The sequence below is a fragment of the Heptranchias perlo genome, chromosome 28 (assembly GCF_035084215.1).
Source record: "Heptranchias perlo isolate sHepPer1 chromosome 28, sHepPer1.hap1, whole genome shotgun sequence".
Lineage (NCBI taxonomy): Eukaryota > Metazoa > Chordata > Chondrichthyes > Hexanchiformes > Hexanchidae > Heptranchias > Heptranchias perlo.
This window is the reverse complement of record NC_090352.1, coordinates 13,948,713-14,092,891: the sequence shown is the minus strand read 5'-3', so window position 1 is coordinate 14,092,891 and position 144,179 is coordinate 13,948,713.

Below are 144,179 nucleotides of genomic sequence, written 5' to 3'. Positions count from 1 at the left end.
CACAGTAAAGGATCCTCTGGGGAAGAGTGATGATAATATGATAAAATTTCACGTTGAGTTTCAGAGTGACGTACTTAAGTCCGAAACTAAAGTCTTAAACTTAAATAAAGCCAATGAGGGGCGAGTCAGCTAAGGTAGATTGGGAAATTAGATTAAAAGGTATGGTGGTAGACAAGCAATGGCAAACATTTAAAGAAATATTTCAGTATTCTCAACGAATATATATTCCATTGAGAAATAAAAACTCCATGAGAAAAGTGATTCATCCGTGGTGAGCTAAAGAAGTTAAGGATGGTATTAGATTAAAAGAAGAGGCCGATAATGCTGCAAAGAAGAATAGGAAGCCTGAGGATTTGGAGAGTTTTCGAAACCAGCTAACGAAGACCAGAAAATTGATAAAAAGGGAGAAAATAAAATATAAAAGTAAGCACGCAAGAATTATAAAAACGGATTGTAAGAGCTTCTACAAGTATGTAAAAAGGAAGAGAGAAGCAAAAGTAAACGTTGGTCCCTTAGAGGCTGAGACAGGAGAAATTATAATGGGGAATAAGGAAATGGCAGTTACGTTAAACAAATATTTTGTATTTGTCTTCACAGTAGAAGACACAAAAAGCATACCAGAAATCGTGGAAAACCAAGGGGCTAATGAGAGTGAGGAACTTAAAGTAATTAATATAGAGAAAAAGTACTGGAGAAATTAATGGGACTAAAAGCCGATAAACTCCCTGGACCTGATGACCTACATCCTAGGATTCTAAAAAAGGTGGCTGCAGAGTTAGTGGATGCATTGGTTATGATCTTCCAAAATTCCCTAGTTTCTAGAATGGTCCCAGCGGATTGAAGGTAGCAAATGTAACCTTCTATTTAAGAAAGGAGGGATAGAGAAAACGGAACGACAGGCCAGTTTGCCTGACATCAGTTGTCGGGAAAATGCTGGAATCCATTATTAAGGAAGTGGTAACAGGGCACTTAGTAAATCATAATATGATTAGCCAGAGTAAACATGGTTCTATGAAAGGGAAATCGTGTTTGACAAATTTATTAGAGTTTTTTGAGGATGTAACTAGCAGCGTAGATAAAGGGGAACCAGTGGATGTAGTATATTTGCATTTTCAAAAGGTGCCACATAAAAGATTGATACGCAAGATAAGAGCTCATGGGGTTGGGGTAATATGTTAGCATTGATAGAGGATTGGTTAATGGACAGAAAACAGAGAGTAGAGATAAACGGGTCATTTTCAGGTTGGCAGGCTGTAACTAGTGGAGTGCCGCAAGGATCAGTGTTTGGGCATCAGCTATTTACAATCTATATTAATGACTTGGTTGAAGGGACCGAGTGTAATGTATCCAAGTTTGCTGACAATACAAAGCTAGGTGGGAAAGTAAGCTGTGAGGAGGATACTAAGAGTTTGCAAAGGGATATAGACAGGTTAGGTGAGTGGGCAAGAAGGTGGCAGATGGAGTATAATGTGGGGAAAGGTGAGGTTATTCACTTTGGTGGGAAGAATAGAAAAACAGAATATTTTTTAAATCGTAAGAAACTAATAAATGATGGTGTTCAGAGAGATTTGGGTGTCCTCATACAAGAAACACAAAAAGTTAGCATGTAGGTACAGCAAGCAATGACATGTTGGCCTTTATTGCAAGGGGGTTGGAGTACAAGAGTAAGGAAGTTTAACTACAGTTGTACAGGGCTTTGGTGAGACCTCACCTGAAATACTGTGTCCAGTTTTGGTCTCCTTATTTAAGGAAGGATATACTTGCCTTAGAGGCGTTTCCTGGGATGAGAGTGTTGTCCTATGAGGAGAGATTGAGTAGAATGGGCCCACACTCTCTGGAGTTCAGAAGAATGAGAGATGATTGAAACATACAAGATTCTGAGGGAGATTGACAGGGTAGATGCTGAAAGGTTGTTTCCCCTGCCTGGAGAGACTAGAACTAGAGGCATAGTCTCAGGATAAGGGTTTGGCCATTTAAGACTGAGATGAGGAGAAATTTCTTCTCTCAGAGGGTGGTGAATCTTTGGAATTCTCTACTCTAGAGGGCTGTGGATGCTGAGTCGTTGACTATGTTCAAGGCTGACATAGATAGATTTTTGGACTCTAGGGGAATCAAGGGATATGGGGATCGGGCGGGAAAGTGGAGTTGAGGTCAAAGATGAGTCATGATCTTATTGAATGGTTGCCTAGGCTCAAGGGGCTGTAAAGCCTACTCCTGCTCCTATTTCTTATGTTCTTATGTTTAAGGCTGAGATAGATAGATTTTTGGACTCTAGGGGAATCAAGGGATACTGGGATCGGGCAGGAAAGCGGAGTTGAGATCGAAGATCAGCAATGATCTTACTAAATGGAGGGGCTGTATGGCCTACTCCTGCTCCTATTTCTTGTGTTCTTATGTTCTTATCAATGTGGACCGCTTCTCTTCCCAAAGTAATTTATTAAAATTCTAAGGGCTCAATTTTAGGGGGCAATTGCGGGTGCGTTGGGGGCGGGGGGATTCCGAAAATCACAAAAACCCTGTTCGGGTTTGGAAGCTGGCTCCAACCAGCTGACTTCCGAGTTTCCCAGGGACCCACCTGCGTGCATGCGGGTGACTCGAAACCGGAAGTCCTGCCGGCAATTAAAGCCGGTGGGATGACAGTTGAAGAGCCAAATGTACCTCATTGAGGTACTTAAGGCACTTTCCCTGTGACAATTTAATAATTGTAATGATTTTTAACTTACTTGGGTGGCTTTCCCGCGCTTCTGATTCACACCTGGTGAAACCAGGCGTTAAGGGCCGGGTCAGGGAAAAAGAAACTAAATAAATTACATAAAAAACCATAGAAAGAAGTTAAAACACAAGATGATCCTACCTTTGCACCCTGCTCCGATGTTCGATGTCTCCCGCTCCAATGTCCCCCTCCTCACCCCCCTGATGTCCTCCCGATGTCCCCGTCTTCACCCCCCCAATGTCCTCCCGATCGTCCCCTCTCCCCCCGATCATCCCCTCTCCCCCCTGATCTTCCCCTCTCCCCCGATCTTCCCCTCTCCCCCGATCTTCCTCCCCGATATTCCCCTTTCCCCCCTGATGTCCCCCTCTTCACCCCCGAACATCCACCTCTCCCCCCAGATCTTCCCTTCTCCCCTGATCTTCCCCTCTCCCCCGATCTTCCCCTCTCCCCCGATCTTCCCCCTCACCCCCTGATCTACCCCTCTTCACCCCCGATGTCCCCCTCTTCACCCCCGAACGTCCCCCTCTCCCCCCAGATCTTCCACTCTCTGCCCAGATCTTCCACTCTCCCCCCGGATCTTCCACCCTCCCCGCCCCCCGATCTTCTGTTCCAGCGCCGGATGACGTCTCGTTCTCTCTCTTTCTCGCCCCCCCGCCTCGCGTTGCAGGCTGGTTGCCGGGCACGAAACCCAGAGAGGACATTAATCATCAGCAATCAGCATGCGATCGCGTCGGAAATGGTAAGTTTTGTTCATGTGGGTTTGCCATGCACACCTTCAACCTCCTGCTGCCAACCCTCCACCATTGCAAAATCGACCCTTCAATGGGGTAGATTTTAACTTTGTGCAATTGTGTAAATTGTGTGATAGCTTATAGGCAGCCTGTTTTATATCTCCCCCGGTTCGCTATCGCCTGATTTACATTATCGCACAAAGTCAAAATCTACCCCAATATCATTGGTGATGAAGACTTGGGGGTAATTTTAACCCCCAAAAATGGGTGGGTTGGGGGCAGGTGGGAAGTTAAAATAACAGCTTTTTGGAGAAGGACCGCATCCCGGCTACAAGTTGACCACTTCTGGGTTTAACCCAAGCAGCTTTGTATGCGTGTGAACTGCAGACACAAGGAAGTCCCGCCCTCACTTAAAGCCAGCGGGCATATACTTAAAGGGGCAATATACCTCATTGAAATACTTGAGATACTTAATATTTTGTATATTGGTAAATTAAAGTGAATTTAACCTTATCTGTTCGGGTTTCCCATCACTTCCAATTCATGTCAGGAGAAAGTAGGCGGGAAGGGTCGGATCCATGAGGTGAGTGCATTTATTGCACTGCTTGTGGGCCCGGAGGAGCAGGAGTGCTTCATCCAGGCCCATCAAGCTCACCTGGCCGACAGGAACCCCATGATGGTGGACCTCCCCCCGCTCCATAGTGGACCACCCCCAGCTTCCTCCGACTCTTCACCTGACCTCCAATCTACAAGTCCTGGCCCATCTGATCTCTTCCCCGGCCCTTCCAATCTCCTCCCCGGCCCATCCGATTTCCTCCCCGGCACTCCGATCTCCTCTAGGGCCCATCCCATCTCCTCCTCATCCCGTGATCTCTCCCTCCCTCCCTTCGATCCCCAGCTGTGGCCTGGTCCAACAGGCCTTCCTGCCCGACAGCAAGCCAGCCTGTCAATCAGGCTGGTTGGCGAAGCCTGGAATTAAAATTTATTGGCCTCATTACGGTTGCGATCTATGCCAACTTACCTTCCGAGTTTCGCACCTGAAAATTTCCCCCCCACACCCTTCCCGACTCGAAGTCAAAATTCTGCCCTTTGTCTCAGTTTGTAAAGCCAATGTCAGCCGTCGCAGCCTCAAAGCGAAGCAGCTTTCTGTTTCACAGTTCCAATAATCCAGGCACCATATGATATAACAGTTGTATCACATTCCAACTAGAAACAGCAACTGTACCACAGTCCCAGTGAGTGAACTCTGTCTTTGTCAGAGATTCCTGTAAGCCAGGTATCTTATGTGGGTAGTATTTGAATTACAGTCCCAATGACGCAGCCAAGATGTGAGAGGAGCAGCCATATTCTAGAGTCAAAATGAGCCAAATGACATGGGAAAGTAACTACACCTAAATCTTTCAACAGTATTCCCACTCCATATCTTTAAGGCCAGCAGTGTTTCCACTTCATGTCAGTGAGGCCAATAATGTTCCTGTGTCATGTTACTGAGGCTAGAAATGTCCCTTGACCATATCCCGCAGCCCAGGGTGTTTCCATTCCAGATCACTTGAGGCCAGCAGCGTTCCCATTCCATATCAGTGAGGCTGGCAGTGTTCCTACTTCATGACAATAAGACAGGCAGCATTCCTGCTCCATAATGCTGAGACCAGTAGTGTTCCTGCTGAATGTCATTAAGACCAGTAACGTTCCTCTTCCATGTCACTGAGTTCTACAGTGTTTCCACTCCATGCTACTGAGGTCAGTAGCATTCATGCTGCATGTCAATGAGGCTGGTACTATTTCTACTTCGTAATAATGAGACCAACAGTGTTTCCCTTCCATGTCATGTGAAGCCTACAGCTTTCCTCATTGAGGTCAACAACATTCCCGTCAGTGACTCTGGTAGTGTTTCTTCTCCATGCTAGTGAGGCCAGGACTGGTCAAACTTCCCATCACCGAGGACAGCTGCACTTTCACGTCATTGAGGCCAGCAGCATTCCTCTTCTTCATTACTCAGCCCTACAGTGCTCGCATTCCATGTCATAGAGACTTGCCTCATTCCCATTCCATGTCATTGAAACCACTGGCATTCGCATTCTGTGTCATTGAGTCCAGCACCATTCCTTCTCCATGTCGATTCTGTCCAGCTGCCTTCCTATTCCATGTCGCAGAGGTCAGCAGCGTCCCCATTCCAAGTGCCAGAGGCAGCAGCGTTCCCATTCCTTGTCACAGAGGCAGCAGCGTTCCCATTCCATGTTGCAGAGGCAGCAACATTCCTCCTCCATGTCAGTGAGGCCAGCAGCATTCCCACATTACGTCATTAAGGTCAACAGAAAGTACAGAGAAGATCTAAAAAAAGGGAATAAGAGGAGCAAAGAGAGTATGAGAATAGATTAGAAGCTAACCTAAAAGAGAACGCAAAAGTTTTTTATAATCATATAAATAGTAAAAGGGTAGTCAAAGGGAGGGTGGGACCAATCTTCTTTTGGTGGCAGAGGGTATGGCTGAGATACTAAATGAAAACTTTGTATCAATCTTCACTAGAGAAGAGGATGCTGCCAAAGTAGCAGTAAAGAAGGAGGTAGTAGCGACATTGGATAGGATAAAAATAGATAAAGAGGAGCTACTTAAATGTTGGCAGTACTCAAAGTAGAGAAGTCACCCGGTCCGGATGGGATGCATCCGAGGTTACTGAGGGAAGTAAGGATGGAAAATGTGGAGGCTTTGGCCACAATCTTCCAATCCTCCTTAGATATGGGGGCAGTGCCAGAGGACTGGAGGATTGCAAATGTTACACCCCTGCTCAAAAAAAGGGACAGTGATAAACCTGGCAACTGCAGGCGAGCCAGCCTAACGTCGGTGGTGGGGAAACTTTTAGAGACAATAATTAATTGGCACTTGGAAAAGTATGGGCTAATAAATGTAAGTCAGATGGATTTATTAAAGGAAAATTGTGTTTGACTAATTTGATTAAGTTCTTTGATGAAGTAATGAAGAGGGTTGAGGAAGATAGTTTATTTGATATTGTATACAGTAGATGAACTTTCATAAAACATTTGATAAAGTACCACGTAAAAGACTTGTTAGCAAAATTAAAGCCCATGGGATTAAAGGGACAGTGGCAGCGTGAATACAAAATTGGCTAGGGGTCAGAAAGCAGAGAATAGTGGTGAACGGTTGTTTTTCAGACTAGTGGGAAATATACAGTGGTGTTCCCCAGGGGGTCAGTATTAGGACCACTGCTTTTTTTGATATATTTAATGATCTGGACTTGGTATAAAGAGTATAATTTCCAAGTTTGCAGATGACACAAAACTTGGAAATGTAGTAAACAATGTGGAGGACAGTAACAGACTTCAGCAGGATATAGACAGATTGTGTGAAATGGGCAAACACATGGCAGATGAAGTTTAACTGAGAGAAGTGTGAAGTGATACATTTTGGTAGGAAGAATGAGGAGAGGCAATATAAACTAAATGGTACAATTTTAAAGGGAGTGCAGGAACAGAGAGACCTGGGGGTTCATGTACACAAATCTTTCAAGGTGGCAGGACAAGTTGAGAAGACTATTAGAAAAAGCATGTGGGATCCTTGTCATTATAAATAGAGGCATAGAGTACAAAAGCAAGGAATTTATGCTAAACCTTCATAAAACACTGGTTAGGCCTCAGCTGGAGTATTGTGTTCAATTCTCAGCAGCACACTTTGGGAAGGATATCAAGGCCGTAGAGAGGGTGCAGAGGAGATTTACTAGAATGGTACAAGGGATGATGGATTTCAGTAATGTGGAGAGAATAGAGAAGCTGGGGTTGTTCTCCTTAGAGCAGAGAAGGTTAAGGGGAGATTTTATAGAGGTGTTCAAAATAATGAACGGTTCTGATAGAGTAAATAAGGAGAAACTGTTTCCAGTGGCAGAAAGGTCGGTAACCAGAGGACACAGATTTAAGGTGATTGGGAAAAGAACCAGAAGTGACAAGAGGAAACATTTTTTTACGCAGCGAGTTGTTATGATCTGGAATACGCTACCTGAAAAGGTGGTGGAAGCAGATTCAATAGTAACTTTCAAAAGTGAACTGGGTAAATACTTGAAGGGAAAAAAATTACAGGGCTATGGAGAAGGAGCAGGGGAGTGGGACTAATTGGATAGCTCTACCAAAGAGTCGGCACAGGCACGATGGGCTGAATGGCCTCCTGTGCTGCATCATTGTACTATGAACATCAATGTTGTGCTATATTAATGACATTAGTAGGGTTCCTGCTCTATGTGAGTGAGGCCAACAACATTGTCACGCCATACCAATGAGGCCGTGAGCGTTTCCATTCCAAGTCACTGAGGATAGCAGTGTTTCTACTTAATATCACCGAAGCCAGGAGTGTTATCACTTCACGTCAGTGTTGCCAGCAGCATTCCCATAACATGTCACTGAGGTCAACAGCATTCCGGATGCATGTCATTGAGATTGGCAACATTTCTACTTCATGTCTCTGGTGCCAGCAGAGTTCCCACTCCATGTCAGTGAGGCTGGTAATGTTCCCATGTCACTGAGTCTAGCTGCTTTTATGCTCCATGTCAGTTCGCTGGCTGCTGACACCAGCAGCATTCCTGCTCCATGTTGCTGAGACCAGCAGCATTCCTGCTGTATATGAATAAGGCTGCAAGTGTTCCCAATCCATGGGGATGATTTTAGCATGGCGGTGGGAACTCAGCAGGTTGGTAAATAGTTGCGTGGGTAACCCGGAAATAATTTTAGCGCATCAGATTTATTTATTTATTTATTTGTTATTCGTTCATGGGATGTGGGCGTCACTGGCAATGCCAACATTTATTGCCCATCCCTAATTGCCCTTGAGAAGGTGGTGGTGAGCCGCCTTCTTGAACCCCTGCAGTCTGTGTGGTGAAGGTTCTCCTACAGTGCTGTTAAGTAGGGAGTTCCAGGATTTTGACCCAGCGACGATGAAGGAACGGCGATATATTTCCAAGATTGAGCGATCGCAACTCAATTGAAGGCACTTAATTTTATTTCCGGGTTTCACGTCTCCAAGCTGCTCAGCAGGCATACTGCACACCCATATGAAGTGATGTGAACTCCACTATTGAAAGGGCCAATGCAAAAATGAAGGAGAAAGGAGGAAACCTTAAGATGGAAGGGCATAGAGCAAAGGTAGCACTAAGATCCACCGACGCATCCCTTGAGGTTCCACTGGCTGGCATGCGAAGCGAGAGGGAGGTGCTGTACCCAGCTGATAGGAGGAAGAAACCTGCTTCTGTCACCAAGAAGATGTAGCTGGAGATGGCAGAAGAGGTGAGCAGCAGGAGCATGGTGCCCAGGTCTTGGCTGCAGTGCGGGAAGCGTTTTAATGCTCTAACCAGGTCAGGAAAAGTGAGTACATTTTCTGATTCACCTACATCCTGTGTTGTTCAACAACCCCCCCACCCGCCCCCTCGGCTGTCCCTCCGCGTTGGCACACCTACCACATCACATAACTCCTCACACCCACTTAAGTTTCAGCAGCAGCAACCATCCTTCACTTTCTATGCACTTCTGCATCTGCCCATTTATTCACCCACCACTGCCACCCACCCCAATCCTGATACAATGTGATGTATCTGTCTGATAGTCACCCTCTGATGCATCTCCTTCACTGTTAGTATCATCAAAAGCAAATCAGTCATAGGGTGAATACGTCACCTTCAGTCACTCAGGGGTCTGTTATTTGTCCCCTTGTAGGAGAAGAGAGTGCAAAACGCAAGGAAGAGGACCAGAACTGGAGGTGAAACATAGAAACATAGAAAAAAGGAGCAAGAGTAGCCCTGTTTCCACTTTTTCCCCATATCACTTGATCCCTTTAGCATTAAGAAATATATCTATCTCCTTCTTGAAAACATCTAATGACTTGGCCTCCATTGCCTTCTGTGATAGAGAATTCCACAGGTTCACCACCCTCTGAGTGAAGAAATTTCTCCTCATCTCGGTTCTAAATGGCATACCCCGTATGCTGAGACTGTGACCCCTGGTTCTGGACTCCCCAGCCATCGGGAACATACTCCCTGCATCTAGTCTGTCTAGTCCTGTTAGAATTTTATATGTTTTGATGAGATCACCTCTCATTCTTCTAAACGCGAGTGAATATAGGCATAGTCGACCCAATCTCTCCTCATACGTCAGTCCTGCCATCCCAGGAATCAGTCTGGTAAACCTTCGTTGCACTCCCTCCATGGAAAGGACATCCTTCCTCAGATAAGGAGCCCAAAACTGCACACAATACTCCAGATGTGGTCTCACCAAGGCCCTGTATAACTGCAGTAAGACATCCCTGCTCCTGTACTCAAATCCTCTTGCAGTGAAGGCCAACATACCATTCGCCTTCCTAACTGCTTGCTGCACCTGAATGCTCGCTTTCAGCGACTGGTGTACAAGGACACCCAGGTCTCTTTGCACCTCCCCTTTTCCCAATCTATCACCATTCAGATAATAATCTGCCTTTCTGTTTTTACAAACAAAGTGGATAACCTCACATTTATCCACGTTATACTGCATCTGCCATGTTCTTGCCCACTCGCCCAACTTGTCTAAATCACATTGGAGCCTGTTTGCATCCTCCTCACAGCTCACATTCCACCCCAGCTTTGTGTCATCTGCAAACTTGGAAATGTTACATTTAGTTCCCTCATCCGAATCATTGATATATATTGTGAATAGCTGGGGCCCAAGCACTGATCCCTGCGGTACCCCACTAGTCACTGCCTGCCACCCGGAAAAAGACCCATTTATTCCTACTCTCTGTTTGCTGTCTGTCTACCAATTCTCAATCCATGCCAGTATATTCCCCCCAATCCCACGTGCTTTAATTTTGCACACTAACCTCTTGTGTGGGACCGTATCAAAACCCTTCTGAAAATCCAAATACACCACATCCACTGGTTCTCCCCTATCTATTCTACTAGTTACATCCTCAAAAAACTCCAGTAGATTTGTTAAGCATGATTTCCCTTTCATAAACCCATGCTGACTTTGTGCAATCCTGTTAATGCCCTTCAAGTGTTCTGTTATCACATCTTTTATAATAGACTCCAGCATTTTCCCCACTACTGATGTTAGGCTAACTGGTCCATGTTTTTTCTCTCCCTTTTTTAAATAGTGGGGTTACGTTTGCCACCCTCCAATCTATAGGAACTGTTCCAGAGTCTGTAGAATTTTGGAAGATGGTCACCAATGCATCCACTATTTCCAGGGCCACTTCCTTTAGTACTCTGGGATGTAGATTATCAGGCCCTGGGGTGGTGTTGGTTCCAGGCATCCTGAGTGGCTCAAAGTCTTCAATTTGCACATCTCATTATGAGAACCTGTTAGAGATGAGGGAATCCCTGGTATCACGGGCAGCAATGTGCGTCGCTGCTTTGGAGATGGGGTCCCATCTTCATTTTCCTCCTCTTCCTCATCCTCTTCCTCTTCTTCAATGTTGCCACCAGATGAGGATACTTGATGAGCACATTCAGCCTCCTCCACCTGTTACCTTTTCTGCTGCGCTATGTTGTGCAGGACGCAGCACACGATGATTATTCTGCACACTCTCACTGGCGAGTACTGAAGGGCTGCCCAAATCTATCCAGGCACCTGAAGCGCAGCTTCAACATTCCTATGGCTTGCTCAGTGTCAGACCTGGTGGTGATGTGGCTCTGGTTGTACCGCTGTTGTGCCTCGTCGGTGGGGATTCTCACAGGTTTCATGAGCCATGTCTGCAAGTGTTATCTCTTGTCTCCAAGGAGCCAGCCCTTAAGTTTGTCTTCTGTGTGGAAGAGGTCCGGGGTGTTGGACTCATGCAAAATGAAGGAATCATGACAGCTGCCAGGGAATCTGGCACACACCTGCAGAAATCTCTTCCGGTGCTCGCCTACCAGCTGTGCATTGATGGAGTGATATCCCTTTCAGTTTATGAACAGTCCTGACTCGTGGAGATCCTCGGATTGCCATGTGTGCGCAATCAGTTGCACCCTGCACCCGTGGGAAGCCAGCCAGAAAGTTGAAACCCACTGCCCTTTCAGTCTGGCTGATGTCGTTGATGGGGATGTTGACGTAGTCAAATGCCCTAGCAAACAAGCCATCCGTCACCTGTCATGTACACTTATGTGCAGACGACTGGTACACCATGGCGATGTCTCTGGCGGTGCCCTGGAAGGATCCGGAGGTGAAGAAATTGAGGGCAGTGGTGACTTTAACTGTGACGGGCAATGCGTGGCCACCAGCTCCAGCCGGGAGCAGCCACCTGCCAACTCAATCTCAGCCTGCATAGGCAATGCTCCTTAGAGAGGTCCAGGAAGCTCAGCCTCTGCTTGTAGACCCCCTCATGTGGGTAGTGCCTCCTCGGCACCTCCATTGGTCCCCTCTCTGCTGTTCTCCAGGCCCTTGTTGTGCACCTCTGTCTTGTGCAACTGCAGATCCCAGAACTGCACAACGTGCCTGCTGTGGATGGTGTTATACTTCCTCCTCAGATGTACAGTAGAATAGATCCATTGCACCCTCCATCCTGATCTTGTCAGTTTGAGGGGCTCCAAAATGTTGGTAAATTTGTCTGAACACAAGAATTCAACAAAGAACTCTCAGTCTAAACACAAAGAGCTCCCAGCCAAAGGTTTGCCTGAGGGAACAAAGTGCCCAACTGCAAAACCTCACCTTTTATTGAGATGTGTCAATCACTGGTTTAAAGGGCCAAATGAGCTTCGGCTGCAACTTGCCTCTGTTTCTATGAGGTGTTTCAGAAGCCATTGGAGATATGTTCAGGAGAAGTTTAATCCATTTCTGTTTCAGAACACACCAAAAGTTAAGTACCTCAAACGTTTAAAGTACCTAAATTGCCCCTTTAACTAGCAGTCCACCGGCTTTAAGTGGGGACGGGATTTCCGGGTTTTTGTTGCATGTGTGCATCCTAGCATGCCTGGATTAAACCCGGAATTGAGCATGTTAGAGCTGAGATGCGGTCCACTCCAAAAAGCAACTATTTTTACTGCTCACCCGCCCCCAACCCACTCGTTCTTGGGGGTTAAAATTACCTCCCATGTCTCTTGAGTCCAGTAGCTATCCCATTCTATGTCAGTGAGGTCAGTAAAATTTCCGATCCATGTCTCTGAAGCCAGCAGAGTCCCTGCTCCATCCCATTGAGGCCAGCAGCATTCCCACTCCATATCAACCAGGCTAACAACTTTTCCTTTCAATATCGAAGCCAACAGCTCTCATCCCCGTGTCACTCAGGCCAACACAATTCACATTTCATATCAGCCAAGCCAACAGTGTTCCTGATTCCTCTGACTCTGATCAGCAATGCTCCTGCCCTATGTCAGTGAGGCCAGCGGGGCATTAAAGTTAGTTTTAATGTTGTGGGTTTTCATGCTAGCCCATTGTAATGCTGCTGGACTATGTGAGGCAATGAGAACACTGCCTCTGAGTTCACTATAAAATCATAACTATGTTTCAATTGGGAATTGTTTGGGGTAAAGCCATGTACATCTTAAAAAAATCTTTGAGGCCAAAAATGGATTGTCTGGTGAGTGAGAGCAGTGGAATGCTGCGTGCCATTCTTAATCAGATTCGCTGGTCAAGGCGCAGAATTCTATCTGGGACAGAGCCAGGAGAGAAACAGCACAAGGAAAGCGTTATGAGGAATATGGAGCTGGCAAACAATCAAATATAATGTAGAATATAACAGAACCAAAAAGCTTGATAAAAGAGGAGTGAAAGTGTTTGTGAGGCTGTGAGGATGGACTGGTCAGCATTGTGTTGTGCCTGATGAAACCTTGGGGTGGACGGGAATGCCAACCTCAACCAATTCTTTCCACAGTAGTTCTGTTATTTTCAAAGAAAGAATTTACATTTGTATAGCACCTTATCTTGTCCTCAGGACATCCAAAATTGCTCAAACTTTGTACAAATCTAGTCCAGAAGAGTAGCAGGTAGTCCAGCGGTGCCAGTGTTGGATTTCTCTAGTTTAAGGAATTATGAACTGCATCTACGATGAAATGGGCACATAACTATGATGTCTTTGTATATGTAAAGCGGAAGTGCATAACACGGAATGTGTATGTGTTATGCAATACCCCAAATTTTATTTTACAAATGATGCCCAACTTCCATTGGTCAATTTGCATTTCCTTATTTGTTTGAAAGATGTGACTAATTCCATGGATCTCGCTGAGTGATTGTGGTTATAACCATAAGACCATAAGAGATAGGAGCAGAAGTAGGCCATTTGTCCCTTCGAGCCTGCTCCACCATTTAATGAGATCATGGCTGATCTGAATTTTACCTCAACTCCACTTTCCCGCCTTTTCCCCATATCCTTTGACTCCCTTGCTGATCAAAAATTTGTCTAACTCAGCCTTGAATGTATTCAATGACTCAGCCTCCACAGCTTTTTGGAGTAAAGAATTCCAAAGATTCATGACCCTCTGGGGGAAGAAATTCCTCTTCGTTTCTGTCTTAAATGGGCGACCCCTTATTCTGAGACTATGCTCCCTAGTTTTAGATTCCCCCATGAGGGGTAACATTGTCTCAGCATCTACCCTATCGAGTCCCCTCAGAATCTTATATTTTCAATAAGGTCTCCTCTCATTCTTCTAAACTCCAATGAGTATAGACCCAACCTGTTCAATCTTTCCTTGTAAGACAACCCTTCCATAATCTGAATCAACCTCGTGAACCTTCTCTGAACTGCCTCCAATGCAAGTATGTCCTTCCTTAAATAAGGGCAACAGAACTGTATGCAGTACTCCAGGTGTGGTCTCACCAGCACCCTGTACAGTTGTAGCATGACTTCCCTGCTTTTATATTCCATCCCCCTAGAAATAAAGGCCAGTATTCCGTTTGCCTTCCGGATTACCTGCTGCACCTGTATGTTGACTTTTTGTGTTTCATGTACGAGGACACCCAGATCCCTCTGTACCGTAGCATTTTGTAGTATTTCTCCATTCAAATAATATTTTGCTTTTTTATTTTTCCTCCCAAAATGGATGACTTCACATTTTCCCACATTATATTCCATCTGCCAAATCTTTGCCCATTCGCTTAACCTGTCAATATCCCTTTGCAGACACTTTGTGTCCTCCTCGCAACTTGCTTTTCCACCTATCTTTGTATCATCAGCAAATCTGGCCACAAGACACTCTGTTCCTTCATCCAAGTCATTGATATATATTGTAAATAGTTGAGGCCCCAGCACTGTTCCCTGCGGCACCCCACTAGTTACAGATTGCCGTTTTGAAAATGACCCTTTTATCCCGACTCTTTGTTTTCTGTTAGTTAGCCAATCCTCTATCCATGCCAGCATATTACCCCCAACACCATGAGCTCTTATCTTGTGCAGTAATCTTTTATGTGGCACCTTATCGAATGCCTTTTGGTTCCCCTTTATCCACCCTGCCTGTTACTTCCTCAAAGAACTATAATAAATGTGTCAGACATGATTTCCCCTTAATAAAACCATGTTGACTCTCCTTGATTGTATTATGAGTCTCCAAATGTCCTGCTACTACTTCCTTAATAATGGATTCCAGCATTTTCCCAATGACAGATGTTAGGCTAACTGGTCTATAGTTACATGCTTTCTGTCTCACTCCCTTCTTGAATAGGGGTGTTACGTTTGCGGTTTTCCAATCCGCTGGGACCTTTCCAGAATCTAGTGAATGCTGGAAGATTACAACCAATGCATCCACTATCTCTGTAGCCACTTCCTTTAAGACCCTCGGATGCAAACCATCAGGTCCAGGGGACTTGTCAGCCTTTAGACCCATTAGTTCACCTGGTACTTTTTCTTTAGTGATAGTGATTGTTTTTAGTTCCTCCCTCCCCTTTACCCCTTGATTATCTACTATTATTGGTATGTTTTTAGTGTCTTCTACTGTGAACACAGATACAAAATATCTGTTCAATTCTTCTGCCATTTCCTTGTTTTCCATTATTATTTCCCCAGTCTCATCCTCTAAGGGACCAGTGTTTACTTTAGCTACCCTTTTCCTTTTTATATACTTCTAGAAGCTTTTACTGTCAGTTTTTATATTTCTTGCTAGTTTACTCTCATAATTTATTTTCTCCCTCTTTATTAGTCATCCTTTGCTGGTTTTTAAAGTTTTCCCAATCTTCGGGCTTACCAGTAATCTTTGCCATGTTGTATGCTTTTTCTCTTAACCTGATACCATCCTTGACTTCCTTAGTTAGCCATGGTTGGTTCACCCTTTTTGTGGAGTCTTTCCTCCTCACAGGGATATATTTTTGTTGCGAATCATAAAATATCTTTTTAAATGTTTGCCATTGCTTATCCACCATCATACCATCTAATCTGTTTACCCAGTCCACTTTAGCCAATTCCGCCCTCATTCATTTGTAATTATGAATTCAAAGTCTTCCTCATAATGCTGCTACAGATAGTTGTACAAAGCACTGAAACAGCGGGGCAAATAGGGCCACAAGTCATTGCTCTAGCAATGCTTCAGTTGCTTGGATCAACCAGAAAGTGTCATGCAATATGCCCTACTCCAGAGTCTATACAATATTTTTGATGTGCTGCTTGATGCGTAATTTACAGTGGAATAGCAGCCTTGGTATTTCTGAGGAGAGAATCCAAACTGTGACAATGGAGGATAATGAATTACAGCAGTCTGCAGCAGGAATAGATATTCTGGCAATTGCCCAGGTAATACATGCCAATTTGATCCAAGCTCATTTCACATCAAATATATCTGAGGAAATCTACCCTGAGGTCTGAAGTTGTTTAAAACCTGATGGAAAAAAAGGTACCAACCAGTACTGGACAAAAGCCAACAGAAACAACCTGACTGCAGACTGATTCTTTAATGGGAATCATTTTCAAAATTAAGCTACACATTCATCAAACCAACACCAAAAAAAATTAATTTGTAATCAAGGAAGATAAGTTAGAACAAGGGGCCTTGAAACTTCCCATTTTGTGTGTACAAAAGTGAAGCTAATGTGTTATAAATATTATATCCTTAAATATACGAGATTAAACCAGATCCCCCATATCTATACTAGGAACACAAGAGCTGCTGCAGTTATACCTTGACATTCTATACCAATCGAAAAAGCCAGTACAGGATATCATCAAGTAAAGTTTCACAGACTGCTTGTCCTGTCAATGAAATTGTGTCTTATTGTTTTCATCTAGAACTTTGTCCTTTGTATAGAGAAGTTTAAACACTATAAATTATCACTTCCTGGAGCAGGCATCAGTTTATGGCAAACTAGTCTGTTAATACACAGTATCATTTTTCAGTTATTATGTGCTCCCAGAAAATAAGAGAGACACATTTGTGAGATATCTGTTCTTGTTATGAGTGCCTTTGACTGCATCCTGTTCAAAAAAGAGTCTATAGCTTAAAAAAAAATTTAAATACTAAACTGACAACCAAAAGGTTCTTCACACAGATATAGAGGATCATTCATCCATGGGGGTTAATCTACATAACCTCCTCCTCAGATCCCTACCTTGTGTATTTATTTATTCCCTTCTGTGAGGCCCAAAGGGTGAATTCTAGTCTTTTTGGCCTCTTCAAATTGTCCTGTGTCTGGACCCTTGACATGCAATTTCACACTGCATCTTCCAGCAACCTAACATCTTCATCCATCTATTATACTCAGCTAGTAGCTAGATTTTCCAGACAAGCTTCCCGGCCAGTCCAAAATCATAGTCACCATTGGAGTCATTGAGCTGCTACAGGATTTGGGAGCTCCTAACCATCAGTGATATCACTGGAGCAGCCTGAAAGCAAAGCAACATAAAAATATGTTTTAAAAGCAAAGAGTAGATAATTGGGGAGTGTTGGGAACTAAAAGTTCTCCCTAGTCATTACTTCTTTTCCATTTTAAGGTGTGTCCTAGATCTGTCCAGATATCTATTCCATTTTGTGCTTGCTATTTTCCCTCCCCCAGGCAAGAAAGAAGATGAAGATGAGGGAAAATAAAGGCCAGAAGGGCTCATGGAACAGAAAGCAGTAAGAAACATTCCAACTTCCAAAAACATATTACACAACATTTAATACCACATATAAAATGTTCAGTTTCCATATTTTGTAAGCAAACTTGTAAACCTAGAAATTACTGTTGACGCTATAGCGTAAAGATGCTCAGTATTTTTGTGTGACATGCTTTTGTCTGCTATTTTAGTGGCACCATTAATTTAGTGTCTATGTTAAAATTGCGGAAAGAGAATGTTATCCAATTGTATTAAGCATTCATCCACTAATATAGGAAACAGTAATTTCCAGGTTATAGCTTTTCTCCTCTCCAGTTTCCAATGACATCACCTCTCCTGTTTCCTTCACTGAGTTCCATGGGTGTGTTCATCCTTCGTTAACTTGTCCAAAAAAATATTATTCGCGTGCAAGCCTTGACAGTTAGTGCTGGTAAAAAAGAAAAGTAAGAAAGAACTTGCGTTTATATCATGCCTTTCACAACCTCAAGATGTCCTAAAGCGCTTTATAGCCAATGAGTACTTTTGAAGTGTAGTCACTGTTGTAATGTAGGGAAACGCAGCGGCCAATTCGTGCACATCAAGGTCTTACAAACAGCAACGAGGAGGCCAAGTGGAGCAAGTGTCAGTGGGGGAGCATTTAGGGAACAGCGATCATAGTTACAAAAGGTTCAGAATAGCTAAGGAAAAGGACATGGACCATCTAAAGTAAAAATACTCAATTGGAGGAGGGCCAATTTCAGTGGGATGAGAACAGATCTAGCCCGGGTAAATTGAAATCAAAGATTGACGGGCAAAACTGTAATTGAACAATGGGCGGCCTTTAAGGAGGGAATGGTCCAGGTTCAGTCTCGGTACATTCCCACGAGGGAGAAAAGTAGGGCTCCCTGGATGACAAAAGTGATTGAGAGTAAGATGAAGCAGAAAAAAGGGGCATATGACAGATGTCAGGTTGATAACACAAGTGAGAACCAGGTTGAATATAGAAAGTTCAGAGGGGAAGTGAAAAAAGAAATAAGAGGTGCAAAGAGAGAGTATGAGAATAGACTGGCGGCAAACATAAAAGGGAAACGAAAGCATGTAAACAGTAAAAGGACAGTAAGAGGAGGGGTGGGACCGTTCAGGGACCAAAAAGGAGATCTACTCATGGAGGCAGAGAGCATGGCCGAGGTACTAAATGAGTACTTTGCATCTGTCTTTACCAAGGAAGAAGTTGCTGCCAGAGTCTCAGTAAAGGGAGATGTAGTTGAGATACTGGATGGGCTAAAAATTGATAAAGAGGAGGTACTAGAAAGGCTAGCTGTACTTAAAGTAAATAAGTCATCCGGTCCAGATGGGATGCATCCTAGATTGCTGAGGGAAGTACAGGTGGAAATTGCAGCGGTACTGGCCATAGTCTTCCAAACATCTTTAGATATGGGGGTGGTGCCAGAGGACTGGAGAATTGCAAATGTTACACCCTTGTTCAAAAAAGGGTGTAAGGATAAACCCAATAACTACAGGTCAGATAGTTTAACCTCGGTGGTGGGGAAACTTTTAGAAATGATAATCCAGGACGGAATTAACAATTGGACAAGTGTGGATTGATTATGGAAAGCCAGCACAGATTTGTTAAAGGCAAATCGTGTTTAACTTGATAGAGTTTTTTGATGAGGCGACAGAGAGGGTTGATGAGGGCAATATGGTTGATGTGGTGTATATGGACTTTCAAAAGGTGTTTGTTAAAGTGCCGCACAATAGGCTTGTCATCAAGAGTGAAGCCCATGGAATAAAGGGGGCAGTAGCAGCATGGATACAAAATTGGCTAAGTAACAGGAAGCAGAGAGTAGTGGTGAACGGTTGTTTATCGGACTGGAGGGAGGTGTACAGTGGTGTTCCCAGGGGTCGGTACTAGGACCACTGCTTTTCTGGATCTATATTAATGACTTGGACTTGGGTGTACAGGGTACAATTTCCAAATTTTCAGATGACACAAAACTTGGAAGTGTAGTGAACAGTGAGGCGGATAGTGATAGAATTCAAGAGGATATCGACAGGCTGGTGGAATGGGCGGACACGTGGCAGGTGAAATTTAACGCCGAAAAATGCGAAGTGATACATTTTGGTAGGAAGAACGAGGAGAGGCAATATAAACTGGAGGGCACAATTCTAAAAGGGGTACAGGAACAGAAAGATGTGGGGGTATATGTGCCCAAATTGTTGAAAGTGGCAGGGCAGGTTGAGAAAGTGGTTAAAAAAAGCATACGGTATCCTGGGCTTTATAAATAGAGGCATAGAGTACAAAAGCAAGGAAGTCATGATGAACCTTTATAAAACACTGGTTCGAACACAGCTGGAGTATTGTGTCCTGTTCTCGGCACCGCACTTTCGGAAAGATGTGAAGACCTTAGAGAGGGAGCAGAAAAGATTTACTAGAATGATTCCAGGGATGAGGGACTTCAGTTACATGGATAGACTGGAGAAGCTGGGGTTGTTCTCCTTGGAACAGAGAAGTTTGAAAGGAGATTTGATAGCGGTATTTAAAATCATGGAAGGTCTAGACAGAGTAGATAGAGAGAAACTGTTCCCATTGGCGGAAGGGTCAAGAACCAGAGGACATAGATTTAAGGTGATTGGCAAAAGAACCAAAGATGACATGAGGAAAAATGTTTTTACACAGCGAGTGGTTAGGATCTGGAATGCATTGCCAGGGGATTGTTGGAGGCAGATTCAATTGTGGCTTTCAAAAGGGAACTGGATAACTACTTGAAAGAAAAAAAATTGCAGGGCTACAGGGATAAGCCGGCACAGACTCGATGGGCTGAAAGGCCTCCTTCTGTGCTGTAACCTTTCTATGATTCTATGAGTAAAATGACCAGATAATCTGTTTTTGGTGGTGTTGGTTGAGGGATCCATGTTGGCCAGGATACCCGGAGAACTTTTGCTCTTCAGATAATGTCATTAGATATTTTGTGTCCACCTGAGAAGGCAGATGAAGCCTTAGTTTACTATTACATCTGAAAGATGGCACCTCTAACGGTGTAGCACTCTCTCAGTACTGTAATGAATGTCAGCCTAAATTAATGCTCTCTAGCTTCTGGAGTGGGGCTTGAACCCTTAACCTTCTGACTCAGGGGCAAGAATGCTACTGCTGATAAGCCAAGGCCACCTTATTATGGAAGAAATCACAACCAAGCATGATCCTGATCTGCCCCTCGCCTGAAGTTGCTGTAGCATTTGCACATAACTAACAACGAGCACCATGAACCTCACTGTTATTTTGACAGCAAATTCTGGCCCAATATTTTTGCGCCACAAATTGCTGGAAATACAAATTGATAATGGTGCGATGAGCTCGTGAACATCGAGTCCAATGGTTTGTCTCCTTAACCAATGAAATTTAAGGATAGAGAAAGAAACAGAGGGAACTATGGAGAAGGAAATAGAGTGAATTAGATCAAATTAGATACAGGTAAATAAAGAGAGGGAAAGAAAGGTTAGATTAAGAGAGAGAAAGAAGATTCGGAAAAGAAAAGAAAACAACTTGACAATTTAAAATTTAAAAAACCTCTAGGAACAATTTATTACCTGCAGGAGTGAGACTCCACAATTTCAATTGTTCCCTTTCTGGGCCTCCAAGGTTGAGTTTCATGTGAGGACCATAAATCACATCCTTATCAGGGCCCTTACGACATGAAATACCAGCCCTAAATGTCTGCGGCGAGATTCATTCGTATTTACACGCAAATCCAGCAAATCTTGAAACACATGGGGAGGTTGCTGGTGAGCTCCCGTTTTTGCAAGACTAATGGCGGAGCGGCGCAAATCGTCCAGTAATATGTGGCATTTCGCAACTCACGGTGTATCTGTTCCTCAACACAAATTGCTGTTTTTTTTTTACCCAGTAATAATGATGGGCACCGTGAATTCGCCATTCATTTCCCAGCAAAACCTGGGCCAGTAATTATCAAAATTGGAATGAGTGCTACGAAGTGGTTCTGTTTTCTGCATTTTTGTTTTCTGGAGTATTCTGATACACATGTTTTACCCATTAACTTCTGGGTACTCATTTTCCTACTGTGTGCATATATAAGGTGCTTGATTTATATCGAGTAACTCATAAAAATAGTTGGACAGAATGCAATTTCCATTTACGTAAATTTCCTAGTAAGCTATATAGCAGAATGTAATCATTCTAAGCTGGTTTATAAAAATCATGCATTAGTTAAATCCTGCTACAAATATGCCACAGGAGTGCACCTGTTAGCACAACAAAATCTGCAGAAAATTGCTGTTTGACATATTTAATTGGATGTATTCAATAATTGATTTAATTGCTGTTCTGGGGACAATCATCCTGTGTGGGGGTGGTGAAGTATTTTTGGCAGTAATTGTTAGCAAGTTTTTATTTGCATACATGCAGTATTGTCCACATTCCTGCACAGTATGTTACTGCCAATAACAAATTAAGACAGCAAATCAAAAAGTTGTTGCTGTTGTGGTGTTAATGAGCTCCTCAAGTGGAAAATGAAGCCATTGACCTTTATGTGTTAACACCTGGTAATACTAATATCTACATTTACTGAACATTAGAAAGTTTCAAGCAGGATTAAGAGAGTCCAGTTGTGCCAATATGGAGGTGAATCAGACTGCGGTTGAGATCTGAAAAGAAGGGTTGCTGCATTTGGGGCTTTCATTATTTCTCTCATATTGGAGGGCATTGGAAAAGCATGGGATGATATAACTGAGAATTGAACATAAAGGGGGCAAAAACATCTCTAAAAATGTTTTAGTGAAACGAGAAGCCTCCAGACATGTGCAGCTCCAGAAGAGCCACTTAGTTGAAACAAAGCTGACACCCGTCAAGAATGTTTCCACACAGTTCTCTGTGGAGTGTGCCATGGGAGGCTATATATGGAACTGGGTCACCAATCACACTGATAAATGCTTCTATCAAATTATCTGAGTTTATTTTTGAAAGCATTCACATTTCATAGCATATAATATTCTATTTCTAATAAGAATATTTTCTGCATGCATTTAATAGCTTTTAAGAAATACGAACATATCAAAATGGCCGAGAGATATTTCAAACTTAACTTCTTTAAACAAGGTCTTGTTGGTTTGCTCAAGATTAACAACAACTTGAATTTATATAGCACCTTTAACATCAAAAAAATCCCCAAGATGCTTAATGTGGGAGGAATGTTAGAGAATAAGGCCATTAAGTAGAAAAAGCTGAATTTCAGCAATCTGCAAAGGAGCTATGAAATTAGTTGAAGGGCTGTTGCAGATGGCTCTGGGATGTTTACAAGCTACATGGACTATGGGGATAGGAAATCATTTTACAAGCTGCTCTGTGGAATTTGCTTGACAATCTAAGCACAGTTTAATATATAGTTTGAACATAATCTAATTAACCTCTTTAACTTCTGATTCAGAAATGCTGGTCTCTTGCTACATGTATCAGTTAGAGAAGCGTGTTACTCGGGAACAATAATATGTAACTATTTAACAAGTAGGCTGCCTGGGATTTTATTATATGGAACACAGTATTTGTTGATTTTAGTTCATTTCTCTACGCCTTTCTTAGCTTTAAACACAATAGACTTCCAAAACAGACTGAGTTATGCTGAGTCTGGCGCAGTCTACAGCTTGCTGAGCTGGCTGCTAATCTGTATCTGTGTTGTATTAAGCTACTTTTGTGATTCTGTATGGTGTCCAACACTGTTTGAACTTTGTAATGAAAAGGGATTGGTTCTTTAATAAGAATTCTAGATTGTGAGGTAGCAGGGACACCCGTTTCAGTGCAATTCTCGTCTCAATAAGACGTATTTGGAAACATATAGGAACGTGTTAATTCTTCACTGCATTTCTGTATTCATAGAATCATAGAAGTTTACAACATGGAAACAGGCCCTTCGACCCAACATGTCCATGTCGCCCAGTTTATACCACTAAGCTAGTCCCAATTGCCTGCACTTGGCCCATATCCCTCTATACCCATCTTAGCCATGTAACTGTCCAAATGCTTTTTAAAAGACAAAATTGTACCCGCCTCTACTACTGCCTCTGGCAGCTCGTTCCAGCCACTCACCACCCTTTGAGTGAAAAAATTGCCCCTCTGGACCCTTTTGTATCTCTCCCCTCTCACCTTAAATCTATGTCCCCTCGTTATAGACTCCCCTACCTTTGGGAAAAGATTTTGACTATCTACCTTATCTATGCCCCTCATTATTTTATAGACTTCTATAAGATCACCCCTTAACCTCCTACTCTCCAGGGAAAAAAGTCCCAGTCTATCTAACCTCTCCCTATAAGTCAAACCATCAAGTCCCGGTAGCATCCTAGTAAATCTTTTCTGCACTCTTTCTAGTTTAATAATATTAATTATATATAACTCAGATCAGCCTGAACCAAGGCAACCACCTGACTGGAATCATCCCAAAGGTTCCACCAACACAGCATTGGCCACAACAGCTGGCACAATACCCACCACATAACAACCACAGTACCTTCTCACCGTGAGCACAGGGGAATCTGTGCTAACACCAGAGCAATTCACTGCCACATTATCACATCACAAATGCTCAGCAGTATTTGAGAGGGTTACAGATCACAGGCACAGGATGAGGAAGAGGTTCAAATAGACACTCTTGCTTATTCCTTCAGATGTTGAACACCTATGAGTTTTATTGAAAGATTGTAGCACTGACTTGGCTGGTGCATAAGGACTGGTTCAGACAGGCATTAACGTCTTGCAAATTTTTCTTATTGGCTTGCATGATGTGTAGAATTATACCTTGGCAGAAACTCTGCACTATGCAGAAGACATTATAGTTAGTGATATAGGTTAGTGTGGACTAACAAGGTGGCTGGTTTGCACTCTGCTCACTGCTGGTTTTAGTGGGCCAGATACTGAAATATAAGGGGTAATTTTATAAATTTGTGCTCCCGGTGGTGGAGCTCTGTCTGCTGAGAGTGTATATCGGAAATTCAGTTGTGTATCCCCCATGATTTTCTGTCAATTTGAATGGAAAGTCATGGGAGCACATGCAAAAATTCCCAATATATATTCCTGGCAGGTGTAGCTTTGTACCAGTAGTACTAATTTATAAAATTATCTGTGCAATCTGCACTGTGTCACATAGGGATTGGAAACCACTAATGCGATAAAATTGTACAATTTCCATGGATGCCCAGAATGCCCGTATCTTAAGAGAATCATGGGTTCCCCATTTATTTCGAGGTGATGACTGATTGGCTTCTCAGAAGTAAGAGTCACCCACTCTATATATGCTTTATGAAACTGTTACCAAACCCACTTAACAACCCCCCCCACCCCAAAAAGAGTCATACACACTGTAAAAACTCCATCCCTTTCTCCCCTTTTACTCCCTCTCCTCTGCCAGTTTATTTGGGGGTAGTTGAAATCGCCCACGATTATGATTCTGTATCTTTACTCATTTCACAGATTTGCCTATACATTTCTCCCTCCCCTTCTTTGGTGGTCTGTGGTATACCCGTAATATTGTGACCAATTCCTTCTTAACCTTTACCTCAATCCATATGGATTCTGTTTCTATCTCTTGGTTCATTGTGTCCTTTCTTGCTCCTGCCATTATGTCTTTTCTGATTAACAGAGCTGCCCCACCACCCCTCCTTCCTTCCCTATCTCTTCTAAATACATTGTAGCCTGCAATATTTAACTGCTAATCTTGTCCAGTCTGTTGTCATGTTTACGTTATCCCTATGACATCTATTTCCTCACTTCTAATTACTACCTCGAGTTCCCCCCCACATTGCTATACAGGCAATTTAATATGTTGTTATTTTTCATTACACTTGCTTTATTTTTAACTGGTATTAGTATTACTTCCTCTAACCTTTCTGTTCCCTGAATATTTATGTTATCTTTATCTCTTTTTGTACTTTGATCTTTGCTCTCATCCCTTTTTCTTATCTTTAGGTTGCTATTATTTCCACCTGAACCCTCTTCCCTTTTACTAGTTTGAAGTCTTTTCTACAATCCTATTTATCTATTCTGCTAGGACCTTGGTCCCAGCCCATTTCAGGTCCAGCCTCTCCCAGCGGTACAGCTCCTTCCTGCACTCTTTTCCCTGTGCCTGTATCTCTCTGTGTGGTGTAATTGTGTTCTTGCATAAACTATCCAGATATTCTTCCCCCTCGCTTACATGTCGGAGTGTCTCTATCTCATGCTCCAGCTCAACGACTGAACCAGAGTGACTCAAGATATTCCCACAGGTATGGTCATCCAGACCTGTCTCACTGTCTACTTTCTGCAGTCCCAACACACTGCCTGTGCTCCCATTATATATTTATTTATTTATGGTATAGCAGCGATTCATTTACGGATTTCTAGTGCTAATTGATTTGCCTTTAATATTAAATTATCATCAAAGATTGATTTAATTTGACTTCCTTTAGTTACTTCAATTGCTCAATTTAACTAGCTGGAGATTATTACATACAGAATCTCGCACAGCTACTGGGCTTCCAAGGGCTGTGGCTGCTTCAACATGAGTATATGGATTTAGTGGGTGAACAGTGTACACATGAGAAGGACAGCATCTAGATGACCAATATCATACTCAACAATTGGTCCATTAGTGACCTTATTTTAAATGTGCAATAGCATTGTAGCTGAAGTCTAGAACTCTCAGATGTCATCCTTGGCTCAGTGGTAGCATTCTTGCCTCTGAGTCAGAAGGTTGTGTGTTCAAGTCCTATTCCAGAGACTTGAGCACATAATCTAGGATGTCATTTCAGGGCAGTACTGAGGAAGTGCTGCACTGTTGGAGGTGCTGTTTTTCAGATAAGGTATTAAACCAATATCTCTGTCTGCCCTCTCAGGTGGATCCAAAAGATCCCATGGCACTATCCAAGGAAGAGCAGTTGAGTTCTCCTGGTGTCTTGGCCAACATTTACCCTTCAACCAACATCATTGAAAACAGATTATCTGGTCATTTATCTCATTGCTGTTTGTGGGATTTTTCTGTGTGTAAATTGGCTGCCACATTTCCTTACAGTACAACAGTGACTACACTTCAAAAGTACTTCATTGTCTGTGAAGTGGTTTGGGATGTTGTGAAAGTGTATAAATAAGACTGTGTTATGCATTTGGGTCCGTTTCTCGAAAAAATCCTGTGGTTTACTAGAAACAGACCCAACTACATGGCAGTCTTGTTTATACACTGTTTATGCCACACTTCGTAATCATGTACAGGATATTGCTAAATTATCTTTGTGTATGTGCAAGCAGGAATCCTTAAAATTCTTATTTGTTTTAAACTTATACTGAATCTCAATCCACAGACCTACCTCTTTGTGGGCTATGCTTGATGTAAGATCATATTCCAACATTGCAGACAGCAAATTCACTCATTTGTTTTTTATTGTTTATTTTATTACCAAATACCTCTTGTCCTTGTGTCCTTCTGGAACACAATTTTTAAAAAAATCTGGAAATAAAAAGCTGGTATCAGTAAAAGTGACCGTGAACCTGTTGGATTGTCATAAAACCCAACTGGTTCACTAATGTCCTTTAGGGAAGGAAATTTGCCGAGGTTACCTGGTCTAGCCTGTAAGGGATTCTAGCCCCACTCTTCAGCATGGTTGACTCTTAACTGTCCTCAGAAGTGGCCTAACAAGCCACTCAGTTATATCAAACCATTACCTGCGGTTCAAGAAGAAGGCCCACTACCACCTACTCAAGGCAACTAGGGATGGACAATAAATGTAGACCTTGCCAGTGATGTCCACATCCCGAGAATGGATAAAAATAAAAATTAGCATTACACACAGGATAACAGTCACTCATATCCATTATGATGAGGTACATGCCAAGTTAATAGTGGTGGCTGGGTGACTTTTTGACAGGTAAGACATACCTTAACATAAGGCATGCCTAACCAAGCCAGCTCGTTATCATGGCAATGGGCCCTTCGAGCATGTACCTGTACCTTGTGCCACAGTCCAGGACACAAACGAGTAATATGCCTGCCATTTTTGGGTAGTTTTTGTGATGAAACGTCAAAAGAATCAAAAGAGACCTGACTGCACCTGGAGCTACTTGACCATCAAAAGACGGAACCGTAAACTGCTTCATCTCCGAATCACAAGCGGGACCGACAGCCATGCCAACTCCCAGACACAAGCAGGACGGTTAACCATGCCAACCCCCAGACACAAGCACGACTGTCAGCTTTTCCAGGTCCCAGACACAAGCAGGACTGTCAGCCATGCCAAGTCCCAGACACAAGCAGGACTGTCAGCTGCTCCATCTCCAAGACACAAGCAGGACTGATAGCTGCTCCATCTACGAGACACAAGCAGGACCGTCAGCTGCTCCACCTCCAAGACACAAACAGGACTGTCAGCTGCTCCATCTCTGAGACACAAGCAGGACTCTCAGCCGTTCCATCTCTGAGACACAATTACAACTTCTGCACTGGAGGCCTAGGTGAGGCAATGCCTGCTGAAACGCTTCTGCAAATTGAACTGGCAGCAATGTGCACTTCTAGGTTTGTATAGCTCCTCAGCAATGTGGCCTGTGCAGGTTATTCCAATGTAGCTGATTCAACCTTCTGACCAAGGGTTAAGAAAGGAAGCCTCGCAATATGCATTTCAATGGTCTTTCAACATTAGTGACACTTAAGAAATTTTTCAAAGGTTTTTGCCAGTTCCTGCATAGCAGGGCATCACCATATCTCGGAATGCTAAAACAATGAGTTATAGTTATTACATGGAGTTATTGTTTTATTCCTGGAAACTAAACATTTTCCATAAATGGACAGCTAGTTTGTTTAAATCTCTACCACATCGGTGTTAAATTTGTGTTTGTAACAACATTCTTCAACATTCCAAAGGCCCCACTTGACTACATTCCTGATCCTTAGCCATTCTTTGTTGGCAATGTGTACATTGACAGCTGGGAATTTCACATTTATTAATCAAACAATTATCTTCCCCTGTCTAAGCTGTGATTAGTGCATTCTTTACCTTTGAGCTATTGTGTACATTCTTGAATCACTGAGGGCTATTGCCAGCCGAATGCAGTCACATCACCATGCTGCATTTGAAGTGTCCAGAAACAGTTAAAAACAAAAGCGGGTATCACCCCAAGGATTACTTGTACACGCATACATGAAACCCAAGGGGACCTTCTGGAAAGCATCAGACAATCAATCACTTACGTGTTACTGTGGATCCTGGAATCCTTTTCAAACTTTTCATTATCCAAACCTCACCTATTTCTTTTTTCATGTTCCAGGTATTTTTGCAATCTCACTGTTAATAATGATCAACAATCACAACCAAAAAGCACATTTTTGAATAAACATGGCAGCCATACTGATTTTTCTTAACTACAAAAGAGAGAGATTCCCACAAGAAATCACTGCAGGTGTGTTTGCCCTCAAGCACCAGGTACTTTTGAAATGAAGAGCTTCACAAACATTCCAAGCCTTTCTTTAATTAAATGCATAGGCCTCGAAATTAACCCCCCACCCTATGACGGGCAGGAAAGGGTCGGGGGGAGTTAAAATGTAAAATTACCGTAACCCGACCCCAACCTGCTGCATACCCGCCCGCCGCCATTTTTAGGGCGCCGGATATCGGGGCGCCCAAGTGTCCCGCTATGGAGAGGCGGGAGGCTGATTACTATTTAAATCATGGCCCTATAATGTAATTGGGACCCTGAATTGAACTTAACTGCTGTAGCACGGGTTTCCCGAGGGTTGAGAAAGTCACCAGGGAAATGGAGGCGAAATTGCTCAGCGCTTTATCGGGGTGGTTAATGGTCAGGAAGCCCGATGTCAATAAAGGTTTAGTACTCACAGGTCCTTTCTCAGTTCCCTCTGGGAAACAGTTTGGTGTGAGCACTTGGTGTGAGAGAGTTATTTAGAGAGTTTTGGGGTGTTCAGAGATGCTCACGATGGGTGGCGCTGTGGCTGCTCTCGATTGGACTGAGGAAGAGGAGGAGAATGAGGATCAACAGCAGCATGGGCGTGCTGTGGAGGGAGCTGCAGGTGGCCAACAGAGAATGGAGCAACAGAGGAGACATGCAGCAGTGTTCTGAAGGCCGAGATTGTCACGTCAGGTGGTCGCAGACATCTGCAGCCTTCTAACAAGGAGACTTGCTGCCTGCTGGATCTGCCGGCCATGCATTACATGGGGCTGCGGAAGTCACCACTGCCCTCAATTTCTTTGCCTCCGGTTCCTTCCAGGCTGCTACCGGAGACCTAGCAAAGGTGTCTCAGTTCGCTGCACATAAATGCATAAGGCAGATGATGGATGGATTGTTTGCCAGGGCTGGGAGGTATGTAAGCTTTCCCTATGATGACAATAGCCAGAATGCGTGGGCACTTGGATTCGCACCTCTGGTTGGCTTCCCACAGGTATAGGGAGCCATCGACTGCAGACACGTGGCAATCCGAGCACCACCAGATCAACCAGGAGTATTCGTCAACCGCAAGGGATTTCATTCCATCAATGTTCAGCTGGTGTGCAACCACACGAAAAGGTTCATGCAGGTCTGCACCACATTCCCTGGGAGCTGCTATGATGTTTTCATAATGCGGCAGTCCAACATCCCCAAAATGTTCCTGCCTGGAATGAACTTTAAAAGGTGGCTGCTAGGTGACAAAGCATACCCCCTTCAAACCTGGCTGATGATATATCTGAGGAACCCCACTAATGAACTCCAGGTGCAACTCCAACCACATGAAACCAGATGTGTCGTCAAGCATGCTGAAGTTGCGCTTCAGGTGCTTAGATAGGCCTGGAGGCGCCCTTCAGTAGTACCAGCGAGGGTCTCGAAGATAATCATGGTCTGCTTTGTTCTGCACAACATGGCGCAACAGCGAGAACTAGAGGTTCAAGAGGAAGAAGCTGCTCAGGACTCCTCATCTGATGAGGATTCAAATGGTGAGGAGGAAGATGGGGCACCCAACACAAGACCAGCCAATCACATTGCTGCTCGAGATGCCAGGGATGCCCTGATAGCTCGAAGGTTCAGTTAGCCACTTACACTGGACCAATGTCACCATAAAATCCCCCCCTCACACAAGCAGTCCTGTAACCATTCATCCACTGGTTCCACATCACAAATCGGTGTCAGTCAATTCATCTGTCCACCTTCAGTACCAAACAAATGGGGCAGCGGGTGAGACGTGCATACGCTTTAAGAGAGCGTACTTTCCTCTCCCTTAGCACCATACTCCTTCCCCATGGCCAGCGGTACATCACTCCTGCCTCTCTGCAGCTTGGAGGAGATCAGTGATGCCATGTAAGCCCATGCCTAATTTATCTGCCCGCATATGGAAGCCGGTAGAAATATTGGAGGCCACAGTTTGCAAGACCGCCGTCTGGGCCTGCAGGAACTCCTTTGTGTGCCCTGATACAACTTCCATAGAGGCGGCCAGACTCTCAGTGGATGATTGTATGGTTGAAAAGCCCTGCAACATTACTCCACAAATGTTTGAGATGGATTCCTCCATCCTCTGTGCCATTGTGGAAAGTGAGCTTGCCAGTACCTTGCACAGTTGCTGCTGAACTTCTAGCATTGTCCTTTTAATTGATGGCTCCCCGGGATCAGTATCTCTGTCCAGCGGAATAGAGCTTGGAGAGGACGGCGCCCTACTGTGTGGACTCTGTGTCCCTGCCACCACTATCTGCTCGTGCTCACTTATGCCGTGCGAATCATCAGGTGACATTCCGCCTAACTCTCCAACTGGACCTGCGATGTGAGGGTTCGCCCTCAGCAGGAACGAGCTCCTCTGACGAGTCTTTGTCATCTCCGGGCAGGCGCTCTTGTTCTTCGCCTGGCCCTGGAGGAGGGAAGAGACAGATAAGATTTAGTAATGGAACTTTATAAATGTTGAAATGCACATGATTAAAGTGATAATATTTGATAAAATGCTGAAGTCAACTCAAGATGACATTGTCTTGTAGGAGATGTGGGACTTAGAGATTAATGCTCTCACCCTACTTCAATGTACAACCAATCTCACCATCTCCGATTCTTTGGGAGGCAGAGATGCTGTTAATTTCCAGTGCCTCCTCCTCCGCCGGGTAAAGCTCAACAATCTGTGGGGGTCCACCTCCAGTCCTCGCCCTCTCCCTTGCATTCTGAGCTTTCTTCTCCTGCAAGAGTGGCTCGACAGACTTATGAGTGGCTCTGAGGCATATGTGCATCCAATGGATGCAGTGTATTCAGTGAGGGTGACAATCAGGCAAATGCATTACGAATGGCACTGGCATGCATTTGAGGAACATGTTGGTGCCATTTGAGGACATGTGCTGAGAATCGGGGGAGATGAATGAGGTAGTATCAGTTTACATGAGGATTCGGGTGACTGGCAGTGGTGGATGGAGGAAGGGAGATGTGAGGGGTGTGAGAATGAGAGGATGTGCTTGTAAACGGAACAAAGGGTGCTGATGGAAACGAAGTGGCTATGAGGAGTGCTGGGAATGGAGGGAGCTTGACAAGACAGAGTGAGGGGGGTGCACTACAGGATGTAGGTGGATCTCTAACTTTGCTCATCTTTCAGGTCATTGAAATGTTTGTGGCACTGGATCTAGGACCTCTTAGTGACACAGATCTGAGGAAGCTTCAGTTTCAAATGTAAGGGCAATAGCTGGAAGAGTAAGAGGGATCATCTTTCTTGAGTATACGTTGCACATGAGCATACTTTGAAGGAGAATGGAAAGTTAAAGCTTTTCATAAATTTATGTTTAGGAGCTCTAATCGTATACTTGCAGACATTACTAAAGGATAAATTTGGTCTGGTGTGCTTCAGACTTGTTTTCAAGGTTCCCATGATAGGATTTTACATTTTTATACAAGATATTCTCCTTGGGTTCGTCGTCTCTGACCACCTTCATAAATAGACCTTGCATCCTTTATAAACTAGAATGTGCCCTTTCCTGCCCAATATTTAGGCAAATATCACAAGATCCAGAGTCAAAGAGAGAACTCTTGTCACTACATTCTGCTTATTGGAATATATTATGTGCTGTCATGTGATCTCGGTAGGCAGAAAACAAATTGATTGAATATAAAACAAGTAAAAGAATATTACCCATTACAAAGAGTATATTTGCAGCAAAGACAAACTGTTACTAATTTCTTCAAAATGTCAAAAAGAACAAACAAACATCTCTTATATGACCTTTGAAACATTGCCGCTTACAAGTGGCTACTTGCTACGACAGAGCTCTCATCCCTCACACTCTCAGACTGACTGGTGAGCTGACTGCAGAAGGGCGGAATATAAACCTACAATTTGAAGCTCCTAACTACAGAACTGTCTGTCAAAAGGACCACAATCACTCATAACCCTATCCCTCTTGCAGGCTGGACTGTCTTTATCTCAGATATGGCTGTCAATAAAACCTATTACTGTACTTTAAAAAGATCCCCAGGATGTCAATCACATGAGATATTTGTATTGAAATGACTTGACCTATCCTGGGAATGCACTGATCTGTGGCAAGCTCTTTAACCAACCTCTGATTTCAGGAAATTAATACTTGTCCAGACAGAATAGAGTTAAGGCTCTGCAACTAATAGAAAATAACCCGTTTAACTACCCTTTGTGTCACAGAAACAAGATACAGTCTGTCTATGTACTCCTGAAGTCTATTGCTATCCTCTTCATTGTTCACTACATTTCTGAGTTTCGTGTCATCTGCAAACTTTGAAATTATGCCCTGTATACCCAAGTCCAGGTCATTAATATATATAAAAAAGAGCAGTGGTCCTAATACCGACTCCTGGGGAACACCACTGTATACTTCCCTCCAGCCTGAAAAATAAACGTTCACCATTACTCTCTTCTTTCTGTCCCTTAGCCAAATTCGTATCCACGCTGCAACTGTCCCTTTAATCCCATGGGCTGTAATTTTGCTAACAAGTCTATTATGCGGTACTTTATCAAATGCCTTTTGAAAGTCCATATAGGCAGAGTCAAAACAGTTTTATGAAAGGGAAATTGTGTTTGACAAATCTAATCGAATTTTTTGAGGGTGTAACTAGCGGAGTAGCTAAGGGGGAACCAGTGAATGTAGTTTATTTGGATTTTCAAAATGCATTCGATAAGGTGCCACACAAGAGGTTGTTACACAAAACTAGGGTTCATGGGATTGGGGGTAATATATTACCATGGATTGAGGATTGGTTAACGGACAGAAAACAGAGAGTAAGAATAAACGGGTCATTTTCAGGTTGGCAGATTGTAACTAGTGGGGTGCCGCAAGGATCAGTGTTTGGGCCTCAGCTGTTTACAATATATATCAATGACTTAGATGAGGGGATCAATTGTAAGGTATCCAAGTTTGCTGATGATACAAAACTAGGTGGGAAAGTAAGCTGCGAGGAGGACGCAAAGAGGCTGCAAAGGGATATAGACAGGTTAAGTGTGTGGGCAAGAAGGTTGCAGATGGAGTATAATGTGGGGAAATGTGAAATTATCCACTTTGGTAGGAAGAATAGAAAAGCAGAATATGTTTTAAGAGGTGAGAAACTAAGAAATGTTGGTAATCAGAGGGATTTGGGTGTCCTTGTACACAAATCATAGAAAGTAAACATGCAGGTACAGCAAGCAATTAGAAAGGCAAATGGTATATTAATCTTTATTGCAAGAGGGTTGGAGTATAAGAATAAGGAGGCCTTGCTGCAATTATATAGGGCTCTGGTGGACCACACCTGGAGTACTGTGTACAGTTTTGATCTCCTGACCTAAGGAAGCATATACTTGCCTTAGAAGAAGTGCAACGAAGGTTCACTAGATTGATTCCTGGGGTGAGAGGGTTGTCCTATGAGGAGAGATTGAGTAGAATGGGCCTATATTCCCTGGAGTTTAGAAGAATAAGAGGTGATCTCATTGAAAGGTATAACATTTTTAGAGGACTTTACAGGGTAAATGCTGAGAGGCTCATTCCCCTGGCTTGAGAGTCTAGAACCAGGGGTCATAGTCTCAAGATAAGGGGTCGGCCATTTAGGACTGAGATGAGGGAAAATGTCTTCACTCAGAGGGTTGTGAATCTTTGGAATTCTGCACCCCAGAGGGCTGTGGTTGCTCAGTCATTGAGTATATTCAAGACTGAGATCGATAGATTTTTGGACACTAAGGGAATCAAGGGATATGGGGATCGGGCGGGTAAGTGGAGTTGAGGTAGAAGATCAGTCATAAACTTATTGAATGGCGGAGCAGGCTCGAGGGGTCGTATGGCCTACTCCTGCTCCTATTTCTTATGTTCTTATCCTAAATACTTATCTGTAATTCTGCGCTGGTTGTGATATCACTTCTTCAATTTTCTCCCTGTCGTTGTTTTGGTGTACTCTCTGCCGTTCTAGCCGGGCCTGCGCTGTATTTACGCTCCTCAGGCCTCCCGCGATGCTCTCTGCCATTCTGGCCGCATCTGCACTGTATTTATACTCCTCGGGCCTCCAAGAGGCGTTGCTGTCTATGTTTAATTATGGTTACCAGGTCACAAAAAATATATAAGAACATAAGAAAATCTATTCAGACCATCAAACCTGCTCCATCCAAAGTGTACATTTTATTCTAGAATGAATTTCAACCCTCAATACCACTTTCAAAAGAAATAACCCACCTCCTTTTTTGAAGGTACTAATTGAAGCTGAATTAATAACATTCTCTGGGAATTATTTCACATATTGACTATTCTGAGGGGGAAAAAAGTTTTTCCTAGTCTACAACCTTGCTCAGAGCTTAACATTTTTGTACTTTAGTCCTATGCTCATTGCCCAACATAAACATCTTGTTTATTTCCACCTAATCTATACCTTTCATTATTTGGAACACTGGTATCACATCTCTCCCAAGTCTTTTCTCAAGCTTAAATAAATTTAGTTGCTTGAGCCTTTTTCACAAGGTATGCCCCTAAAGCTTGGAATCATCCTGGTCAATCTATTTTGAATCCTTTCTGATGCATTTCTATTCTTTTTGAAGTAGGCTGACCAAAACTGCACATCATATTCCAGAATTGGCCTCGCAATTGATCTGTATGATTTTAGTTTAAATTGTTCTGACTTATAGTCCAGTGCCCTCCAGATATACGTTAGTACCGAATTTACCTCATTAGTAACAGCTTAACAGTGCCCAGATGCTTTCGGAATGTGATCAACGATGACTTCCAAATCCTTTGTTTTTTGGTCTCTGCCAACAAACACCTTTTCAAGTTACAAAAATTTACTGTTATTTGTTCTAATATACATTACCCTGCATTTATCCACGTTAAATCCATCTGCTATATTTCAGTTCATTTACATAATTGGTCCAAGGCTCTAAAGATAGTTAATCTGCTTTCTAATCACGAATAATACTACAGATACCCTGTTGCATATCATTTGCAAATATTGCAAATAGCGAGGGCCCAGAACAGATTCCTGTGGAATTCCAATAGTTTTTTTTCCAAGCAGAGCATTTTCTATTTCTTTTGTTGCCAAGCCAGTTCTCAATCCATCAATTTTTCAACTATTTTGTGAGCCTTTAACTTCCTTACATGCTTTACAGAGGGACTTTCTTAATTGTCTTTTTTAAAAATCTGAGGAAATTATATCTACTGGATTAACATCATCCAGTAATCTATCTACCCCCTCAAAGAATTCCAGTAGATTTGTAAGGCATGATCGAATACTTCTAAAACATTGCATATTAAACCCTGTGATACCTGTGATAATTTACGACATCCCATTGAATGCCCTCGTATTTTTCCAACTATGGATATTAGGCAAATTGACCTGTAATTACCAGATTTGTGCCTTACTCCTTTTTGAATATTGGAGCTCTATTTGCCACCCTGCAAACTTCTGATACGTCAATTTATGGAGCTCTGAAAAATATCAGCCCAAGCACCACTAATTTCCTCCTTTTTCTCCTTGAAGATTCAAAAATGTATCCCGTGTCCCAGGAATTTGATGGTATTAAATCCTTCCAGTTTTTGTCTAACGCATTCTTTAATCATTTCTAATTGTGCTAAGGATCATTTAGCCTCATTTAGTATGACTGGAATTTGTCTACAATTCTCCTTTGTGAAAGCTAATGTGAACTGATACACTGAATAACCGTTGGAGAGGGTGTAGAGAAGAACAAGACTGATTGTAAATGTAAAGGGGTGAGCTATGATGAAAAATGAGAGAAGTTCAAACTCTACTGTCCAGAGAGAAGGTGGTTAAGGGGGGGGCCTCATTGAGCTATGTTAAATATTAAATGGTGTTAACAAGATAAACCTAGAATATTACTTTAAAGTGTACCAGGGAACTAGGACCCATGGAGCCATGCCCCTGCAAGAAGTAGCACCTTCAGGATATGAGAGGATGTTGTAATTCCTTTTTAAAAGCAGATCACAGCACTATTATAGTAGAAAAAAATAATAAACATTCTGCCATCACAATATAAGACAGCATCAATGACAGATCCAACACTATATTGGACAGCATTAGACACTGCATAAGGAGTAATATAATCACAATGCTGTCACTATGTTAAACATTATTAGTTCGTGGAGCAATGCCAGTAATTTTCCTCATTCACTATAATCTCACTGTAAAAATATATTGTATAGGATAATATCAATCACAATTATTTCACTAATTGTTCTCGGTGATTTATTTTGAGTTCAAGAAAGTGAAGGGTTTTAGCACTGGGGAATGAATTGGTTTTCTACTGTGTAAGCATGACATATTACAAGAACAACTTTCACCCTTACAAAAGGGTGCCATATGCACAGTAAAGCTTTCTCAACACTGCTTCAACAATGCCCCTATACCTGAGCCTCAAAACAGGACACCAGGTACACCTGTATGATATATATTTTTTCCACAAAAGCCAAACTGAATCCATCAGACAGCAGGTGGGGCCTTTGTGGTGACAGCCATTGGGTTTATCCCTGCAGAATCTTGTCTAGGTGCGATATGTACCAGGTTAGGAGAAATAAATAGTTGCCTGATTAACTTGAAAAAGCAGGCACAGGTCCAATGTTTCATGCTTTGAGTCAGCATGGGGCAATTGTGCCAGAGAACAGCTGTCATTGTTGCAAGCGACTGTAGAGAATTGAGGAATGCATGTTTTAGAAATGTTGCCTTGCAGCTGCAGTGTGTGACTCCCTGATCTGACTGTGCAGACAAAGTACAGAAGTTAATTCTTCAAATTACAAGAAATTAGCTGTGTGCTGTTTCTTGTACAGATGGTTACGTTGTCAGACATTATTCTGTTTTCCCCTTTACTATCCAGACTATTTCAGATCTAATTTTTAAAAATTCCATTGCATGCTCTCCTTCCCATAACTGATGCAGTCATTCTTAATATGCTCATACCCACTACCATCAAACATGGCCAATACTATCAAATCCTACCCTTGCAGTGGCAAACTTTATATGTTTGCACCAGGTACAGTTATAAATAATGCGTTATTCCTTATATGGTCATACTTGATATGGTCACACCCAATACAATTAATTTTACATGGTTGCATCCAATGATACCCAGTGCAATCATACTGGCTTACTAGTGGAAATAATCTTTCGCTATTTACCCACAGTAAGGTCCCCAGGTTTCACTCGCCCCTTTACTAGTTGCTCCTCTCTCGGCATCACTCCCACTCACCATGTTCTTGCTGCTGCTCCCGACTCTGCCCGACTTATCCTGTCCCATTCATCTCTTCCCCACCCCCATTCTCCAGTCTCCCTCTTATCAGGTTGCATCTAAGTCTACGCTGCTCTAAATTAAATAGACCCAGCTCTTTATGTCTATCTGAGCATCTACGATCTTTAAGCTAGGAATAATTCTCCTAGCTCTCCTTTGAACCTTTTCTAAGGCCTCTATATCACCCACCTGGTATCATAGTTGGTATAGCAAAGGAGGACGCCATACAGCCCATCATGCCTGTGCCGGCTCTTTGAAAGAGCTATCCAATTAGTCCCATTCCCCTGCTCTTTCCCCATAGCCCTGTAAATTTTTTTCCCTTCAAGTATTTATCCAATCTCCTTTTGAAAGTTACTATTGACTCTGCTTCCACCACCCTTTCAGGCAGTGCATTCCAGATCATTACAACTCGCTGCGTAAAAAAATGTTTCCTCATATTGCCTCTAGCTCTTTTGCCGATCACCTTAAATCTCTGTCCTCTGGTTGTCAACCCGTCTGCCATTACTCTGTCAAAACCATTCATGATTTTGAACACCGCTATCAAATCTCCCCTTACCCTTCTCTGTTCTAAGGAGAACAACCCCAGCTTCTCCAGTCTCTCCACATAACTGAAGTCCCTCATCTCTGGTACCATTCTAGTAAATCTCTTCTGCACCCTCTCCAATGCCTTGACATCCTTCCTAAAGTGTGGTGCCAAGAATTGAACACAATATTCCAGCTGAGGCCTAACCAGTGTTTTATAAAGGTTTAGCATAACTTCCTTGCTTTTGTACTCTTTGCCTCTATTAATAAAGCCCAGGATCCCATATGCTTTTTTAACAGCCTTCTAAACTTGTCCTGCCACCTTCAAAGATTTGTGTATGTGCATTTGTGTTCCTGCACCCCCTTCAAAATTGTACCATTTAGTTTATATTGCCTCTCTCCACACTTCTCTGCGTTAACTTTCATCTGCCATATGTCTGCCCATTTCATCGGTCTATGTCCTCCTGAAGTCTATTATTATCCTCCACATTGCTTGAGTTTCATGTCATCTGCAAACTTTGAAATTATACCCTCTGTACCCAATTCCAGGTCGTTAATATATATCAAAAAGAGCAATGCCCCTAATACTGACCCCTGTCTAAAACTTCCCTCCGGTCTAAAAAATAACCGTTCACCACTATTTAGATGCTGAGAGGCTGTTTCCCCTGGCTGAAGAGTCTAGAACTAGGGGGCATAGTCTCAGAATAAGGGGTCGGCCATTTTTTATTGAGATGAGGAGGAATTTCTTCTATCAGAGGGTGGTGAATCTTTGGAATTCAGTATCCCAGAGTGCTGTGGTTGCTCAGTCATTGAGTATATTCAAGGCTGAGATCGATAAATTTTTGGACTCTAAGGGAAACAAAGGATATGAGGATTGGGCAGGAAAGTGGAGTTGAGGTTGAAGATCAGCCATTATCTTATTGAATGGCGGAGTAGGCTCGAGGGGCCGTATGGCCTACTTCTGCTCCTATTTCTTATGTTCTTATGTTCTTATACCAATGCAGTATGCCCTATGCAGTCTCCTAAGCAAATTTATTTAATCTTTTAAACATCCTCCTTCCTCTGCAACTTTTAAAAATAATGTCATTTATGATTTTGTCTTCATAGACTTGCACACCCATTAGGCATATATTTGAACCGCCAAGATGGTGGCATGGTCCCTATTACCAAGTCACACCTAGGTCTCTCCCCCTCCTTCTTTGTGCACCCTACTTTGCTACACCTCTCTCACCTCTCCTTTAAAATCCTCGTTGTCTACGGGCGTTGCTAAAGCCCCGCCTTGATTTTCTCCCAGAGGTATCCTCCCTCCTTTCTTCCCTTAGACTCTGCACTGAATGACTTCTCATACTCTGTGATTTCAATCTCCACCTCAGCTCCCCTTGCCATCTATCACTCCTGGCCTCTTTAATCCTCTACCTCCTACTCATATTCATAGCCACCCACTCAACCTTTTTATCTGCTGTGGCCTCTCTAATCGTCTGAACACTGACAACATCATCTTTGACCACTTCCATATTCCCTCATCATCCATATTCCCCTACCCCCTTCCAACCCCACTTCTCCATTTGTCCCAAGTCATTTACAACTGCACTTTCAAATTCCCAAATGCCTAGCCTTTGGCCTTCCATTTGCCACTATACTTCTCCAGCCATTGATTCACTCAACCATTTCCTCACCTCTACCTTTGATGCCCTTGTCCCAGCAAAATTTTATCTCTCTCCCATCCTAGTCACCCCATTGGTGTGGCCCCCATCTTCATTCCCTTAAGTCCAAGTACACAGACTTGAGCATATCTGGCGAACAACTGGTTAAGTCATCCATCACCAGATCTGGCTGGACCACAACAAGCGCTATCAGATCTTACTCTCCTCTACCTAAACCACCCATTACTCCAGGATCATCGTGGAGAGCTTCTTTTCTCCACTCCCAACCATTTTCTTAAACCCCTTTCCCCTGACCCCTTAAACCTCACCTCCATCAACAAATGCAAGGAGCTCATGGCATTCTTACTAACAATTGAGATCATTCAACAGCCTCTGGTGCTTCTCCCCTTCCCCTTGCACACCAAGCCAAATCATCCTCCAGGCTCCCTGCTGCCCTAGCCCTGAATCTGTGTCTCTCATGTGTCCCCTTATGCTCTCTCTGAGCTCATCTTGTCCATGAGACCTACCTTCTGCTCCCTTGGACCCCCTTCCCACTAAACTGCTTAACCACCCCTCTTCCCTTCCTGGTCCCCATGCTAACTAACATTGTAAAGGGTTCCCTATCCTCAAGTATTGTCCCCCTCTGTTTCAAAACTGCCATCATCACTCACTTGTCAAAAAACCCACCCTGGACCCCTCTGTCCTTGCAAACTACCACCCCATCTGCCCTCACTTGATTTACCTATCCAATCATAGCCAGAGCATCTCTAGCAATAGCATCTCTTCCTGCCCCCGCACCATTACACTGGAGTCCTCCAAAGGATCTGTCCTCTTCCTCATCTACATGCTGTCCCTTGGCACCATCATCTGCATATAGGGTCAGTTTCCACATGGGCGCTGATGACACCCAGCTCTACCTCTCTTGATCCCTCTGATGCCTCTGTGTTGTTGACATCCAACCTTGGATGAATGGCAGTTTCCTACAGCTAAACATTGGAAAGACCGAAGCCATTGTTTACATCCCCCACCACAAAATCCATGTTATTGCCTCTGATTATATTTCCTCCACCAGATTCCTAGGCTGTTGGAGTCAGCGCCACTTTGCCAGTTTTTCATGCTTCTCATTCAACTTACCTATCCCCTTTAGCTCTTCTCATACACTTGTAAAAGCCTTTTTATTTCTTTGATTTCTCTCATTATGCTTCCCTTTGTCTCCTGCACATATCACCTCTGTCCTTTAATCATTTTCTGATTCCCATTGTAGCACTTTACAATTCATTCTATTTAATTTCCTCTGTGTGGGGTCATTGTGTGTTTCCCCCCTTCCACTTTCCCTTGTTCTGTTCCTTTTTAAATGCTGTTCAACTGTAATATCTTTCAGTTCTGAGGAAGGGTTTATACTTGAAACGTCAACTGATTTGTGTTTTCTCTATAGATTTTGCCTGACCTGCTGAGTGTCTCCAACGTTTTCTGTTTTAGATTTTCCTAAGCTTCTGTATATATGACTTCAGTGTTCTTAAGGCACTAATTGGCCTACTAAGCCCCCAATATGGCGGGCAGGAAGTGTACTCACATTTCTAGCCGAAAGTGCGCTGCCCTCCATAGTGCGAAAGGAAAGAAAATAGGCGTCCAGGGCCTACACCTGACACTGGCGTTAGGCCCTTTGCATATGCAAATAAGGGGCCTAATGTCTGTTTGAGGCCCCCACTCCGAGATTGGTTTGCCCTGAGGCAGTCCACGCCAGCACCGGCTGCACTCAACAAAACCAGACCTTGGGACCCCTTGCGACCTATAAGGTATGTTTTTGACATCTGCTTTGCCGAATGGGGAACCTGGAGGAGCAGGAATGCTCCCCACATTTAAAGAAAGCTCACCACCCCTCCTGACCACTGTTGCTCCTGACGAAACCACCCGCAGCCTCCTATCCTTCCCCCCTGGCTTCCTATCCTTCCTTCCCGGCCTCCAATATTGCCCCTCCCCCGGTCTCCTATCCCGACCCTCGGCCTACCAATCTTTCCCCCCCTCCACTCCCCTCGGCTTCTTCCTGACTCCCCCGATCCCCAGACCCAACCCCTGCATTCACCGATTCAAACACTGGCCTCGATCCCTGGCCACGACCCCTGGTTCCCATCCCAACCTGACCCCGATCCTGGATGCACGTACATGCGGGCCGCTGCGATGCTTGCACTCCTCATCACCGGCGAACTCTTCTTGCCTCGCCGGCTCCATTATAATGAGGCCCAATATTGTGGGAGCCTTGGGCCTCACCACTCAGACGCAGGGCATGAACCCTGCGCCCTCCGCGAATAGGCACGCCTGAATTTCTAGGCCAAACTCTTGTGATTTTAGCTTGTAATAGTAGAGTCAAATTTCTGCATTTGAATTGATAGGCAGTTCAGTGGAATCTTACATGAATTGCATTATGCTTTGTAACTGTAAAATAGGGTAATTGTTAACTGTGCATTACAGAACTTAAAACATACATTTACACATCACGAGGCGTACGGTTCACTTATCAAAGTCTAGCATAAGCATTGAAAGTGAAATGATGTTAGAAAGTTCAAACCTTAACAGTCATTTTTATCCAATTTAGGTAATGCAGCCTGAACTATTGTTGCTCTTGGAAACCTCTGGATCACACAATGTTGATTACAGTACTGTACTAAATTAGGGGTGGAATGTGTAGCAGCACCTCCGTCAACTGTTGCCAATCCAAGAATCAGAGTACAATGTCTTTGTCACTGATGAGGAGAGAAAATAAGATGGTGGTGAGGGTAGGGGTGTGTGGGCTATAATGAAAGCAGGTGTCAGAGCTACAAGGCTGCCTTATTGCTTCACATCAGCAGAATGTAACTACAAGTTATAGGTTAGGCATTTTTCTCTTCCCTTTGTGGATATTCATTATTGCCTTTAGTAAGGATTTACCTATATCTGAAGTGCACTCACAACATTCCATGGTGTCAGGGCACTAACCTGCCATGCTTCTAAGTTATTTGAGCTTCTACTCTTTATATTTTTTAACCGTATGGTAGAGAACACAAGTTGTGAAGTTGTAGTTAAGTAGACTCCACACATGAGGGAAACCTCAGAAAGGTATGTTACTGTTAGGATGAGTATTCTGTATATACTGCAGGAAATAACTTGGTATCCCATTGTTCAGGTGTGCATTCCATATACAGGTCAGGGGATAGCTGGTAACCCATTTTTCAGTGTGTATCCTATATATAGAATAGGCAATGACTGGGTCTAGCACTATTACAATTTCAGGTTTAATTTTTTTCACAATGGTTTGACAACAATTTCTACAAGCGGGCCTCATCCCCTACAATCCAGAAGCTGTGCCTTTTCGGCAAAGTGCCTTTACGTGCAGGTGCAGCTGATGTCTTTGGGTAGAAGCTGGGAATGATGCATTGGGGTAAAGAGGGGAGAAGCTGGGAGTGGAGCTTCAGGCTGTGGGAGCAAGGAGAATGCCACCATTCATTGAGGGGGAGTGAGGAGGTAGAGTGCTATCATGCCAGCATGAACTGAAGTGGGGGGGGACAAAAAATGCCAGCACAAACTGTTGGAAAGGGGAGGACCTGCTTAGCAGTGGAGTGGAAGAAGAGTACCAGCTAAACTTGGTTTGAGAGGTCGAAGAGTGCCAGGTTGAATTGACGAGGGAGAGAGAGGAGAGTGACAGTATGAACTGAAAGCGTTGGAGAAGAGAGTGGGTGTAATTTTCATCTTCACTGCCTGGACAGTAATCTGGTGGAGTGAATCACCTGCCCTTGTTGAAACCTAGCTGATTTTCAAACCATTGAAAACAATTCCAGACAATCACAGAAAGACGCAGGGTCAGAGAGAGAGAATCACAGATACACAAAGAGAGAGAGAGAGAGAGAGTCCGGCGGGAGCCTTATTAATAAATGCAAATCAGGGTCCCATGAGATACATGGGATCCTAATGGCATTTTAACCTGCCCCTGAGCTACCAGGTAAAGCTATCGGGATGCCAGCGAGGCCCTCTAAGGTAACTTAAAAAATTTCCCTTAGGGGCCAAGAGGAGTAAGAATACTCCTCCCCGGGGGTCTAGGACTGCTCCTCTGGGCCCCACAAAGAAAGTCCGGGCCTTTGCTGCCCCGGGCTCCTCATCTCCCCATCTGCGCGACTCTTGAAACACCTCCACCCACCCCTGGACTTACCTTGCTGCCGGCAGCCTTCTCCTGGTGCCGGTGAGGGTCTCCGGGCAACCCGATCTTCATTCCCCCTGCTGCCGCTTTCTGCCCGAAATGGGCGAGCACCTGACCGGTGGAATTCAAAGGAGGCTCAGCAGTTAAAGATTGCCAACTGCTCCAGCCAGCTTCTTGTCGGGAGGTAAAATCGACCCTCTGTCTCTGCCTCTGTCTGCATACCTATGATTCTCTCTCTGACCCCGTTTGTTTCCGTGATTCTCTGGGTGCACTTTTGGTAACCTTACCATCCCATTTGTGCAAGAAAATATGGTGATAGTGAGCAGTAAATCAAGCGTCCATTCTGCTTGCCCAGTTAACGCTGCATTTACAACTCGCCAGAGTTTGTAGAGTGCATAACTCCTGGCAGCTAGTGCTCCCGTCTGAAACAGGCACGGACCTCATGAATATATTCAAATCTGGATCAAGTGATATCATTACAATGCAGATCATCTGACCGTTCCCTGCCCACCTCCACCTGCTCCTGCTCACTTGTATTCAGTGAATCCCTCAGCCCAGTACCCTCAAACTCACTAAGTCATGCAGGATGCTGATTTCTGTGTTGGCACTTAGCAGGGTGAGTGAGTGATGGTGTATTTTCATCAGAGTTTTCATGGACGGTCTGTCTGTCACTAGTGTCTGAATCTTCTGATTGACCTAGAAAAAGGAGAGCTGGACAAAAGTTAAGATGTAGTTGCGAAGACAAGCACTAGCAGTTCAATGATAGCCTCAGGAGATTAGGGAGTCCATGACTGAAAGTTAAGTAGAAAGAGAGGAGGAAGGGAAGATGCCAACACAACTGTGTGACAGGCCTTATACCTTGCCATCTCCGATGCTGATTGCTGTACATCTTCCTTGTCAGTGGTGGCTATTTCCAGAAAGGTGAATATTTGTAGAGTGGAGGGGACCTCCTCCTTTACTGGTTGTCTGCTTCCAGTTGTATGCCAGCTTTTCCTGCTAGATGAGTGGAAGAGGACTGATATATCCCCTAGACAAGGGCTTTCAACACTCACAATATATGACTCAGCTTGGAATTGTGTACATGATGACAGGAAGAAGCAGTAAGTGTGGTCGAGAGTGAAAAGTAGTTGTGAGGGTAATGGCAGCTTTTAAGGGCATGAGCGCAAGGCAGAAGGAAGGTGCAGTGAAGTCTTGGGAAGCAGGATAGTGAAAGATTGACACTGCAGAGGCAAAGGTAGGGTCCTGCAGGACTGTGTGGAAAGAATGAGATGTGAAGGGGAGTCTTACCTTAGCACTCCTGGTGAGATCATTTAAATTTCTTTCTGGAATGCAGCCAGATCTTGGTGATAATACTGCTTGAAGTCAAATGTTGCTCCATGCTAGTTCATCAACTTGCCTTGGCACTTGCCAACCATCAGTGGGAAAGAGAATCTCCTTCATCTCCTGAATTTGCTTCACCAGCCTCTCCATGGCTGTATTGAAAACCCTGTGGCCCTGCTGGAACTCTTCTTGCAGTGTTGCTTTCCTGTTTTGGCTACAGAAAATACTCTTTAAGCTGCTGCAGGCCTTGAGAGGGTGCAGCAGCACCTGGTTTCCCACCTGCTAATTGGTGAACTGCCTATTGAGAGCATGTTCCATGCTGGCAGCTATGCTCACTCATGCAAATTAGGAGCAACCCATATACTAGGATGGGTTTCCCACCAACTCCTTTGGGCAGCTGTTGCACTCTTCCTTCCCAGGTCCTACACATTTTCTACTGGAAGACCAAAATCGACCCCTCTGTCTCTTTTTATCCATGTTGTCTCTTTTTGTCCGTGTATGTATTGGTGATTCTTTCTGCATCATTATGTGATCTGTGATTTGCTCTCTGTGCCCTGTGTGTTTCTGTGATTTTCGCATTCTCCCTGGGGTCTATTTTCAACTGCTTCACATGGCACTAACAGGGTGCTTAGAGACTGAAAAGCGCGTCTCCATTGGCTGTGCCGCCATTTTGATTGCCAGAAGGACCCGAGTGGTCCAGGCATTCGCCTGTATTAGGCGTCAACAATAGGGGTCCTATCATGCAGGTCGGAACAGCCGCTCAGTGAATGACCTGCTCAGAAAACTGTGTGGTAAAGGAGGTAAATCGAGGATATTTAAAGGAACAAGCACTGAAGTCCGCTATACCACTTCAACATCCGCAGTCAACCCGCTGAACAATGCTACAAACAAGAGCCATGGGAGTACCCATGCCATCATCAAGCTGTGCTTCAGATGCTTGGACCGGTCAGGGGGAATGCTGCAATACACGCCACCAAGATTGTCGCGCATGGTAGTGGCATGCTGCATCCTGCATAATTTTGCTGTTGATCCTGGACAGATCCTGGATATGGAGCAGCGGGAAGCTTTGCAGGACTCTGACGAAGAGGAGCTGGAAGATGGGGAACCTGCAGACCAGCAACATCTTTTAGTGCAAGCAGTCCGAGAACAAGTGATCAACCAGCGATTGCATTGAATTATAGCCCCCGAAAATCCTTCTCTTACATTTAGTCCACTCCTCCCACTCGACCCAGACAAATTAAATCACTGCATGAGACATAGAAACGTTACTGCACAATGTAGCCCCTGTAGCTCTTAGCAAACCAATCTGCACAAATTGACAGTGAAAAAGCTTGATTTTCTTTAATAAAATGAACAAATTCCACTGAAATTAATATTCACTCAGGTTCTACTCAATACTGTCTTTTAAGTGCATTTTTCTTAACTCTAACGCTCTTACAATGTGCTGTCCCTCTGGCTTCAGCGTGCATCTATGATAACAAGTGTCAGTAGTTTTCTTTCTAATACAATATTGGGATTTATTTCTTGGTTTATTAATCGGTCCACAATGGCCTCATGTACTCTTGATGGCGGAATGAAACACTGATCACTGATTGCAAGCTGATCATTTCAATTCCAATGATGAACATCGTCATCAAACCAGCAGACAAAGGAGGAGCCATTGTCATACAGAACAGAACGGACTATTGCAAAGAAGCATACCGACAACTGGACAACCAGGAACCAGAACAGACAGTTACCCGCAGATCCGACCAAAGAACACACCCACCAGCTCAACAAACTGATCAAGACCTTCGATCCAGACCTTCAAAGCATCCTACGTGTTCTCATCCCACGTACTCCCCGCGTGGGAGACTTCTACTGCCTCCCAAAGATACACAAAGCCAACACACCCGGACGTCCTATCGTATCAGGCAACGGAACCCCGTGTGAGAACCTCGCTGGATACATCGAGGGCATCCTGAAACCCATCGTACAGGGAACCCCCAGCTTCTGTCGCGACACTACAGACTTCCTACAAAAACTCAGCAACCACGGACCAGTTGAACCAGGAACACTTCTCACCACGATGGACGTCTCGGCACTCTACACCAGTATCCCCCACGATGACGGCATCGCTGCAACAGCCTCAGTACTCAACACCAACAACAGCCAATCTCCAGACGCCATCCTACAACTCATCCGCTTCATCCTGGATCACAATGTCTTCACCTTCGATAACCAGTTCTTTACCCAAACACACGGAACAGCCATGGGGACCAAATTCGCACCCCAATACGCCAACATTTTCATGCACAAGTTCGAGCAGGACTTCTTCACTGCACAGGACCTCCAACCAACGCTTTACACCAGATACATCGACGTCATTTTCTTCCTGTGGACCCACGGCGAAGAATCACTGAAGAGACTACACGATAACATCAACAAGTTCCATCCCACCATCAAACTCACCATGGACTACCCCTCAGAATCGGTTTCTTTCTTGGACACACAAATCTCCATCAAAGACGGGCACCTCAGCACCTCACTCTACCGCAAGCCCACGGACAACCTCACGATGCTCCACTTTTCCAGCTTCCACCCCAACCACGTCAAAGAGGCCATCCCCTATGGACAGGCCCTACGAATACACAGGATCTGCTCAGACGAGGAGGAACGCGATGGACACCTACAGACGCTGAAAGACGCCCTCGTAAGAACGGGATATGACGCTCGACTTGTCGATCGACAGTTCCGACGGGCCACAGCGAAGAATCGCATAGACCTCCTCAGAAGACAAACACGGGACGCAACCAACAGAGTACCCTTTGTCGTCCAGTACTTCCCCGGAGCGGAGAAACTACGCCATGTTCTCACAGCCTTCAACATGTCATTGATGACGACGAGCACCTCGCTAAGGCCATCCCCACACCTCCACTACTCGCCTTCAAACAGTCACCCAACCTCAAACAGACCATCGTTCACAGCAAATTACCCAGCTTTCAGGAGAACAGCGTCCACGACACCACGCAACCCTGCCACGGCAACCTCTGCAAGACATGCCAGATCATCGACACGGATACCACTATCACACGAGAGGACACCACCCACCAGGTACATGGTTCATACTCCTGTGACTCGGCCAACGTTGTCTACCTCATACGTTGCAGGAAAGGATGCCCCGGAGCATGGTACATTGGCGAGACCATGTAGACACTGCGACAACGGATGAACGGACACCGCGCAACAATCGCCAGACAGGAGGGTTCTCTCCCAGTCGGGGAACACTTTAGCAGTCAAGGACATTCAGCCACCGATCTTCGGGTAAGCGTTCTCCAAGGCGGCCTTCGAGACACACGACAACGCAAAATCGTCGAGCAGAAATTGATAGCCAAGTTCCGCACCCATGAGGACGGCCTCAACCGGGATCTTGGGTTCATGTCACGCTACACGTAACCCCACCAGCAAGGGGGAAAAAAAAGTTATCTGTTTTTAATATTCTCTCTCTCTCTCTCTGCCTTTTGGGTCTCTTTCTCTCTGTCTGTGTAATTTGACACAATGTGTATTCAGCATACTGGGACCTACTGTTTTCCGTGTCTGAACACCAACGACACCTTTTGATTGGTGTGATGGTGTCCCAGCCTAATATAAGATATGCGATTTGAGAACCTCTTATTCATTCACTCACCTGACGAAGGGGATAATCTCCGAAAGCTTGTGATTTTAAAATAAAATTGTTGGACTATAACCTGGTGTTGTAAGATTCTTTACATTTGTCCACCCCAGTCCATCACCGGCATCTCCACATCAATGATGAACAAAAAAGATGATGCACATTGTGATATACGGCATAAAAATGTTCTGTAAGCTTAAAGCCCCAACACTATTAAATAATACAGAATGTTCATATTTACAAATGTTTGTATAACTGGCATTGCAGATCTCCCACTCATTATAGAAACTACCTGATTTTCATTTCCAATGAAAATCGGGTGGTTCCTATAACAGACGCCCGATCTGGAATGCCAGCTTTTCACCCAGATGGCAAATTGAAAATCTACTCCGTTATAATATTCTGAAGTATAATAGACTATGGGAGTAATATATTTGGCTGTGAGTACAGTATTGTTATGTCCGAATAAACACTCTAATTGCTGTGGTAATAACTTACTGCATTTACTTCCAGACCCTCTAGAACACTCTATCAAAGAATAACAAAACAATACAAGAGAAGTGTAATTGCTAGAACCATGAGGGGCCCATCTAGTATTCAGCTAATAGTATGTAAATACCATACAAAGCACTTTAGGGACAATAGCAAGGTAATACTCTGATCGAAAAAGATTTTTTAAAATGGGCTTACGTTTATAAATAAACATAAAATATCTTTTTATGGGGAGGGGCACTTTTTTTCTTTTGTTAAACCGTGGAAACTTTAAACAGGTGTTCTAGAAGGAGGAGTGTGGGTCCTGCATGACCAATGAAACACAACACGACAGGATGGAATAATGAAGTTTTAATTTAAATGGAAAGAAAATCTGATTGTAATTTTCTCCCACATGTATCAATTTACTAGATAAATCCTACATGTTGTACACATCTTTCATAATAACTAATAAGTAAAATAGACATTACAAAATATAGATTGTACTTCCACTTTGCTTTCTTCCCTCAATATTCAGCCCTCTCTCTCCCCTCGATATTCAGCCCTTTCTTTCCCCTCGATATTCAGCCCCCTCTCTTCCTTGCTATTCAGTCACCTCTCTTTCTGATATTCAACTTGCTCTCTTCCCCAATATTCAACCCCCCCCACCAGTCTTCTAAATATTCAGCCCCCCTTCTGATCTTCAGCTCGCCTCTCTCCCCCAATATTCAGGATCCACTTTCCCCAATACTCAGCCCCCACTCTTTAGAAGAAATTTGACTCCCTCTACCCAGCAGAATCCAGGCAAAAGGGCAGATAAAATCCAAATAGTTGAAAGCTCTTTTCCCGCTCCGTGGCTATTTTAACGCTTCTGTTTCCTTGTGCAGTTGAGACACCTACCTGACTCAGGTGGGAGACTAATGAATAAATGTAAATTGCGTCCAATGGTGTTATTAGGACTTCGATGCAATTTTAACTTTCCACTGAGCAAAGTGTCTGCTGTAGATGCTCTGCTCAGTAAAACCTGGTGGACACCAGTAGAGAATCTGTCAGATAAATTTAAAACTTAGCTTTGTGGGGCCAGAAGGAGCAGAAATGCTGCAAGTTCAGAAGGAAATAGATAAGAGTGAGTGAGGGGAGTGGAGAAACTGGCAAGCTGATGTCACACCGGTAGTTCTCAACAAAAAGATCGAGAGGGTAGGAGGGCAGAGAGATGTGTCCAGGTGAAAAGGGAATTCTGAAGGTAGGAAAGGGTGGGGGGTGGGGGAGCCTCCTGGCCAAAAAAGTGGGCATGGAGGAAACGGCAGTGGAAGAAGAGCTCATCATACATATCATGATCGAAATTCGTTGAGGTGGGTTTAAGGGGTTGAAGCTGAGGCTTTTGCTAAGGACAGATCATTCAGGTCAGAGAGGGAAAGGTCAGAGAGGCTAGTGAAAATAGGACATGGGGTGAGATTGGAAGGTGGGATGGGGTCACAAGAAAGTAAAGAGGAAGAGGGATCAAACGAGGCATTGGTTTCCAAGAGTTGTTGAATCTTGCGGTCCTCGCCACCTGAAAGGAAGAAAAATAATTTTTTGTCGAAGTGTCGGATGAGATGAAGGATAAAATGGAACTGAGGATCAGGAGAGCTCTTAAATAAAGTGAATCAATGCTGCCGAAGAGAAAGGTCGAGAGCATGCATGAGGTGGAGAGGATGGATCTGGTGAAACAGCAAGAGCAATGGATGGAGTAATGTTGATTATCACGGCGATATCTGTGCTCATGAGTGGATCCGAAACAGGCAGGGTGGAATTTAAAGCTAGAATCGATGCGGTTAGAGTCGGAACCGGAGACAGTTGCTGAGAAAATAGATGTGGTTGTAAAAGCAAGTTTAGGTAACACATGATCATACACGAGAAAGGAAACAGATAGTAATGAAGGTGCACAGGATAAAAGAGACAAACAAAAATCATGTCAAAGAAAAGAGTAGAATTCTTCAAGGTGGACATTCCTGGAGGGGAACTGACAGTGAATTAAACAATAAAATATAAAGCAAAATACTGCAGATGCTGGAAATCAAAATATAAACAGAAAGTGCTGGAAACACTCAGCAAGTCTGGCAGCATCTGTGGGGAAAGGAAAGGGGTTAGGTTAACGTTTCACGTCTACGACCTTTCATCAGAACCTGCATTCAGTAAACGTTAGCATAATAAATTCATCTCTGTTTTACAGAAACCAAAACTCAAATACATATCAATTGATGTCGGCCTGTTGAACGCAAATCATTTCCTGTATCTTACAGAAACAACTAGCAGAAATCAGTATTAACTTTGTATGTACTATAACCAACAGTAAATAATATATTAATTTAAAAATAGATAAAGAACAATAGAAAACATCGATATAATAGGAAATTCCAAAATGGGCCTATTACCCTTCAAAACAGTGTCTTTGAATAGAAAAAAAAAATCTAACACTTACTGAATAAGTTCTGTTTTGGAATGTCAAATTAAGTCTGCTATCATCCTTTCTTACCACTTATAATATTGATATGATTATGATATGTAAATTTTGAATCGTAATCTATCATTAACTCACTTTTAGGGAGTGAAAGGGAATAATTTTACCCAACCAGATACTACAGCTTGTAAAACTATTGAACTATAAAACTATTGAACTCTTTTGTAGTGGAGATTTTCAAATAAACTTCATGAGGATGCTACCTTTTTGCTGGGATACAGTTTTCTTCAGTTCCTTACCCTACTGACCAACCTTAATTTATGAATTGAAACGTTGGGATGGATTTTAACTGTCAGGCAACTGACTGCCTTATAATGCCGGTGGGCTGCACGCCCTGAATGGGCATCCTGTTGCTGCTCGCCGACTCTGGGCTGGTGCAATATCGGGCAGCCCAGAGGCCGAGAGAATGGTAGGTCTGGGGTGGGGGGGTTGTGATTGCTGGGGCTGGGGTGGTAGTAGCCCACATTATTTTGTGGAATTTGGAGGAGTACTACTACTCTTCCTGGTCCCATAAAATAATTTTAGCACTTACCTTTTGCTGTAAAGAAAGAATTTGCATTTATATAGTGCCTTTCACAATCTCAGAATGTCCCAAAGCACTTGCAGTCAACGAAGTACTTCTGAAGTGTAGTCACTGCTGTAATGTAGGAAACACGGCAGCTAATTTGTGCACAGCAAGCTCCCACAAACAGCAGTGGGAGCCCTTACTGATATTTGTCCCTAACCTGGGGTGCTGAGGACATTTTGATGTTCCTTTTGTTGTCCCAAGTGATTCGAGCCAAGCAATGTCATTTTTGTACGAAAGGCATTCAATTACTCTTCTGACTGCTGATAAATATGTCTATGACTAAGGGATGGAGAATGAGAGGCAAATGTTTTCCCATGTACTTTCTGATTGATCAATGCAAGAACTATGGAATGTTTCCATCTGACCTCATATTCCTGCAACTAAGAGAAGGCAAAGCAGAAAGTGATTCTGACACTGAGGCCATTAAAAGGATCAAAAGAAAACAGGAAATCCTCTAGGGTTTATTCAATCCTGTGGCCACTTCTATGATAAAAGCAAAATCCATTTGGGAAGGGAAGCTCAGTGCAAGCTGTGGGTAAAACAAAGACAGCTCACAAAAATAAAGATCAATTGGTGAAGGATTTTGGCATAATTCTAATTGTTATGTGCAGAAATCTGGCTCTTACATAAGTTGAACTCATGCTAGCTTCAGTAACACTCAGAACTTATTTCATTCTCTCAAGGAGATTGCTCTGTGATCACTACGGGAATCCATCTCCTCTTTCAGTTTGTCCTGAGAAACAATCGCTGTCCGGTTTTCTCAGAGAACTAGAGGATTCAGCTTTATTCCAATACAAATACAAACTTCCCTGGTGTTGAAGTGGCTGCCAGAGTGTAACATGCATTGTTTAACTGTTACTGTGTTAGCCATCTAAAGTCACAGGATGTAACAAATAGCTATTGGGAAACAGAATGTAATAATATCTATCGCAGACAAAGGAGGTAGCTTATAACATTTACAGTGTAGGACATATCATGTGTTCATTGCAGATGGAGCATATACCACATCTGACGTAGGTATGGTAAATCATTTGGCTGTCATAGATGTGGGATATGTCAAGTGTTTATTGTAGATGGAGGATATACTGTGTCTGTCGCAGACACAGGATATGTCAAATGTGTCTATCTAAGGTGCAGGTTATATGGAATATGCCTATCACAGATTCAGGATAGAACAGATGTCTGTCACAGATGTATGACATATCATGTGCCTATCACAGATAAAGGCTATATCACATGTCTGTCAACAGTATGGGATAGCTCATATGTCTATCATAGATAAAGTATCTATTATGGCTCCAAAATTACTCAGAGATTCTGTAACTTCGGCAGGAGACCAGCAGAACGTCCAAGGAAACGGGGGAGACCTGATTACGTTAGGTCTCCGCTGTTTCTGTCAGTTTCTGTGTTGCCTTGTAAGGGGCAGAGCCTACAGATTACTAAATAAACTTCTCTAACAAAAGTGACTGATGTTGTCTTTTGATTGACTCTTTTGAAAAGGAACTGGATGAATATTTGGTTCAGAATATGATTAAATATTATTGTTGGGAATTTTCTCAGCGGTTCTCCCATTCAGACGCTGTAACTCGGCGTGATATCATTGGAAGAAACCCGAATAAATGTGTAAATGGGGTTACCGTTTATTTTCTGCCAAAGTTACTGCAGCCAGTCGAGAGAACCCCTGAGGAAGCTCCCAGCGTATGTGTTTCTAAGTGCAGCCAAAGAGAGTCAAATATTCTATGGAAAACTGTGTTTCTAGTTTTGTGAGGATCACAGAACTGTGAATAGTTAGCACATTGTGCTGTTAGATTGATATCATATACGTTTCATCCATTTGCCTTTGGGATGCAGGGAAAAATTTGAACTTTCTCTTTAAATCCCTCTGGTTACACAGATCTCTCAGAAAATTAATAAGTGGGGTAGACTCAATGGCAATGCAAATTGTACATGGCTTGTCGGAAGCAGTGCGCTTGATGCAATGAAGATACTTTTCTTGTTTCAGATTTCATTGTGCTCTTATATTTAAACTAGTACATAACATTTGTGAGAGCCCTAAGGAATAGACCGTTTGATTTGAAAGGAATTCTTGCAATACATTATGGGCCGGAATTTGCTGGAGTGGGGCATCTCGCAGCATGCCTGGTTAGTTAGATGTTTTCCTGCACCATTCAGCTCAAAAATGTTTTGCCCTATAAGTTGCTGGAAGTGTGAGCTGATAATGGCATGACGAGGACAATAGGGCATCTGGGATCTTGGTGAATGACAGGACCGATAGTGTATCTCCTTAACCAAAGAGATTTAAGGATTGAGAAATAAACAGTGGAAGAACTGAGGAGGAGGGTGAATTAGAGTAGATGAATTCAATGTCAAATCAGGTACAGAAAGAGAAATAAAGAGAGGGAAAGAAAGATTTTATTTTATAAAAAATTTAAATTTTACATTTTTAAAACCTCCAACAACAATTCACTACCTGAAAGAATGAGACTCCACATTTTTAGTTGTTCACTTTCTGGGCCAGAGAGGTTGATTGGCAATCATTAATAATTATGACGTCATTAAAAGGGTACTTATGTTATTAATTACTAGACTTAAATTTCTGTGGCCAGTTTAATGGGCAATTAATGCGCAAATGCAGCGAATTCATGAAACTCATGGAGAGATTAAGGGCAAAATGACTTTTTTGCAAAGTTAACAAGTCCAGCAATTTGTGGAGATTAGCAATTAACGGGGTATCTCTTCATCGCTACAAGTTGCTGGCCAATTTGCACATTAATAATGGCATGTGTAGTTCACACATTGTTATTTTTTCAGCAAATTCTGGCCCTATGAATCTGGCTAAGGAGGAAGTGGGATTGTGTAACAGACAATGTTCAGGTTAAGTGGATACAGTAAATATTTGAACCCCACAGTACACGTTGATGTCAATTTGCCCACTTCTTATTTTTATAAAACCTTTTCTAAACTGGATTAGAGGCGTTTTGAAATCCATATGCAAGTACATGTACATGGATATTTCAATTCTTTTTTAGATTTTGAGCCATAGGGCCTGCTGTGTGTAGTAATAAACATTGTGCTGTTATTAATCTCTGGGTTTTGATGCTTGTTTCAATATTCAGACAATGAGAACTATTCACTCTTTGCCATATAATCTACATCTTGAGCACATTTGCAGAAATAGCTGTTCAATTTTCCATGCTCCACACACACTTCTTAAGGTTATGCTAGAGGGCATTGTGATGCAGGTACAAGAACACAACTCTAAAAACATAACTTCATTGAAAATGTGATCATTTTTTAAAATTCATTTGATGTTGTCACCTCCCAGTTTACTTCATATAGCAAAAAGCTCCAGACAGCTCAACCATTGTTTTATTTGGGCACAGTAACAGGGAGATGGAGAACTGGCTTACAACCAACACATTCTTTGAAACACCTCAGTGTTTAAGTAATCACAATATTCCTAAATTACCTCCTGAAAAAAAACATTGCCAAACTACATGTAGGAAAAAACATTTTACAAAGCATTATAAATTGCACTATGAACGCTGGAAATTAGAGCAAATTTTAAATGCCATTTCCCTGGAGGAGTGCGATATATCACAAACTGATCTAAAATCAGCTGTGGCTCAGTTGTTAGCAATGTTGACTTTGCGTCAGAAGGTTGTGAGCTCAAGTCCCACTCCAGAGACTTGAGCACAAAATATAGGCTGAAACTTCAGTACAGTACTGAGGGAGTGCTGCATTTTTTTTTTTATTCGTTCACGGGATGTGGGCGTCGCTGGCAAGGCCGGCATTTATTGCCCATCCCTAATTGCCCTTGAGAAGGTGGTGGTGAGCCGCCTTCTTGAACCGCTGCAGTCCGTGTGGTGACGGTTCTCCCACAGTGCTGTTAGGAAGGGAGTTCCAGGATTTTGACCTAGCGACAATGAAGGAACGGCGATATATTTCCAAGTCGGGATGGTGTGTGACTTGGAGGGGAACGTGCAGGTGGTGTTGTTCCCATGCGCCTGCTGCCCTTGTCCTTCTAGGTGGTAGAGGTCGCGGGTTTGGGAGGTGCTGTCGAAGAAGCCTTGGCGAGTTGCTGCAGTGCATCCTGTGGATGGTGCACACTGCAGCCACAGTGCGCCGGTGGTGAAGGGAGTGAATGTTTAGGGTGGTGGATGGGGTGCCAATCAAGCGGGCTGCTTTATCTTGGATGGTGTCGAGCTTCTTGATTGTTGTTGGAGCTGCACTCATCCAGGCAAGTGGAGAGTATTCCATCACACTCCTGACTTGTGCCTTGTAGATGGTGGAAATGCTTTGGGGAGTCAGGAGGTGAGTCACTCGCCGCAGAATACCCAGCCTCTGACCTGCTCTCGTAGCCACAGTATTTATATGGCTGGTCCAGTTAAGTTTCTGGTCAATGGTGACCCCCAGGATGTTGATGGTGGGGGATTCGGCGATGGTAATGCCGTTGAATGTCAAGGGGAGGTAGTTAGACTCTCTCTTGTTGGAGATGGTCATTGCCTGGCACTAAACTGGCGCGAATGTTACTTGCCACTTATCAGCCCAAGCCTGGATGTTGTCCAGGTCTTGCTGCATGCGGGCTCGGACTGCTTCATTATCTGAGGGGTTGCGAATGGAACTGAACACTGTGCAGTCATCAGCGAACATCCCCATTTCTGACCTTATGATGGAGGGAAGGTCATTGATGAAGCAGCTGAAGATGGTTGGGCCTAGGACACTGCCCTGAGGAACTCCTGCAGCAATGCCCTGGGGCTGAGATGCTTGGCCTCCAACAACCACTACCATCTTCCTTTGTGCTAGGTATGACTCCAGCCACTGGAGAGTTTTCCCCCTGATTCCCATTGACTTCAATTTTACTAGGGCTCCTTGGTGCCACACTCGGTCAAATGCTGCCTTGATGTCAAGGGCAGTCACTCTCACCTCACCTCTGGAATTCAGCTCTTTTGTCCATGTTTGGACCAAGGTTGTAATGAGGTCTGGAGCCGAGTGGTCCTGGCGGAACCCAAACTGAGCATCGGTGAGCAGGTTATTGGTGAGCAAGTGCCGCTTGATAGCACTGTCGACGACACCTTCCATCACTTTGCTGATGATTGAGAGGAGACTGATGGGGCGGTAATTGGCCGGATTGGATTTGTCCTGCTTTTTGTGGACAGGACATACCTGGGCAATTTTCCACATTGTCGGGTGGATGCCAGTGTTGTAGCTGCACTGGAACAGCTTGGCTAGAGGCGCAGCTAGTTCTGGAGCACAAGTCTTCAGCACTACAGCTGGGATGTTGTCGGGGCCCATAGCCTTTGCTGTATCCAGTGCACTCAGCCGTTTCTTGATATCACGTGGAGTGAATCGAATTGGCCGAAGACTGGCTTCCGTGATGGTGGGGATATCGGGAGGAGGCTGAGATGGATTATCCACTCGGCACTTCTGGCTGAAGATGGTTGCAAACGCTTCAGCCTTGTCTTTTGCACTCACGTGCTGGACTCCGCCATCATTGAGAATGGGGATATTTGCAGAGCCTCCTCCTCCCGTTAGTTGTTTAATTGTCCATCACCATTCACGACTGGATGTGGCAGGATTGCAGAGCTTTGATCTGATCCGTTGGTTGTGGAATCGCTTAGCTCTGTCTATAGCATGTTGCTTCCACTGTTTAGCATGCATGTAGTCCTGAGTTGTAGCTTCACCAGGTTGGCACCTCATTTTTAGGTACGCCTGGCGCTGCTCCTGGCATGCTCTTCTACACTCCTCATTGAACCAGGGTTGATCCTCTGGCTTGTTGGTAATGGTAGAGTGAGGAATATGCCGGGCCATGAGGTTACAGATTGTGCTGGAATACAATTCTGCTGCTGCTGCTGATGGCCCACAGCACCTCATGGATGCCCAGTTTTGAGCTGCGAGATCTGTTCTGAATCTATCCCATTTAGCACGGTGGTAGTGCCACACAACACGTTGGATGGTGTCCTCAGTGCGAAGACGGGATTTCATCTCCACGAGGACTGTGCGGTGGTCACTCCTACCAATACTGTCATGGACAGATGCATTTGCGACAGGTAGATTGGTGAGGACGAGGTCAAGTAAGTTTTTCCCTTATGTTGGTTCGCTCACCACCTGCCGCAGGCCCAGTCTAGCAGCTATGTCCTTCAGGACTCGGCCAGCTCGGTCAGTAGTGGTGCTACCGAGCCACTCTTTGTGATGGACATTGAAGTCCCCCACCCAGAGTACATTTTGTGCCCTTGCTACCCTCAGTGCTTCCTCCAAGTGGTGTTCAACATGGAGGAGGACTGATTCATCAGCTGAGGGAGGACGGTAGGTGGTAATCAGCAGGAGGTTTCCTTGCCCATGTTTGACCTGATGCCATGAGATTTCATGGGGTCCAGAGTCAATGTTGAGGACTCCCAGGGCCACTCCCTCCTGACTGTATATCACTGTACCGCCACCTCTGGTGGGTCTGTCCTGCCGGTGGGACAGGACATCCCCAGGGATGGTGATGGAAGAGTCTGGGATGTTGGCTGAAAGGTATGATTCTGTGAGTATGGCTCTGTCAGGCTGTTGCTTGACTCGTCTGTGGGACAGCTCTCCCAATTTTGGCACAAGTCCCCAGATGTTAGTAAGGAGGACCTTGCAGGGTCGACTGGGCTTGGTGTTTTGCCGTTGTCGTGTCCGGTGCCTAGTGGTCCGATGCCGGGTGGTCCGTCCGGTTTTATTCTTATTATGACTTTTCGTCGCGAGATTTTACAACTGAGTGGCTTGCTAGGCCATTTCAGAGGGCAATTAAGAATCAACCACATTGCTGTGGGTCTGGAGTCACATATAGGCCAGACCGGGTAAGGGCGGCAGGCTTCCTTCCCTAAAGGACATTAGTGAACCAGATGGGTTTTTCCGACAATCCGGTAGTTTCATGGCCATCATTACTGATACTAGTATTTTAATTCCAGATTTTTATTTATTTAATTAATTAATCAATCGAATTTAAATTCGCCAGCTGCCGTGGTGGGATTTGAACTCATGACTCTGGATTTTCGTCCAGGTCTCTGGATTACTCGCCCAGTAACATAACCACTATGCTACCGTTGGAGGTGCCGTTTTTCGGATGAGACGTTAAAACCAAGACCCTGTCTGCTCTCTCAGGCAGTTGTAAAAGATCCCACGGCACTATTTAGAAGAAGAGCAGGGGAGTTATCCCCTGTGTCCTGACCAATATTTATCTCTCAACCGACATCACTAAAAACAGATTATCTGGTCGTTATTACATTGCTGTTTGTGGGAGCTTGCTGTGTGCAAATTGGCTACCCGTTTCCTACATTACACCAGTGACCATACTTCATTGGCTATAAAGTGCTTTGGGAGGTCCTGAGATTATGAACAGCACTATATAAATGCAAGTCTTTCTTAAAGCAAGACTGACATTCTCAAAAATGTTTAAGAGGAAAAATCAAACGTAAAAAGTCTTAATGACTCCAGCAAAGGAGGAGTTGAAGAGCAGATGCAATGTCTGCTTGTTTAGAATTTGTGAAGTGTGAGGAGGTAAGCTGAAGCAATAAAGTTCATACTGTTACAGATAATAGACTCTTCAATACTGCCTGGAGTCATGGAATAAAAAGACCAAGACATTAGACAATTCCACAAATATGTGGCTTGCTGGAGGCAGTCTGTCGAGCTGGAACCTTCTGGAAGTGTTTGTATACTCTTACTACCACTGAGGTGCATCATGAGATGCCGTACAACTTTATCAAGCCCAGTAATAATATTAATGAAGGCGGAATACTTGGCAACAGTGATTTCTGATCCACAGCCCAACAAATGTCATTCAAATGTAGCCTTCCCTTACAAGGATTGGGAGATTTCAAACAAAACATGTTTTATAGGATTATTATCAAACACAGAGACATAATCATAATGTAACCCAGTGCAATAAAGAAAGACAGACAAAGAGAGATCTGTACAATGTAACCCAGTGTAATAGGGAGATTGAGCCATCACCAGAATGCCACCTGGTGTAACAGAGAGAGATTACTACAATGTAACCCAGCATAGCTGAGATGGAAAGAGATCACCCCAATGTAATTCAGTGTAACAGAGAGAGATATTACCACAATGTAACCCAATGTAGAAGAGAGGAAGAGAGAAAGATCACCACAGTATAACTCTGAAAGGGAGAGACAATAGCACAATATGTAACCCAGAACACCACAGAGCGAGAGAGAGAGTAAAACTCAGCTTGCTGGGGGTACAAAATGAGCGGTAGCAGATCGGCCACCCATTATGCACCCCGCCTGATTTTCCATTGACGTCAATGGAGAGACAAATCAGGTGGGGTGCATAACAGGTCGCTGATCCGCTACCGCATAACATTGAGACCAAATCACAGCAATATAACCCAATATAACAGAGATACAGGGCTCGATTTTAGGAGGGAGGCGGGTTGGCAGCGGGGGGTCGACTGGGCACGTGGGTAACGTGCCCAGTGCATTCGGGGTGCTCCGCACGCGATCGCAGCCTAATTGAAGGCACTTACCTTGGCTTCCGGGTTTCGCGCTGGAAAGCTGCGCAGTGGGCGGACTGCGCAGCCGCATCATAGGCTGTCAGTTGTAGGAGCCCTATTTAAAGGGGCAGTCCTCCACTGACTGATGCTGCAGGAAGGAGCCAAAATTACAGCATGGAGCAGCCCAGGGGGAAGGCTGCTCACAGGTTTAATGATGCCTCACTCCAGGTCCTACTGGATGGGGTGAGGAGGAGGAGGACAGAGATCTTCTCCCCAGCAGATGGGAGGAAGTGGCCTGCCTCTGCCACCGCAAAGGCCTGGCTTGAGGTGGCAGAGGAGGTCACCAGCACCACCAACATATCACGCACCTGCATACAGTGCAGGAGGCACTTCAATGACCTAAGTAGATCAGTTGAAGTGAGTACACTTGCTCATTCCCCTTATCTCCGTCTGCCACATCACCGCCCCCAACCCACATCTCCTTCTGCACTGCTAACACTACTCTATCACATCACTCCTCATATCCACTCAAAGCTCATCCTCATCTTACCTGCACTTACTCACCTTGCCAGTACTCATCCCACCACTACCACTCATCCCAATCCTCGTACAATCTCATGGCTCCATCTCATACTCACCCTCTCATGCATCTCTTTCACGGTCAGCCTCACCCAACCTGCCACTACCTGTGCTGCAGCCACAAGGCACGCATTACATATGTGTAGTAGGAAGTGTAAGACAAACGTGTCGAGAGCATGAAGGGGATGCACAAGGGTGTTTGAGGGTTTGTCATGGTTTTTACTTATATTTGATTTCTGATCAACACACATTACATATTATATTGTCACCACTACTGTCACGTCTTTGCGAATCTTGTCTGGTTTGTGCAATAATTCCCTTTCCTGAGGATCACCATGAAGATCCACACCTGATGCCACCCATTGTGTCACTGCAGAGTGAGTGTAGGTGTATTTGCAGGGCTCTTTTGTGCAGACGACTGAGAGATGTCAGCGATGTCCCCGGTGGCACCCTGGAAGGATGCAGAGGAGAAGTTGTTGAGGGCAGTGGTGACTTTGACAGCGACAGGTAAGAAGATGGTGCTCGGGCCAGCTGGGAGCAGCTCGGCACGAAGGAGGCTGCAGATGTCCACGACTACATGTCAAGTGACTCTGAGCCTCCGTGTGCACTGCTGCTCAGAGAGGTCCAGGAAGCTGAGCCTCAGTCTGTAGACCCTATGGTGAGGGTAGTGCCTTCTGTGACGCATCTCTCTCTGCGGTTGTCCTCCCTCCTGCTGTGCAGGTAGATGTGCCACAGCACTTTGTTGTGGAGCTCCACGTGTCAGAGGTGGACGCGTGGCCAGCGAGGCTGGTGATGCTGTTCGTCCTCCGAGGAGATCATGACTGCAGCTATGGCGGCCCCCATCCGAAAGATGTACGTTTGAGGGGGTCCGCAAGGTAGGTAAATGTGTCTGCACACCGGGGTTGAGGTTGCAAGTTTGTGAATTTTATTGTTAGGAGGAGGGTGGTGGAGGCCAAACTTTGTCCAAAGTGACAGAGTGGCCTCCTGCAATGAGTGAGGGTCTTCCCCCTCCCCTCCCCCCTACCTGTCAAATGGAACTTTGTAGCTGTCACAGGCTGATGGCTGCAACACGTCCATTTCAAGTGGGAGTGTTTCCCCCAGTACGGGGAACAGACTCAGTTGATTTGAAAATCCCACCCCTCCTAAAATATCCTACAAATCAGGTCTGCAAACGACCTGAACTATCTAATTAATTAGTTAAAGTGGGATCCCGCCGGCTTTTTAATTGCTGGTGGGAGTCCCGCATGCAGGGGCTGCACGCGCATCCATGTGCGTCACTGGGGAACCCGGAAGTGGGCGGGTTGGAGCCGGGCTCCGGACCCGCCCCGGGAATCCACGATTTTAGGAGCCCCCCGCCACGAACCCGCCGGCTCGGACGTCCGAAAATCGAGCCCACAGAGACACACACATAGACATGCACCACAATGTAACCCAACATAACAGAGACATCAGCACAATGTAACCCAGCATAAGGGAGATCTCACTGGTGTAACAGAAACAGACATCACAGCAGTGTAACCCAGTGTAACAGAGGGAGACATCACAACAATGTTAACCACTATAAGAGTGTGAAGCATCACTACAATGTACCCAGTCTAAGAAAAATCATAACAATGTAATACAAAGAGAGGGGGAGATTACTCCAATGTAACAGGGAGAGAGGGGCAGCACAGCAATGTAACCCAGTAACAAAAAGAGAGATCCACCACAGCAATGTAAGCCACTGTAACAGAGAGAAACATCAACACAATGTAAGTCGTGTAACAGAGAGAGAATCACCACAATGCAACCTAATGTAACCTTATAACATATAGAGGACACACATCACCACAATGTTACATGGTGCAAGAGAGAGACAGTATCACCACAATGCAACCTAGTGTAACAGAGAGAGAGAGAGAGAGAGAATCATCACAATGCAACCCAGTGTAACCTTATAACATATAGAGGACACACATCACACACACATCACACAGGACCACAATGTAACATAGTGCAACAGAGAAGCATATCACCATGGACAGGATTTGATAGGAATGATAGTTACAATCTTTTGACAGTAATTATTTCCTAAATCTCAGCCAGCAGGAATTAAGAAGTCAGAGATGTATTACGTCAAGTTACACAGCCATAGTTGTGTGTCCAATTCCTAGTTTATATTCTTTCTGTTTCCTGGCAGTGTGCTGTTAGAGATGACAGATTTATTTTGTTCTGATAAAGAATTTGAATGTGTGAATGGACAAGGAGAATGGAACATGGGAACAGAAGTGTGCCATTCAGCTCCTCAAGCCTGTTCTGTCATTCAGTTAGAAGTAAGTTGATCTGTACTTCAACTTCATTTGTCTGCCATTATTCCATATCCCTTGATACCCTTACCTAACAAAAACCTATCGATCTCAGTCTTGAAATTTTCAATTGACCCAGCATCCACAGCCTTTTGGGGGAGACAGTTCCAGATTTCCACTACCCTTTACGTGAAAAAGTGCTTCCTGATTTCACTCCTAAATGGCCTATCTCTGATTTTAAGATTATGTTTTCTTGTTCTTGATTCCAAGAACAAGACTATTTACAACCAGAGTAAATAGTTTCTCTGCATCTGTCCTGTTGAATCCTTTTATCACTTTAAACACCTCAATTAGATCATCCCTCCAGCTTCAAGGAAAGGCAAGCCAAGTTTATGATATACTGAATAGGAAAGACTGTATCTATTATATAGCGTAACAGACAAGCCGTAATGCTGATTATAGAACACTTTGGGACAGACTTTCCTCTCCCATTCCACCCAGATTTGGCACTGAAGAGGAAAATCAGATGGCTAGCCATTCTGCCGGCTCCCTGCCGTTTGCCCAACTTCTGTGATTTCCCACTGCAACTAATATTGGGCGTACAATTTGTCCACCCAAATATAGGCATGTTTTAATGAGAAATAGATGATAGAAAATAGGTCTTATGACATATTTCCTGTCATTTTTTGTGCCATAGCAATGCTAGTGCTGGAAATGACATGTACTCCTGATGTCCAGCGTTACTATGAGACCACAGGGCATTTAAATTTTAAAAGGCCATTGATTACTCTCCAGAGTAATTGATTACTCTGGAGATTAAAAAAATGAAAACGAAAAATAAACTTCTGTTGGTGCCACTAGCCCAGCACTGCAGCCGTTTCCCTCCCTCCTTTCCCTACAGCGGGTAATTCAGCAGCACTGGAAACTCTGCCCCGAGTCTGCCCAAATTGCTGAACTGATCCCAACAGTGGGAAATCAGATGGAGGTATGGGGTAGGCAGAACCTACAAAATAGGAACAGCTGACAAACAGCTTTATAAAGGCTGACACAACCCAAAGAAGTTGAAAACTCAAAAATTGATGGACAACTGGAAAATAGCCCTGCGTAAAGGCTTTTGATCAAGGTAACTGAATAAGTTAAATTCTATTTTATTTCATGGTTTGGGATCACATTCTGCAATTTGTTTTTTTTTTCGTGAAAAGTGAAATATAAACTATTTCATTTTGTGTCTTACTGTGAGATATCAATTTACTTTCCTCAATTTCTGTGTTTTTATCCCGAACCCTTGGCCCACTCAGCACAACGGATTACTAACCCATCAGCTTAACCACTTGGCCCCCTAAATTGTCCAGAATATATGTTTTTTTTTCTCAGGATGTGAGTGATGATGGCAAATCTCCATTTTAACTTCCCATCCCTAGCTGCCCTGAGAAGGTGGTGGTGGGCCTTTTCCTTGAGCCACTGCAGCCCTTACACTGATGGTGTCTTCATGACAGTGTTAGGTAGGGAACTGCAGGATTTTGACCCAACAACAATGAAGGAAGAGTGATATATGCTCAAGCCAGGATATTGTGATGTGGAGAGGAACTTTGAGGTGACGTTGTTCCCATGACCTTGCTGCTCGTTTTGGTAGTAGAGGTCATGGGGTTGGGAGGTTCTGTCGAACTAAGCTTGATGAATGGCTGCAGTGCATTTTGTAGATAATACATACTGCAAACACAGTACACTGGTGATGGAGGGGATGGATATTGAGTCCGGGGCAGGGCTACTGATCGAGCAGACTGCTGTGTTGAGGTTTTTGATTATTGTTGCAGCTACATTCCAGGCGAGTGGGGAGTATTCCATCACATTTCTGAGTTGAGCCTTATAGATGATGGAGAGGCTTTGAAGGGACAGAGGATGAGCCACTCATTGCAGAATACCTAGCCTCAGCCTTGCTTTTGTAGCCTTATTGTTGATAGGGATGGTCCAGTTAAGCTACTGGTCAATGGTGACTCTAGAATATTGATGGTGGGGGCTCAGTGATGGTAGTGCCTTTGAAGATCAGGGTGTGATGGTTGGGTCTTTTCTTGATAGAGATGGTCATTACCTGTCACTTACTTATGTAGCGCAAATGTTACTTGGTACCTGTAAGTTCAAGCTTAAATGTTGTCAGGGTCCTGCTGTTGGCTGCCATGGGCTGCTTCATTATCAGAGGAGTTGTGAATGCATCTGAACACTGTCAGTGAACGGCCCACTTCTGACCTTAATAATAGAGGGAAGGTCATTGATGAAGCAGCTGAAAATGGATCTGTGAAGGATGCTGCCCTGAGGAACTACTGCAGCAAGGTTCTGGGACTACGATGATTGGCCTCCAACAACTACAGCCATCTTCCTTTTTATCAGGTATGAATGCAGCCACTGAAAAGTTTTCCCTTTGACCTCATTAACCTCAGTTTTGCTGGGACTGCTAGATGTAGTTGGTCAATAGCTGCCTTGATATCAAGGGCAGCTGCTTGTCACCTCCCTTCTGGTATTTATCTCTGCCATCTATGTCTGGATCAAGGCTCTGAAGACGTTCTGGAGAAACCTGTAACAGGTACCAGTGAGCAGATTATTAGTGAGTGGGTTTCGTTTGATGGCACTATTGATGACTCTTTCCATCACTTCACTGATAATTTGGAGGAGGCCAATAGGGTGGTAATTGGCTAGTAATCAACAGTTGAATGGGTGTGGTAGGTGGTAATGAGCAAAAGGTTTTCTTGGCCTTGTCTGGCTTGATGCCATGACGTCATGGGGTCCAGAGTCAATGTTGAGCATTCCCAGGGCCAAGCCCACCTGACTGTATACAATTCTGCCCTCACTTCTAGTGTGTCTATCCTGTCAGTGGGACAGGACATGCCCAGGGATGGTGATGGAGGAGTTTGGGATATTATCCAATAGATACAACTTTGTCACTGCCCGATCCTCATATCCCTCCATTCCCTTAGAATCCAAAAATGTATCGCTCTCAGCCTTGAATATGCTCAACGACTGAGCATCCACAGCACTCTGGGGATAAAGAATTCCAAAGATTCACAACCCTCTGAGTGAAGAAATTTCTCCTCATCTCAGTCCTAAATGGCCAACCCCTTATCCTGAGACTATGCCCGCTAGTTCTAGACTCCCCAGCCAGGGGAAACAGCTTCTCAGCATCTACCCTAACAAGCACTCCGAGCATCTTACATGTTTCAATGAAATCACCTCTCATTATTCTAAACTCCAGTGAGTATAGGCCTACTCTACTCATAGGACAACCCTCTCGTCCCAGGAATCAATCTAGTGAATCTTTGTTGCACCTCTAAGGCAAGTATATTCTTCCTTAGGTAAGGAGACCAAAACTGTACACAGTATTCCATGTGTGGTCTCACCAAAGTCCTGTACAATTGCAGCAAGACTTCCTTACTCTTGTACTCCAACCCTCTTGCAATAAAGGCCATCACACCATTTGCCTCCCTTGTTGCTTGCTGTAACTGCATGTTAACTTTCTGAGGTTAGTGACGAGGACTTTGCAGGGTTAGCTCGGCTAGGACTTCCTGAGTTGATCCTGATCCAGTGCCTGGGTCGTTGGTGACAAGTCCATCCCAATATTTCTCTTATGATTGTGTTCTGTAGCGATTGTTCACAACTGAGTCTCTTGCTAGGCAACTTCAAAGGGCATTAAGAGTCAACCATGTAGTCGGCCAGACCGAGTAGAGGTAGCAGGTTCCCTTTCCTTAAGGTCATTAGTGAACTAGTTAGGTTTTTATGACAATCTGGTAATTTTTCCTAATAGTAGCTTATAAATTACCAGACTTATTGAATTCAATTTCACAACTTGCCATGGTAGGATTTAAACTCACTACCCCGGGTTGTTAGTCCAGTACCACTACTTTACCGATTGGAGTTGCTCCCCTTGTATCCACCCCCGTATTTTCAGAAAGGGATGTTATATGTTCTGAGAATTAAGAAACCCTTCTGCGACGTTTTACACCCTTGCAGATCGAATTTACTCCTATCTCCTGGGGTGAACTATGTTTCTGTAATCCCTGTACCATAACATTTCTCTGCTGATACATAAGCCTCTCATTCGAGCGTCTTATTCTGAATGCTTCTGGTACTCAGCAATAGGCACTTATTAGTGGTCTCTACTTTTTTCTTAGATATTATAATCCCTGTGTATTTGTGGAACTCAGGGAAATGATGAGGTTGGAAACCATCCTCCAGCAATTGGAAACAGCGTGATTTATTAAGAGATGTGTATGACGGATAATTGATTTTGACTGAACTGCTCCAGCTCTGTAATCCATTTAGAAGTAGGCAATAATTAGGGAAGATGACTGGAATAGCTAGTAAAAGATTTAAGAAAATCCTCTAGTCCTTAAGAAAATTCAGCTCTGCAACAAATAGTGGGAAGCATATAGAGGAGCAAATTTGAAGGGAAATTACAGAGAGGTGCAAAAGTTATAGAGTAGTGATAACTGGGGACTTCGACTATCCTAATATAGACTGGGATAACAATAATAATATAAGGGGCAAAGAGGGGGAGGAATTTTTGAAATGTGTTCAGGATAACTTTCATAACCAGTATGTTTCCAGCCGAACGAGGAAGGAGGCATTGCTGGACTTGGTTCTAGGGAATGAGGCAGGCCAAGTGGAACAAGTGTCAGTGGGGGAGCAGCGATCATAGTATCATAAGGTTTAGAATAGCTATGGAAAAGGACACGTGTAAACAATTTTACAACACCAAGTTATAGTCCAGCAATTTTATTTTAAATTCACAAGCTTTCGGAGATTTTCTCCTTCCTCAGGCAAATGTTTCAAGAGCTCCTTGAAGCCTACGCATTTATACATATTGAACAATACATGGTGTTTACAGACTGCCCCTGCAACTGCCCGTTGCCAAGGCAATCACCGTGTTCAGACAGAGAGGTGTTACCTGCAGAACCCCCGAATACACATTCAACAAAAAAACAAACAGGGAAAAAAAACAGAGAAAAAAAAACACAGAGAGAGGCAGAAACATCCGGAAGGCAGAGAGAGCCAGCAAATGACCCATTATATTAAAAACAGATAACATTTGTTCGCTGGTGGGGTAACGTGTAGCGTGACATGAACCCAAGATCCCGGTTGAGGCCGTCCTCATGGGTGCGGAACTTGGCTATCAATTTCTGCTCGACGATTTTGCGTTGTCGTGTGTCTCGAAGGCCGCCTTGGAGTACGCTTACCCGAAGGTCGGTGGATGAATGTCCATGACTGCTGAAGTGTTCCCCGACTGGGAGGGAACCCTCCTGTTTGGCGATTGTTGCGCGGTGTCCGTTCATCCGTTGTCGCAGCGTCTGCATGGTCTCGCCAATGTACCATGCTCTGGGGCATCCTTTCCTGCAACGTATGAGGTAGACAACGTTGGCTGAGTCACAGGAGTATGAACCATGCACCTGGTGGGTGGTGTCATCTCGTGTGATGGTGGTATCTGTGTCGATGATCTGGCATGTCTTGCAGAGGTTACCGTGGCAGGGTTGTGTGGCGTCGTGGACGCTGTTCTCTTGAAAGCTAGGTAGTTTGCTGCGAACGATGGTCTGTTTGAGGTTGGGTGGCTGTTTAAAGGCGAGTAGTGGAGGTGTGGGGATGGCCATAGCGAGGTGTTTGTCCTCATTGATGACATGTTGAAGGCTGCGGAGAACATGGCGTAGTTTCTCCGCTCCGGGGAAGTACTGGACGACGAAGGGTACTCTGTTGGTTGCGTCCCGTGTTAGTCTCCTGAGGAGGTCTATGCGATTTTTTGCTGTGGCCCGTCGGAACTGTCGATCGATGAGTCGAGCGTCATATCCCGTTCTTACTAGGGCGTCTTTCAGCGTCTGTAGGTGTCCAACGCGATGGACACCTACAGACGCTGAAAGACGCCCTAGTAAGAACGGGATATGACGCTCGACTCATCGATCGACAGTTCCGACGGGCCACAGCAAAAAATCGCATAGACCTCCTCAGGAGACTAACACGGGACGCAACCAACAGAGTACCCTTCGTCGTCCAGTACTTCCCCGGAGCGGAGAAACTACGCCATGTTCTCCGCAGCCTTCAACATGTCATCAATGAGGACAAACACCTCGCTATGGCCATCCCCACACCTCCACTACTCGCCTTTAAACAGCCACCCAACCTCAAACAGACCATCGTTCGCAGCAAACTACCTAGCTTTCAAGAGAACAGCGTCCACGACGCCACACAACCCTGCCACGGTAACCTCTGCAAGACATGCCAGATCATCGACACAGATACCACCATCACACGAGATGACACCACCCACCAGGTGCATGGTTCATACTCCTGTGACTCAGCCAACGTTGTCTACCTCATACGTTGCAGGAAAGGATGCCCCAGAGCATGGTACATTGGCGAGACCATGCAGACGCTGCGACAACGGATGAACGGACACCGCGCAACAATCGCCAAACAGGAGGGTTCCCTCCCAGTCGGGGAACACTTCAGCAGTCATGGACATTCATCCACCGACCTTCGGGTAAGCGTACTCCAAGGCGGCCTTCGAGACACACGACAACGCAAAATCGTCGAGCAGAAATTGATAGCCAAGTTCCGCACCCATGAGGACGGCCTCAACCGGGATCTTGGGTTCATGTCACGCTACACGTTACCCCACCAGCGAACAAATGTTATCTGTTTTTAATATAATGGGTCATTTGCTGGCTCTCTCTGCCTTCCGGATGTTTCTGCCTCTCTCTGTGTTTTTTTTTCTCTGTTTTTTTTCCCTGTTTGTTTTTTTGTTGAATGTGTATTCGGGGGTTCTGCAGGTAACACCTCTCTGTCTGAACACGGTGATTGCCTTGGCAACGGGCAGTTGCAGGGGCAGTCTGTAAACACCATGTATTGTTCAATATGTATAAATGCGTAGGCTTCAAGGAGCTCTTGAAACATTTGCCTGAGGAAGGAGAAAATCTCCGAAAGCTTGTGAATTTAAAATAAAATTGCTGGACTATAACTTGGTGTTGTAAAATTGTTTACAATTGTCAACCCCAGTCCATCACCGGCATCTCCACATCATGAAAAGGACACGGACCACTCTGAAGTAAAAATACTCAATTGGAGGAGGGCCAATTTCAATGGGATAAGAACAGATCAGAATCAGGTAAATTGGAATCAAAGATTGGCAGATAAAACTGTAATTTTAAAACAGTAGGCAGCCTTTAACGAGGAAATGGTTCGGGTACAGTCTAGGTACATTCCCACAAGGCAGAAAGGTAGGGCAACTAAAGTCAGAGCTCCCTGGATGACAAAAGAGATAGCAAGTAAGATGAAATGGAAAAAAAGGGGCGTATGACAGATGTCAGATTGATAAAACAAGTGAGAACCGGGCCGAATATAGGAAGTTCAGAGGGGAAGTGAAAAAGGAAATGAGAGGGGCAAAGAGAGAGTATGAGAATAGATTGGCAGCCAACATAAAAGGGAATCCAAAAGTCTTCTGCAGGCATGTTAGCAGCAAATGGGTAGTAAGAGGAGGGGTGGGGCCAATTAGGGACCATAAAGCAGATCTGCTCATGGAGGCAGAGGGAATGGCCGAGACACTAAATGAGTACTGTGCATCTCTCTTTACCAAGGAAGAAGATGCTGCCAGAGTCTCAGTAAAGGAAGATATAGTTGAGATACTGGATGGGCTAAAAATTGATAAACAAGAGGTACTTTAAAGGCTGGCTATGCTTAAAGTAGATAAGTCACCCGGTCTGGATGGGATGCATCCTAGGTTGCTGAGGGAAGTAAGGGTGGAAATTGCGGAGGTACTGGCCATAATCTTCTAAACATCCATAGATACAGGGGTGGTGCCAGAGGACTGGAGAATTGCAAATGTTACACCCTTGTTCAAAAAAGGGTGTAAGGATAAACCCAGCAACCTATAAGCCAGTCAGTTTAACCTCAGTGGTGGGGAAACTTTTAGAAACGATAATTTGGGACAGAATTAATAGTCACTTGGACGAGTGTGGATTGATTAGGTAAAGCCAGCACGGATTTGTTAAAGGCAAATCGTGTTTAACTAACTTGATAGAGTTTTTTGATGAGGTAACAGAGAGGGTAGATGAGGGCAATGCAGTTGATGTGGTGTACATGGACTTTCAAAAGGCGTTTAATAAAGTGCCACATGGTCGGCTTATCATGAAGATTACTGCCCATGGAATAAAGGGGGCAGTAGCAACGTGGATATAGAATTGGCTAAGGGACAGGAAACAGAGAGTGGTGGTGAACGGTTGTTTATTCGGACTGGATGGAGGTGTACAGTGGTGTTCCCCAGGGGTTGGTGCTGGGACCACTGCTTTTCTTGATATATATTAATGACTTGGACTTGGGTGTACAGGGCACAATTTCCAAATTTGCAGTTGACACAAAACTTGCAAGTGTAGTAAACACTGAGGAGGATGGTGATAGACTTCAAGAGGATATAGGCAGGCTGGTGGAATGGGCGGACACAGGGCAGATGAAATTTAACATGGAAGAATGAGAAGTATTTCGGTAGGAAGAACAAGGAGAGGCAATATAAACTAGAGGGCACAACTCTAAAAGGGCTACAGGAACAGAGAGATCATTTATCTGTGGGTTTATGTGCACAAATCATTGAAGGTGCCAGGGCAGGTTGAGAAAGCCAGCGACGCCCACATCCCGTGAACGAATAAAAAAAAAAAGCGGTTAAAAAAGCATACAGGATCCTGGGCTTTATAAATAGAGGCATAGAGTACAAAAGTATGGAAGTCATGATGAACCTTTATAAAACACTGGTTCGGCCACAACTGGAGTATTGTGTCCAGTTCAGGGCACCGCACTTTAGGAAAGATGTGAAGGCCTTAGAGAGGGTGCAGAAGAGATTTACTAGAATGATTCCAGGGATGAGGGACTTTAGTTACGTTGATAGATTGGAGAAGCTCGTGTTGTTCTCCTTGGAACAGAGACGGTTGCGAGGAGTTTTGATAGAGATGTTCAAAATCTTGAAAGGTCTAGACAGAGTAGATAGAGAGAAACTGTTCCCATTGGCGGAAGGGTCATGAACCAGAGGACATAGATTTAAGGTGATTGGCAAAAGAACCAAAGGTGACATGAGGAGAAACGTTTTTACGATGCGAGTGATTAGGATCTGGAATGCACTGCCCGAGGGTGTGGTGGAGGCAGATTCAGTCATGGGCTTCAAAAGGAAATTGGATAAGTACTTGGAAAGAAAAAACTTTCAGGGCTACGGGGATAGGGTGGGGGAGTGGGACTAGCTGGATTGCTCTTGCATGGAGCCGGTGCGGACTTGATGGGCCGAATGGCCTCCTTTTGTGCTGTAACCTTTCTATGATTCTATGACTTTGAGTCATTAAGGACTGATATGTTAAATTGTTGCATGATGAAAGTGTCATGGAAGCTTCTTAGGTATCGGGCACTTGTGTGCAGGATAAGGTGATTGGCATTCCACACTAGCTGCAAATTAATCAAATGAAAGCCTTTCCTGTTCATGAAATTAAGGAAGTGGTTTTATGGGGCTTTGAGTGCCATGTGTTCCATCCATTGCTCCTTGTATCTGTAGGAATCCTGCCAGTCTGTAGAATTGTTGGTTCTATGTCTTTCTTTCTCTTTTTCCATTGGGAAGGATATGAACTGTGCGGCCCACCTGAAGAGAGCTTCAATAAACATCTTTATGCTTGGTGAGTTGCTGCCTGGAGGCAATGAGTAAAGCAAATCAGATGTTGGGATGTATAAAAAGGTCAATATTGAGCCGAAATAGTGAGGTAATCCTGTCACTTTATAAATCATTAGCGTGACCGCACTTAAAATACAGTGTACAGTTTTGGCCACTACGGTATAAAAAGATTATTGCAGCTGTTGAAAGGATACAGAAAAGAGCAACCAGAATGATTGAGGGGATGGAGGGATTGGATTATAAGGAGCGATTATGTAAATTGGGAATGTTCTCACTGGAAAAGGGAAGGTTGAGAGGTGATATCATTGCTGTTTTTAGGATTCTAAAGGGACTCGATAATGTAGATCATGACAAGTTATTTCACCTTGTCCAGAATATTAGAACCAGAGGACGCGGCCTGCGCTTGAAAGGTGGTAAATTCAAAACTAATCTGCAGAAACAATGGGGGGAGTTTTAACCCCCCTCACATGGACTGGAGAGGGTCGGGGGGAGGGGTTAAATTGCCATTAAAGGGAAACCCGACCCCAACCCTCCACGAATGCACCTACTTCCAGTTTAACTGGAGGAGGTTGGGGGATGGACAAGTAACCCGCCCTCGAGAGGTGGGTCAGTGATTTTAATATGTTAATGAGGCTCTGTCCCTGATATTTTGGCAGCCATTTAAATTTAACGGCTGCAGGCCAGGTTTCCCAGAGCTCGGGTAACCAGGCAGCTGAAGGAAGGCAAGAACGGCTGGATCCAATGGGTAAGTTATTTTCCAGCACTGCATATGGGTCCAGAGGGGCAGGAGGGCTTCCCCCCGGCCCCTCAAGCCGTAATCTGCCTCCCCATGATCGGATGAACTCCCTGCGTCTCTCCCTCTGCGCAATGTGTCCCCCCCCCCACCGCCAGCGATCTTTCCTTCTCCGCGATGTTTCCCCTCGGGCTCTCTCCCTCCCCCCACGATCTCCCCCTCCCACAATCTCTCACCCCCCCACGATCTCTGCGCCCCCGCGATCCCTCCACTGCCCATGATCTGTCCCCCCCAACCCACTGCGATCCCTCCCTCCTCGCTGCCATGCTTCGAGCGCCCACCCCCAATGATTCCTCGTTCTTCTCGATTGCCGCGGACCTTCCCCAGCGGTCCCCAGTTGTGGCCTTCTACAGCAGGTTTTCCCACCCGGCAGCCAGCCAGCCTCTCAATCTGGCCAGCCGCTGAGCGGGAAATGGAGTAAAAACATTCTCATGAAGTCCTGCTGTTAAATTCGGCAGGACCTCCACCCTCCAGGTATTTCTCTGTTTCCCAGCCGCTGACACACTGCCCCCCTGTCTCCCCATAAATATCAGGGCCAATATTTCAGCAAGCAAGTGGTCAGTCTATGGAACTGACTCTCTAGGAAGGCGCTGAAAGCAGACATGACATGTGGTAAATGTAGCAAGCTTGGGAGAAAAAAGGTGACTTTGGACCTATGGTTCCCGAAGCTCTCCACCACTGAGGTTTTCCTCATGGCAATTCTGGGTCCGTTGTAGACTAATTGATCGAGATTGATTGCTATAATTCGTCAATAATTCCATTATTACTGTATCGTGCGACTACCGGCATGGTAGAAAGCAAACTAGATGGACCTTGGTCTTTTATCGTCGAGCAGTTCCTATGTTACTGACAGATGTGGCAATAGTCACTAGGTGCTACCTAGAATAATCCACTGGCAAAGAAATTCCACTGAAATCAATGGAAAGTAAAATTAGGTGGGGTTTAAAATGGATGACCAGTCTGATCCCGTCAGTTGCCCACCGGGCGGGTAAGATTAAAATTACCCCTAAGTAAGACCTTCTTGGTCTGTAAACCCTGTTGCCTGAAGGGAACATAGGTCTTTTGCGATGCCTCACTCTAAAAGCCTCCAATCTAGCCTCTTCCATCTACTCATCCTCCTCAAAAGAAAGAAATAGAGGGATTCCCATTGGGAAATCCACATACCCAGTCCACAACTGTACTTTCTCCAAAGCTAACTGAACAGGGCAGTGAAAGTCTTGATAGACCCTCCAAAATACCAAATAGATAAAACCAAGACAAACCTTCAGTGTCAGCAAACAAAATGGCCTCCTCAATGTGGGATCTGCCTCAGAAATACCTCACTGCAGCTCACAGTGCCACTTATATAGTGATGGAAGTTGGGAGAAATGGTTTTGGTGGAGGATTAGCCACACACACTTGCTCCCATTTAAATGTGGCAGAATGGCATTAGGGGGAATTGTGTCTTTTCCATAAGAGAATTCTGTAGTTGGAGCAGTAGCTATTACACCCCATTTTACTCAGTTTTGCACTCCATAACTGATAGTAAATCAATGGAAAATCCTGCACTAAACATCATACAATTGGAACTGATCCAATCATCTGACCACCACTGAGAATCTACATATGGTAAAATATTAAAGTTTTTAGAATTGTTTGTCTGAGAGTCAGGTTCCCGTTTATTGAAATATCAGGTATTTAGATATATTAGATCAAATATATTGCATTAGATATATTATGTCAGGGATAGTCCATTAGGTATGTTACATTCGACATATTAGAACAGACACATTGGCCTGGAATTTGCTCTGAGCGGCGAACGAATGGTGCCCGCCGCTCATTAGAATTAAACTTGCCAACAAAAATTCCACGGGCTTTAGTGCAGGAACTTCCTCTGATGGTGAGCTGAATCTCTGAGCTGTGTGTGCGGGGAAAGGATCGCTCTGTCCCCGCAAACAACAGATTGAAGCACCCTTGACAAGCCGCGCAGTCAGAACCAGGATATGCAAGCTACAACAATTAATTCAATGTAAAATCAGTTAGAGAAAGCGAAATAAAGTGAGGGTAAGAAATATTGAATTAAAAGGCAGAGATAAATGAGACAGGAATAAAAAGTTAAAAAATTTAAATTTAAATTTTAAAAAAATCTCCAACAATAATTAATATCAGAAGGAACGAGACTCCATGGCCTAGATTTTAACTGGGAAGAGGGCGGGGGGGGGGGGGGGCAGGGAGTGGAGGGAATTCCTGACAGGAAACTCGGAAGTATGGGTTTCCTGGACATTCTTACGATTTTGACATAAGAATATCTTTTTTTTGTCGGTTTCCTGCATGACTGGCCAGCCTGATTGACAGGGCGGGAGAAGAGGAAGGAAGCGGATGCATGAAGGTAAGTCTTAGATGGGGTGGGGGTCTGGGGTCATCGGGGGTCGGGGTCAGGAGTCATTGGGTTCATCGGGTGAGTCAGAGTCAGGAGTCATTGGGGGTCCGGAGTCATCAGGAGTTGGGAGTCATCGGGGTGTGGGGGGGGGTCGGAGATTGTGGGGGCGAGGGGGGTGGTCATTGCTGGTAGGCTCCTACTCCTCCTGGCCCACAAGCAGTGTTATAAAGGCACTTACCTGCTTTTTCGGACCTTCTCGCCTCATCTCACGTGGCGTGAAGTATCCTGGCCCTCAGGTTAAAAATAAAAAAACTGTAAAAATGGAGGCCGGCAACCTCCTTGAAAGCTTTCGGTGATCGACCTGCCTCCTGAGAGCAGGTTGGTCGCCTGTCCCTCATCCTGTCTCGGTTAAAACCGGAAGTGGGCGGGTTGGAGGTGAGTTGGGCTCGGGTTTTAGGTTTTTAAAATTTTTACTGCCCTCCCCGCCCCCAACCCACCCGTTCTTCCGGGTTAAAAGTTAGGCCCATATTTTTAAAAGTTAATTTTCAGTGCCAGAGAGGTTGTTTGGCTGTCATTAAGACTTACCATGCTGTTAAAAGTTAGTTTAGACCTAAAAAAAACATTGTAAACTTTTTCTGTGTAGTTTAGTTTGTTTCCAGCTGAGCCGTGCAGCAACTTCACGCTGGTCCATTCATTACAGCCAGCGAGCTGTCCTTCCCGCGCAGCTTTCAAACGAGCAAGGGATCTCGTTTTCTGGATTTGTGCGTTTGACTGTGCATGTGCGCTTGCCGGAAGCTTTTTTTCCATTTGCCCTTAAGTAACAGTGAGAACTGTTTGGCGTTCCATTGTTCTTGGAGCAAATTATGGGCCATTACATCATTTATATTACATCAGGTATATTAGATCAGACATATTTATTACATCAGAAAGATTTCATCAGGTACATTAAAGCTCCATGATCCTGTGGAATCAAGTTTTCGAAGCTTGATATCCAAAATTGCTCCTAGTTGGATCTTTGTAAAATTTTACTGGAATGTTTTGTGAAAGTGAAGCTTGTAAAGAATGCTGCATAGTTCAAGTTATCTGGTATAGATTTGGGATGATTTACATTTTAAGTGCTGTACATACACAGCCAAATGTTTCCAACGAGACCCATTCTGGGGCTGGAAAGGATTGAGATCAATTGAAACCAAATGTCCAGTATGCACAAGAACAGCTTGCACACTGATACTGACTGATTGCAGTCACATGGGCCTGAGTAACAAAAACAGCAAAGGAAGACTGCTAAACAGGATTCAATTTCCATGAATATGTTTTACATAAATAGGATAACCACTGTTTATTTAATTAAAATTCAAAGATATTCTTTGATTCAAAACCTTCATTGTTTCCATCTTCAGTTAGTAGCGTCACCGTAGAAACTATCCATAAAGTAAATACCCCATCCCCACACGTGTTGCCAACAATACTTTGCCAACTGCTCCCACCATTGTACCTCCCTTCCCCTTAAAAATAGTTAAAATCAAATTTTGACAGGAGAACAGTGACTGTGATTATGATGCACATGAAAGGAATGAGACATGGCCTTGATAATTATAGACTAACTAGCTAATCCTTAATCAAAGACCATCCATAGCAGGAGTATCCATCTTTCTTTCATTGACTTAGGGCCAAGTCTTATCCAGTTATTCGCAAAGGACTTCGGCTGATGTCCTAGCAATGCTGGTAACCATTGCTGGTATGAGTAAAATGAAACCACGTCACAGTGAATCACTTGTTCAGGGAATTATCTGTGGAAACTTTTGGCAGTGAGAGGATTTGAACCAAAGATCACTGGTTGGAAAACCAACATCTTACTCCATTATCCCTGTCACTGTACCAATTCTCTAGAGTGAACCATTTCTAACGAAGTCACTTAAAGTGCAAAATTCAATTTTTTGTTTTTTTTGTTATTTTCCATTCAATTTTCTGTTTTCCTCTCTTGAAAGCAGCATCTGTTGCTGGGGACAGAGGTGGGGCCCGATTTTACCAGGCCTGCGGGTTTCCGGCGGGTTGGGTTTCGGGAGCGTGGTCAACACGCTCGGTGAAATTAGTGGGTTGCCCGCGCGATCGTAGCAGGCAACCCACTAATTGGAGCCACTTACCTGCTCCTCCGGGTTCCCCACTGCTGATCTGCGCGTCGGGCGGGCTGCGCATGCGCAGTACGATCTGTCAGCTGGAGGCGCTCTATTTAAAGGGGCAGTCCTCCACTGACAGATGCTGCCACAAACAGCAACAATTACAGCATGGAGCAGCCCAGGGGGAAGGCTGCTCCCAGTATAATGATGCCTCACCCCAGGTATCATTAGATGGGGTGAGGAGGAGGGGGAGGACAGAGATCCTCCACCCGGCGGGCGGGAGGAAGCGGCCTGCCTCCGCCACCAGGAAGGCCTGGCTCGAGGTGGCAGAGGAGGTCACCAGCACCACCAACATATCGCCCACCTGCATACAGTGCAGGAGGCACTCCAATGACCTCCGTAGGTCAGCCACAGTGAGTACACGTAGTCTTTCCCCTGCACTCCGTCTGCCACAGCACTGCCCCCACCCCACATCTCCATCGGCACTGCCAACACTACTCTGCCACATCACCCCTCACACCCACTCAAACCTCATCCTCATCGTACCTGCACTTACTCACCTCGCCAGTACTCATCCCGCCACTACCACGCAACCCAATCCTCATACAATCTCATGGCTCTATCTCATACTCACCCTCTCGTGCATCGCTCTCACGGCCAGCCGCACCCAACCTGCCACTACCTGTGCTGCAGCCACAGGGCATGCATCACATATGTGCAGTAGGCAGCGTAAGGCAACCGTGTCGTGAGCGTGAAGGGGATGCACAGGGATTGTCATGGGTGTTACTCATATTGAATTTCAGAACAACTCACATCACACATTACATTGGCACCACTACTGCCATGTCTCCGCGAATCCTGTCTGGTTTGTGCAATAGTGGCCGCTCCTGGGTATCACTATGAGGACCCACCACTGATGCTACCCATTGTGTTACTGCAGAGTGGGTGCAGATGTACTTGCAGGGCTCTTCTGCGCAGACGACTGAGAGACATCGGCGATGTGCCCGGTTGCACCCTGGAAGGATGCGGAGGAGAAGTTGTGGAGGGCAGTGGTGACTTTGGCAGGGACAGGTAAGCAGATGGTGCTGGGCCCAGCCAGGAGCAGCTCGGCATGAAAGAGGCTGCAGATGTCCACGACTACATGTCGGGTGACTCTGAGCCTCCGTGTGCACTACTGCTCAGAGAGGTCCGGGGAGCTGCGCCTCGGTCTGTGGACCCTGTGGCGAGGGTAGTGCCCTCTGCAACGCATCTCTCTCTGCGGTAGCCCTCCCTCCTGCTGTACAGGTGGATGTGTCACAGCACTCTGTTGTGGAGCTCCACGTGTCAGAGGTGGACGGCGTGGATGGCGAGGCTGGTGAGGCTGGTGATGCTGTTCGCCCTCCGAGGAGGTCATGACTGCAGCTACGGCGGCCCCCATCTGCAAGATGTATATCTGAGGGGGTCCGCAAGGTAGGTACATGTCTCCGGACCCCGGGGTAAGTGTGCAGGTTGGTGACTTTGACCGTCAGGAGGACGGTGGCGGAGGCCAAACTCTGTCCCAAGTGACAGAGTGGCCTCCTGCAATGCATGAGGGTCCCCCCCCCCCCCCCCACCTGTCAAATGGACCTTTGCAGCTGCCACAGGCTGACAGCTGCAACACGTCCATTCGATCTGGGAGTGTTTCCCCCAGTATGTGAAACAGTCCCATGTTTATCTAAAATCACACACAGTCCCTTAATCAGGTCAGGTAATGACCTGAACAAGCAAAGTAAATACTGTCAAGTGGCATCCCGCTGGCTTTAATTGCCTGCGGGATTCCCACCAGCGGGGGCTGCGCACGCACCCCCGCACGTCAGCGCAGAACCCGGAAGTGGGCGGGATCGAGGCGCGATCCGGTCCCGCACCTGGATTTCGGGATTTTCGGGGCCCCCCCGCCGAGAACGCACCCGAGAGCGGGTGCTAAAATCGGGCCCGTGGTCTTTTGGTACCTTCTTTAAGTGTCCATTTTTCACGTGTGAACCTGGGCATTGAGCGTTGGTGGACTGTGCAACTATGGGGGCTATCACAGCTTTCGTCCTCATCTGATGTTTCCACATGTACAGTCCAAGCGAGGATTACCAGATAATGATCAGTAGTGGAAACTGGGGCAACTCACCAAGCTTGCTTTGATAGCACCTCCCAGCCCTACAATCTCAACAATCAAGATGGAAAAGAGCAACAATATCATGCGAACACTGTCACCTCCCAGTTCTTCTCCAAGTAACACGTTATCCTGATTTGCAGCTATATTGCCATTCCTTCATTATTGCTGGATCAAAATCCTGAATTCCCTACCTACGCCATCACGGGGGCATCATCACCACAAGGATTGCACCATCACCTTCTCAGGGCAATTAAGGATGGACAATAAACACAGCCTTGCCAGCATGACCCAAATCCCATAACTAAATGGAAAAAAAACTCTGGCTGATTTTTCCCTTCTTTAGCCAAGGGACACTGGGGACAATTGTGACCCCCCTTGAGATCAGCTAACTCAGAGACCAAGGATTGAATTGGGATCTTTTTAATCTATATGGCCTAGTGTCGCACGCAAATAAATGACTAGGTGGGGATAACGATTCCAAATGAACATCTTGTCTGGTTTATTTGTTTTACCCACACTAGAAGTCCAAGTTACAAACAGAGCTTTGTGCCAAAAGATTTTTTTATCATTGTATTAATACTTGCCATTTATACAACCCCACTGTGAGAATCTGCTTCAAATGCTTACGTTATTTCTGGCTCTGGTATGATTCAGTCCTAAAATGTGACCAATGCACAAATAAAGGAACAAACAGGAACAAAACTATTGGATTTGTTTCTAAAATGGAAGGTTGATTGTACACTGCCTGAGGTTGTAATTTACATTATGCAGCTATCAGAGCCCTGTTATTTCAGTAATACAGGCCATCTGTCCTCAGACTAATAACAGTGCTACAGCATGTTGTACACACGCACACCCCAATGTTTATTATGTGGTGACCTTTAAAACACTGCCATCTACCACAAACAACATACATAATTCCAGAGACAGAGAAAGAAAAGAGGGCCAATTTTTCACTCGAGGTGCAGTGGTGGCAAACTCGAACGTGCGCAACCCCATCTCCTGTTTTGGGCATTTGGAGTGGATTTCATAATATTCTCCGAAGTCCACTCATTCTAATAATTATTCCTTTCTCCCATGGTGGAATGGGCCAAGCACTGTGAGCATGAAAGCTGCAGGGTATCTGGCACTGCAGCAGCTTTAAAGGGACCCTCACACATTTTGCTATTTGGAAGTGTACAGCAGGAATTCTATCCACTGCATTTCTATCAGTATCTGAGGGAAGGGCAAGGGCGTAGAGAGGAGGGAGGGTTGCCCCCTTGAGAAATTCCTGGAGGTGATGTTGAGAGAAGCGCAGCAAAGGAGAATTGCCATCTTTGCCTCTTCAGAAGTCTGCTGTCCAAGCTGCCTGGGAAGAGGTGGCAGATCAGGTGGACACTAAATCATGTGGTATTTCTCCTTAAAAAAAATGGAAAATGTTGTAATTGCCTTTGGATATCATGAGAATCTGCAAAAACTCAGGTGTCCGCAATGAGTGTAACGCATTATGGAATTAGAGTTCGTTAGATGCTTTTGGTGCTATGATTATATGTAAGGATGTGAGGGAAAGAATACTTCATGGTGAAGGCTGGGGTACCACACTGCTTCCTGGACATTAATGATAAGCAATTTACTTACTTTGACATAGTGAGGTGAGCTGACATACTTTGCAGTGCATTTCTTACTTTTCTTGCCTTGCCTGCCCGAGCAGGATCATTAATACTTTGCAGCACTGAATTGCCATGTATATAGTGGCACTGTTGCCACTCACTACCTTGGTGACTTTCTGCCATTGCTGCTGTGCTGCTCTCCTTTGAGGCCTGTGCCTCTCTGACCCAAATAGTGCAGCTTTCCTCTGCCTTACTTCATGGAGAAACATTTCCACTGCTTCCTTCCTAAACTGGGGTTCTCAGACTTCCTGCAAACTGTTCAGACATTGCTGAGGTAAGTAAATGGTGCTGTCAAAACAATTTTGATGGCTTGCCCCTCCCCCTGCAAGATCACAATCAGAGGCATTACCACTCCTGAGAGTTTACCTGCAATATTAAAATTAAGCTGAGCCTAGTAAATTTGGTGCAGTAATCTCACTTCTTGTAAAGCATGGACTGCAATTTTAGATCTTGGGTTTTTGCATGTCTCATTCCAGTTTAATTGGTTAGAAAATGGATAAATTTTAAGAAACTGAAAATTTCAAAATGGTTAAGTTGTAATGTTAAACTGATCAATAACTTTTCCAAATAGCTGATGCATCAAACAGCCCAATCAGCAGATGGTAGAAAACAAAAGAGAAAATTATCTGCACCTGGAACTGGTAATGAGGGCGATGAAAGAGTTGTGTTGTACTTGGCTCAGGTAGCCATGGTTTCCTTTTCTGCTTCTGGGAAACCCCCACCCAAAATTTGCCACAGAGGTGGACTGGAAAATGAAGAAAATAGACATTGGAGAGAAGCCAATTGGGAAAAAAAAGGTTAATTGGATAAAGTCAACATCTAAGCAATACCTAATGAGAGAAATTCGAGTACAAAAGGAGATATTAATCTAAGCTCAGCATCCTTTTTTAATACCTGAACCATGGGCGAGAGTTTGGAGTTTTGCGCTCCTGTTTCTGGCAGCCCACATTTGAGTCTGGCCCCTTGATTGTGGGGAAAATGGCTGACCCTGCTTTTCTGCAGTTTCAACAATAAAGCCAGTCAGTAGTTTGGGATGTACTGGCTAATGTATTTGTTTCAAGTTATTTTGCTTAACTTTACCTAGAATAAAGCCCACTGAAATAGGTCTGATAATGTAAATCATTGAGAATGCTTCTGTTGGACTGATCTGCAGATTGGAATGAATCTAGGGCTGTACTTTAATGATAATATGTTTTTCCTTTCTCTCAATAAACTGCTCTTTGCTTTAATCCAATTGTGTCCAAGACTCCATTTAAACTTGGAAACTAAAAAGGGTCAGACCCTGCTCTGGACCTTTATCATGCCACTCATACATGCCGTCCCACTTGATTGATTGCTCCATTTCTGTCCCTTACTGTCATGGGAAGTTATACAAGTAAAGGCCAGCGGAATGGTTGGGAAGAACATTCAATCCCTCAAACATTTGCTCTACAGTGTGCTGGAAGCCTTGTGATTCCTAAATCAAATTAGATGACAGTTTTCTGTCTCTATGCCAAGCCACTTGAAACTGGAAATGATATGGGAAAGATAGGAAGAGAGCCTCAGAACCTCCTGACTCCCTTGGAATTGTCCCAAGCAATAGGTTTTTTCTTTTATTTGGCTTCACTTAAAAGAACAATGCAGTGATAGACTCTCTTCCCTCAGATCTAACAAGAATGTCTCTTACAAGAATAGAAAGGAGTACATCTCCATAAATGTGCAACTTGTGTGTGACCACCAGCATAGAATTATGCAGATGAATGCCAGGCTCCCTGAAAGTATATAATTCATTTATACTCAGGCAATCTACTAATCCATCATTGTTTGAAGAAGGACAAAGATGAAGGGGCTGGCTGCTTTGGGACCTTGTTGCAACTGAGCAACATTATAATGACTCTCATGCACCAACCAGAATAACAATAGAGAACATCGTTGGGATGCTTAAACAGAGGTTCAGGTGTTGGATTGATCTGGAGGGTGTCCCACAGTATAATCCAGGGAAGGCTTCCAGGATAATTGTAGCATGTGTACAGTATAATATTGCAATGGACAGGGGCATTGAGCTGTATGATCAAGAGGTGGACCACACTGATGAGGAGCAGGAAGATTTGTTGGATGAGGAAGAGGAGAAGTTTCCAGAAAGGCCCCAAGGCACCAGGCACCAATTAAAAGAACCATCTGCAGAAACCTCATTCTAAAGATGTTGTCTTAAATCACTTATTCCATTATAAAACATTTTGGGACTGAATTTCCACAGGTTTCTCCTCCTTGTCCATTGTAGCTTTGGGGGAAGAACTGAAGAAATCACAGAAAAATGGTGTAAATGGTATTTGCGCCATTTTTCCGGGAATCCCGTAGCTCATCTGCTCGTCCATCGTTCCTGTAATCAAGAATTCTTTCACCCACTTTCTGCCACTTTCTCCCTCCTTCCTTCCTGCCTCACCCCTTCTGCCGCCTCATCCCTCCCCCTTGCCAGCCTCCCTGCCTTGGTCCAATTAGCTCTTATTGCACTTTAAATTAGTAAATAAATTGTTGCATGCAAGTATACTTTTCAGCGTTTTCAACAGTCACACTCACATCCACCCCTCCTCCCCTCTGTCGTAGTTCACAAAGTCACTCTAACCCCTCTAGACCCATTTGCAGAGACACTACACCTCATCCAACTTCCCATTCTTTCAGAGACATGCTGTTCTCCAACCCTCACAGTTCAAACAGGCAACCTTCTCCCTCTCCCGCACCAATTCAATCTGGGCATTCCTCTTAATCAAACTGAATTAAGCTGGTACTATTCTTCCACTATCCCCTATTCAAACTGGTGCCTTTCTCACCCTCCCATAGAGTTCATGCTGTCACTTTTAGCTCTCCCTCCAGTTCATGCTAGTACTCTTCCTCTCCACTTTCTCAGGTAATGCTGGCACTCTCTTTCCTCCCCCATTAAAACATCTCTCCTCTTCCACCCCAAAGCACTGTTCCTAGCTCCATTACCATCCATTTTCCCCTTCCCTCTATTGCCATCCAGTTACCTGCCCTATAATTGTCATCAATTTCCCCTTTTCTTGTCACCATCTTATCAGTCCTCTTCACTGCCACATGCTTCCCCCTCTTACATTGCCATCCACTCCCCTCTCTCCTCCCCATTTCTCCCCTTGCCATGCATTCTGCTCCTTGCCATGCATTTTGTCCCCTCCCTGTGCCATGCATTCTCCCTCTTCCCCTCCCCTTGCCATTCATTCTCTTTTCTCCCTTTGGCATCTAATTCTTACCTGGTGTTACCCCTGAATTAACTGGACAGCTCCTCATCATGTTCTCCCAGTGCTAATGGCCCAGAAATCTGCTCTGTATACTGGAGGCAGGAACGCCTGTTCTTGTGACAATTCTTTACTTCCAGTATATAGAGGTGGCACTCAGGACCAACAGCACTTAGTTTACTTGATGAAGGGGAGTGGACCCTTTCCAGTGCCATGGACCTTGAGCGGGGCGGAACGGGATGAGGGAATGGCGAGGAGTTTGCACTGTCTACTGATTTTGTTCCATATGTGTGAACAAAAAAACTTGTAGATATTAATGCAAATATTTATGTTCTAAATACTCAGCAGTTACACAGAGCTTCTAAATTAACTGAAGCAAAACATTTCCTCACAATGTACTAGAATCAAACCACAGTTCAAGTCAATACAACCTACTATAACGATTTTGTTTCTTTCTAATCACTCCAATTATAATGCACACTGGGCTAGTCATAAGTGATTCTTTTGTTCATATCTGCCTCTTGAACATTACAGAATTCAATGATGCTTCTGTTGAATCATCTCCTCTGCTTCATACTAAAGAAATGAGGGATCCACAACACAGATTCTGCATAGCTGCCATCTACTTCTCCACTTGTACTGTTCCTCTGGGACTTGGAAAACCGATTCACCTCTTTAGTGCATGTATTGAAGCATCACGCATGCACAGTAGAAGTTACCAGCAGTGCATTATTGGGTAAGTTCATCAGTTTGAGAATTAGCTGTTTCTCCATCCCCCCGTGTGAACAGTGTGAGTGAGGGCTTGAAACACTGATGTTTGCTACAGAAGTGGACACTTGCCAACTATGCTGATATCTGGGTTGATGGTAGTAAGGAAGAAATCACTTATGGTGTTTTAAGTAAACTATGTCCAATTTTTTTAAAATATCATCTCCTACCCCTTTCGCTGCTTTGTGCCACTGAACTTGGATACATCAGGTAAAGCTAGCCTGGCCCAACTCCCCCTCTACACCTTCTTCAAGGAATATTTTCAAGACTTCAAAATAAATCAAAGTCCATATTATACATTACAATACCACATTACATATCGTAATAATGCATTGCACATTGCAATAATGCATCACACATTACAATAAAACATTACACATTACAATAACACAATGCAACAATCTGAACATAAACACTTACAGCACCAGCAGGTGTTTTGTGGAGCATAGCACTGATTGTAACTTGGGGCGGGAGTCGAGTGGGCGGCAAACCATCCTGACCTCAACAACATGAGGCCCGGGAGATTTTAACACCTAAGCCTCAACTACATAGCTTTAGTCAGTCTTCTACTTGAAACCAGAGGGAAGCGGCAGGTGGACAGTGGGCGAGAGTGCAATGTTGGGCGTCAGGGTCCGAAGGAAAGGTCCCTGACGCTCAGGTAAGTTGCAGGGAGTGGGTTCGGGAAGGCTACGCGATCAGGGGAAGCCCAGGGAGGCCTCAATTTTCTTTGTGGGGCTCAAAGGAGCACTACTGCTCTGCCTGGCAGTAGGAAAGATTAAAAAAAGTAAAAAGACATGTTTTTGGGCCTGTTCTGGTCCCAACTCCACTTCCTGCTAGGGAGGGCTGGCTGGTTGTGAAATAATTTTTGGGGGGACAGGTGTCCTACTCAACCCCCCCCGCCCACCAACATTTGTGCCTATGGTGAAGTCCACCACAGTTTCCCCTCAACATTTTTATTGGGTGTGTAGCCTAAGCTCTGCAGTAGCCCCTCAAGTCAGGCTTCCTGTGAACACAGAATTCACAGGTACCTTAAGCCAATACTATTGGCTGGTGTGTTATTCACAGGAAGAGAGATTAGACTAGAGTAACAGTGTGATGTGTTACACGCAGGGAGAGAGATATTGACCAGACTAGAGTAATAGTGTGATGTGTTACACGCAGGGAGAGAGATATTGACCAGACTAGAGTAATGGCGTGGTGTGTTACACGCAGGGAGAGAGATATTGACCAGACTAGAGTGATAGTGTGATGTGTTACATGCAGGGAGAGAGATATTGACCGGACTAGAGTAATGGTGTGGTGTGTTACACGCAGGGAGAGAGATATTGACCGGACTAGAGTAATAGTGTGGTGTGTTACACGCAGAGAGAGAGATATTGACCAGACTAGAGTGATAGTGTGATGTGTTACATGCAGGGAGAGAGATATTGACCGGACTAGAGTAATGGTGTGGTGTGTTACACGCAGGGAGAGAGATATTGACCGGACTAGAGTAATGGTGTGGTGTGTAACACGTAGGGAGAGAGATATTGACCAGACTAGAGTAATGGTGTGGTGTGTTACACACAGGGAGAGAGATATTGACCAGACTAGAGTAATGGTGTGGTGTGTTACACACAGGGAGAGAGATATTGACCAGACTAGAGTAATGGTGTGGTGTGTTACATGCAGGGAGAGAGATATTGACCAGACCAGAGTAATGGTGTGGTGTGTTACACGCAGGGAGAGAGATATTGACCTGACTAGAGTAATGGTGTGGTGTGTTACACACAGAGAGAGAGATATTGACCTGACTAGAGTAATAGTGTGGTGTGTTACACACAGGGAGAGAGATATTGACCAGACTAGAGTAATGTTGTGGTGTGTAACACGTAGGGAGAGAGAGAGATGCTGACCTGACTTGAACAATAGAGTACAGTTCTGTACACAAGGAGAGACATAGAAACATAGAAAATAGAAGTAGGAGTAGGCCATTCGGCCCTTGGAGCCTGCTCCGCCATTCAGTATGATCATGGCTGATCTTCTATCTCAATACCATATTCCCGTTCTCTCCCTATACCCCTTTTGATGCCTTTTGTGTCTAGAAATCTATCTAGCTCCTTCTTAAATACATTCAGTGACTTGGCCTCCACAGCCTTCTGTGATAGAGAATTCCACAGGTTCACCACCCTCTAAGTGAAGAAATTTCTCCTCATCACAGTCCTAAATACCTACCCCGTATCCTGAGACTGTGATCCCTTGTTCTGGACTCTGCAGCCAGGGGAAACATCCTCCCTGCATCCAGTCTGTCTAGCCCCGTCAGAATTTTATATGTTTCAATGAGATCCCCTCTCATTCTTCTAAACTCGAGTGACTACAGGCCGAGTGGACCCAATCTCTCCTCATATGACAGTCCTGCCATCCCAGGGATCAGTCTGGTGAATCTTCGCTGCACTCCCTCTATGGCAAGTATATCCTTTCTTAGGTAAGGAGACCAAAACTGCACACAATACTCCAGGGTGTTACACTCAGGAAGAGAGACAGATACTGGCATGATTTTATGTGACACGGTCAGAGAGACAGATAATGATCTGATTCAGGTGATGGCACATTGTTACAGAAAGTGAGATGGCACATTGTTACAGAAAGTAACGTTGTGCATTGTACCAATAATACAATGCTCCTTAAGCAAAATCGGGGTGCACAGCATCCAACTGTGATTTTGGGGCTGCTGTTTTATATTAACTGGTGATTGTACACTTTTCTACTCATATACATTCCAGTAATCAGACTAGCAGAGATTACATACATAGCTGTAATTCACCCCTGACCATTCATTAATCTAGATTTATTTGATTAATTACATTACGCTGACAATTCATCATCTGTGTCCTTTCGGCTGTCATCCAACCAAATTTAATTCAAATCTACCTCATTAAATACAGCTGTGTACTTCATTGCCTGAGCAATGGAGACAAAGGGCTCTATTCTCCCATGCTTTGTATTGGTCCATTCAACATTCAACATATTGCTGTATTTACCCCAGTCTCAGAAGAGTGCACACCCGCCTGACATTTCTATGGCTCACACTAGCCATCTTTGCAACCTTTGACAATGCCAATTTTCTATCAACATGTGCCAAATTCTGGACAATTTGAGCTCTGAACTCATGCCCACTGAAAACTGGGTTGAGACATTTCACTTCACAGTCTTACCGTTGTCAAACAGCAGAGACTCTCATTGGCATGTCCACTGGCACTGAACAGAATGGTGCAATAAATTTTTAGATGGAAATGTTTGAATAATTTTGTATTTTAGTGGTATGACACCAGCTGGATACAAAGGTAATATTTAAGCCGAACAGATGCCTCAGGATACCTAGTAGTTTTGGGGAAGTAGCACAGCAAGCACTGCAGAAAATATACTGGGAAACTAATGCATGGTGTTCTCTAATAGTATGTGTACCCATGAGTAATTCAGTGAGTGATGGTTAGATGTGTCTTTGTACTCGTACAAAAAGGATAGAGTTACAGGTAATGTCACTGTCTAAGAGAAAGTTCCACAGGCGGCACATGGTGGGCTGAAATTGCCTCCTGTTGGCAGTTTAGTGACAGGACGGGACTTGTGCCTGCTCACGTGACTCCACTGCTCAAGTTTCTTCCCGGGAGCTTTATTAGCCATGCAGGGTGGGTCAGTGATATGCTGATAGGGTTAGGAGAAGAGGGGTGGGAGGAGGCTCGTGTGGAGCATAAATGCCGGCATAGACCAGTTGGCCGAATGGCCTGTTTCTATGCCGTAAATTCTATGCAATTCTATAGAGTTCTATGTAAAAGCAGTATTACTGCTCCTCACTGGGTTACCGCCGCTGGGTGGAAGGGAAATTGAGCACTCTTGCAGACTGTAGCTAGTTAAAAAGGGGAAGGCAACAGTAGCCACAACTGCAAGAATGTCTGAAGGAACAGCAGTCTCGGGGATAGTGGGTTAGCGTCAGGGAGTGATTTTGATTCTCAGATGCATCCTTGGAGGTGTTGGTGGCTGAAGTTAGGGCCGAGAAGGGATCGGCTCTTGGGCACTAAGGGCAGGAAGCCCCCCTAAGAGGGTGGTTCAGGCTGTTTGGAGGGAGGTTGTAGAAGCAGCCAGTGGAACCTCCCCCACTCTAAGTACTGCTGTAAAGTGCAGCAAGTGGTTTAATAACCTCACAAGGGTGGCCAACGTAAATCAAGAACCTCCATATCTCCCATACTCTTTCTCCATTTTTTAACCTTACCTTCTGTCCCCACAAAGGAAATGGTGGCGCATAACCATCAACAGAGAACTGCAACTGGGGAGGAACACGAAAAAGCCCTGAGTCTGCACGAGAAGGAAGCTCTTCACATAATAGGCAGAAAGGCATGAGAGGCTATGGGAGGCAGCAAGGTTTGAGGCAAGGTTGCAAGAGAAGGTTGGTAAAGACTGGACAAAACTCATTATAAGTCGTGTCAACTTCATGTGCTTTCTTAAAGTATTGCAGTGCCCTTACATTCAGCTGCTGTTTATTTAAGGGCAAATGTCACATTATAGAGAGTGCTTTGTAAGAAGAGGCGAGTCACTCCATTTGAGAACCCAGTCACTTTCACATGCATAGCTGCTGCTACTGCCAGATCTACAATTCATGCCACGTCCTCACCAGCCGAGAAACACCCTCTTGAGAGAAAGTAGTTAATGAGTCAGAAAAGTTTTCACTGGGTGAAGCACCAAGTATTAGTGAGAATGAGGACCTGGGAGTGGAAAAGAGGGAGAGTGCTGTTCCTGCATGGAGGAACCCAGAGACCCAGATCTCAGGGGTCCGTTCTTCAAATGAGCAGTGATTAGGGACCATCAATCTCATGTTAGGCAGTGGAGACAGTTTCCGTGGATATGGTTGAGATGATGGAGAAGTGGGAGGAGTTCACTAAACACATCTGCAACACATTGCAGGAGGTTTCTCATGACATGCAAAACACCCTGGAGAGAGTGTCAGCGCAGGAGGTTTCTGCAGGAGTGGCAGCTATCACTGCTTCAGTAGCTGCCTAAGGGTCAGCAGCGGTTTAAGAAGGCAGCTCAGCACCACCTCCTCAAGGGCAATTAGGGATGGGCAATAAATGTTGGCCTTGCTGGCGATGCCCACACCCCATGAACGAATTAAAAAAAGAAGCCTAAATACCACACTTGAACAGAGCTTGCAAGAGTTGGTTGGGACTGTTGGGTTCATGATCACACATATCAGTAGCACATTTGAGTCTGTGTCTTACACCAGTCAGGTGCAAAGAGCGATCATAGATTTTTCTGACTACAGAGAATGGCAGGGAGCCTGCGTTCTTAAAGACCCCTCCAATGCCTGCACATGAGAAAGCTTCAGACAAGATCCTGGCACCCATGACATAGCAAGAGAAAGGCTGCCATAAGCTGGTCGCTCTGGGACAGCTGCTGCACTGAGACGAGAATCTCCTCAAGCCTCTAAGACTCCTGGGGAGCCATCTCAGTCACCCACCATTCAACCTCGATCACTCAGGGAGCACTTCGTAGAACTAGTAGACTAGCAGTTTTAGCAAATAAGGCAGCTGGCACAAAGGATAGACATACTGTTAATAAGTAGCTGTAGTGAGTATGAATTAATTTTCTGGCACTTTGTTGTTCTGTAAGATAAATACGGCTTGACCACAAAGAGTTCTGAGTTCATTTTTGTGTATGCTTGCAATTTTTGAGAGTTGAATGGTGGCAGGGGAAATGTGGACTTCTTAATGAATGAAATATGCAGAAGTCTTTGACAGTGAGGAACTTTGTGAGGTTCTGGAGATCAGGCAGGTGTGAAGTGCCTTTATTTAGTGTGTCAACCTTTATTCACTTTGCTATAAGTTGTGTCCGATTCCAATAATGCACAGCGACAGCGCGCTAGAACAGAGAAGCCCGAGGACCATCCTAAGTTGGTCCCAAAACTTGGAGAAATTTTGTTTTTTGTGGAGTCGGAAGGAGCAGGAGTGCTTTCCCTGGCCCAACAAACAACTGCAGGCCGCTGCCAAAAATGGGCCATAATCAAATTTTTTACCCCTAATTCACTTAAAGGAAAGGTCCACTGGAAGGGTCTGGGATGATTAGAGATAGTTCAATTTGCAAAGAATATTTAAATTAAACAATCCAGTATGCCCCACAAGGAGCTGATTGTGCAGTTCCACTTTAGGATATCTACCACAGTCTTGTTCAATAACAAGGATAGGTTGAATAATATCAATTTGTCTAAACTGGAATTGAATTTGACCCATACCTTCTGGGAAAGAGCTGAATGAAGCTGAAATGCAGGATCTGGAAAGGCATATCACCTCAGACTTATTTTGTAATATCATCGAGAGTTAAACTGTTTAACCTCCAACAAAAGACATTTGATGGATTCTGGCTGAAAAGTAATAAGATTTGATCAGGGTACAAGGAGTTTTTATGCACCCTTGAAGCAATATAAGCTCCTGAGACAGTGGATGGTCTCTAACTTATATTGCTAGCAACTCTAAAGTGAGCATGTAAATCAGAAGAAAGATTACTGGAGACTATGGACATGCAAAGAATGGTTATCAGTCAAAAAATCCCAAATCCAAAGAGGGTGAACTGTTAAAAATAAGCCCTCCACTCTTTGCCTTTTGTAATGCATTTATGAAACACACCAAACAGCAGTATGTTTAGTATGTGAGTCCAAGTATTTGAATGAAGTTCATATATGAAAGTTTGGAAAGGTGTCTATCAACATCTGTAATGAAGCCCTGGCATTAACATGTTTGCTTTGGTTGGTGAATTTCCTGATACCATTACAATAATAGTGCTGTGTTGCTTTTGGCTCTAAAACTATTTCCAATAGCTTTTAGATTAAAAATATAATGGAATGAACATTTACTCAAGGCATTTTGGTCTGGGAAATTTAGGAATACTGACAACAACTGTTAATTACTGTGTGAGAAAGTTATCCATTTTTATTCTGGCTGTGATTGAATAACTAATGACCTCTAGCACTACAGTCACAACATTAAGCAAAAACAGATAAAAAAGGACTGATAAGAAAAGTTAAGTTTCTGTGCATCTTGCTGAGAACATCTGACCTGAGACGTCGTAGGCTTGCAATTGTGACTAATCACTTTTATGGAGAGTGTTTAATGTATTCTTTGACATGAAAAGTTAAGATTCATTAAGATATTGTATTGTGACCTTTTCTTGGGTGACATGAATAACCTACTGTACAAAGATAGCAGTTTCTCAGAACCATTTGAATAAGATACTTTAAAAAGTTGGTAGATCTCCCTGAATTATATCAATGATTTATTGAGACAACAGCTGTGTGTGTGAGACCTGAATGGAATTAAACCCTTTTTCTCAGAGGTAAGTTATGGTATTTCTTTTGTTTTTCTTCACCTTTTTGTTAGTAAATCTGTGCCATTGAACCAAAGACCAGGCAGGTTACCAGGCTTTTACAGTATCACTATAAACAGCAGTAGGAAATGGACAAGAATGGCCTACAGTAACCTGCCTGATAATTTCCCTGCTAAGTGCCTGGTCTTCACTTGGCACCTCTCGCAGATAGCAGAGTGAGATACAGTTGAAGCTCAAGGTAGATAAGGCTCCTGGCTCTGACAACTTTTATCTCCAAGTTTCTGAAGGAATTGGCTCAAACGATTGCGAGTCCTCTTGTGGATATTTTTTCAGAATTCACTGGTCTTGGGCCAAATCCCAGAAGATCGGAAAATGGAAAATGTGACTCCCAACTTCAAATAAAGGGCAAGGGTTGAACCATCAAATGACAGACCTGTAAGCCTTACTTCTACTGTTGGGAAAGTGTTTGAAAGTGTCATGAGGGATAATGTAAGGGAGCACCTTGAGGGATATGAGCTAATCTGAGCCAGTCAGCGTGGTGTTAAGAGTGGGAGGTCATGTTTGACTAATTTATTGGATTTCTTTGAAGAGATGACATACATAGTAGATGGGGGGAGACAGTGGATGTTATCTGCCTGGACTTCAGGAAGGCATTTGACACTGTCCCACATAATAGCCTACTACATAAGATCCAAGCCCATGGGATAGATGGGAATGTATTAAAATGTATTGGCAAGTAATTGGTTGATAGACAACAACAAGTAATAATGCCTGGGCAGGTATCTGGTTGGCAGCCAGTTACCAGCAGATTGCAACAAGTTTCAGTATTGGGGCCACTGTTGTTTATAACTTTTATAAATGATTTAGAGGAAGGAATTATGTCCAAAGTTTCCATATTTGCAGACGAGGCCAAATTGGGAACAGTGGCAAATGATGACTATCGATGTGCACAAACGCAAAAGGATCTTGACAAGTTCGATCAGTGGGCAGAGAAATGGCAGATGCAATTTAATACAGGGAAATGTAAGGTTATGAGATTTTGCTGAGGGCAGGTTGATATGGATTTTGTGCTAAATGGGAATGTAGTTGAGGTATCGGAGCAGAATAGAGATCTTAGGGTTTTAGTGACTAGGTCACTAAAACCATCAGCATAATGTTTGTCGGCTGTTAAAAAAGAAAACAGAATGTTGGGGTGCATAGCAAGGGGTACAACATATAAACCCAGAGAGCCTTTCTAAAACTGCATTTGACATCTAAACTACTGCTTGCGTTTTTGGGGGTAATTTTAACTTTGGGCGATGGTGTAAAATGTGCGATATCGAATTAACCACAATTATGCACCACGCCTGAATTTTCTTTCCATTGAAGCGCATGGAAGGGAAAATCTGGCAGGGTGTGTAACGGGGGCAGCCAGTTCGATATTGCATATTTTATACTTTCACCCAAAGTTAAAATTACCCCTTCAGTCTCCCTACTTCAAAAATTATTGGAGGGGGTACAGAGAAATGGCTACACATTTAATCCTAGAATTTAAGGAAATGACATATGAGGAAAGATTAACTATCCTGGGTCTTTTCTCTCTTGAAAAGAGAAGACTGAGTGAGGATCGGATAGAAGTGTTTAAAAGTATGAAAGGTTTGGACAAATTGGACCCAAATATGCTTTTCTGCCATGTACAGAATTTAAGCACAAGGGGTCATATTCACAAATTAAGGACAACAAAAGAAAATAGATAATGCAGGAAGAACCTTTTTACCATAAGGGTGGTAAATATATGGAACAGATTACCGGCACGAGTGGTGGAACAAGAAACCTTAATGGGTTTCAAGAAGGCACTAGAGAGGTTCTGTCAACAAATGGGTTATTAAAAATGTACCAAGGGAATACTGTGGATAGGTGGGCTAGATAGACCAAAGGCCTTCTGCCTGAAATTGTTACTATGTTCATATATAACGGGCAGCTAGCTGTCAGGGATACATTTGCAAAAGGTCACAGCAGTACAGCTCTCCATTGATGAAAACAGATCCATCAAAGTGGCTGCCATTGAATTGCTCCGTCCAAGAACTTAGACACAAATAGACAAAATACTCTGTCTCCATCTTACTGACCAAATAGTTCTACAGCCAGGTTTTTGCACATCTTGAAGACTAATTTCAGTCTAACATTAATGAAAGACTCATGAACATCCAGCAGTGTGTCCTCAACAAGATTACTAGCATTTTTGAATCGACGCACATCACCACAGAACAGAGCTTTGGACTTCACAGATAGAATGATGCATCTCAAGTCAGCATCCCATCTTTGATATCTGAGCATCAAGGTCAACAATCACCACCAGCACCACTTAAACATATTGGGTCGGAATTTCCTGGATTGCACTTATGCTGAAATTGTGCCGAAATTCAAGCCCATTTTTATGCTGATCTAGCTGACGGCAACTTAAGCCAAAATTTCCTTTTGAGTCTTGTTAGCATAGGCCAGGACGTAAAAACCAACATAAAACAAGCGGATGTGAGCATAAACAATCGAGATCCGAAGAAAGCATGGAACACGTGCCACCTTCCTTCTTCATGTCCCTCTTTATCTTATGAAAATTAAAGTTTGAAGCCATCAAATCATCATTTATGCACATTAAGTACAGCAGCTGCAATTTGTTTTTTTAATGTAACCGATTATGAGGCCATAAAAATGGATTCAAAGATATAGAACATACAATGCAGGTCTCAGAAAGGAGAAATAAAAATCATCAATAAAAACTCGCTATAAAACACCAGAAAAGTGAATTTGGGTTCTGCTATGCCTAAAACTTTGGGCGTAAATTTACGCCTGTTGAGAAGGGACGTAAATGCAGGAGACTCACGTTCAATGGTCTTTTGCATGAGGGGCCGAGCTATCGTAATAAGCTCAATGTGGTTTCGGCGGACGTAACTTGGGAGCAGCACAAATGATCAAGGAAATTCGCGCATAGCAATGTTTCGGCATAAAACCAGCATAAATCAGTTATACGTGAATTTCCTCAGAGAAAAACGGCGCAACTCTGCTCTTATGCCGTACTTATACCAAAATTTTCCAGCAAATTCCAGGCCACTGTCTGGGACACTCTACTACCTGATTCAGTAACACCAGGCAGTGATGCTGATTCCTCCATTATTCCCCAACCTGAAAATGTAATATTTTAATGTGGACTTAACTCTGTTTTTCAGAGTGTTTGCTTCTTATGTGCAGGTATCTTGCTTTCATCAAGCCCTTATCTGAAAGGACAATGGGTGGCCAAAAAAGACATGGGCTAGAAATTCGATTGCCACCAAAAACTGCACGAGCCTGTTCATGTGGTCCCGGGGACCATGTGAGATTGGTGCTGGCAGCTCATTACAATGATTCGGGTGTATAGCCAGTGCTACCCGCACTATTCATTAGCTGTACACCTGTCTAGGGTGGTGGGAAATCAGGTATCTCTGATGCCACTTAGAGGCAGCCAGCACCTCTTAAAGGGGAGGTCTACTCTGGCTGTCGACAATAGGGAAACTTCCGAGATTGAAAAAAATGGCTGTAAGAGGTCCAGATAGGGCACCCAGGTTCTCTGATGGAGGCCCTGGTCCAGGCTGTGGACGTGAGGAAGGGGCAGAAAGTCCTCCGGACAACATCTCTGCTGCCAGTAGGATGAGTTTGCAGAGGAGGTCAATGCAAGGAGCTTATCTCCCTGGACATGGCTGTAACACCAAAAGAAGTTCAATGAGCTCACCAGAGTTGTCAAGGTGAGAATACTGCTCTCTTACTCTCTACTCACACCTCCACCACCTCCAGCCTCACTACTCATAATACTTCCCTCCCCCGTTTCCCTTTACTCTCCTACAATCACTGCAACACACTTCACTCCACCTCCTTCTCCTCCTACTCACACACTCACCACTATTGCAACCCTCACTTCCCCACACCTCACATCTTACACACTGCATATGAACTATTCGACCATGACAGGCACATTCTTTAAACACCTCACAAGGATGTCACTAACACAATCCTTTCTTTCAGGAGAAGGTTGCACACAACTTGCTCCAGGAGGCTAAAACCAGAGGAGGCTGAGCCTGCCTATACATCCTCTTCCATGTGGAAGAAAACGTGCTGCCCATCACGGGCAGGGAGAGTCATGGCCATGGTGAGTGGCAACCCTGGAGGAGACGTTGTGCAGGGTTTCTTCACACCTTATCTTCATTTTCTCCTCTTACTTCTATCTCACCCTACACACTCTGCATGACAAATTGCAGCTGCTGTCACCAGCCACTTCTTTCTCTGCTCTCCCTTCACATTGAACACTACCCCTTGTCTCTCTCTTTCGTTTCCGGCACTGAAAATATGGTCATCCCTGTGCCACTTCAGGAAGAACAGACCAGCCTTCCTGAAGATGCAGCATCACTCGATCTGACCCTAGCAAGCACCAGCTCAGAGACTGGCACCATGCATACTTTAGAGGGTAGGTTTGAAGAGGGGTCTTCATGAGGTGAATCACTGGTTGCAAGTCTGCAGGAGCAAGGGCAGGGGGATAGGATACCACAGGTATCAGCTCACTGGAGGATGACCACATATTAGCTTTGCTGCAGAGGACTCAGATGCTGACATCGAGGGCCCAGGTTACCAAAGAAGGCTGATGGGCACACACCAAGAAATACTAATTGCACTGGACAGCCTGGCAGAAAACTTGTGCAATTGCTCAGAGTATGGAGGAGTCCAGCTCTAACTTGTGCCATTGTGGCCAGCTCCATGAACATGACAGTGGCGCCCCCTATGATGAAGCCTCTGCTGACCACTTCCATGGCAGCTCAGACTGCTGCCATCTTGGCTTTGGGGGGCAGTGTTGATAGGGGTTTTCAGAGTGTCACATCATCCCTGCACTCTGTTTTAAAGCAGAGCAGTAGGAGTTATGAGGAGCAATCCCAGGAGAGCGGCCTTGGCTCCACGGAAGAGGCACCTCCAATCTTTTCTCAGGATGACAACATGCCTGCTCCTCCGTCACCCACCCCAGTGCTCTAGTTAGTGCCATACAGCCAGCTGGGCCAAACTGCCCCGGCCCATGCCAAGATGCTGCAGTTTGCAAGGCCCAGAGCTGCTCAAGATATAGATAGTGAAGAGATATAGATGTTCCTCCTGACATAGAGAGCCTTGGTAACCTCCCTGATACAATGCTGGACTGCAAACTGGGAGATGTCACTGATGTCACCTGCTGCAGCCTGGAAAGAGCCTGTTACATAAAAGTTAAGGGCCACGGTGAGTGTGACAGCCACATTCAGTGCTGTCCAGGCCCTGGTTCAAGGCTTGAGTTGTGGCTGCAGCAGGTGACATAACTTAGTGATAGCCTCCTTTGTGAAGCGAAGGTGCCTGAGATATTGCTCCTAAGTGAAGTTCAGGAAGGAGAAGTGTTCCCTGAAGTGGACACCACCATATTGGATGTTTAGGCTGCCATTTGACGCCTCTAAAACGAGAGTGGGACCAATGAATTTCTAGGGCACGCTCTCTGCTGCCCAGGAGCCTTTACGCCAGCAGTATGCAGTTTAGTTCTCGTCTGACTATTCCAGGTAAGTCCACCATGTAAATATTTGAAAATTGTGAGTATGGTCTCCTGTGCAGTGTTCTTCCCTCAGCTGCTCTTGCTCTCACCTGTCCTACTAGCTGCTCCCCCTCATCCTCCAGCCCCAAAGGCAGTCCTGCCAGACCACCGGTGACTGCAGTAAAACTGTTTTGACGGCAGCCAAAAGCAGTCCAGCACCAGTAAAAACTTCTTATCAGAATTCAGAATTAAGTTGCAGAAGTCAGAAAATAGGCCAAAATACACAGCTGCCTAAAATGACAAACCAGCAACTAACCTGAATGGAGGGGATGAGCCCTTTAAATAGTGTGCTGAAGGGTCCTTGCTGCCTGTTAGTGCCATGAGTTGCTGAACAAGTTTATCAAATGGCAAGTCAAGTGCTGAGGCAGACCCATATGACAAACGTGTCCTACAACCAGCATAGGACCTTTATTTAAATATTATAATGAATTTCCTGAATCATTCTGGCTCGCGCTTTGGATGTCTACAGAGGAGTCTGATCCAGAATGGTGGGCGGCACTCTTCCAGTGCGGGATGGACATGTGCGCACCGTCCGCCATATTGGATGTTTAGGCAGACATTTGACGCATCTAAAACGAGCGTGGGGCCAATGAATTTCTAGGCCACGCTCTATGTTGCCCAGGAGCCTTTACGCCAGCAGTATGCAGTTTAGTTCTTGTCTGACTATTCCAGGTTAGTCCACCATGTAAATATTTGAAAATTGTAATGTGTCTAAAATTAATATGATCTACAACCCAATAATTAATTAATCTCCCAATAATTAACTAAATTGTGCTCTTCCTGTCCAAATAGTAAAAGCATAACTATCCTGTTACATTGAAACTGAACTGCCATAAATATCACCAGATTGAGACTTAATCTAATTTTACTAGTTTCTGCATGTAGATAAATCAGCATAAAAATTGAAGCAATTCAGAAATATGCTCGGTGCATTTTTTATTGGGCCATTTATTGAATTTTCAAACAATAAAATAACACTAAAAACAGCAGAAACTGGACTGTATTCAAAATATTTCTCAGTGTGAAGAAAATTATTGTAAGAACTACAGGCGCCAGTTACATACATTTGTGCACTACACATGTGGTTCACGTGCATACCATGTCTCCAGTGGTTCAAAGTGTTCACATGAAGAGCAAACATGGGAATATTTTATTCCACAGACATCATTTACAACAGTCTGCAAAACAGTCAGTGCAACAGCACGACTAACATATTGGTGCAAGAATTACAACAGTATGGTTAAAACACGGCATGTGAAATACACCAGTGCAAATTGGTTTCATGGCTTTCAAAAAGGAATTGGATAAATACTTGAAGGGAAAAAATTTGCAGGGCTACAGGGAAAGAGTGAAGGAATGGGACTAACTAGATTGCCCTTACAAAGAGCCAGCTTGGGCTCAATGGGCCGAATAGCCCCCCTTTTGTGCTGTAATCATTCGATGATTCTATGATTCTAAATACATCAGCACACATCCACTGATACAGATTTACAGGTACAAATACACCAGTACAAATAGACGTACAGATTGGTACAAATGTAAGGCTAACAAATACACCAGCACAAATACACCAGTACAAAGACACCAGTACAAATGTACAGTACAAATACTCTAGTACAAATACACCAGCACAAATACTGATAAACCAGTAGCAGAAGTACAGTAACACAATTTGGTTGGCCCTTGAGAAGACTAGATCAGTAATTGTTTCTCAGGTCCTCTGGTGTGTCTGTTGGCAATTGATGAATTTGATATGGGAAACAGAAGTCTTCCTGAATCCAATTGTCTGGTTTTATCATTTTCTTGGGCTCCGACTTTTAACTCCGGGTGGGTTTTGGGCGTGTGGGTGGTGGGTGAGTACAAAACTTACCAGCTGCAGAAAATTTGAGACCCGGCTATTTTAACTTCCGGGCCTCGTGTTAATTTGACTGGCGGGTATCCCACCTAATTCACTGATCTAACGGGAAATCTGCTCACTTTCAAGGTGCAATTTCCAGTAGCCTGCAGAGACCTATTTAAAGCAGGAATGCACCTCTTAATGTGAGGTTGCATTCCCCCCTGGCTGATTTCACTGTTGGAGCAATGGAGGAAGAAAGTGCTGAAAAATGAGTCACAGGCAAGCCCCAATGTTCTCTGAACCTCCCTGGTGAACCAACAGTGCTTGCCACTCCATTGATTTATACTAACTAATTAATTTACTGGATGCACTTCCTCTAATAGGAAGCGGAGAAGAGCCCAGCGTTAGCCCCAGTAAATCTAGGACCCATGGGAGAAGTGAGAGGATTGATCTCTCCCCTCGACCAATCAGATTACAGCATTTTTGACATGCTGCAAATAGTTTCTGCAAGTTGGAATGTAAAATCCCACAAGTGAAAGGTACAACATTAAAATCATTTATAAAAACTGTTATAGACCGCGAAAAAAAGAGAGGGTAAGAAATAATCAAATTAAATAAATGAGACAGAAGGGAAAAGTAAATAAAAAAACATTTTAATTTTTTAATTTAAATTTTTTTTAACTATCAAAAACTATTAAAGTAAGGAATTATTTTTAAAAGTTAATTTTTAGTTATTTGGCAGTCATTAAGACTTACTCATTAAAACTTAGTTTAGACCTGGTATTTTTAAGTGTACCTGTCTTGTGGCAGGAGTTGAGTGACTCCTTGAAAAGCACTATCCATGTGGTCCACCAATCTCTCCAAAGTGGAGCCCAGAGCATACATGCCAGCCGTTTGAGCTTCCACCAAAGCTGCAAAGGCTGTGAACATTTATTCATGTCCCTGGAGGTAGCCACTAACTCCAAGCTATATTGCAAAGTGTTGATGCCATGCGAGATGACACCACACAGGCTGGAAGCGGACTCCACCATAATTTCAGCCGTGGTGCTGAAACTCCATGGACTTTTCAATACCTGGTATAACTGCTTCTGTGAGTGCCTTTCAAGGAGTCACTCAACTCCTGCAATCTGCTCGCCCACAGATCAGTGGAAGTGATGAGCCACAGTCTCATGGGAGTCAGGGGCGCAGCAGGAGAGGCATGAGTTGCCCTCTCTCAGGAGTCAGCACATCTGCTCCCTTGCCAGCCCCTCAACTAATACCAACCACAGTGTCAGAAAGCCAGCTGAGCCAGACTGTCCCCGCAGCAGCCAAAGCACAGCAGTCGGCAGCTGGGCCTTCTCAGATTTGAGCTCCCCAAAGTTGCCAGCCACGAGCATCTAAGGATCCCCACATGAGCCGCAATAGCCTTTCACCGACTCTGTGGAAACCCCCAGTGGGAGAGCATCTCATAGGAATAGTTGAGTTAGTAAACCTTTCAAGAAAAGCACTATAGGTTAATCACTTGGATAAAATAAGAATTCATTAAAATATTGTATTTGGAATTAAATTCATCACCGTATTAACATTTGGGCTTTTGGTCTAGTCTCTTTTCATTGCAGATTGTTAGTCTGCATTGTCAGAATATAATTGATATAGAGGTTGGATGAATGGTTTCAATGTTCTTTAATTCCAGAATCAAGGGAGTGGTGAAGGGATGTTAATGTACAGGGGCTTTTTGTCACTTTTCAGGAAAGGGGATTGAGCAGGTTTCCAAAAACATTACTTTGTCAACTGCTCCCTGGCCTCTCGTTGTCAGCGTTGTGCTGACCCTCCTTCTTGTGGTTCTTCCTCGCCTTCATCCAATTTTTCCTCACCTGATGATACCTCTTCTTGTTCCAACAATCCTTTCACATTGCCAGATTATGCAGAATGCAGCAAACTACAATGATCCGGCCCACTTTGTCTAGGCCATATTGTAGGCAATCCCCAGAGGCATCAAGGCATCTGAACCTTTGCTTCAATATGTCAGTGGTATGCTCTATAATGTTCCTGGTGGTTCCATGGCTCTGATTGTACTTGAGTTGTTCAGGCAAGGTGGGATTGTGGAAGGTTGTCGTCTCTAGACGTTATTCCTTGTTCCATAACAGCCATCCTCTAAGGTTCTTGGATGGAAAAGTGGGTGGGATGGTTGAGTGACACAGGATGAAGGCGTTCTGGCAGCTGCCAGCACACACTTCCATTATCTTTCTGCGGTGATCACACACAAGTTGTACACTGATGGAGTGGAAGCCCTTCCTGGTTGCAATAACAACTTGCATTTATATAGCACCTTTAATGTAGCAAAACATCCCAAGGTGCTTCACAGGAGCGTTATCAGACAAAATTTGACACGAGCCCACAACAAGAGATATTAGGACAGGTGACCAAAAGCTTGGTCCAAGAGGTAGGTTTTAAGGAGCGACTTAAAGGAGGAGAGAGAGGGAGAGAGGCAGAGAGGTTTAGGGAGGGAATTCCAGAGTTTAGTCTCTAGGCAGCTGAAGGCACGGCCTCCACTGGTGGAGCGAAGGAAATCGGGGATGCACTGGAGGCCAGAAACCCCCTGGCTCGTTTTCTGGTGCCCTGATAGTTAAGCGAATGCAATCTGTTATGCTCTGGACACAAGGATATCCAGCCACTGCTACAAATCCCAGAGTTCCCTCATTCTAGTTCTTGGCGTCCATTGGGAGCGTAATGTACTGGTTTGTTCCGGCAAGGAGGTGACCTTTTTGATACAGCTGCTCACTGCAATCCAAGAGATGCTGGTAGTATTCCCTGTAGCCTCCTGGAAGGAACCTGAGGCAAAAAAGTGAAGGGTGGTGATGACTTTGACAGCTACTGGCAAAGCATGGATCCTGTACCAGCCGGCAGCAAGTGCTGCTGCAGCAAGCTGCATAGATGAAGCACTGTCTCCTGATGCAGTGCTCCTTAGAGATATCCAAGAAACTGACTGTTGGCCTATAGATCCTATAGACTGGTAAGGCCTTTTATGAGCAGCTCCCCTCACCTGCAGTGTTGTCACAGGCCCACCTGTTGCTTGTCTTGGTTGTTGAGGCTGTCGCTGTTGCAACTGCTCCTCTTCCACTAAATGTTCATCCAAAGGAATGAAGCAAAAATAGCACCCATGATAAGCAGTGGGAGCTTAATCAGGATAACTAAGGAAAAACATTAAAAAAAAGCAAACTCCCAACTCATTATTGCCTTGGAAATCACTAATCACAATAGCACACAGATCCTAATGATCTGAGTGGCTGCAGGTGAACTCCCTACCTAACAGCATTGTGGGAGCACCTTCACCACACGGACTGCAAGAAAAAGGCCGCCCTGCCACCTTCTCAAGGACAACTAGGCATGGGCAATAAATGCCAACCTGGCCAGAAATACTCACATCCCAAGAATGAAGAAAAATAAAACACCAAAATGAATAACACACCAGAGTGAATAACGCTATAAAGATCATGAGTGTCAGCTTATCTCAACTGGTAGCAGTTACCCTTGTGTCAGAATATTGTGGGTTCGAGCACTGTGCAAAAAGTTTTAGCTCATAACCAAACAGGGTGAATAACATTACACCAGGGTAAAAAATACGCCAGGTTGAATAACACACCAGGATGAATAACACACCAGAATGAATAACACACCAAGATGAATAACACACCAGAACGAAAAACACATCAGGGTGAATAACACACTGGAACGAATAACACACCAAGGTGAATAACACATCAGAACACATAACACACCAGGGTGAATAACACACCGGAATGAATAATACATGAGGGTGAATAACACACTGAAACGAATAACACACCTGGGTGAATAACACCGTAACAAATAACACATCAGGGTGAATAACACACCGGAATAAATAACACACCTGAGTGAATAACACACCAGAATGAATAACACATCAGGGTGAATAACACACCGGAACGAATAACACACCTTGTTGAATAACACACCGAACGAATAGCACATTAGGGTGAATAACACGCCAGAAAGAATAACACACCTGGGTGAATAACACACCAGAATGAATAACACACCAGGGTGAATAACACACCAGAATGAATAACACACCAGGGTGAATAACACACCGGAATGAAGAACACACCAGGGTGAGCAACACACCAGAATAAATAACATATCAGGGTGAATAACACACCAGAACGAATAACACACCAAACGTGATAGTTCTGAGCGGTGTGATAGGGTGCTATACAAATGCAAGTCTTCCCTCATTTATGATCATGAGAGTGTTAGTGTGATACATGCACTAACATTATCATCAGTATAGAGCCTACTAAATTTTGATAATAGGCTTCAGAGGGTCTTATACAGCAGGAAGCCTTATGTCATTGTCAGTACATGAGGGTATAGTGGATTAAAGAGGCCCCTGAACTATATAAAGTGGATGTGAATTCAGTCTCATACTATTTAGAAATAAATACAGTCAGATATAGTCTGGAATTGAATTTAGTCTAATAATGTCTGAAAGTGAACCAGTGGTCTGGAAATTAATGGAGCTTGTTATGCGCTGGTAGTTATTTGATTCTGAAATGGCAGGTAAGTGAATCAAGTCTGACAGTCTGGAGTGAGTTGAGTGTGACACGATCTATAAGGGAATTGAGTCTGAAACTGGGTGGAATGTGAATTGAATATGATGCAGTCCAGGAGCGAATGATGACTGAAATAGTCCAGATGTGAATAGTTTTCAACAAAGTCTGGAAGCAAATTATGTCAAAATAGTCTGGAAGTAAATTGAATCCAATATGATCTGACATAACTGATTCCAATTGTGTTTGGAATTGAATTGTGTCCAATAAAGGTTTGAAAGTAAATTGATTCCAGAATGATATGGAAATGAATCAAGTACAATATGGTCTGGAATTGAAGTCTGCTGTTTTTTTTGGTATATTAGGTGGCATAACAACAGGGTACAGCCAGAGGTGACTGAAACAGGGACAGGTGCTTCATAAATGTGATGCTGATGGTTGCTAGGAGTGCAGTGTTTGGGCAGAGGTGCCAATAACCAACAGTTTTTTCCAGAACCTCCTGGTTCAGGAAATAATAGTTAACTCTGTATTTGAATTTTGGGGCACAAGGTGCAGAGTCTCAGGTGACAATGCACAGAGTTGTCAATATTAGCAAATTGTTAGAAATTATACCTGTGATCAGTAAGAGGAACACAGATTGCAAGCACATTAAAAATATAAAGTGATGAGGTTTTTTTTACTTTAAGGGTAACAAATCAAAATAGTTTGCATTTTAAAACAAATTGTATGTCACTCCGAATGATTGATAATGTGTCTGGAAGAGTACTCCACAAGCATGAAAAGAGTGTGTGAGTTTTTGCAGCCAGTATTTGAAGAGACCACTGAAGCAAGGGTAAAAACTTGTTGAAGTTGGGCTTCGAAGGAAAAAAGCCTATCGGAGACATTTGAACTTATCCTGATGAGACATTTGAATGAGAGGGGCCTGAAGAATGAAGGAAACCTGCCAAGGACAGTTGAAGCTGAGCCCTGAGGAAGAAGAGAAACCTGCCAGAATCATTTGAATGTGGGCTTGGAAGAAGGAAAGGAGCCTGCCAGACAAAGTTGAATGTGGGACTGCAGGGAGATAATTTATCATATGATAGCATCCCTTCAATTTATTTTTTATTTTCTTGTTAACCTGTCATATTTTATCTATTTTGTTTTTGTCCTTTTATTTTTATCTATGTAACTAGTCAATCTCTCATGGCACTGCACACGGATGAGTCAAGGCTAAGTGTAGTCTTCAGGTGAAGTGGGGTTAGAAGACATAGGATAATTGGCTAGGGTGCACAGACATAATACAGTTCCCATTTTAATGTTATATGTTCTGTCCTTACTTTCATATAATACTTTGATTTTGTATTATTACTTATAGTTAAGTAGTAAAACCTAGGATAATTTGGGAAGAAGAGAAGTAGAGTTGGATGGAGCATAGGGGTTTCTTTGCAGTACAGGCTGAGGAGCTGGGTGAGGCAAAACTAAGGGGTGAATTTTAACTTCCAGCCAGGAAGAGAGCGGGGGAGGAAGATTTCCGGGTGCGAAACCCAGAAGGTAAGTGGCCAGGTCGCGATCTTAATGAGGCCCATCAATGGCACTACCAGGTTTCGTGCCGGGCAGTGAAAGGAGCTGCACATCATCGGGCTTGGAAAAAGTCAGAGTGGGGGGGGTGGGAAGATATGGACGACATTGGTGGGGGAGTTCAGCAAGCATCGTGGATTAGGATGTTCAGCCACTGTCGTGGGTTGGGAGGTCAGCCGCCATCATGGATCGGGGGGTCAGCCACCATTGTGGATCGGGGTGGGGGGTGGGGGTCAGCCACCATCGTGGATAGGAGGGGTCAGCCACCATCGTGGATTGGGGGGCCAGCCACTGTCGTGGGTCGGGAGGTCAGCCGCCATCATGGATTGGGGGGGTCAGCCACCATCGTGGATTGGGGGGCCAGCCACTGTCATGGGTTGGGAGGTCAGCCGCCATCGTGGATCGGGAGGTCAGCCACCATTGTGGATCGGGGTGGGGGTCAGCCACCGTCGTGGATAGGAGGGGTCAGCCACCATCGTGGATCGGGGGGCCAGCCACTGTCGTGGGTCGGGAGGTCAGCCGCCATCATGGATCGGGGGGGTCAGCCACCATCGTGGATCGGGGGGCCAGCCACTGTCGTGGGACGGGAGGGCAGCCGCCATTGTGGATCGGGGGGTCAGCCACCATTGTGGATTGGTGGGGGGGGGGTCAGCCACCATTGTGGATAGGAGGGGTCAGCCACCATCGTGGATAGGAGGGATCAGCCACCATTATGGATCGGTAGGGGGTCAGCCACCATTGTGGATCGGGGCGGGGTCAGCCATAATCGTGGATCGGGGGGGTCAGCCACCATCGTGGATCAGGGCGGGGGGGTCAGCCACCATCGTGGATAGGATGGGTCAGCTACCATCTTGGATCGGGGGGGGTCAGCCATCATTGTGGATCGGGAGGGGGGGGGGTCAGCCACCATCGTGGATCAGGGGGGTCAGCCACCATCGTGGATCGGGGGGTCAGCATAATCGTGGATCGGGGGGTCAGCCACCATCATGGATCGGCGGGGGTGGGGGGGGGGTCAGCCACCATCGTGAATCGGGGGGTCAGCCATAATCATGGATCGGGGGGTCAGCCACCATCGTGGATCGGTTGGGGGGGGGGAGGTCAGCAAGCAATGTGGATTGGGAGTTGGGGGGGTTGGCCAGGTGAGCTTGTTGGGCCTGGATGAAGCTCTTCTGCTCCTCTGGGCCAACAAGCAGTGCATTAAAGGCATTCACCTCATGGATCTGGCCTTTCCCGCCTGCTTTCACCTGACATGATTCAGAGGCAATGGGAAACCCATTCAGGTAAGGTTAAATTCATTTTACTTGTCCAATACACAAAATATTAAGTACCTCAAGTATCAATTAGATACATTGCCCTTTAAAGTATTGGCTGCCGAATTTAATTTGGGGAGGGACTTCCTGGTGTCTGTTCTCCACACGCAAACAAATCTGCCTGGGTTAAACCCAGAATTGGTTGTGTTGGAGCCGGGACGCAGTCCCACTCCGAAAACTTAGCATTTTCACTGCCCACCCACCCCCAACCCACCCGTTGGGGATTAAAATTTACCCTAAGGCACTACAATGTTACCATTGATGGAAAAGTGTAATTACAGCATGACAAGTTTACAGAGGTAGCTTTCATTATAAATATTGACATAGGAATTTATAATGGGAAAAAAAGTGACACAAAAATGTGACAATAGGAAGTAAGGTTTTGTAGACAGGATGTTTATACAGATATAAAATTTTAGTTTAAAATGGTTGAGTCCAAGATTTTCTTTCCTGATAAGGGAATTTAATTTAGTCTGAGAGCGGTAGAACACACATGAATTGTGCATCAAGAAGTAGCATATATCTGAGTTTGCATTAAAGTACCGTACGTTAACTCTAGGGCAGCTTTGGACTATTAACGCAATTTTCCCAATGTTTAGACCACTCCAAGAAAAGCTCGTAATATTGATCAGAATCTGTTGACAGAATAATTATAGTATTTTGCATGCTGCATGAATAGTGCATATACATGCTTGGTGAAGTTGAGCAGAAGCAGCAAGACAGAGTCCAAGAACAGAATGAGGAGAAACGGCCTCCTGTGGAGAACCAGGCTTTGCAGAAGCTTCAAAGATAAGTTGGTGTTTCATTAACACATTTTTCCATTGAGGCCTACCCAGAGTTCTTAGCCCAAAGAGAGGCACACAATGATTCATTTATGTACATATATGACCTATATTTTCCAGGCTGCTCTTTTGTTTGCTGACAAGATGAGAGTATCTTGATAATAGTGATAAGTAACAGATGAGTACAATGTTTAGAGTGTTGATAATTTACATTTATTTCAGTAAGAGACCATGTGTGACTATCATTATCAGGAACCCCCACTGTGTACTATGGGCTATGATGTGTCTTCAATTCTGTTTCTACATGGAGGGATTACAGATGGTGGCTATCTGAGGGGTTCCTGGAATATCTGATTGCAAGTCCATTGACTGCCTGCCCCAGTGTCATGTGGAGCCAATGCAGTATCACACCCATCATATATAAGAGTCACTACTACCAGGGTCAGTGCAATATCACATACACCAAACATGGCAGTCATTCATGCTGTGATTGACTCCCATGTGTAGTGTGGCCCAGGAATAGCCTCGCCTATTCCTAGGAGACACTGCATTGACCCTGGGTTGTAAGATTTGCATGCTTGCTGCATCCACTTCTGTCACTTGTCCAAAGGCAGTTGCTGGCAAGGGACTGGTAGCCGCTTCAGAGATACTGCCTGTTTCTGTGTTCAGTGAAACTAGTCATTAAACCATAGCTGACACCTGCCATCTCCTTGGATTACCATTGACATTAAAGTAAAACATATATGTGTAATATTCATATTTCACTATGTAGGATAATTGCAAATCAAACCCAAATATTGCAAGGTAGTTGTAACTCATATCCAATAACTGTAGTGTAAGATATATGATTAATCATCCTTCTTATTGACTTTGGACACTTTTCTTTAGATCAGACACTGAAATCCTTATAACTTCCCATGTATTCCAGATGTAAAATACAGCAGTGATTGTGGTGAGATGATCTCCTATGTATGGTGAATGTGACATTGCACTGACCCTGTTGGGAATGGTGCATGTGACCCATCTTAATCCTGGTAGGAGTAACTCCCATGCATGGCGGGTGTGACACTGTATTGACCCTGATAGGAGTGACTGCTATGAATGGTGGATGTGACACTGAATTGACCCTGGTGGCGACTGACTCTCATGTATGATGGACCCACTACTTGATGGAGGCCCAATAAATGGACACTCTTTTTCTGCAGAGCATCATCAGTTAATCTGACCTTTTTGCTCCTATATTTTTCCATTATGCTTCTAATTTACTGCCCACACAGCTGTATTTATGTACTGAATGGTATTTATAATCCTTACCTGCCAATTGTGTTGGTTCAAGAGTGATTAAACAATGTTAACCCATTGTGTGTTAATAATAATGCATCAGATCTCAAAGATAGCATACTGAGTACAATTTCATGTAACTGACAGTTCACAACAAAAATGGGAGTTATAATTAGCTCTCATTTAACAAACGCTCAGTAAACTAAAAGGAAATTAGATTCCAAGATTGTTAAATAGTCCAAAGCCCAATTGATCAAGGCAAAAGTGAAACACTTACAGTCAACATGGTGGGAGAGGTGTATGGGTTAAAATGTCAGTTGCAGCTCTATGTTTCTGGATAGCAGAATGTCTGAAAGGCTAATGGCTTATCTGTCTGACTACCAATCAACTGTCAATCACCATGACAAAGAGGCTTAAAATATCAAGTTTAAGATGATCATCATAGATTGATAGTATTAACTTTCTGTAACTTACTGTAATCTCTAACACTATTTTACTGTAATATCTGCTACTCTGTATTCTAGTGTAATGTATAATACTCTCCAGTTATCTTTAGCACTGTTACATTTTCTATTATTTTGTAACACTCTTTAACTTACTGTATTAAGCTGCCCAATGATTCTTTTCTAAAGGATTCAAAACACTCCTTTCTCAATTACCAAACTGGTAGGACTTCATTTTATCCAATTTAATACTAGCATTGCTCAGCACAGAGCAGGTGAAACTTTCCATATGACTGATATTACTCCCATATAGGATTGGTGACCCTTCCTGAATGACTGGTAACACTTGCAAGGTACTGTTTCTGTATAGGGTTGTTATGCTCCTATCATATCATTCCCTGATCTGGTGAATTTCTCATACTGCCGTCCATACTATAGAGCTGATAACACTCCTGCAATACAATTCCAATACATAACTGGTGATGTACCATCACTAGCACATATCTGGTTAGATTCCATTCTCAGTACGTTGTTGCTCTCATTATGCCACCCCCATTACAAGGTTGGGAGCATTCCCCATAATGCCATCTTTAGGACTCGGCTCATGGTACACCCATAATTCCAAGTAGAGAGTTGGCACTTGTGCTGCCTAATCACACTAGTTCAGTTGAGCGCACGTCTTTGGCATCTGATTTCAGACAGGATTCACGGGCCCCTCACAAAGCTTGTCACATTTCTTTCAGATTGAGTGCCAGCTGGACTGTATAAAAACCATTCTGGTCTTGTGAAGTTTAAATCAAATTTACAATTTACACAGTTTGTAAATCCCTGAGAGAAGTTGAGAGCAATTTGTATGTTCCAAAGGTTTGGCGTCGGAGGGTTGTTTCCGTACTTTTATGGAAATTCAGTACTCACTCAGAGGGCTCATTAAAATCAAATCATATTACAGTTTGCAAAACCTGAACCTTATTATGTGCCTTAAGATGATGCAGAAACTTTAAATGTTTGAATAAAGTTGGTATTTCATGGGATATGATTTCTGATAGTTCTTCAGTCCAGGATAGAGTTTCAAAATTTATTTGAGGAAAAGATTTTTCAGTGTGTTATGTATCTGTTTATGTGCTTGGATCGGAGTAATTTCATGTCCCAATGAAATTGGCTGCTTCACTACGTGCCAATTTAGATGATGTTTTACAATGCAGACAACTCTCACTGCAATTTCACAAGCCAGACTTGAAACCCTGCACCAGCCACGGGGGTCAGCATTCAGTATCAGGATCTCAACTCTGTCTTGGCTCAAACATGCAGACTAGGGGCTGCATATTTCAGCATTAAGGTCTGAAGATCTCTGCGTTGCTTCTACACATCCTAACATTTGCAAGTTCAAAACTAAACATTTAACTGAAAAAGTATATGGACATCAAATAGCTGATGAGCAAACTTGAAGTGTGCTGGAAGGCATTATTTGGATGCTGGTTATGGGAACATATGCTCATATATCCAGGGTTCAGTGCCTACGATGGTTGGCTGCTGAGAGGCAAGCAGTTGCTTTTGAAACTTTGCACCTCTGCTACTCGAGTTATGGTGTGTGTCCATGCTGTGGGCAGGAGGATGGTGGCTTTGCAGTCCATCTAGCAAAGATTCAAATCTATACATGTCTAATAACAAGGGATACTGCTGGATTTTAATGGGCTAAAACTGTGCAGCATGCCAGAACACAGCCCTAGTAAGTTTCATCTCTTAATAGTTTGCTTTGCAGACTCTTAAGTGTGGTGTTGGTTTTCTATATGTGTAAGACACCAACTTGATCAAAATAACACAGAATAAAGTTGAAGGCCCAATTTGCCACATCTTTGTTCAAAAATGTGAACATGCTCATAACAAAGTGGAGCAACACTGAAGGGGATGACAATCTCCCTATACTGGCCTTACTCAGGTTGAGAGGTGGATAAGTTGATGATCTGATAACATGTCCACAGACAGCCTATTCAGAAATAACCCTTGTCACGTTTTGAGATTTTTGCTTATTTGGCCTAGGAGGAATTTGATAATTTATATCAAGATGTCACAATTAAGTTAAATTCATCACGCAAGCAGGTTAAATCCATATACCCTACAAACTATCTATCCAGGCATATTCAAACCTATAGCTGGGACTAGATGAAGTGGCTGGCAGAATTGTTTTTCTCGCATGCTATGTCATTTCAGACACTGGGGATCGTTAATAATTTCTAGTGACATTCACACATATAATGTTGGAATGGTCTTGTCATTTGAATCCAGTGGAACGTAAGTGACCAGGAACAGGTATGTTTGGCAGCTTAACTAGCCAATGCCTGAGAAGGAGAGCTGAACGAGGCTCAGAGGTTGAGTCTTTGGCTTCTGGTCTAGCTAGAGGTGAAACATAGCAGAGGTTTGGAGCAGAAAACAATCAGAGGATGACTATTCTCCTCCAAAAGTAAGGGCCAACTTGTTTCAGGGATTTGCTAGTCTGTAAAATTAATGTAGCCCATTAACAATGGTAGAGTCACATTTTTGTTATTTTCCACAAGGAATGTTATGAAATAGATTGCTGTTCAGTAAAAACTGTATTATGTTCAGTCCTGTGTTTTTGTGTAAAATAAAAAAGAGGCCAGGATTGAATATAGCATAATACTGGGCAGACTGGGTAAGTCTGCCAAGATGAAATATAGTGCAGTACATCACTCAGAGGTGCAGATGGCAATATGAGTGCAATACAGTGATAGCAAATTGAATACACGGTATAATTATGCATGTAGTACAGTACAGTACATGAAAGGAGAGGCATAGTACAGGATGGAAGCATTTAATGTTGTATAGCATTGGGCAGGGTTAATCTAGGGTTGACAAGATGATTTCTAGTGTGGTACTCACCAGTTTGGATAGGATAGCAGTGTAGTGCGGTACTAAGCAAACTGGATATAAGGTGGCAAAGTTTAGTGTAGTGCTGTATCAGCCAGTTGCATTGGTTCTTGCAAGTTCAGTGTGTTGATCAGAGAGCCCTGGGGAAAGTGTTGTATAAATCTCAGCGGTACTGTGTCAGTCAAGACAAGAAAACACTGGTGAAAAGATTGGAGATTGAATAATATTTAGAGGCATTCAGTGCTAGAGTCATAAATCACATTTTGTGGAAAATGGAGAACATGCATCTCCTTAGAAACATATTCTGAGAAGTGAACTAGAAATTATGATTGGTACCATTCTTGTACAAATGCTTACCTGACAGTTCAACAGTTACCAGCTGCAGATAAATAAGCACACTAAACATTTGTACAAAGACAATGTTGATCATAATCTCTACCCTAGTTTCCAATGTCACAGCTGCTGGGAGTGGAAAGTTCACCCTATTATAATCTCCATATAGACAGATCCTGGGAAGTGGGAAAGATATACTGTGTTGCCTCTGTATGAAGGTCCTTTTGTCCCCATTTCCTAGTCTTTAGTGCACTGCAGATAAATGAAGTGCTGGGCACTGTTGAATTCCTGTTTGGCATTTTGATATATTTCAACCCCGGAATATATGTTACAAAGATATTCTTTTGGGCTCAGCTTCACTGGTCACTCATTAAGCAGATTTAATGTTCCCTATGGCCAATAGTATACCTTTACTGCTTAATATTCATTGAACAATAGTGTGACCCAGGGATTGTAATGTACACCCCTTATAATGTGTACTGGATACTGTTATCTCATAAGTGTCACCATGTGCATTCTCCTGTTCTTATGGAAGGTATAGAGGCCTATAAATTGGAATATGTTGCACCCGTTTTATGGACGTTAAACAGGTTCAACGAGGGCCAATTTCAGGAACCAAAGCCCTGCACCCCTGCTCTTCGAAAGACGTCTAACCCGATATTAGGTTGGGCCATTTTTCAGGTGTCCTGGACGGCCGCCTTAAATAAGCGTTAAGACCCTGGCATCTGCTAAAGTGGCCTAATGCCTGTATTAGGTCTCCTCTGAAATTGGACTGCCCTGAGCAGAGGAAGAGATAGGGATGGGCAGCAAATGCAGCCTTGCCAGCGCCACCCATATCCCGAGCACAATTTTTAAAAAAATACCCAAGTAATTGCGCATGGATCTTATGACATAATCCCTGGGCTGCCTGTGGATAAGTGCCAGGCACTTGCTGTGTTCCAGTGCACCTACTACTACTCCCTTCTCAGGAATTCTTCTTACTTCTCCAAATCCAACACAGAGTTTAACATTCCCAATGAAATATCCATGGGCAATACTGCTTGCAGCTGCAGCACTGAACTGGCGGCAGCAGGAATGATGTCATCAGAGGTGCGCATCAATCGAGTGCTGATTTGAAAGAAAACAGCAGCAAGTAGCAGGCCAAAAAAGAATGCACAGCTCTAATGTACAAAGTTCAGTTACTCAAGTCAAAAACAACTGTCAGAATCTCACTAATATGACAACCTAGCTTTAAGTGGTAGAGTTCTTCAATGAACATCTTGCAGGCCCCTCAGCATCTGTTTTATACAGACACTCTGCAAATCAAGAGATGTGCTGCATTGGGGAATCCAGGATGGTACCAACTTACATTCATTTATATCAATTTGTAGTGTGTAACGGGGCAGCGCACATAAAATGCGCTTCCACCAAATCTAAAAACTTTTTGCTCCGACAGAATTTGGAGTTCAGTGCCGAGTGAATCGAGGCCTACGTTCCTGATTTCAAAGAGTGCTTGCGTTGCTAGTGAGGAGCCACTCCCCAAACACCACTAGTGGAATTGACCATACTATCAACAGAACAGCATATCAGTTACTCTGTTGTCTTCTCATAAATTGCAATGTTTGGGAGAAATGACAAATTTTAAGATTTGGAGTAATAGAAGATTTCAGCCAAAGTGCAAAAATGGTTTAATCTGATTTGAAAATATAACTGCAGTTTAAGTTGTTGTTACATGCAGCCTAGTGGTAGGCATTGGGGCAGAGGAGACTTCAGGATAGAGGACACACTGGGACAGAGGAAGTATTAGGATGCAGGATACTCCTTGCAGTCCTCTGATCTCCTGTAAAGCACCTTGGGGCGTTTGTTACATGAAAGGTGTTATATATGTTATCGTATGTAGATGCATATTAGGTGGCATTAGGGTAGAGAATATGTAAAGAGAGAAAAAATCTGGGCTTCTATTGCTTATGGAGTTACTTTTGTTAAAATTTGTGTTGTTACTTCCGTTCTTCACTAACAGTAGAAATTCTCTGGTAATCCCAAATTTTCAATTGATTGCAGTGTCCGTGCTCAGACAGTGAAGCCATACATTGCTACATTCTTGTCTCAAAGGCACTTAATGAGGGGTAAGAATTGAACTCTAGGGATATCTGTTTAGATCTGTGAACAAATGTTTTTGAAGTAGGTGTAAAATTTTTAAGTGAATTGTTTGTAAAGTTTAATAGCTTGGGGATAGGAATGTACTCAATCTGTGACACAACGAGACAGTATCTGTGATCCTGGCAGTTCATTGGGAACGATTCTGAGTTATTTATTGTTAATTAGAGAGTGAAACATAAAACATGTACTTAATCTATGAACCTGCAAGGAGAGGATCATTAGCAGGCAGCTCATTTACTGCCAACCTACATACATGGTCAAGGAATAAATCACTGAGCAATTGTACATCATGTCAGCATTTCGCTGCGGAACAAAGATTTTTGCTGTAGATTAAATATGCTAATCTATGCAAAGTTTAGGATTGGTTAAGTTCAATTTACATTGAAAAGACCTGAATTACTTTTAACCAACCACAAATCAGAGAGGGGTTATAAAAGATCAGTCAAGTAATATCTTCTATTTAAATTATGATATTCATTTAATGCAATGAACAGGTAACATCTGCTATTCAAAGTGAAGACACTTGTTACATATGGACACAGGAAAAGTAGTAATTACATTTTCTGTAGTCCAATGTGGGGTTGATAGTTGGTGCTGAGTTATGTACCATCTATCACAGAAATTAGTGGCTGATGTATTTTGAGCACTGTATCACAATTGTTAATGATTGGTGTTGGATTTCACACTATCACAGTGATTAATGCTTGATGTATTTTACACACTGTCTATCACAGGGGTTAATAGTATTGGTGTATTTTCACTGTCAATCACAGTTGATGCTGTGTTGTTTGTTTATTAATGGGGCTCAATTGGTATCACTGTCTCATCTGGGTAGAAGGTGGTGGGTTTGGGCTATACCAGGACTTGAACATATGGGCCTGGATTTTCTTTGGTAAAACCACCCATTTTCGAGTGTAGTGGCAATAAACAAAGGAAAATAAGGCAGGAAGCCATACGTTCAAAATGTGCCCATCAAAATCTTCCTCCAGGGAACCCAACAGTCAATAAGGCTGACACCCTGCTATATGTAAATGGCAGCAGATGGGTGTGGTGTACTTGACTCTGCTATTTTGCTTGGCTTATGCTCCTATACCACTTACAGGAAATAACACCACTACAAAGGTAGCATAATGAAGACAAATACAGTAACCCAGAGGCAGAAGAGCACAATGGTGGTCATAGCTTCAGTAAATGCTTTAAACCTTATAAGAACATAAGAACATAATAAATAGGAGCAGGAGTAGGCCATACGACCCCTTGAGCCTGCGCCGCCATTCAATCAGATGATGGCTGATCTTCAACCTCAACTCCACTTTCCTGCCCGATTCCCATATCCCTTGATTCCCCGAGAGTCCAAAAATCTATCTATCTCAGCCTTGAATATACTCAACGACTCTGCATCCACAGCCCTCTGGGGTAAAGAATTCCGAAGATTCACAACCCTCTGAGTGAAGAAATTCCTCCTCATCTCAGTCTTAAATGGCCGACCTCTTATCCTGAGATTATGCCCTCTAGTTCTAGACTCTCCAGCCAGGTGAAACAGCCTCTCAGACCTGTCAAGACTGCTCAGAATCTTGTATGTTTCAATGATATCATCTCTCATTCTTCTAAACTCCAGAGAGTATAGGCACATTCTACTCAACCTCTCCTCATAGGACAACCCTCTCATCCCAGGAATTAATTTGGTGAAACTTTGTTGCACCGCCTCTAAGGTAAGTATATCCTTTCTTAGATAAGGAGAACAAAACTGTATGCAGTACTCCAGGTGAGGTCTCACCAAAGCCCTTTACAATTGTAGTGAGACTTCCTTACTCTTGTACTCCAACCCCCTTGAAATAAAGGCCAACATGCCATTTGCCTTCCTAATTACTTGCTGTACCTGCATGCTAACTTTTTGTGTTTCTTGTACCAGGACACCCAAGTCTCTCTGCACACCAATATTTAATAGTTTCTCACCATTCAAAAAATATTCTGTTTTTCTATCCTTCCTACCAAAGTGAATGACCTCACATTTCCCCACATTATACTCCATCTATCACCTTCTTGCTCACTCATTAAACTTGTCTATATCCCTTTGCAGACTCTTTGTGTCCTCCTCACAGCTTACTTTCCCACCTAGCTTTGTGTCGTCAGCAAACCTGGAAACATTATACGTGGTCTCTTCATCCAAGTCATTAATATAGATTGTAACTAGCTGAGGCCCAAGCACTGATTTTTTTTTTATTTGTTCATGGGATGTGGGTGTCGCTGGCAAGGCCAGCATTTATTGCCCATCCCTAATTGCCCTTCAGAAGGTGGTGGTGAGCCGCCTTCTTGAACCGCTGCAGTCCGTGTAGTGAAGGTTCTCCCACAGTACTATTAGGTAGGGAATTCCAGGATTTTGACCCAACGACGATGACGGAACACCAATATATTTCCAAGTAGGAATGGTGTGGGACTTGGAGGGGAACGTGCAGGTGGTGTTGTTCCCATGTGCCTGCTGCCCTTGTCCTTCTAGGTGGTAGAGGTTGCGGGTTTGGGAGGTGTTGTCGAAGAAGCCTTGGCGAGTTGCTGCAGTGCATCCTGTGGATGGAACACACTGCAGCCACAGTGTGCCGGTGGTGAAGGGAGTGAATGTTTAGGTTGGTGGATGCGGTACCAATCAAGCAGGCTGCTTTGTCCTGGATGGTGTCGAGCTTCTTGAGTGTTGTTGGAGCTGCGCTCATCCAGGCAAGTGGAGAGTATTCCATCACACTCCTGACTTGTGCCTTGTAGATGGTGGAAAGGCTTTGGGGAGTCAGGAGGTGAGTCACTCGCCAGAGAATACCCAGCCAGTGACCTGCTCTTGTAGCCACAGTATTTATGTGGCTGGTCCAGTTTCTGGTGAATGGTGACCCCCAGGATGTTGCTGGTGGGGGATTCGGCGATGGTAATGCTGTTGAATATCAAGGGGAGGTGGTTAGACTCTTTCTTGTTGGAGATGGTCATTGCCTGGCACTTGTCTGGCGCGATTCTTGGGGTACTCCATTAGTTACAGTCTGCCAACCTGAAAATGACCCATTTATTCCTATTCTCTGTTTTGGACTTTGGACCTTCTCTCTCAGGACTTTTACGGACTGAAATAGACAATGAGTTTTTGAGCCTGCTGATACCTTAGGCAATAGAATGTACTTGTAGCATTATAGAGAGTACTTAATCATTTCTAACATTTTGTGGAAAGTAATATGGCTAGAAATTCAACGATGTAGTGCCTGTTGTATCGGCGCTACGCGGCCTCCCGAAGTTCCAAAATGGTGTCCGGAATACGTGCGCATGCTTCTAGCGTTACGTGTACCGAACGCCATCCTGGTAAAGAGTTTCACGCATGCGCAGATAACGAACACCAACACCATGTAAAGTAAGGAGAATATGCGTTAGAGCATTGTGCAAAGCTGATTTGAAGGCATAGACACATTTGGCACTTAACGCTCCATTCAATGCATTGTCTGAACCACGAACATCTGAACATGTCTTAGACGGCCTGGAGGACCCTCCACCAGTGCTATATAAAGGGACCATACAGGATTCACAGGTTAGTTGATGGATTATTGCTTTTGGCTCCTGATGCATTTGTACCTGTTTTTGGAGGCCTTTTATACTTGAATACTAGGATGAGGTGACATAGCCTAACATTTAGAGCCAGGACTTATAGGAGTGAAGTTAGGAAACGCTTCTACATGTAAAGTGTGATAGAAGTTTGGAATGCTCTTCTATAAACGGCAGTTGATGCTAGCTCAATTGTTAATTTTAAATCTGAGATTGATAGATTTCTGTGAACCAAGGGTATTAAAGGATATGGGGCTAAGGCGGTTATATGGAGTTAGGTCACAGATCAACCGTGATCTCATTGAATGGCAGAACAGGCTAGAGGGGCTAAATGCCACTGCCACTTGCTGCCTCCTGTTATGCACCACCTTCTCCTGCAAGAAAGCGAGAAGTGTGTCGGTGAGTATCCTGCAGGGTGATGTGATGTACCTGGGTGATGTGCCTGTCGTGGTTGAATAGCTGCCAGCGTGTGCGACCTGTGAGCTGTAGGTCTGCGGCTTGCAACAGTGGTAATGTGTGAGGGTGAGTGGAAGCATCTGATTGGAAGAGTTGAGTACTAATGGAAAGGGTTTGTTGGTAGGTGGGTGATGGGGAGTGTAGTGCGTGGAGCAGTGGATGCGGCTAGTGGTGCAGTTGGTAGGAGATGCGTGACAGTTGACCTCACTCACCTTGACCATTTGTGCCAAAGCATTGAACTTCTTCCTGCACTGCATCCATGTTCGTGGTGCTATGCGCTGGCATTGACTTCATCCCTGACGGCCTCCCATTGCCTCTTGTGCATATGGCTGGAGGGCCTCTTGCCCCCCCCCCCCCACCCCGTGTGGATATAGGATGCCCCTCCTTCTGTCCACCTCTTGCACCAAGGCTTTTAGTGCATCAGCAGAGAACCTTGGTTCACGCACGCTCATAGGCCTGGTACAAACTCAGATTGGCAGATAGGTGAGGTCTGGCATGTAGATTGGACGATGTGGGATTTAGTAGTGCTCAACCTTTATTCAAGGTTATAACATAACTCAACAGTTTGTAAACATAGGGACGGAACCTGCAGCTGTGTTTTACGCGTGCGATGTCTGATCTCCGTTCAGACTCCGTGCGGATCCGTATCTTATTTTTTGCAAATAAGAGGTGCAGGCTGCCTTCAAGAGGTGCAGGCTGCCTTTAAGAGATGCACCCTGCCTTTAGGAGGTGCGAGCAAATCACACGATATTTGGGCCCCTCTCCGCTGGTGAGAAGTGCGAACCTGGTGAACATATCACAGCTAGGCCTGATTACTGCGCTTCTATCAGGTAAGTGACCAGGCAGCACGAATGTCTTGTGCCCGGATTTGGGGGTTAACCAATTTAACCCCCTGCAGTTCCCTTTAGGAATTCCTTTGCTCCTGTGTTTTGAAGAGGAGGAGGAGGTTGATGAGGATATAGAGAAGCAGAGGGTGGAAGCAAGAGGATTGAGGAATCATAGAAGCCATTAACATCCTACCTATCGATACCTATGCCAGATCTGGAAGATCATATCTGAATTTCTCACACAGGCATTAGGGCAGTTATGCCAGCTCAGACTTGCAAATATCCACTGGGATAAGGCCTTGTCAGTGGCTGTTAAATTAACAATTTCCATGCCACTGGTTCCTTTCTGTCTGCCTCAGGTGACCTCAGTATCATTAGTCAATCCACTATGCATCACTGCATTAAGGAGGTCACTATTCAGGCAAGCACCTCAATTTAAATCCTTCTCAATGGACCCTGCCAAGCAGAGAGAGCGAGCGCTCATTTTTATTGAATGGCAGGATTTTTCCAGCTGCAAGGTGGCATTGAAGGCATTCTGTGAAAACTCCTTCAATTTCACCAATAGGAAGGGTTATCATTCTATCAATGTACAACTTATGTGTGATGCAGATCACCTAATTTTACATGTGAATGCTTGCTACCCTCGAAGCTGCCATGATTCTTTTGCACTACAGCAATCCACGATACCTGCCTTATTCAGCCAGACCAGGAATAACCCCTACAGCCCTGGTTAATGATTCCACACTAGCATTCAAGCTTAGCAGCAAACAAATCTAACAAGATCCTTGGGAACCATTTGCATTATCATTAAACAGATCATCAGGCTTCTGAAGTCCCACTTCACAAGTGCTGTAATACGTCTAGGGGAGCCCTGCAGTACAACCCAGCAAGGGTTTCAAGAATTATAGGCCTCTTGCATGTTGCACAATTACGCAATTCAAAAAGGACTCTGCAGATCCAGGCCCTCCATCCCTGGAGGATTCAGAGGTTGCCCATGAATGAGATGAGGTGGCACATGGAAATCCATTGCTAGCAGCTAGAGATGACAGCAAATAATCAACAACTACTTTCCCAAAATGGCACACAAACATTCTGCATAAACCATTATCTCCAGATGATCCCTTGCATTTGATTGGTGCTTTATTATGCACAAATTCAATAAATCTCAGAACATTTCAGGGAAAAATCCATCCTAAATATTATCATCATAAAGGAAAATAATCCAGAGACTCTGACAAAAAGATGCACAAGCACATCCGTTAATGGAAAATTGTCAGATTTACTGATTCACACATTAGAACTTCCTACTTCTATTTCTTACCTCTGTGTCACCTTTGCACCTAAAATCTTGCCTACTCATAAACCTAACCTCTTACTCCTATATGGTGCTCCCGAGGTGTCAGAAGGTTGTGAATTGGGTGCTTGGGTCTTTTCTGCTGCAGCCTTCAACAACTGAGGTGGCATGCACCTCACTGAAGCTGATGGCCAGCTGCATCTCACTTGCGATTGCAGAGTGACCTAACCCTGACACAGAGTTCCCTCGTGTGCTGAAGGGCTACAACGCTGGAACCATCAAGGGACTACCTGAGAGACGTTGTCATCTTCATTTACCACATCTGGCAACCCAGCTTTGCTCAGTTGGATGAATGGTTGGCATGAGAGCAGACTAAATAGCCCCAATTAAGTCTTGAAAGTGCTGTTAAGGATGTCTCACAAGGGATTAATAGAAGTAGTCGTAGCTGCCATTTCAGAAGCCATGATTGATCTTGGATCCTCCTCCTGGAGCTTTGTACCATAGATCACTCCTGGATGCTCCAGGGTGGTCTGCATGGCCTTGTGAACTTCCTCTTAATGTGTTACATATGTGGCTTGTGGACTCCTCCAACTTATCCACCATCTGCAGCACATTCTTGGAAACTGTCTTTACTGCCTGCAAATGAACGCTATGCTCCTGTATCATTTTCCATTTGAAATCTGGGTCCCTAGCCTCCTTAGCCAAGAGCAATCATTTCCCCATCCTCTGGTCAGGTATGGCTGCCTCATGATCTTCTGTTCCCAGATCCTCCTGCTCACTGGTGCTCTGTGCTTCACTCTGTGATATTCTCTCTAACTCACTAAGAACATCCCCCAAGCGGTGTTTCTGGACTGGTGCTCGAGCAAGTAAGGTGCCATGATGTTGTGGGTTAGGTGAGGGCCACCGTTTTAGAGGTGGAAGTAGCAGGATGCTCTTTCGAGCAGTGTTTAGATTCTTGTTGAGCACTACTTAGGGTAAATCAAAGGAGAAAACCTTTAGGAAGGGGATCTCTCAGAATGCTGGTTGACTGTTAATTAGCACCGAACGGAGACTGCGATTTTGTTGTACACTGTAACTACTCACTGTCCTATAGGCCACCCCTGCCATTACCAACCTGGGCCTGATGGCTCGCCTCCTAATTCCCTATCTCCTACTGCCACTTCTGTGTGTCACCCAAATAACTAGAGAGCTTCCTCCTTGTGAGCAGCCAGTGCTCCTATGATAACCATTCTTTTCCCATTGGCTGTTCGTTGTCTCTGACTAGGTAACCTTTTATTTTGCAAGAAGAATAGAGTGAGAAAGGAACCTGCTTGAACTACACCCAGGTGTCTCCATCCAATCCTCAATGATAATGCTTTCAGGTGCAGAGTAGCAGCAACCACATCTCATTTGAACATTACACTACCACCCTTGTTCTCAGGCACTAGCTGGTACATTGATATGGTGGGAAGAAAGGAAGAATATGCACGGCATGATAGGCATTGTGATATTTCAACATAACATTGATTTTGTGTTTTACGCAGTGAAGGCATGGAGGTAAATTAGGTATCTAACATTATTTTAAGATGTGCAAGGGTACTTGTGCCTTCATTAACCTTGTCCAATTAATGAGCTCGTTAAGCCTTTTCCTGCACTGTTATGACTGGTTGATGGAGGAGGTGGAGGTGGTACTTACCGCCTGAGTCACCTTCCTCCATAATGTCTGCACTACCCTTTAAATGGCTTCCTGTCTTACATCCCACAGGATGGTGTCTCCTTGCCCTTATCCATTGAGGCATCTGAAAATATACAGGCCCTTGCCCAATAGAAACCCCTGCGACTGCTACTCCTTCTGCCATTTTTTGGATTTGCTGGCTCTCATGCTGCACTTCTGATTTCCTAATGATTCTGCCCCATCTTTCCCCTCCTCTCAATGGCTGTTACCAACTCAGGAGTGGGAATACCACTCAAAATCCATCCTGCATACAAAATAAGCCCCCGCCTAAAAATATGCGATATGTTTCTGGCAGTGTCACATGAGAGAGAAGAAGTGAGCCCCCCAGCCCGAGGAAAACGTGACATGTTTCCGGTGAGGAAAATCCAACCCAATAATATAATAATCTAGGCTTGCACTTTATAGAATTATAGAATCTTACAGCACAGAAAGAGGCCATTCGGCCCATCGTGCCTGTGATGACTCTTTGAAAGATCTATCCAATTAGTTCCACTCCCCTGCTCTTTCCCCGTTGCCTTGCAAATATTTCCTTTTCAAGCATATATCCAATTCCCTTTTGAAAGTTACTATTAAATCTACAGTACAGTATTTTGTACAGTATTGCCATTCTTTGGACATGTCATTAAACTGAGCACCCTTCTCCTTGTTCGGGTGGATGTTAAAACATTTCAAGGCACTATTCAATGATGATCAAGGAATCACCTTGCATTCTGGGCAACATTCCTTCCTCAACCACAAAAATAAAGATGAACTGGTTCTTTATGTCATTGCTATTTGTGTGTTGTTGCTGATGAAGAATGGCTCCTGTGTTTACTGACATAACAAAAGTCACTGCACTCCAAACAATTATTCATTGTGTGAAATATTTTGAGCCATTTCAACTTGATAAGGGGCTGCAATGCATTAATATTACTTAGTGCATATTATTTAACTCGCTCCAATCTTCAGCATAACTGAAGGTGGAGAACACTGCTGTGCTGCATCTGTGCCCCGTCTTTGTATTACTTCCTACACCATTTCAGATATAAGAGTGCATATTCCAGAATGAGACTTCCAGGTATGCAACATACACAGCCCATTATACCACAGTATATGTGGACTGACACCACAGTACGTTTCAAACCAAGGGGGGAGTTTTAACCGCCCCTCCCCAGGATGGGTGGGAGAGGGGTGGGGGTGGGGGTGTTCAAAATTCAAAAATCCAACTCCAACCCGCCTCTAATGTGCCCATTTCTGGTTTTAACGGAGGTGGGTTGGGGTGGCGGGGTGTGGTGGGCGACTAACCTGTTCTCCAGAGGCGGGTACGTCATTTAAATATTTTAATGAGGCTACGTGCCTCAAATTTTAGGACAGTTTTAAATTTAATAGTTGTGGGCTGGGTTTCAGGAAACCCGGCAGCTGAAGGGAGGCAAGAACTGCCAGATCCAGCAGGTAAGTGCCTTTCCAGCACTGCTTGTGGACCAGGAGGAGCAGGAGTGCTTCCCTCCGGCCCCCCAAGCTAACCTGCCGCAATCAGATCCCACCCCCCACTCCACCCTGATCACCTCCCGGCCCGCGATCTTATCCGCGGCCACCACCCCCCCCCCCCCCACCCACCCCCGACGTTCTCCCCAGCCCAGGATCTCTCCCTCTCCCCAGCTGCAGCATGGTGCCGCAGGCCTTCCTGCCCGACAGCCAGCCAGCCTCTCAATCTGGCTGGCTGTCGGGCGGGAACCAATACATTGCACTACTAGACCTGAGATTTTGCAGACTCTCTGCCTCACATCAGGAACACCACATGCACTACTATTGAAGTACCGGGAATTTGCATGATATCTAGTGTCGTCCAGAGTGTACAACACACGAAAAAGGCCCCTTATTCACTGTTTGGATTTATTAGTTTCCGCCGCTGACTACGGAGGTCTTGTTTTGCTCGTGTTAGACGTCTGTTTGTACAGCTGGATGAGTTCTACAGATAAACTTTGAACACAGAAATCTTCAAGAACCTTTGCCAAGGTTCTGGGTTGTTCCCATTATAATGAGATTAATTTCATCCAAAACAGGAGAATCCCCCATCCCCCTGGTGCTAGCTCCATCTGTACAGTCCAGAGAGTGCACCTCATTATTATTTAACAGCAAAGACTTGGTGCCTGTTTGTTTCAAATGTTTGTCTACCATCAAATTTTACAAACAACTTTCTTTCTACAACCTGCCTGTAGGAACTTTTCTTTTACCATGTGAGGATACAGTTCAGTACTCCTGGCAGAGTCTATGTAGTGGAGATGCACCAGGGTCTATCTCTCCCTGCCTGATACACCAATCTGACTGGCATTCTCACAACCTTTAATACAGCACTTCCTGATATACCCCATATCCCTCACTGTAACACTTTCAAATATACACCTCAATCCTTCTTTTTGTTGTTGTAGTAGTAGTAGTATCAGGCTAAGGAAAATGTATGTAGTTACCCAATGGTATTGCAGTACAATTTTTCACCACTTTCTGTGTTTCATGGAACCACTGGATTCAATTCTATTAGCAGTTTGTCACCATTATGGCTGTTTATAGTTACACCGTCTTGTGAAAGCAATTTACTATATCTTGCCTTCTTTGACATATCCCACACCCCTTTACTAAGATACTGATAGATTCACTGATCGGTTCTAAACAATTTTGGGTATATTTGACAGCCCTCATTATAGCATCCTGATCTAACACAATCCCCTCCTTGTAGCATGATTTAATATATCACATATGTCGCTCCATACCTCTCACTGATTTAAAGAATGAAAGAAGTAAATTTTTTTTTACGCAGAGATCGGTTAGGAGAGTGTGCCCTAGAAATAGCGGTGGAAGCAGAATGCATAAAACCTTTTAATAGAGAAGTAGGTAAATATTAGAAAATGAAAAATGTAAAAGTGTATGGAGAAAGCGCAGTTGAATGGGACTAAGTAAGTAACTCTTGCAGAGAGCTGGCATGGGCTTAATGGGCCAAATGACCTGCATTGTAAAGTTTTACGATTCGCTTTGATATAGTAAATTGCTTTCACAAGACGGTGTAACTATAAACAGCCATAATGGTGACAAACTACTAATAGAATTGAATCCAGTGGTTCCATGAAGCACAGAAAGTGGTGAAAAATTGTACTGCAATACCATTGGGTAACTACATACATTTTCCTTAGCCTGATACAACCCTGGTACAAATGACTCTGTCTTAAAGAGGGCTCTTTCACTACAACAACAACAACAACAACAACAACAACTCACATTTATATAGCGGCACTAATGTAGTAAAACATCCCAAGGCATTTCACAGGAGCGATTATCAAACAAAATCTGACACCGAGCCACATAAGAAGATAGTAGGACAGATGACCAAAAGCTTGGTCAAAGAGGTAGGTTTTAAAGAACGTCTTAAAGGAGGAGAGAGAGGTAGAAAGGCAAAGAGCTTTAGGGAGGGAATTCCAGAGCTTAGGGCCTAGGCAGATGAGGGCATGGCAGCCAGTGGTGAAGTGATTAAAATCGGGGATGCACAAGAGGCAAGAATTAGAGGAGCGCAGAGATAACGGAGGGTGGTAGAGCTGGAGGAGGTTACAGAGATAGGGAGGGGCGAGGCCATGGAGAGATTTGAAAACAAGAATGAGAATTTTAAAAGCAAGGCGTTCCTGAACTGGGAGCCAATATAGGACACCGAGCACAGGGGTGATGGGTGAACGAGACTTGGTACGAGTTAGGATACAAGCAGCAGAGTTTTGAATGAGCTCAAGTTTACTGAGGGTGGAAGATGGGAGGCCTCCAGGAGATTCTTGGAATAGTTGAGTTTAGAGGTAGGGAGCTGAGGCAAGGGCGGAGATGGGTGATGTTACGGAGGTGGAAGTAGGCGGTCTTGGTGATGGAGCGGATATGTGGTCGGAAGGTCAAATAGAACGCCAAGGTTGCGAACGGTCTGATTCAGCCTCAGACAGTGACCAGGGAGAGGGATGGAGTCAGAGGCTAGGGAACAGAGTTTGTGGCAGGGACCGAAGACAATGGCTTCGGTCTTCCCAATATTTAGTTGGAGGAAACATTTGCTCATCCAGTACTGGATGTCGGACAAGCAGTGTGACAAATCAGAGACAGTGGAGGGGTCGAGGAAGGTGGTGGTGAGGTAGTGCTGGGTTTCATCAGCGTACATGTGGAACCTGACATTGTGTTTTCGGATGTTGTCGCTGAGGGGCAGCATGTAGATGAGAAATAGGAGGAGGCCAAGGATAGATCCTTGGGAGACTCCAGAGGTAACAGTGCAGGAGCGGGAAGAGAATCCAGGTGATTCTCTGGCTACGACTGGATAGATAAGAATCAAACCAGACGAGTGCAGTCCCACCCTACTGGACGACAGAGGAGAAGCATTGGAGGAGGATGGTGTGGTCAACCGTGTTAAAGGCTGCAGACAGGTCAAGAAGGATTTAAGGGATAGTGTAACACTTTGCCACTGTACTTTCTGGATTTTTTTTTGGATTAATACAGAATGCTTATGTGCAGCTACAGCAGGCCTTATATCCTTGACGTAAATATGGAGGTCTCGCTTGTGTGATAGCTATTCCTGCGTTGTTGATTGCTCATAATCTTGAAAGGACTGGCAGTGCAATCATAGGCTGTCATTGTTGTTAAAGGTGGAGTTTTTTATGGAGTTTGGCCAACCTCATCAAATACAATGGTTTCACAGCTTTGATTTGTGCTGGGTCCAAATGCAAGTATCCTATCACTTGGCAAATATAACCTTTGCAGAACAGTGAAGTTACAAATAATGGCAACTACAGCCAAGCTTTCTTGAAGACTCCTAAACCTTTGCTACAAGAGGACATATACAGGCTGGTGGAATGGGCGGACACATGGCAGATGAAATTTAATGCAGAGAAGTGCGATGTGATACATTTTGGCAGGAAGAATGAGGACAGGCAATATAAACTAACTGGTACAATTCTAAAGGGGGTGCAGGAATAGAGAGACCTAGGGGTATATGTGCACAAATGTTTGAAGGTGACAGGACAGTTTGAAAAAGCGGTTAAAAAAGCAGATGGAACCCTGGGCTTTATAAATAGAGGCATGGAGTATAAAAGCAAGGAAGTTATGTTGAACCTTCATAAAACATTGGTTCAGCCACAATAGAGTATTGTGTCCAATTCTGGACATCGCACTTTAGGAAGGATGTGAAGGCCTTAGAGAGGGTGCAGAAAAAATTTACTAGAATGGTTCCAGAGATGATGGACTTCAGTTACGTGGATAGACTGGAGAAGCTGGGGTTGTTCTCCTTAGGGCACTGAAGGTTAAGAGGAGATTTGATAGAAGTGTTCAAAATCATGAAGGGTTTAGATAAAGTAAATAAAGAGAAACTGTTCCCATTGGTGGAAGGGTCAAGAACCAGAGGACACAGATTTAAGGTGATTGGCAAAAGAACAAAAGGCGACATGAGGAAAAACTCTTTTACGCAACGAGTAGTTATGATCTGGAATGCGCTGCCTGAAAGGGTGGTGGTGGCAGATTCAATCGTGGCTTTCAAAAAGGAATTGGATAAATACTTGAAGGGAAAAAATTTGCAGGGCTACGGGGAAAGAGCGGGGGAATGAGACTAACTGGATTGCTCTTACAAAGAGCCGACACGGGCTTGATGGGCCAAGTGGACTCCTGTGCTGTAACCATTCTATGATTCTATGGTTCTATATTTTTATATTTTAATTTGATTAAATTATGTATCTCATTCAGTTGCTCAAGGAGGCCAGCATGCTATACCAATTGCATGTTCTAAAAATGTCAAAAAAGTTTGCTCTAAACTGGTGCTTAGCACTGAGAATATCACTCCCTTTCTCCCTCATCAAAATCACTGCAAATAAAACTATTTGTTCTGAATCTAACTGGTGATCAGATAGAAATAATGCAAAATCTTTTCATTTTCTTTGGTTTCCATGAATTCGTAGGAGGGATATGGGCCTGTTGTTATCAGAATCTGATTACTTTTTGTGGGAATACAGAATGTTTTTCATTTGAATGGAACAAAACAGGGACAGTTGAAACTGAGGAATAAAGGAAGAAGCTAATTTCTTGAAAAAGGCTTTGGGAACTTGATCACTGGCGTCAACTGTACTTTCATCAGGTTAAAACCTTTGAAGGAAATGTTTAACTTTCAACAGACACATTTTACTTTATTTTATCCAATTGGAATTAGGACTTTTGCTGACTGACCTGATATTGCAGCTAACCTTTCAACAAATATAGGAATGTAGGAACAGGAGTAGGCCATCTAGCCCCTCGAGCCTGTTCCGCCACTCAATGAGATCATGGCTGATCTGTGACCTAACTCCATATATTTATTTGCCTTAGCCCCATTTCCCTTAATACCTTTGATTAACAAAAATCTATCAATCTCAGATTTAAAATTAACAATTGAGCTAGCATCAATATGAGCCCCCAATTTAGTGAGGCAGCAAAATTGGGGATGCAATTATTGTAGCGTGGTGCACCTGACCCAGCAATGGTGAGACCTGAGCTGGTCTCGCCAAATTATGTGAGGCTCCCCCCGCTGCAATTTTCATATGCTCCCTGTGCATGGAATATATACGATTGGCTGGAGGTTGTATGTAGCATTTTGGGCATTACCGGCATTGCCTGAGCAGAATTTTGTCAATTTATTTTATTTTATTTTATTTTTTTTTTTATTCGTTCACGGGATGCGGGCGTCGCTGGCAAGGCCGGCATTTATTGCCCATCCCTAATTGCCCTTGAGAAGGTGGTGGTGAGCCGCCTTCTTGAACCGCTGCAGTCCGTGTGGTGACGGTTCTCCCACAGTGCTGTTAGGAAGGGAGTTCCAGGATTTTGACCCAGCGACAATGAAGGAACGGCGATATATTTCCAAGTCGGGATGGTGTGTGACTTGGAGGGGAACGTGCAGGTGGTGTTGTTCCCATGCGCCTGCTGCCCTTGTCCTTCTAGGTGGTAGAGGTCGCGGGTTTGGGAGGTGCTGACGAAGAAGCCTTGGCGAGTTGCTGCAGTGCATCCTGTGGATGGTGCACACTGCAGCCACAGTGCGCCGGTGGTGAAGGGAGTGAATGTTTAGGGTGGTGGATGGGGTGCCAATCAAGCGGGCTGCTTTATCTTGGATGGTGTCGAGCTTCTTGAGTGTTGTTGGAGCTGCACTCATCCAGGCAAGTGGAGAGTATTCCATCACACTCCTGACTTGTGCCTTGTAGATGGTGGAAAGGCTTTGGGGAGTCAGGAGGTGAGTCACTCGCCGCAGAATACCCAGCCTCTGACCTGCTCTCGTAGCCACAGTATTTATATGGCTGGTCCAGTTAAGTTTCTGGTCAATGGTGACCCCCAGGATGTTGATGGTGGGGGATTCGGCGATGGTAATGCCGTTGAATGTCAAGGGGAGGTGGTTAGACTCTCTCTTGTTGGAGATGGTCATTGCCTGGCACTTATCTGGCGCGAATGTTACTTGCCACTTATCAGCCCAAGCCTGGATGTTGTCCAGGTCTTGCTGCATGCGGGCTCGGACTGCTTCATTATCTGAGGGGTTGCGAATGGAACTGAACACTGTGCAGTCATCAGCGAACATCCCCATTTCTGACCTTGTGATGGAGGGAAGGTCATTGATGAAGCAGCTGAAGATGGTTGGGCCTAGGACACTGCCCTGAGGAACTCCTGCAGCAATGCCCTGGGGCTGAGATGCTTGGCCTCCAACAACCACTACCATCTTCCTTTGTGCTAGGTATGACTCCAGCCACTGGAGAGTTTTCCCCCTGATTCCCATTGACTTCAATTTTACTAGGGCTCCTTGGTGCCACACTCGGTCAAATGCTGCCTTGATGTCAACGGCAGTCACTCTCACCTCACCTCTGGAATTCAGCTCTTTTGTCCATGTTTGGACCAAGGCTGTAATGAGGTCTGGAGCCGAGTGGTCCTGGCGGAACCCAAACTGAGCATCGGTGAGCAGGTTATTGGTGAGTAAGTGCCGCTTGATAGCACTGTCGACGACACCTTCCATCACTTTGCTGATGATTGAGAGTAGACTGATGGGGCGGTAATTGGCCGGATTGGATTTGTCCTGCTTTTTGTGGACAGGACATACCTGGGCAATTTTCCACATTGTCGGGTGGATGCCAGTGTTGTAGCTGTACTGGAACAGCTTGGCTAGAGGCGCAGCTAGTTCTGGAGCACAAGTCTTCAGCACTACAGCTGGGATGTTGTCGGGGCCCATAGCCTTTGCTGTATCCAGTGCACTCAGCCGTTTCTTGATATCACGTGGAGTGAATCGAATTGGCCGAAGACTGGCTTCCGTGATGGTGGGGATATCGGGAGGAGGCTGAGATGGATTATCCACTCGGCACTTCTGGCTGAAGATGGTTGCAAACGCTTCAGCCTTGTCTTTTGCACTCACGTGCTGGACTCCGCCATCATTGAGAATGGGGATGTTTGCAGAGCCTCCTCCTCCCGTTAGTTGTTTAATTGTCCACCACCATTCACGACTGGATGTGGCAGGACTGCAGAGCTTTGATCTGATCCGTTGGTTGTGGAATCGCTTAGCTCTGTCTATAGCATGTTGCTTCCACTGTTTAGCATGCATGTAGTCCTGAGTTGTAGCTTCACCAGGTTGGCACCTCATTTTTAGGTACGCCTGGTGCTGCTCCTGGCATGCTCTTCTACACTCCTCATTGAACCAGGGTTGATCCCCTGGCTTGTTGGTAATGGTAGAGTGAGGAATATGCCGGGCCATGAGGTTACAGATTGTGCTGGAATACAATTCTGCTGCTGCTGATGGCCCACAGCACCTCATGGATGCCCAGTTTTGAGCTGCTAGATCTGTTCTGAATCTATCCCATTTAGCACGGTGGTAGTGCCACACAACACGTGTGGCACTACCACCGTGCTAAATGGTGGTAGTGCTAGTCGATCTCCGGTGAATATGAATGTTGATGTGGGAATTTATACTAGAAAAATTGTAAAAAAAACACGGCAAGAGGAAGTAAGGTTCTCTTGACAGGAAGTGCACATAAATGTAAGATTTTTAACATAGATTAAATGCAATATTTTGTTGACTGAACAAAGCCTGCCGACATGAGATCCAGATTATTGCTACATGCATTTAGAATATTAATTAGGAAGCAAAGGGAAATTCTTGAGTACATTCCATAGTAGTTCATGCCCTGGTTATAGTATGGTTCCCAGATGGGACACCAAAAATGTCAACCAATGAACTATTTACCTTTGCATGTTATGTTCGCTTTGAGAAGTTGATTAAATGACAAAACATAGTAATGGTTAATGGATGTTTTTCAGATTGATCGATGTAAATAATGCTGTTCTCTAGCAGCCGGTATTGGGGCCATTGCGTTTCTCTCTCTCTCTCTCTATATATATATAAATGATGCGGACTTGGGTACACAATATCAAAATTTGCAAAAACCAGACAGTATGGTTAACTGTAAAGGGGACTATAAGCAACTCCAGAAAGATATAGACAAGTTAGGCAGATAGATTGCAGGTGAAATGTAATGGGGTGATTTGTGAGATTATTTTGGAAGGAAGAGTAAGGAGAGAACATAGTCACTAAATGATAAAGCTTTAAAAGAAGTAGAGGAGCGGAGATACTTAGCGACTCAGATAAATAAATCTTTTAAAATGGAAGGACAAGTTGATAGAGCTGTTAAAAAAGCATACAGGATCCTACATTTTATAAATAGGGGTATAGACTCCAAAAGCAAAAGCTATTACTTCACCTGTCACTCACCTGACGAAGGAGCAAAGCTCCGAAAGCTTGTGATTTCAAATAAAGCTGTTGGACTATAACCTGGTGTTGTACGACTCCGTACATTTGTCCACTCCAGTCCATCACCGGCATCTCCACATTATAAAATCATTGCTTAGGCTGCAGTTAGAATACTGGGGTATATGTTCGTCGACACCCAGTTTCGGGCACAAAGGCAGCAATGCAGCCACAACACATTTATAAAACACCGGTTTGGCCACAACTGGAGTTTTGTGTCCAATTCTGGGCACCGCACTTTAGGAAGGATGTGAAGGCCTTAGCGAGGGTGCAGAAAAGATTTACTAGAATGGTTTCAGGGATGAAGAACTTCAGTTACGTGGATAGACTGGAGAAGCTGGGGTTGTTCTCCTTAGAGCAGTGAAGGTTGAGAGGAGATTTGATAGAGGTATTCAAAATCATGAGGGGTCTAGGCAGAGTAGATAGAGAGAAACTGTTCCCATTGGTGGAAGTGTCAAGAACCAGAGGACACAGATTTCAGGTGATTGGCAAAAGAACCAAAGGCGACATGACGAAAAACGTTTTTACACACTGAGTCGTTATGATCTGGAATGCACTGCCTGAGGGGGTGGTGGAGGCAGATTCAATCTTGGTTTTCAAAAGGGAATTGGATAAGTACTTGAAGGGAAAAAATTTGCAGGGCTATGGTGATAGGGCGGGGGAGTGGGACTAGCTGGATTTCTCTTGCAGAGAGCTGGCACGGGCTCGATGGGCCGAATGGCCTTCTTCTGTGCTGTAACCATTCTATGATTGTATGAACTCATACTTGAACCAGGCGGTCCAAGGCCGGCCTGAAATTGGTCCTCGGGCCTCATTAATATTAATAGGGCAAGCTGCTGGTGCCTATCATACCTCCACAAGCAGCTTGCCCATTTGAAAAAATTAATATCGGGTCGCTTGCCTCGCCAGTAGTGGCCCGATGGTAAGTCCCGGAGGAGAGGTGAAGTGGCAATGGTGGTGGTGGGGGCGATTGGGACACTGTGGAGCCGGGAGAACCATTCCTGCTCCTCTTGGCTCCACAGCAATGATTTTTAAATTTAAAAATACCTTTTGCTGGAGATTACCGAGTGATCGCTTAAGAATCCTGAGCGGAGCAGGCCCGGCTCCTGGTCCGCTCTACGATATCAAATTTAGCAGACTAAGAAGATATATCTTTCAGAGAGCCAGCACAAGTGCAATGAGCCAAATGGCCTCCTGTGCTGTAGAATTCTGTGATTCTATGATTCATCCTCTTTCTGTAGATCTGCAGCCTCAATGACCTCCTCATCATTTGCATGCTTTTCATAGAAAAATTGTACAGCAGACCATGATTAATTTGGTGTTTTCCATTGTAATTCATGGAGTGGCATTAGATTGATGTTGTGTAGGGAATTCTAGGTGGAATCTTCATCCCTGGATGTAAAGGGTGCTCATGGTTTCCCAACAGCCATGCACTTATTCTCTCAGCATCAACAAATAATGAAGGCACTGTAGACTGCTGCGCATTAAAACATCATGGGAGCTCGTGGATACCACACATTAATGTTTCTGTGGAGAGATACCAAGTGGACATTGATGTAATGGAATTCCTTCCTGCTCATGTATGATGTGGAACCCTGATAGTTATGTGAGTGCTACCTATGAACCTTAAATTCCACTTCCTTTTGCGAGCAATGGAAGCACAAGTGTGGCGTGGAGAGCATGGAAAATGGGATTTAATCCCTGTGCTTGCACTGGGTTTTACTCTGGATATGCACTGGGGGCAAAATAGACTTCTGCAGCTTCATGGTTCCAGCCATATGTACATTTGGGTTGTTCTGGGAGTGTGCCCTCACTTCTCTAGAAAATGCACTGCAATGGAGCAAGTTCATCCAGGTGCACCAAAACACGCTGGAGCAGAGGGCAGGCCTGACATACATGGGACCCAATTTGCACTTTAACCCACTCCTGAGTGGTGTGTCGCTGCTACCGCCCCACCATGTAAAATTGCTGGGAAGTTAGCAAAGCCACTTCAGGTAAGTTAAAAAGCTTTCCTTAGTGGGGCCAGTATAAGCAGGAGTTCTCCTCAGGCCCCAAAAGGAAATTTCAGGTGTCTGCTACCCCTGGATCCCCCCCTCCCCCACCTCCAGCCATGAGACCGTAACAACATTCTCCCCGGACCTGTCTTGCTGCCAGAAACCTCCTGGGCCTCCCGATCTTCGTTCCTCCCCTGCCAACCAGCTGTTGCTTTCCACCGGAAATGGCTGAGCAGCTGACCTGTTCATTCAAATGAGGCCCAGCAGTTAAAATCTGCCGTGCTTCTAACTCAAACTTCTAGGCGGGAATGCCAACCGCTCCCGCCAGCTTTCTGTCGGAAGTTAAAATCTCCCTTATGAAGCTGTTTTCCTTGAGAACAATGATATCAGTTACTTGCTTTATGCAAATATGCACTGCAGACTGTCTTATCTGGCAGGTGTCCCCTGTGATGGCCTGGAAGGATCCTGTAGCTTAGGAACTTCATTCACTACCATGGGAAGAGCCAGTCCCATCCTCAAAGCTTTCTGTAGGTCAGCCTGGCACAAGTCACCCAGCTCAGTCACTGCCTCTGTAATGAATAGGTCTCCTCTACATAAATAGGAAAGCCTAGTCTATAAATATAAATCCTTGGACCTGAAGATCTTGCTTCTCATGAAATCGGCCACCTCCTCTAATTCGTATATCACAATTGAAAAAGCTAAAGAGATTCCAACTTTCAAAAGTTTGCTATCTGTAACTTGTAATGCAGCAGCAACTGAAAAGACTCCAGGAAAATCTTACCTGCCAAAATTAATTATTTTGCAATAATGTAGAAACGCAAAACAAAAAAGCTAACCTGAATGCTAAATTCAAAGAGCAAGTTTTCTGTCAACTCCAATAACAGTTAACTTGCTTTAAGGATGATACTGAAGCAGGCTGGGCCAGTGGAGTAGTTGTGTGCCCATTTTCTATGGGTGACGGGGGGTGGGCAGAAGCCTGACAAAATTTGTCAAATTGAGCAATGGATTTACTTAACGTAATTATTCCATTTAAATGGGGCCTGAAGTGCAGTCTCTTCTTGCCCAAAAAATACCAAGTTCATAAAATTCGGAACAGCAGGAGTCAGGCATACAAGGCTCCATACTAGCCCATGGCCAGGCTCTGGGCTGCAGCAGGAGCCTAATAAAATCAAAACTGGTGTTCAACATCAGCAAGTTAACCACAGAGATGATGTGATTTTGTTTTTCTTAACAGGAAGCAGAGTGAGGCTGATTTGATGTGAGAGAGCACGGAGCAGCAGCTATTGACGGAGTCTGGTTTCGACAGAGTCTAAAATTGGGAATTTGGTGAGTGAGGGGATTCGGTGCAGTAAGGGGTGAGGTGCATTAGATTATTCAGCGGAGAGAAGCGTACTGAGAGCGGGTCACAGCAACAACAAAACAAACCTGCAGAGTGACGTCACAGGTAAGGCAGGTAAGTGGTTGGTGGTGAGTATCTCTTCTGTTTTCTTCTTCCTTAGGACTGTGGGCAAAGTAACATAGCATAAAACTAAATTAAAAAAAAAAACTAAACTTAATTTAATAAATTAAACATGGCCAGTACTTGGTTCAACCTAAAAATAATTTGATTGGCATTGTAGTAATCAATTAAATAAATAAAATAGCTATAACAGGGCAGGAGATGTGTTGCACCCGCAATATGTGGGAGCTATTGGACATTTTTGTCCAGGGCGACTACTTCTGCGGTAAGTATCTGCAGCTCGAGGATCTTTGGCTCCGAGTTGAGGTGGAGTCCGAGCTGCAGACATTGCAATGCATCAGGGGGGGAGAAAGTTACTTTGACACTTTGATCCAGGAGGCAGTCACGCCACTTAGACTAAATACTGTAGAGTTGGCATGTGGTCAGGGACAGGAGGGTGTGACTGCGAATGAGGCAGGTACGGGGATCCAGGAGGTAGCATTGCAGGAGCCTCAGCCTCTGCACTTGTCCAATAGATAATGAGGTTCTTGCAGCCCTTGTGGACGAGTGCAGGGACTGCAGGGAGGATGAGCAAACTGGCCACGGCACCGTGGTTCAGGGGGCCATTTAAGTGGGGGGAGTAACAAGGAATGTGGTTGTAGTAGGTGACAGTATAGTTAGAGGGATAGACGCTGTTCTCTGCAGCCAAGAGTGAGAGTCCCGAAGGCTGTGTTGTCTACCCGCTGCCAGGGTTAAGGACATCTCCTCCGGGCTGGAGAGAAACTTGGAGTGGGAGGGGGAGGATCCAGTTGTCGTGGTCCACGTAGGTACCAATGACATAGGTAGGACTAAGAAAGATGTTCTGCTGAGGGAGTTTGAGCAGCTAGGGACTAAATTAAAAAGCAGAACCACAAAGGTGATAATCTCCGGATTATTACCTGGCCCACGAGCAAATTGGCACAGGGTAAATCAGATCAGAGAGATGAATGAGTGGCTCAAAGATTGGTGTGGGAGAAGTGGGTTTCGATTCATGGGGCACTGGCACCGGTACTGGGGAAAGAGGGAGCTGTTCCGTTGGGATGGACTTAACCTGAACCATGCTGGAACCAGTGTTCTGGCAAACCGAATAACTAGGGCAGTAGTGAAGGCTTTAAACTAAATAGAGGGGTGGGGGGAGGGCTCAGGTGGGGTGAAGTTTAGATTGATAAAGAGAAAAGACAAGGAAGTAGTACAGGAAAGTGATGGGGGTAATGATAAACAGAGTGTGTCAGGAAGGAACAGAGCATACAAACATAAGAGTGCACTAGCAAATGGGCCGGGGTAGGAAAGAATGGTAAAAAGACAAAATTAAAGGTTCTTTATCTGAATGCACGCAGCATTCATAATAAGGTAGATGAATTGATGGCATAAATAGAAACAAATGGGTATGATCTCGTGGCCATTACAGAGACATAGTTGCAAGGTGACCAAGGTTGGGAGCTAAATATTCAAGGTTATTTAACATTTCGGAAGGATAGGAAAAAAGGTAAAGGTGGTGGGGTAGCTCTGTTAATAAAGGATGAAATTGGTATAATGGTGAGAAATGATCTTGGCTCAGAAGATCAAGATGTTGAATCAATTTGGGTGGAGGTAAGAAATAGCAAGGGAAAAAAAATCACTGGTGGGAGTAGTATATAGGCCCCCTAACAGTAGCTAAACTGTAGGGCAAAATATAAATCAGGAAATAAGGGGGGCTTGTAAAAAAGGTAATGCAATAATCATGGGCAATTTTAACTTTCACATAGATTGGACAAATCAAATTGGCAAAAATAGCCCTGAGGAGGAGGTCATACAGTGTATCAGGGACTGTTTCTTAGACCAATATGTGGGGGAACCAACCAGGGAACAGGCCATTTTGGATCTGGTAATGGGTAACGAAACAGGATTAATTAATGATCTCAAAGTAAAGGATTCCTTGGGAAGTAGTGATCATAACATGAGAGAACATCCAGTTTGAGAGCGGGGATCTTGGAGTCTGAAACTACTGTATTAAACTTAAATAAGGGCAATTATAAAGGAATGAGGGCGGAATTGGCTAAAGTGGACTGAGTAAACAGATTAGATGGTATGATGGTGGATAAGCAGTGGCAAACATTTAAAAAGATATTTTATGACTCGCAACAAAAATATATCCCTGTGAGGAGGAAAGACTCCACAAAAAGGGTGAACCAACCATGGCTAACTAAGGAAATCAAGGATGGTATCAGGTTAAAAGAAAAAGCATACAACACGGCAAAGATTACTGGTAAGCCCGAAGACTGGGAAAACTTTAAAAACCAGCAAAGGATGACTAAAAGAATAATAAAGAGGGAGAAAATAAATTATGAGAGCAAACTAGCAAGAAATATAAAAACTGACAGTAAAAGCTTCTACAAGTATATAAAAAGGAAGAGGGTAGCTAAAGTAAATATTGGTCCCTTAGAGGATGAGACTGGGGAAATAATAATGGAAAACAAGGAAATGGCAGAGGAATTGAACAGATATTTTGTATCTGTCTTCACAGAAGAAGATACCAATAACATACCAATAATAGTAGAAAATCAAGGGGCAAAGGGGAGGGAGGAACTAAAAACAATCACTATCACTAGAGAAAAAATACAAGGTAAACTGATGGGTCTAAAGGCTGACAAGTCCCCTGGACCTGATGGCTTGCATCCGAGGGTCTTAAAGGAAGTAACTACAGTGATAGTGGCTGCATTGGTTGTAATCTTTCAGAATTCACTAGATTCTGGAAAGGTCCCAGCGGATTGGAAAACCGCAAACGTAACACCCCTATTCAAGAAGGGAGTGAGACAGAAAGCAGGTAACTATAGCCCAACATCTGTCATTGGGAAAATGCTAGAATCCATTATTAAGGAAGTAGTATCAGGACATTTGGAGACTCATAATACAATCAAGGAGAGTCAACACGGTTTTATGAAGGGGAAATCATGTCTGACACATTTATTAGAGATCTTTGAGGAAGTAACGGGCAGGGTGAATAAAGGGGAACCAATGGATGTAGTATATTTGGATTTCCAAAAAGCATTCGATAAGGTGCCACATAAAAGATTACTGCACAAGATAAGAGCTCATGGTGTTGGGGGTAATATACTGGCATGGATAGAGGATTAGCTAACTGACAGAAAACAAAGAGTCGGGATAAAAGAGTCATTTTCAAAATGCCAATCTGTAACTAGCGGGGTGCCGCAGGGATCAGTGCTGGAACCTCAACTATTTACAATATATATCAATGACTTGGATGAAGAAACAGAGTGTCTTGTGGCCAAATTTGCTGATGATACAAAGATAGGTGGAAAAGCAAGTTGCGATGAGGACACAAAGTGTCTGCAAAGGGATATTGACAGGTTAAGCGAATGGGCAAAAATTTGGCAGATGGAATATAATGTGGGAAAATGTGAAGTTATTCACTTTGGGAGGAAAAATAAAAAAGCAAAATATTATTTGAATGGAGAAATACTATAAAATGCTGTGGTACAGAGGGATCTGGGTGTCCTCGTAAATGAAACACAAAAAGTCAACGTACAGGTGCAGCGGGTAATTCGGAAGGCAAACGGAATATTGGCCTTTGTTTCTAGGGGAATGGAGTTTAAAAGCAGGGAGGTCATGCTACAACTGTACAGGGTGCTGGTGAGACCACACCTGGAGTACTGCGTACAGTTCTGGTGCCCTTATTTAAGGAAGGACATACTTGCATTGGAGGCAGTTCAGAGAAGGTTCACTTGGTTGATTCCGGGTATGGAAGGGTTGTCTTATGAGGAAAGATTGAACAGTTGGGTCAATACTCATTGGAGTTTAGAAGAATGAGAGGAGATCTTATTGAAACGAACAAGATTCTGAGGGGAATCGATAAGGTAGATGCTGAGAGGATGTTACTCCTCATGGGGGAATCTAAAACTAGGGGGCATAGTATCAGAATAAGGGGTTGCCCGTTTAAGACGGAAATGAGGAGGAATTTCTTCTCCCAGAAGGTCTTGAATCTTTGGAATTTTTTACCCCAAAAAGCTGTGGAGGCTGAGTCATTGAATACATTCAAGGCTCAGTTAGACAAATTTTTGATCAGCAAGGGAGTCAAAGGATATGGGGAAAGGGCGGGAAAGTGGAGTTGCGGTAAAAATCAGATCAGCCATGATCTCATTAAATGGCGGAGCAGGCTCGAGGGGCCGAATGGCCTACTCCTGCTCCTATCTCTTATGGTCTTATGGTCTATGGTCTATGGACACAGATTTGATCACCTTCTATTCATCCTTGGAACCTTTCTCAGAATGATACAGTTTGGTGATTATCTTAGCATTGCTGATGGTGAGCAAATGACAGGATCTTTTAATACGACAACAAAAGCAAAATACTGCGGATGCTGGAAATCGGAAATAAAAACAGAAAATGCTAGAAATACTCAGCAGGTCAGGCAGCATCTGTGGAGAGAGAAACAGAGTTAACGTTTCAGGTCGATGACCTTTCATCAGAACTGCCGAAAGATCAACGATCTGAAACATTGGGGCAGAAATTGCTCGGAGCAGCAAACTAACAATGCTTGCCGCTCCATAGATTTATACTAACCCACTAACTTAATGCGGTCTTTTCTTTGTGCACTTTCTCGAATAGGAAGCGGAGAAGAGCCCAGCGTTAGCTCCACTGAAGCTAGGACCCATGGGAGAAGCAAGAGGAGCGATCTCTCCCCTCAACCAATCAGATCGCAACATTTCTGACATGCTATGAAACCCTCTGCAGGCTGAAAACCATGATGTGGAGATGCCGGTGATGGACTGGGGTTGACAATTGTAAACAATTTTACAACACCAAGTTATAGTCCAGCAATTTTATTTTAAATTCACAAGCTTTCGGAGGCTTCCTCCTTCCTCAGGTGAACTAAATGAAATCCTCGAAATGAAATTGCATTTATAATTCACAGAACAATGCTTGGTGATTACAGACAGTTTTTTCAACTGCCCGTTGCCAAGGCAATCAGTGTGCAGACAGACAGGTGTTACCTGCAAGGTCTCAGAATATACAAATCACCAAAAAAAAACAACAAACAAAAAAAACAGAGATAGAGAGGTAGAAACATAGAAAAGACAGCAACTGACCCGTTATATTAAAAACAGATAACATTTGTTCGCTGGTGGGGTAACGTGTAGCGTGACATGAACCCAAGATCCCGGTTGAGGCCGTCCTCATGGGTGCGGAACTTGGCTATCAATTTCTGCTCGGCGATTTTGCGTTGTCGTGTGTCTCGAAGGCCGCCTTGGAGTACGCTTACCCGAAGGTCGGTGGATGAATGTCCATGACTGCTGAAGTGTTCCCCGACTGGGAGGGAACCCTCCTGTTTGGCGATTGTTGCGCGGTGTCCGTTCATCCGTTGTCGCAGCGTCTGCATGGTCTCGCCAATGTACCATGCTCTGGGGCATCCTTTCCTGCAACGTATGAGGTAGACAACGTTGGCCGAGTCACAGGAGTATGAACCATGCACCTGGTGGGTGGTGTCCTCTCGTGTGATGGTGGTATCTGTGTCGATGATCTGGCATGTCTTGCAGAGGTTACCGTGGCAGGGTTGTGTGGTGTCGTGGACGCTGTTCTCTTGAAAGCTAGGTAATTTGCTGTGAACGATGGTCTGTTTGAGGTTGGGTGGCGGTTTAAAGGCGAGTAGTGGAGGTGTGGGGATGGCCATAGCGAGGTGTTCGTCGTCATTGATGACATGTTGAAGGCTGCGGAGAACATGGCGTAGTTTCTCCGCTCCGGGGAAGTACTGGAAGGCTTAAAACCAGGAAGTGAAAGGTACAACATTAAAATTTTTGTAAAAACAGTTGTAGACAGCGAAAAAAGAGAGTGAGAAATAATTGAATTAAATAAAAGAGACAGAAGGGAAAAGTAAAAAAAAAATTGTAATTTTTTGATTTTAATTTTTTTTTAATGACCAAAAATTATTAAAATAAGGCGTAATGAGATTCCACATTTTTAGAAGTTTTTAGTTGTTTGGCAGTCACTAAGACATACCGCACTGTTAAAACTTA